Below are 121,896 nucleotides of genomic sequence, written 5' to 3'. Positions count from 1 at the left end.
TAAAGTATTACTTGCTTTCATATGGCTGAAGATTAAGTGTGAAGCACAGAAGTGACTGAAACAGAACCTCTACAGAGATTTTAGTGGTCAGTCAACACCACAATTCTAAAACACCATTCTACTGAAAGCCACATCATTGTCAGAGAGAAGGAAAGAGGGAGAAGTGCATTCAGAACTGAACCATTATCTAGTTTTGCAAAACTTAACAGATATTTTCATGGCTGAAGATTGTCTTAAACAATACTTTTACATTACATTCTTAAGTGTGAGTGAAGAGCAGAGTTGGTATCTGTTATCTTTGCTTCATTTCTTTGAGACCTTAGGTACTGGGATTGTGACACTGCATGGTGTTTGGGTATTGTGAAGAACAGCTGTCCACACATCTTGGAAAGTACTCTCCAAATTAAAAAATGAAAATTCAAAAAAAAAGGTGTCCAACTGGTGGCTTAAAGACTAAAAAGTAATCAGAATTAAAAGTCCTGCTTCTTTGGGCTGGGATTGTGACTGTGTGGGTCTATTAGTATAGAACATTGCTATAAACCCCATACCCTGCATTTGCCTGGCACAGCAGTGTCTCCTGCCATGCCCATTGAAGCAGGACTCCTCATCTTCCATGGAAATTCAGTCTTTGGTGCCAGGGATGGAGTTTGCTGTCACCACCAGGGACTTAGGGAGGGTTGTCCTAGTTGGCCAGACAGCCCATTTCACAAAAGCCAAGGTGGAAGTCCTGCTAGAAATCCATCCCCTAACCCTAACCCTGACCCTGGGCTCTCCCTGAGCATGGATTCCCATGGGGAAGTGCAGTTCCCAGGGCGCTCAGCATCTACACTCAGGCCAGTGCTGACCTGGGTTAATTACAATAAATGCTCTTTGAAGCGTATTATGGAGAGGGAATGGCAGGTATTTCACCTTAACTGACTGAATTAAGCTCCTTTCCTTTTGCAAGCTGTTTCCCAAAGTACAGCAGCATTAGTTTGCTCCTCTTCCTCCTGCAGTGAGAATAATTTGTGCGGAACATGTTTCCCCTCCTGTTAAATACTTTTCCTTAGCATGTCAAGCGTGTACATTGCTGCTGGCAAAAAGCAACCAGACTTGCAGAAAGAAAAATTTCTGAAGAATGTGCGGGGTGTTTGGGTGGAGCACAAACGAGCAGATGTTCCCACAGAAGAACAGGGTTTTATGGTGAATGAGCAGAGGTAAAGCCCTGGCTCCAGGGCAGCTGGATGTGTTAGATGTGCTCCAGTGTAAGAGACACAAATGCAGCAGGACTGCAGGAAAAATCACTGCTGGGATGTGACTGAACCCTTGAAATGCTGTGTCTGGGTGTTTCGTGCTGAGGGGGATTATTGGGATGGATGGATGGATGTGGGATTACTGGGATCGTCTGTGTCCAGCTCACAGCCACCCTCAATTGACACTGTTTGGCTTTCTGAAGCAAACTAATGTTTCATGTCTGGCAGAAGGATGCCTGTAAGAAGTTTCAGACCTGAGCATTTGAAGATGGGCCATCTAAATCCATGTTATTTGGAAATAGTAAAATGCCATTTGTTTGGCTTTATTTTTGTAAGTTACTTTATTTTTGTAAGTGAGTGGTCAAAAACTATGAAATATCTTTTTCACTTCACCCAAGCAAAGTTGAGAAGCCCAGAATCCATCCAGTGTGGTCTCCATGCCCCAGTTCCACGGGGTACTGCTGCAAAGTGATCAGACAGAGAACAAAGCTATTGCTTTAATTTGCAACATATTGAATCTCTCAGCCCTTCTGAAAATATGTGCCTTAGCTTCAGTGTCTGTAAACTATGGTAATTAGCTGTAGAAACTCATCTCTCAAGTTTGACATCTTTGGCACCATCCTAAAAGATTACTCAGAGAAAGGAAAAGCCGCTCCAGTGCCCCCACTTGTGACTGGACCCTGCCTACATCTGAGTTCCTGGGAGATGTGTTGCCAACTAACTCCATTCCTTGACTTGCATTGTCCTACTAAATGCTCTATTAAATTTGCCAAAGTCTTTCTTTTTCAGCACCTGTAAGATGTGAAAATAGAGAACTTAATGATTAACCTAAATGTTTCTCTGATAATAATTTATTTTCTGCTGAAATCCCCACTCTCTGCACATTAGATGCCCCACCCAAGATCTGCAGCATTGGTGCCTGAATTTCAAGGTGTGCAAAGAATGTTGTGAGCTGTGCATCTGGAGTGTAACTGAGAGTCTGGTGATATCTGAGATCCTCTGTCTTGTTTGCATCTTGCTCATGCATGCATTCTGCACAGAAATGTGGCAAATGTTTAGCTGAACTAAATTGAGATGTTGCACCTCATCTGGTGTTTAATGTGAACCATTCACACCTTTGAGACTGGAATTAAGTGTCAGGTTTCAGTCACTGTAATTAGCAGTTGCTTGAAATGATAGTTAAATCTATTTTCTGAGCCAAACATATCACTCAGATACTGAGGAAAGAAAAATAAACACAGATCAGATCAGAATTAGATTTGATCATTTGGAATTATATGTAAAATAAGCTGGAAACTTTGAAGGGCAAGGAGATGTGGAAGCTCATCCCTTTGTATCCACAGATTCTCAATTCTCAGGAGGACAAGAAAGCTGTGTTATAAGCCATGGAATGGCTTTGCTGGCCCTGACTGTCCTGTATAGCTGAATCCTGAGGGAAGATGTGGACTTTGCAGGGGAGTAACTGCAGGAACATTTTCAGGTGCTTTTAGAAAGGGGTTGTTGCCTTGATATGACTTGTGAGGAACTGTGAGAAGCATCTCAGAATCACAAAACAGGCAATTCCTGAGTGAAGAATGAGGTCTCAAAGTGTTGTCTTTTTTAAAATTTATTTTTCCCTTTGCAGGATAATCACAGGTTGACTTGTCCCTGAACAACCCCAGCTATAGCAGATTTCACAGGTCTTGGCTATTGCATGGAGTCACAGTGAGATGCAAAACCTCCCTGGAGGTGTTTCAAAGGCACATGGCACTTGGGAACATGGTCTACTGTTGGGTACAGTGATCCTGGGCTATCTGGTGGACCCAGTGATCCTAAAGTTCTTTTCCATTCTCAGTGACTCTGTGATGACCAACACTTAATACCAGGAGGCAACATTGCACCTGAGCATTCACCCCTAACGCTGCATTGCTTGACTGCCTCATTTCTCAACTTTAATGTTGCATAAACAACTGTTTTTCTGCCCTCTCCTACATGCTCACACATGCACAGAGGCCTTGCTTCTCCAGTCCCTCCCACACAAGCAAACCTCTCTTGGCTTTGCTGGAAATTTTGCCTAACACCTGAAAGGATGGTGTTTTACAGGGTTCCTTAGGGCTGACTGTAATAATGAGGATGTGCCTCCCTTTAGGAGAGCTGCCCACTCTCCTTGGGCTCATACAGTTCATACACTCTTCTCTGTTCATAAAATCCATGAGACTCACTGATCTGGGCAAGGCAAATATGAGTTGTACCCCTGACATAATTACTCAGAAAAATTAACTAGCTGTTGATCAGCCAACCAAAATTATTTTGGATTCTGTAACATCAGAGCAACCCCTTTTGCAAGAAATTTCTTGCCCTTTCTCTACCTTGTAAAAATATCTCAAATTCTACTTTTGAGTACAAGACTTGGAAAAGTCATGCCAACAGCACTCTGTAATGTTGTAATGAATACAGCACTTACCTTTCTGTTTTGTGAATATCCAGCAACAGCCTTGCTTTTGCCAACTCAATTCCTGAAAATGTTATTAAAATCATTCTCAAAGAGTGAAAACTGATAGTGGGGTTTTGCATGACTTTGCATGAATTTGGTATTTGAAGGCTCTCACTGGTTCAGGTGTTTTAAATCCTGTTTATTTTTTAAAAAGAGAAAAAGAAATCATCATCACAAATAAATAATAATTTGAAATAAAAACAGAGTGTGCGTGTATCTCCTGTGCTCTGAGACCCTTTTGATGAAAAATATCGTCACAAGTAATTAACAGTTAGGGGGCACAGGTGGAGGTGGAAGCAAGTGCACCCAGGATGTTTCAGCCCATCTGAGACTTTCTTCAGCTTAAGGCAGAATTGGTCTTAGTGGTAAAGATCAATAAAACTGTAAGCAATATTAAAAGCATCCATTTTCGCAGAATTTTAACCTAACAACAGAACTGTTCCTAGGCTGAAATTGTACCTAGCAAGCATATAGATATCACTATATATTAATTACAATGTATTTGTTAATAGTAGGGAAAAAGCCACTTGGGGAGAAAAGGAGAGTGATGCCCAACTGGCAGAGCTCCAGGTGTTCCCTCCTGCCCTCTGCACAGACATTGAGCTGAGCAGAAAGACCAATTTCCTGCCATTATTAGGCTGCAGGAGGTCCAGCTCCACTCATGCATAGTGAACCTCTTTGCTCAGCCTGTACCAGGAGAGATGGAAGCTCCTTTGTCTTCCTCCTTCATAGCCTGGAGCCAGCAGCTCTGTCTGGATCTCAGTGTTGTTTCAGCATCAGCCTCAAAAGGTGTGTTGCATTTATTTGCCTTTTTAAATTTTTTTTTATTATGTTGTTGTTGTTTTTTTTTTTTGGTTTTTTTTTTTTTTTTTTTTTTTTTTTTTTTTTTTTTTTTTAATCTCATAGTCACTGGGCTGTCCAGGAGCCAGATATGGTGGTTTCAGACCTTGGTAATTGATTTGCCCTGGTCATCAGGGTTATATTGCACATCCTCTCCTCTCTCTTGAGCTATTTGAAAGATGATAAAACTTGCAAAAGTATTACCTAATTTTCATGTTTTTGCCATATGAATATTTCCTTGGGTAGTTTGTAAAGGGCTTTTGGCAGATGATTTTTATCATTTGGGTGTTTATACACCCCAGGCTGAGGCAATAAGGTTTGTTCTGAGTGGAATGAAGAGGGAGACTCTGCATGGTCTCATCAAGATGGTGCAGGTGTTCTCCCAGAGTTTGACCATAAATGCTTTTGGGAGGTACTCGCAGAGGTTTTGCATGTGTAAACCATAAACCTCCAACAGAGGCATTCCATAGGAATGTATGTGCTGACAAGGGCATTTCCACAAAAGCATTTTACAATGCCAGATCAAAAAGGCCTAAAATTTACCTCCTGCATCCCTTGTAGGTTAGAGCTGGCTGCATGATTTCTGTCCAAGAAAGAAAATCACCAGATATTTGCATTATGTGTACAATAAGAGCTCTGAGATGGCTTTCAGACTACCACAACTTTGAAATTCTCACATTCAGGCTGTAAATGAGTGGCCCTGTCTGACAGCAGCACATTCCCAGTGTGTGAACTCAGAACTGGAAAGGTATTGCATGTTTCATAGGAAACCATCTGACAGCTTGGAACTTTCCCTCCTTTTACAAAGATGACTCAGCTTCCCCTGTGCCCATCTCTGTTCTTCTCCTTTGGTTTCCATATTGCCTTTACCATCTGAACATCTCAGTGCCTTTACACTGGCATGCCCAGCCGTGCCTGCTCAGCACTTTCCTGAGGGTTTAAGGTCCATGGTCCTGCAGTTATCACCTGCTGGAGTCCCTTGGCTGGGCCAGGAGGTGTGTGGTGGAGGCCAGGCTGCTGCTAAGGCAAGAAACTGCCATCAAATGGGAGAAGACATCCCTGGAAGATGGTATTAGGCAAAACCCTGGGACTGGCACTGGACATCCTCTGAAGCCACTAGCCAAACTGAATCAATCAGACAAATCCAAGAGCTGATCCTGTCCCTCTGCTCAGCCCTCATGGAGGTGCATGAAGGCAAGAATGAAATTAATGAATGAAAATACAGTGGGCATCATCCATGTAATGTTCTTCCCATGTGGGAGATGGTTGTCTGTCACTCCAGGACAGGGAGGTGGTGGTTCTGGAACTCTGTAATGTGCAGTGAGCACCTGTCAATGCTCCTTTAGTTTGTTCCTCCAGAATGGCCTCAGGCACCATCGCCTCAGGGCCTGCCATTGCCTGTGGGACAGACATGGATGAGGGACAGACAAACGCTGCTGGGAGGCACAGGAGGATGAAAACAGATCTCTGTCTCCTGCAATATGAAGAGGTTACCTGTCAGCACTACTAAAGCAGGTTTAATTAGCAGAGTTTGCTTGAAAACTTCTGCAAAGACAAGCTCATTTCTCGTCTGGGAGAAAATAGGCTTTTTCTGCCTCCTCTGTATTATTGGTGTGAAAGTGGAAAAGTTGGCTGAAACCAATAAATGTGTTTTCTGCCTTGCTGAGCAGACAAGTGTCTGATGGAAGGTCAGCAGAAAGAATAATTTCTTGACTAAGTTATTTTCTCTGCTGGGGGAAAAGATAACTGTGCTACCCAGGAAAGACAAGGAATGATTTCTCTTTGGGTTTGGGCAGATTCAGCAGGATCTCAGCTACCACATAGAGTAACATGCTGGCTCCTGGGAAAGTGGCAAGCTGCTGGCTGGATCCTGGGTGTCCAGGCAGCTCTTCTGGCTGTGCAGGAACATGTCAGGAGTGCATAACAGCACTTCTTCAAGGAGCTCAGTGCTGTGTCTGTGCAGGCTGTGAGCATCAAGTTATTCTCCAAAGCTGCTTGAGGCAGCTTCACTGAGAACTTGTAAGAATTCATTTGGGTTTTTTCCCCAGTTCTACCAGTCTGGCAGAGCCCTCAGGGGATGTGCTATGTTTTATATTGCCTTTCTCAGCCTTGATTTTTCTGCTGCCCATAGTTCTGCTCCTCTCCTATTAAGAGGTTTTGCTGGTATGAGTCAAAAGTTTCACCGCTCCTGCTTGTAACCTGCTCTTTAATACAGTCTGTAGCATCTGAAAGTCTCTCATTACACCAACATCCACGTTGCCTTTGGCTCAGGCTTGGCTCAACCCAGTGCCTACCTGGCATGCAAGACAGTGGTAGCACCTCCCACCCCTTCTCAGTGAGCATGCAGAGGGTGCCCCAGAGCTGAGTGTGCATGGCATTTAGCTAAATGCCATCAACAAGGGCTAGGCAGGGTGTGTATCACTGCAGAGGATATGTACTGATTGATTATCCATCTTGTTCTGCCCAGTATCAGTTTGTGCTGCCTGATTTTCTGGCCAAATGTGTAGGGAGTGCACCCAGGTGTCCTGGAGGTTGGGAGGTGCCTTATGGTCTCCTGGTGCCACATTTCCTCTTGCTTTTACTGCTTAAATTTTGTGCCAAATGCCTATATGAATTTAGCACTGGGCTGAAGATGCACTTGGCTTGGTCCCTTATTTCTGGTCTCTTCTCCAAGCTGGGGTCCTTCCTTCCTGATGGAAATGCCAGTTTTTCCTGCACCAGTGAGGAACCTGGAGCAAACCATGGATGATGAGTGTGATGCAGATTTTGATCTTCAGCAAAATCATTCCTGTGCCAATCCCACTTGCACATTTGGTGAGATATATCTTTCTTCTGCTTTCATGCTTCCCCAAACCCTACTCCTGCCAGACACCACCACCCAAGGAAAAAAAATGGTCTGAGACAGAGTTGGTCTTTGATGGGCACCATAACCCAGAGTTGTGTGTGGCCAGAAATGTCCCCATGAGGCTCTGATTGCAACACTGCACACTACAACAATGATTTCTTTCTTGGTTTTAGATAACAATCTTGTTGGGGCAGGGCACAAAGGTTTTTCAGCTTGACATGTTACCGACACCTGAGATGCTGTTTGTGAAAAACAACACGATGGTTATGAAACAGAGGAACTAAGTGAAAGCTAACATGCCTGAGAAAGTGAAGGAAAAAGAGGGCATAAACAAGAGTGACAAATAATTTCCCTGTCTCTGGTGAGCCCATGGTCCTGGGCCACAAGCCCCACGAAATTTCTTCAGCTCCTGGCATCTCCTCTGGCTGTTCCCCTGTGCCCTCCTGTTGTTATAGCTCTGCCGTGTTGAGCAGAGCAGTCACTCACCCTTTATTCTCCTTTTTAATATCAGCACAACACATCTCCATATTCCCTTTTCTGGAGATTATATAGCCTCTGGGAGGGATGAGTTTGCTCAGAAGAGTCACCAGCAGGAAACACCTCCTTTGAAAGTCTGAAATTGCACCAACCACCAGGAAACTTTGCTGTTCTGGTTCTAGCTGCCTTCTCCTACTGACACTTGCAGGGCTTCAGACTTTTCTTCCTTTTGCCAAATCCTCCCTGTCTCACCATGGAGCCATGACCAATGGAAATAAATCACAATTTTAGGAATTTATTTGAATGTTGCTATGAAACACGGCGGCCAGTGAGAGGCTCTATTTGTGCAGTCATCCACAGAGGAAAGAAGACGTTAGCTTTGCTTTGCTTTGAAAAATAACTCTTTCATGTGTAAAGGGCATTTTGGGTTTGGGTGGAAGGCTGCAGCCACTGAAGGGGAGATGAGCTGCAGTGAGATGTTCACTCAGTCACACAGCCTAACCAAGTAAATTTGCAAATTTTCCTTGAGGTTGTTTAGTGCGTTGCTCAATGCACGTCACATACTGCTGCCAAATGTTCATCCTGGGCTTAGGACTGGATGCATTGTGGGGCAATTAAAGTCAAATATTACCCTCTCCTTCTGGGCCACAAGCAAACACGGCTGTGGGGAAAGGCCAGCAGAGGAAGAATGACATCATGAAACCCAAGAGGGAAAGCAAACACCAAGCCAGCACCATGTTCAGGTCAGCCACTGCACCAGGACAGACTTTCCTCTTTGTGACTTTGATTTCTGTGTTCTCTGCTTGCCCAGCAGGCTTTTATTGGGAAAGCTTTCAAGCACAGGTGTGCTGTACACCACAGCTCACTGCTGCAGAAGGATCTGGTCCTCTCTGCTTTTCCAGTCCTGGTGGTGGCAAATGGAGCCCAACATCCTCACCACCCTGCCCTGATGAAGCAAGTTCCTCATGAGCCAGCAAAAGGCCATTTAGCCTCATGAGCCAGCAAAGGCCATTCAGCCATGCTCTGCCTGCAGCCCTGCATGGCCAGGGCTGGTCCTCATGCTTCTCCTGCTGGGGGTGGGCTCAGAGCTGGCCACCAAACTGTGTCCTTAAAGCAAGGAAGCAACTCATTTCAGGTAGCAAGACTCCTCTCACAACACAGTGGTACTAAAAGAATGGGTGTCTTTTCTTACAGTGGCAAGGAAATTACCCCAACCTGATGTAATTTTTAATATTTTTTAAATCTAAGATGGAACAGTGCTGGTGCCAGTCCCAGTGCCACAGATACAACCTCCTTGGATGCATGCCATTCCATGCCCAGCTGCTTAAAGCACGAAGGTTTGTTAGTGGGCAGGCTGTACACAGGTAGGCAAAATTGCATGCCTACATCCAGGTGTCTGGGATGCATTCCAACAGGATCACTTGTAGGAATCAGTATTGCATGAAAGTGCTGGTAGGATTGGCCCAAAATTTCCCTGCATTGTCTGCTAGCAGCAAAACCGGGTTTTACTGAGTTCCCTTGCTTGACCCCCCAAAGTCAAAGCCAGGGCTGACACCTCACAATGGCTGGTGTGGCTACAAATACACCCACTAACAAATACAGAAGACTGCCCTTCAACCAAAATGGCTACAATTTATTATGAATACAAAACCTGAACTGGCCAAGACTTGCAGCACTATAAAAGCCGCACTATAAAAAAAATGTAAACCTTCCTGGCACTACAAGTCCCAGTGCCTGGAACACTTGGTTTTGCAAAGGACCCTCACAACTGGGAATAAACCCCAAAATTTATCAACTTGTTTATTTATTTTTTTTTGGTAGAAGTAAGTTTCCCATGTTAACAAAAGCAGAATAGTTTTATTTAGTGTTCATCTCACACCTTTGACAGCTGCAGCTGTCAGGCACAGAAGTACAGTATTAAAATAAACTGAACAGAGTTGCTCATTGCAAAAAATCACACTATGCAAACCTGTGGATTGTAACATCAACAGTATAAAATGTAACAAAATTGGAATTTTTAATTTTTTTTAAGCTTTTAAAGATAATAGTCCAGGCTATAAAACTATATAAGCATTGAATAAGAAATGTTAAAGTCAACAAGTCTACAACAGATACATCTTGTAAAAACTCAATAAATTATATATATATTTATAATATCTAGTAACATTTAAAACCATGCACAGTTTTGTACATTTTCTTTTTTCAGTACAGGAAAACTCTTTGCTTCGAGTACTTGGAATGTACACAATTAGCAGACATTTGTAAGAAAATACCAAAAAATTCTCTTTTTTTATTCCAACAAAACAAAAATCTATAGAAATCTACCTTCTCAAACTTCCACTGAAGTAACCTCAAACTATAAATTATTTATTTTAGGATAAGGATTCTGTGGCTCTAAGAAGAAAAAAAATCTTTCAATGAGATGTTGTCATCCTGTTATTCTGAAACATTGATATGCAATATGCACCAGAGAAAAATGAAAAACAAAAAACCCACCCACAAAAAATCCTCAGCCCAAAGATCTTCCACAGTCAGCTTGATCCATGCTAACATTCTTTAGGTCACTCCTGTGCTTTTACACAGCTATCTGGTGTTGAGGAACAAAACAGCATAGCATTCTAAACACCATAAATCAGGCATCACTGGCACTTTCCAATGTGTTAGATGCAAAAGAAATATGCAGCTGTAGCAGCTCTCCTGCAAACAGTGTCACTATTTTGCTCACATGGCATTTCTGAAGCCCAAAATACAACAGTACTGGCAAAGGGGAGAGAAAAAAACCTACCCTGCACCATCCAAAGTCAACATTTCACTTTGCTGCATACTTGTTATTAAATCGACCACAAAGAATACCTTCATTTGAAAATAGAAAAATAAACACCCACACCCCCTTAATGCACAGTGGTTAAACTGATGGAAGAATTCTTGGCCCTGTTTTTCTGAAATGCGTAAAAATCATCTCTCTGCTGCTATTTGTTTGGTTTTAACCACTGTTGATGTATTGAAAAATAAACTTACCTTTGCTCACTGCAATCCAGGATAAACTAATATTTTTTTAATGAATACATATATATATTTATAACATTAAATGTAATTTGTTAAAGGACTGTACATCTATACATTCTTTCAATATTTCCCATAAACACAAAGGAAAAACTTGATTAATATATTTTTCTCCATTTTAATAAGTTAAAAAAAAACACCCTTAAGTTTGGTGAAATTTAAAGTTTACAGTAACGCTATGCTATTTAAACCAATGAACAGATATGTTAATGTCTATAAATAACTTTACAAATATACATGTTAAGGTACAATTTTTAAAACAAAACTGTGAAGATACAAAACAGACAATCAAAAACATCTTTTCTTTTGCCCAGATCAGTATATCCTAGATTGCAATGCTCGTATTTTGAGACTCTCTCTCAGTACTGCTTTACGTTGCATTAGTATTATACATTCTTTTCTTTCAATATATTTATTTATATATATATACACGATATATTTATAGATATATACACAGATTCTCTGGAATAAACCTTTTTGATATAAGTTAAAGGCTCTTGCCTACAGGTACCCGTAACTTCTTTCTCCAAGTCACTGCATGTAGATGGAGCCAAACCTCTGGCCATGAGGGGTGCATGGAGGAGCTGCTCCCTCCACTCACCCCTGGCAAGCAAGAACAGGCAAACCCCAAAAATGAGATTTATTCCTTTTTTCCCCCCCAGCTGGCTGGTCTCAAAGGTCAGGGTGTGATGCTCTGCTCCCCAGGGACCCCACAGGTCTCTGCCATCCCTGGGCTCTGCTCCTGCCCTGGCACCGACCCGTCGCTCCCAGCCCCGTGCAAGGGCCAAGGCGCTGACACTTCAGATGACTTGACCATCTCTTTTTCACCATTTTTACTTTCATTTCTCCATGACAAATTTGCATTTTACTTAGCTTTGTTCTCTCTTCTTCCAGAAAGGATTCCTTCTATGTAGCTGGGTAGTATGATCGTGAAGCTATAAAAACGACGACAACAAAAATATAGATATTTTTATAAATATATGAATCCCTGCAGGCAACGTGGCTTTTCAGCTCCACCAAAAAGGTTCATGTACAGATTGCATAAGCGAAGAATTTCCACATTCTTGACACTTTTTTTTTGTTTTCTTTTAAAGGAAGTTTTCTTTTTCTCTTTTCTTCGTATTGCAGGCACAGAACGGTTACTGTGGCACTCGGAACGCGGAGGCTGGGAGGTCAGCACCCCCCAGGTTCAACATTCTCCTTAGTAAAGGAAAAATCCCTAACAAAATGGAAAGTAAACAAAAAAAAACCAACCAACCAAACAAACAAACAAAAAATTATCTAGGATAGATCATCTTGGCAAGAGATTAGTTCCTTCAGGCCAAACAGTGCTTCTTGACTTTTCATACAGCAATAGGGGAAAAAAAAATTTAAAAAAAAAAAATTTGAGGAAAAAAAAAAGTTTCTTTTTTTTTTTTCTTTTTACCCTGAACAGCTTGTCAACAACACAAATCTCCAGGCACCATCACATAGTTCCACTGGAAGATCCTTCAGTACGGTTTCACGCTCGGCGCCCCGCACTCGTGCCTCCACGGGCACAATGCCCACCCGCCCGTCTGTCCGTCTGTCTGTCCACGTGCCCATGGGTGCTCACGTCCGGATGACGCCATTGCAGGGCGGGTGCTTGGGCAGGCAGGGCTCATCAGGCAGCAGATCATGTGCAAAGACCGAGTCATCCCCTGAGGAGCAGGTGCTGTGGGTGTCCTGCCCGGCCGGTGAGTACTGCTCGAAGGGCACTGAGAGGTCCAGGTACTCCTGCCAGGGTGACAGACATCAGTGCTGGGGGCCCCCCATGCCAGTGACCAAGTGACCCCCTCCCAAACCCATCAGACCACACTCACATCGGTGGATGTCACAGTGAGGACCCTGTCCAGGTCTTCCACCAGCTGCTTGAAGGTGGGTCGCTGCGAGGGGACGGCATGCCAGCACTCCCGCATGATCATGTACCTGCACATGGGGACATGGCACAGTCACATGTGGCCAAGTGACACCCACCCACCTGCCCACCCGTCTCCAAATCACTGAAGGAACAGCTGTGGCCAATGCAGCTTCAGCCACGGCCAGCTGGGGGGAAGAGGAGGGTTTTGTGGGGCCATGGTCCTCATTACTGATCATCTGATGGTTTTGTGGAGCCATGATCCTCATTAGTGATCATCTGACACATGACCATGCCCCTAGAGCAGGCGGAGGACCTGTCCTGAAGGTGACACACCAGAGCTACACCCCACGTGCCACCTGCCCAGTGAAGGGAGGTGCTGCATGTCACTCAGCAGCCTTGGGCTGAGGAAAGTCTACCTGGAGATGGCCACACCATTTCCCAGTGGGGATGTCCCAACAGCCCAGAACCCTGAGCCCAGTGGGGTGTATTTGGCCTCAGAGGGAATGGGGAGTGCAGCAAGGTCAGCCCCCAGCACACACTCACAAATCATGGGTGCAGTTTGCAGGTTTGTCCATCCGATGGCCTTCCTTCAAGAGCTTGAAGAGTTCCTCAACAGGAATTCCTGGGTATGGAGACCCTCCCAAAGTGAAGATCTCCCATAGTAGCACTCCAAAAGACCAGCTGGAAACCACAGAAAGATCTTTAAAATTCAATGAGGTTTTTTTTCCAAGCCCCCCCCATATCCCATCCCCCTTGCTTGGCTTTATTTCTGTGCAGCCATGCATAGCTAACAAAGTCATCAATAGCATGACTAATTGCCTAGGCCATTTTTACTAGTTACTTGGAGATCTCTGCTGATCCAACTCAATAGCAAAGAAATCCCAGGCACCAAGTCTGAAATTGAAATGAGCATTTAATCAGATAGGTGACAGCCCATCTATCACCGCCAGCTCTTTGTTAGGTCTTCCACCAGCTCCACTGAATGGAACAAATCAAATTATTCATGCACGGCTTCACTGAATTGCAGGCTTGGAACCACAGGCCACTAATTGTGCAAGCTGATACCAAAACTTGCTTGTTACAACACCCATTTCACTGGCCAAGCCGGGGGAAAAATACCCCAACAAAAATCAGCAGAGCACTAATGTTACACACTTCAGTCCTGCAGCTGTGCTCTGGTTAAAAGTCCTTTTTTCAAAACTATCTTTTGCCTTCTTCATTTTCTTTCTAAAAACAGCGATTATCTGTCTCTGTTTCGCTTTCATGCACACTCAGTCTCCCATTCTCTAGCTTTGATTTATCTGTCATGCCCTCTGCAGCATTACCTAAGCAAGGAAAGAATGATTTAAGATCAATAAAAGTCAAAATATCTGAAAAATACAGAAATAGAAAGGATTTGTTTGTCCAATTGTGAGCGGTGAGCTCTGGGGAGAAGGCAGGCTAGCTACAAAAATGCTATTATTGATCAAATATTAAAATAAAAAACTAGTGTATATGTGGAGCTGCTTCAGCCCTTGCAAAATTCAGATGTGTTACTGATTTACATGTAAGGAGTGCTCTGCTGTTTGGTCACTGTGCAGAGGCACTAAAACAGATGAGACAGGATTAGAAAAAAATAAAATAAATGAAATGACAAAATTAATCTGAGACTATATTTGTTGAATATTCTTTGATCAATTTTAACAAGAGAGAGAATATTTCAAGCTCATTCCACATACTTGACTGAAGTGTAACAGTCTGGGGCAAATTTTTTTTCTCATTAGGTTTTTTTGGCACAGTATTTTTCAACTGCTGGATGAATCACCTCATCTATAAAGTGGACAAAATACCTGTCCACTTTCCAGTAATTTTTCAGCAGCTCCCTAGAAACCCTCAGATGAAAGCAACCAACTAACAGCAAAATAAAACCACGTGCGTGAAGATGCAGCTTGGAATAAATTCCTGCACTTTTGCATCCCCAGGCACTCCAGCAGAGAATGTGCCCTGGTCATGCTTAGCGGTACTTTTGTCTGTAAGATACTATAGGTGTTGATTTCCCTGTTGTATTTTTTTTTAAAAAGTGAGGGTTTGCTTACACATCGCTCTGGTGAGTGTAGACCCGGTCAAACAAGGCTTCTGGAGCCATCCATTTCACAGGCAGCCGACCCTGTAATTAGGAAGACAATGGGAACATCCCATCAGCATATTCCCCCAGCCACAATGGCACCATCTGAATCTTCTTTTCTAATCCAGTTTGAAACATTTTCATTAACAACCACATCTGCCTTCCCGGTCACTGGGCAAAGCAGCAGTGGCCATATAAACAGATTAGAGCATTTGATCCCCTGGATCTTCACTGACAATCTCTGCAGTGAATGCTCTCTGTAGAGGACTGTATTTCACTGCCAAGGCAGGTTTAGCATATCAGTGCATCTAAAGCTTTGCATGGGAACAGCATCCAGGGCTCACAGATGCAGTGAACTCTGTGGCAGAGCATGGGACAACATTTTCCATCTCTTTGTCTGGAAAGTAGAGTTGACTCCAAGTCCAAACCCAGTTTAGGCTCAACTTGAAGGGAAACTTCTAAAGAGTGAAGGCAAGGGCCAGGTCCTCTAAGAAACAAATCCTGATCCTGCTGGAGGCTAAAGGAGGAGGTCAGATCCCATCCTACATCAGGGTCAGAAACACAGACTGCCATGTGAGAAATACAAGATGAGAAAGGCTAGATTAATCATAATTCTCTGGGGCTTTTTGTTTGGTCCCTGGAGGGAGACAGAAAGTACTGTTTTTTGTTTGAACCATGATTTGGATATGGAGGAATTTTGTCCTCTCCTCACCCACTGTGGGAGACAACTAGAGATGAGACACAGGCAGGGTATACAAATGGGATTATGCTCTCAGTTGTTCCACACAGCTCAAACAGAGAAAAATCCATCCGATCTGTGATTAAAGTTCCCAAGAATTGTTATTAATTTATGATTAAGAAATCCTGGCAATTAAGGAAGATTTCTGATATGCTATTGAAGTGGACCAGGATGGACATGGTAGACTTCAAACGATTGCTTGGACATTTAAACCCCTTGCAATCCCAGGACCCGCAGGTTCTGATTAAAGTTCCCAAGAATTGTTATTAATTTATGATTAAGAAATCCTGGCAATTAAGGAAGATTTCTGATATGCTATTGAAGTGGACCAGGATGGACATGGTAGACTTCAAACGATTGCTTGGACATTTAAACCCCTTGCAATCCCAGGACCCGCAGGTTCTGCACTGCCCTTAATCTTCCCCTGCCATCTCCTCACTCTGTCCTAATCAGGGTTTTCCCTCAGGGCTCAACATCTGCTGCAGGCTCTGAACCAAGACACAGGGCTTCTTCTCTCAGCCCTTCACTTGTAAATTCATCTCTACAGAAAATATAAACAGCTCCAGGCCTCAGCCCTTGTCTGGGACCATCTTCTCACACTTAGCAGTGGAGTCAAGAAGCTCAGATGCAAAAAAGAGAGAAATACGTGAAAGACAGGTAGATCCAGGTATACAAGAAATGACATTCCTCTGTCAAGGGCTCTGGTGAGACAGAAGTTAGCTCCTTGGGTCGTTTATGAGCAGTAGTGGAGCAGACTGGAAAGGGCTCCATTCCTGTTTGGGAGAAACCTGAGTTTCTCTTAGTCTAAAGCATCCTGGTCAGAGCTGAGACCTCACAACCAGCTGCTAGCAGGACCAGGATCTGTCAGGATAAAAACAGATGGTGGATAGACTCCTGGGACCAGCCTATCTACAGTCCCTCACCAGGTGAAGTCCTTGTCAGATTTCTTCCTCCTAAGCCCCTCTAGGAAGGGAGATGTGGGACAAGGGCCTCTTGCTGCAGGGATGACCGAGCCCCCTGCCAGAAGGAGAACTGTGTGTACTTGGCAGCTCTGTACTTACATTGGTGGTTTTCTTGTAATAGTCAATGTTGTGAACGTCTCTAGCGAGGCCAAAATCAGCAATTTTCATCACATTATCTTCAGTGACTAACACGTTCCTGGCTGCCAAGTCGCGATGAATGCACTGTGAAAGGTGAGCAAGCCAATAAATTCGGGCTCGTTAGCTGGAACCAACGGCACCGTGTGGTTTATGAGCTGAGCTGCTGTTTCATTGACTCCCAGGCTCATAAAGCTGTGGGCACTGCTCAGCTCCTGGCTCTGTGTGTCACCACACCACCGTGCCTGCTCAGTGGGAGCCACCTCTTAGCAACACTGAATTGGTGGCCTCAGAGCCGGCATGGCCACGCACGTGCTTTTCCTCTCCAGATGGGATTTAGGGATGAGAAAACCAACTTCCCTCCCCTGGGATGGGCAGCCGCTTTTCTGTGCTGGTTCCCCCAGGAAGGGAAGTGCAGGGTGATGTTTGGGGATCTTCAAATTAAGGTACCCCACTACATCCAAAATGCACAGACTCACAGAATGGTCTGGGTCGCTGGTGCTTTTATAGGCATTTTGTGGGTGCTAATGGTCCTGGCAGGTGACAGCTGTGCAGCTGCATGGTTCAGGAATGCAGCCTGCATACGGGGACTTTGCATATGGATGAAGCCTCCAGCTTCAAAACCCCAAGATACTTCATCCAGCAATATTTGGCCTCTAAAGGGAGAAGCTTGCAATGTTTTGCCTGGGGTTGTCCCACACACAGAGCATTCCCTGCCTTTGAACGCGTGGCTTTGACCAAGGCTTCTACCAAATAAGGTTTCTCAACTCACCTTCTGAGATGCCAAGTACTCCATGCCCCGTGCCACCTGGTAGGCACAGGAAACCAGGTCCTTAAAAGTCAGCTGCTCCTCAGGCAGCTTGCAGGTGTCAAAGGAATAGTCCATGCCAGGTGGGCGCCGTGCCCTGAGGTATTCCCGCAAGTTCCCCTTTGACGCGTATTCCACCAACACGTAGAGTGGTCCTGCAAGGAACAGCACATCAGCATCCAGCAGGGGAAGAGCTGACCACCCAAATCTCATCTGGGCCAGTTTGGGCAGCCAGTGATTACAAAGAAGGGAGGGCCAAATCTGAGCCTCCCACGATCCTGCTACGTACCATCCTGTGTGCAGGCACCGAGGAGGTTAATAATGTTTTTGTGCTTCCCAATCATTTTCATCATTTCCATCTCAGAGACCAGGTCAGAAAGGTCTTTGTCTGTGGCATCATCTGGACAAAGTAGAGGAGGAAAACAAAAAAATGTCAGGAAGAAAATGAGTGTTTAGGGGTATAGTTACAACTGCTGTGCAGCCATGTGGGGCTTTGATGGGGAAACAGTTCTCAGATTATGGAAGTATTTGGCTTTATTCTACTTTGGAAAGAAGAATCAAAATAAAAACAAAACCTACTACCACGGCAACAAAAAAAGACAAAAGAACATATAAGTGGAGGTAAATGTTCATATGGAAATCAATAATGCCTTTTGTCTTCTGTTTCATCCTCACAAGTAGTAAAGAAAAAAAATTCACATTTTGGTACCTGGTACCTGCTCTTCAGATAGTGTCTGTCCCTCAGTTCTAGGGGACAGCAGTTAACGATGGTGGAAGGTCAGGGCTGGGAGGGAATGTATTTTTTGGATGAAAAGTTGCAATTTCTCTACAAAAATAGAAAAATCTATCTACAAAAGTAGAAAAATTGGCAAAACCTCCCCAAAGGAATGTTTTGGTTTGGAAAGATGGAAATGCTCCTAACTTCCAAAACCAGCTTCAGAAAAGACCGAGGGAAGTGTAAATGTACCAAACCTGTTTCAGATAAGAAATGAAGGAAATGTAAATTAACCAAACCCATTTCTCATAAGAAATATTGTTTTTTTTACCCAATGTCCCCCCATGTAACCTCAAGCCCAGGCTTCCTCACTGTCCTGCTTGCTCCAGGTGAACTCCTCAGCTGTCTGTGGATACTGTGCCTGGGGGCAGGATGGGAAACGGAGACTTATCCAGAGGAGCCCACTGAATCCCCCATTTCTGTCTCCCTTTAACTTCTCAGGTGTCTGGGACAAAGCTTCCTCAATGAAAAAGTTCCTCAAGAAGGAGTTTGTCAGCTGAAATTCCGCAAACTCCATCTGAGATTGCTGCACAAGCTTTTGGTAGAACAGGCAGCACTAGTTAGGGGAGGAGTAAGGAGTAGGCTGATTCATGGAGCTGGCTAGAAGTGAGAGGGATTCCCCTTCTTGTCAGGGATGCTATTACCCCCTGGCAGAGAACTGGGTTAATTCCCAGTCCCTCTTCCTGATGGGATTTGCACTTTTGCCTGCTCTCCAGGGACAGCCCTCACCCCCAGGCTATGTGGGTAAAGGGAAGGAGAGGCTGTTCCTGCTTTCTTCTGTTTGTATCTAGTTTGAATAAAAGACTTAAAAGAGAGGCAGAGAGGAAATCCCAGTACAATATGCTGTTCGGTCCTCTGTGGACTTCCCATACCTTTCAGCATCTTGACAGCAACTGTGATGGCCTTGTTTGGCTTGTCCTTATCAATCCCAATGGCTTCTGCCATCACCACTTGGCCAAAGCAGCCCTCGCCAAGCGGCTTCCCCAGGGTCAGGCTGGAGGGAGGAACAGACAGGAATGTTAGGGGGCCCTGGTGTGGGGACACTCCGAGCAGGCACAGAGACCCCAGCCCGCGGCTCTGACTGACCGAGAGCGTGTCAATTCCCACTTGGGATCTGGAGGCAGTTCCAGCTCGGAGACGTTGGCCAGCATGGGCCCGTCGCTGGAGGAGAGGCGCGTGATCCGGACCAGCGGCGTGTTGGAATTCATGGAAGAGTTGGACTCCAGCGACACCTGCTTGGGTAGAGCAAATGAAGTGTTATTGCCAACTGTATCTCCAGGCCAGGCCGTGGCTGAGATGGATCACTGAGGAGGTTTGAGCTCTCTGGGCCTATGGACAGATTTCTGGGAATTTCTAACTGGGAAATGCCCCCACCCTTGCAGAAATCCACTCCTTTAGGCATTTGTGGTCAAGTGTTTAGCAGATGGAAAAGAGGGACAGGTCAGCCAGTGCCCTCCAGTATGAGGAGGTGTAACCCATCCAGTTTTGTTGCATCTCCACAGCCCATACAGGCTATGAAGTGACTTCTCCATCCTGGCACTGTCAATGCCCACTGGGAGCTTGCAGCCAAAGCTTGAAATCTGTACTGTACCCCTCACTGTGGGGTTTCACATGCTGTCTTTTGGTCCTGCCCCTCTGCAATTTCATGCAGCGGAACATCTCTAACTTCACAGAGGACCTTTGCCACCATCACAGGAACAGCTCTGGGCTCATCAGTGACATCTGTGAAAGCAGGAATGAGCACAACCAGTGCTTTTTCTCCCCAAATCCCCACTCCTCCAGGGAGCCTGGACTGGACTTCCCCTGCCAGATGTGTTTTCTGTGGCACTCACAGCTGCACTGCCAAAACCTCTCGGACAAGGCAAACAGCAGTGGGGGCTGCTCACGAACCAGTCAGCTGCCACCTCTGCCAAAGCTCCATGGGCATAGAAACAAATAAAATATTATTTATTTTACACTTCTAGGCTGCAGCCAAATTATGTCCCTCTTGGGCAATGTTTTTTTGGTGGAGCTTCTCACCTAGAGAGAGAATTTCAAAGAGATGGAGGAGGAAAAAAAAACCAAGGAGGGATACCATAGAGGGGAATAGGAATCTTGTATCTACTTTCTGTTACCTGTCTCTTGAGTGGGAATTTGGAGACTTTCTGAACAGTGGGGGTATTCATGGCTTTTTTGTTTGGCATTTTCATCCTCCAGACAATCACCAAGACCAGCACCAGGAGAAGGAGGAAAAAGCCAGTGCCATAACTGAGAATGCCAGTGTACACTGATCCCGAATCATCCATCTCCATGAGCTCCTCGGCTGCAGGGTGACAAGAGATGGCAGTCAGGACAGGCTGGGCAGCTGCCCACACACAACTACACACATACAGCACAGGGAATCTGGGCAGAACTTGTTCAGCTATGTCAGTGTCAGTGACTTTAGTGAGGGACTCTCCCAGGCCAGTGGTTTTCCACCTGCAGCTGTAGCTAAAACATTAGTTCAGTTTGCCTTTTTTGGGGTCATTTTACTTTGGGTTTTAAGAGCCCCCAGCCCACAGATTGAAAACCACTGCTCTAGGCTGAAGGATCTTCACATGTCTGTGCTGTCCCTCTGACCAAGATCTTGCTCTCTCCACAAACCCACACAAGGTGGCTGGGATGCCTTGGATGTGCAGGACTGGGTTTGCTGCACTTTGCTGATTCAGATTCTCCAACAAACATTTCCACCAGACCAGTGCCTGCCCTGAGGGACCAAGGGGCTTGAACAGCACCCAGCAGTGAGGATGAAAGTCTCACAGGGAGAAAGTCTCAAGGGAAAAATCTGCTTAATTATTTAATGAAAACTTAGTTCTGTTGGGAAGAGGCTGGAAGGTCTGTCCCAGAGAGGTGGCATAGCCAGGAGGGTGATGGCATGAGCCCATCAGCAGTGGCTACCTGCTTGCAAGGCTTCTTAGAGACCAGCATAGGTCAGCTGTGTTTTCCCCCTTGTTCCTTTCAGGACAGGCATGTTGACCAGAGGAAGGAGGCACAGTGGGACTGATTTTCTGTCCCCCAAAGGTGTGCTGGCATCAGAGGGACAGTCAGCAGTGGGAAGCTTTATGATGAAGTCATGCTGGTGTGGTTTGCTCAGGAATGGGTCGTGTCCATTGCTGAGCAGTCCCTTCAGCAAGCAGCAGGAGCCTTTCCCTGGCAGCAGCAGGCTCTGTTTCAAGTGTTTGGTGGCAGAGCCCAGGAGGACATGGAGAAAGGGCTATTGGTGACATTTGGGGCTGCTCCAGCCTGTGTGCCAGCTGTGAAGGGCCTGATCCTGCCAATGGCTGTCTCCTCCCACATGACAGGATACCAGATTTCCTGGGATCAGGCACTGTGGTTGGCACTGCAGCTGCCTTGCCCTCTGCTCTGTCCCTCCTCCTGTAGCATGGACAGGGCATTGCAAGCTGAAGTTCCCCAGGTGGGCTGTATCCTGCACCCCTCTCTGTGGGGGCCTGCTGCTGCTCAGACAGCTGTCCTTCACTGCATCTGACTTCAAAATAAAGTTCTACTTTTTGATTTTTGGTCAGTTTTCTCCTGCATATTTTTTGCTTAAATAAGAGATGTGAAATCATAAACTGTAAAAGCAGAGTGTGAGTCAGATGAGACAATATCATGATATTCTGAAAATAACAGAGAAATTAGTCTTCTAACCAAAGGAAATGTTTTCTCATCCAGTGGATGTCAGAAACAGAAACAGGATCAGATCAGCTATTACAGAGCTGGCAAATAAACAGAAAAGATCAGCAGATCCCACTGGCAGCAGGGCTGGGCAAGGAGGAGACCTTCTCAAGCCCCAGTAAAAGTGATTACATCCAAATCACCCGCACAGATAAAGTCAAGATTAGAAATGCCAAAGTTCCCAGTTCCTAAACACATCCTGAGATGGATGTGTTGTGAGATGGACCCAAATGTGGTCATGACTGGGTAAATCAAAGTGGGCTCTTCAGGATTTTGGGTGCCTTTTCAGTAGGGGGGTATTGAACATACCCAAGGTTTGCTTCTGCACTGTCTGCAAGGCACAGCACCTATGAGATTCAATGTGAATATTGCTGGTACTTCCCTGGACCATGCTCAAGCCGGCCCTGCAGCCAGAGGCAGATTCAGCAGGTGAAGGGGGCAGCACACCTCATTCCCCCTTTTGCAGAACAGCTCTCTCTGTCGCACATTCTGTGCTGGCTTCATTGTCAGTAAGAGCTTTGCACATGAAAGGACCACAAAATTGAGGTCACTCCGGCCTCGGGTTTCAAGCCCACTGCAGCTTTCATCGATCCCAGCTGGAGCAGGCAGCATGCAATGCCCCTGGGAGCCAGGACTCCTGTGCTCTGCCTACAGATGACTCTCCTTGACCTTCTGTTTGAGATCACTATCTTGGCCTGCTCATCCATGAAGTGGAAATAATGCTACAGGCAGGGAAGGGTGTGCTCACACCAGACACTTATGCATCTAATTTTAGGTTATGAGGTCAGACAGAAAGGATCCTTCATAAGATGATCCACAGTTCATGTCCAATTTAGGTGCCCTGGATCATCTGATGGGGAGGTTTTCTTCTCCCACTGTCAGTGTAAGAAGACAAAGCTCCTTATTTTGGCACTTAACAGCCCTAAGAAAGAGGCTGTTAATACCTCCCTGTTATTAGACAGGAAAAAAAATTCTGTGCATTTTATTGTATCATTACTGCAATAATTTAAATTTAGAGATGCAATGCAAAAAGAGTCAGCTGCAAGTATGCAACAGGGGTCTGCAGCAAATCCCAGAGAAGAGACCTCTCTGGAAAACACCCCTGCTGCAGCCTCTGGGAACTTGGCATTTCCAAAGCAAAACATCCTGGAGAGGGAGGGAGAGGCCAGCACAGAAGGAAATACCTGGTAGCACCGTCAGCCAAGCAGAGTGATGTGAGAACCCAATAGAATTCCCTGCGAGACAAGTATATTCCCCAGCATCCTCAAAAGTAACATTTCGCAAGTACAGAATCTCTAGCTCCTTATCCGTTGTGTTAACACCTGCCGTCTAGGGGGAAAAAAAACACACACATATAGAAAGAGGGAAAACAGAGAATAAGCCACATTCCCAGCAAGTGTGAGGACACCACAGGCAAATTTCAAAAGCAGATTAAGGTGGTTCTTTTCTTTTTTTATTATTATTTTCCAATGGCCCATCTTCCGCATTTATTTATTCATTCCCCTCTGCAACCTGTAGTCAAAAGCAAAAACAAAAAAAAAGTTCCCTTCACCAGGTTCTTACTCTGTCCCACTAAAGAAGCATGCAAGCAAAAGCATCCAAATGAAAAATTGCCCCCACAATATTGACTGGCTTTGGGTTAGTGAGGTGAGTACAGGAGTGGGGAAAGAGAGATGGGAAACGAGGACAGTCAGAAAGAAAGGGGGAAGGAGGGGAGATGTAGTGGGGAAAGATTCAAGTGCTGATCAGAGGAATATACAAACATTATGGTTCATGAGTTCATTGAAAATATAGAACTCTAGAATTTTTTAGAATTTCTTCAGTGGGCATCTCAAATCCATATATTGATTACACAGACCTTGACACTGCAGTAAAAATCTGGCTGATAACCAAAGGGTGCCTGTCAGGAACTTTCCTGCAGTGGTACTGAATAATACAGCAGTCAAACCCTCTAGGCTGGAGTCAAACCCCAGAGCCCATGAGACTGGTTCTCCTCTCTAGTTAACATGTTTGCTTGCATGAGCCAATATTGATATTTATTTCTCCATTACTTCTCCAAAGGACAAAACTGATTAACTCAGTTTTGTAGGTGAAAACTCAAAACAGTTTGGTTTTCCAGAGCTTGGAACATCACAGGTCATTAACATGCAATTCTGTTATCAGCACTCAATTGTAAAGAAAGGAAAGGAAAGGAATAAAAGTATGAAAAGTTGATAGGAAAATTTGACAGTCATTTTATTGTGGGAATTTTTCCATGGCAATTGCTGTATAGGCGTTACAGTCTTGTAAAAAAAAATTAGCAAGAAAATAAGATAAAGCCATTCAGCGTCAGTTGACAGGGTATAATACAAAATGAATAGTAATTTTAATCACTAGATTCTTAAAAATGTTATAGCTCATTCTTGCAGTTGCCAGGGCCTTGGGACAGAGTCTGTGGTTTACCTGGTTTTGGTTTGCGAATGTGGAGCCAAAATGGCTTTTCGGCTATGCCTACGAAATTGTTGGCTCTACACAGATATTCTCCTTCATCTTGTTCTGTCACATTGAACAGATTTAGGTTAGCATCGGCTTCAGCGTTTTTACTGATCCAAGACTGCAGGAATAGACAGAAACCTGAACTTCAGTAAACCAAACAATAGCTGCACGGCACCTACATCAGCTAGGATTGACTGCACGGCTGTGGTGACATCCCCGGCTCACGCTGGGCTGGGACACCTCACCCATCACCTGGCTGGTGAAAAGAAGCTGCCTTTGGCCCCCAAACCAGCTGCAGGTGAACTCCCTTCCCTTCACACATGCCATTTTTTTGTAAAAACAGACCAGTTTGCCCCTTCTCCATCTGACAGCACTCAAAGGCTCATGGTTTCTGAATAACTCCGCAGACAGGAGCACCAGAGAGAGGGCTTAAAGCAGAGATTTTTGTTTGCAACCCGGCTCAGCAAATACTGTTTCAATTATCAGATTCCAAAATAGAATTTGGAAACAAAATATAAGCAGTGGCGGTCTGAAACTTGCTGCTGACTTTGCCTTTCAGAAATTAGCTGTAATTTTTTCCACTGCTTATAGGAGCCTCTTCTTTACTAAATAAAGTGGTGTACATAAATCAAACAAACTTCAGACTTTTAAGCAATGGGTTTATTTCTCTTCTTCTATGCTGCCACAACAGCACACCAGCTTTTTCCCTAAACACCAAACAGTTGTTTTTATTTTGGCTGAAAATGCATAACTGTTTTAAGTGGCTTCAGAAGAAGCTTCAGTTCTGGAAATGAAAATAAAGCAAATGTCTTCTCTGTTTTGGTCTTACACTCTCCAGCCCAGGCTTGATGCCTTTCGTTTCCAAGCCTGATCCTTCCAATATGACTTGCAGCTCATTAAAATCATTGGGGCAGCTAGCTCTGATAGGTTATTAGGAACTGAACCCAGAGGAGGCACCAGAGAGGAGCCCCAGTGTCCATGTCTGATGACCAACACCACCAGTTTTGACCTGAGCTCATCTCCAAGGCTTACGTGCAAGTCTGTCTGCCCTGACTAGTGGGGAAACGTGCCTGCCTGCTGCTGCTGCCTTGTTTATAATAAAACCAGGCATGTTTCAATGCAGAATGTACTATTTAGCTTTTGACAAAGCTTGGGCACAGTGTTGCCAGCCCCCCTCTGTAACTGGAATGCATTTAGTGCTCTTCTGCAAAGAAAAAGGGGTTTTCTTTGATCACAAATTAGCTCAGGCTTTCAGGAACTGATGCAGGTGATGGCTTGGTTTTGTCAGGCTGTTTGAAAAATGGTTTGAAAGTACAGCATTCAACTTATCCATCTGGACTTGGGTGGGGTTTGACACCCCCTCACCCTCCCCTTTAGATGTAGGGGAGGAATTTCACATGCTGGGCACCTCTCTGTCTCCCTTGCTGCGACGGAGCATGGGATATTCCCCACACTTAAACTGCCCCAAAGCAGCTCCTACACTCCACAAAATCTCCTGAAAGCAGGAGGGAAGGGCAGGCTGATAAAAAAGCCTTATCTCCCTCCCAGGGCAGGAGAGAGCAGTTCTGTGGGCAGGGGGTCTGTTAACAGCATCCTTGCCCTGCCAGGATGCTGGGGCAAGGCAGCAGCACTGCCTGGCATGAGGGAAACAGCTCCATAACACCAATGGACAGCCCTGAGACCACAGCAAGATCATTTTATCACATCTTTACATATAGAAAACAAGCACACCACATTTAAAAAGGCAAAGAAAAAAAAAATCCCTGCAAAGCTGGGCCTGACACAGCTCTGTGGAGGCCCAGGACTGGCGCACAAAAGATGCATCCCAAAATGGAAATGCTCCGTGCCCCAGCGCTGATGCCGGCATTAACACAATTCAAAGCATTCCTGATTAACCAGAAGTAGTAAATAGACGTGTGCTGGTCCTATTCAGCAAAAAAACATAAAACCAAACAAAACTTGTGCTTTCAAACGCCTGCCTGTGCTCCCCTTCGAGGAATGCGGAGCCTTTGCCGTCCACAGAAGAGGAGGTATTTGGCAATTCTAATTACCCACCCACCCCGGTGCTGCTCCAACTTAATTTTAAAACACTGTTTATAAGGACTATTTATATGTTCTCTGCCACAGTAAAGCAAAATGGGGGCTTGTGCTTGTGACACAAGGCACTGTTCACAGCCGCTTCGCAAACTTCCAAAAGGTAGCACTTTATCCCACAGGGACCACACACGGAGCTCGGAGACTATATGAGATGGCATGTGACACAACCAGCTATTCAGAGCTTGGTGCTGGGCTGTGAAACCAGGGGGAAATTCAAATATGCATAATTCAAACACATTTGGAGAGGTGGCGAGGAATAAAAAGTTTTCTAAGCTCGCGAGAAGCACATGTTGCCAGTCCTGCAGAACTGTCTCCAACCATTCCTTCCAACCAATCTGTTATTTCAATCTGTGTAATTATTTCCAGGGTCTCTGGCTTTTATTATAATGTATCTGGCTGCGTTACAGTTTTGTAGATACTGTCTGATAAGTGGTGGTTGTTTTTTTTTCAAACTTCATACAAAGAGAAGAGGGGTGTGTGCAGCAGGATGTGCACAGGGAATGTCCACACACAGGACAGCCTCAGCTTGAAGCTGCATATACAAAATCTGCTTTCAGCACTAACTGCAGAGCCAGAAAAACTCCATTTGGCTCTATATATTTTAATAAAAACCACCACATGATGCCTTTAACTGTTTTTTTTTTAAGTATTTTAGAAGTCCAATGTGCTTCTCACTCCCTATTCCCTGCTTTTATATTTACATTGGTTGAGGGGAACCAAATCCCCTGGCTTTGTTGCCTTTCAAGAAAGCATTTTAACAAAGTAAAGTCTTGCTATGTACTTTTTGCTCAATTGAAAAAAAAAAAAAGGCTTTTCTGAGCATTGATAACAGCAATGTTCACAAATTTAGTGGCTGGAACAAGATTACATTGGCTCTCAGGTGCTGGTAGTTCAGCATTATTTGGTATGTGCATGCTGCAATGTGCTTACTTGGAAAAGGAAGAATGTGTTTTAGTTGGGAGACTTTTATTTTAATAAACCCTGAAAATACCTCCATTGAAGCTGTGGAAAAAAAAAAAAAAGGGTATTTTTACAATTTTAGGCCAAATGCAATCTGACAGCTCTTTCATTAGGCTGCATTTCTCACAATTGCCTCAGCTCTTACAACTTTGCTTATCTGTGCCACCACAGTAGTATTGTTATCTCTGGCAAACAGAAGAGTTTGGAATATCGATTTCAGGACATTTTTGCTGTATCCCCTCCAAAAAGAAGAGCAATCCACTGGGCAGGCTTACAGAAGGACTGCCCTGAGGGTGAGAAGGAGGAGCTTGTACCAACCTTCAGCACTGTGACATAGGGGGTTCCATCGGGTCCGTACTTGCTGCCATTGACTTCCACGTGTTTCAGCCACTGGATGTGAGGCTGGGCATCGCTGTAGACCTTGCAGTGAAATTCCACATTGCTCCCCACCACCACAGTCTGGTTGGCAGGGAGCCCTGCTTGCAGGATTGGTCGGTGGGGTGACCTTTCTGAAAAACAGAAAAGAGGGGAAATCCTAATTTACTTGCCTTATTTTTCCCCCAGCAAGTATTCTCCTCTGAAATGTTAATCTTCTGGCTTTTCAGGGGAAAGGGCACAAATTAGGGTGTCCTGATCACTGCTCTACCCAGGGCTTCTCAAGCCAGATGGGGAAGGACCACCTGGGAAGGGAGGTGGCATTTCAGCCCTCCCATTCCTTCTCTGGCCCTCTGCAGACCCACTAAGTAATTTACTGATCACAGATGTGAGCCCAAATTGTTGGCCAAAAAGAAGCTTGTTCTGGTTTTAGAAGACACACAATCCAACACTTAGGGAAAGAAACCAAGCTCCTGCTCCCCATATCCTATCAGGCAGCTATTCCACAGAGCCACAGATGAGCTGTTGAGGGAAAGCAGAGGGGTCTCACCTAGCACATCGAGCTGGTAGGTGTGCCTGATGTTGCCATATTTGTTCTCCACGACGCAGGTGTAATTCCCTCGGTCTGACGGCACGACGCTCTCCATCACCAGGCTCCACTGCTGGTGGCGCAGCTGGGAGAAGAAATCAAAACACTTAAAGACCTTGCAAACCAATGAAAAATCACTGAGCTTCCACACACTCGGGCCCCAGAGGAAGCCCGAACATCATAAGGACCCGTGTATAAGGTTAATTACAGGAAAAGGAGAAAGTTTTTGACAGAAAGAGCCATAAAGTTCTGGAATGGTCTGCCCGGGGAGGTGGTGGAGTCACCATCCCAGAAAAGACTGGATGTGGCCATGGGTGCCATCGTTTAATTGAGACGTTAGGGCATGGGTTGGACTCGATGATCTTTAACGTCTCTTCCAGTCCAGTGATTCTGTGAATTCTGTCAAGTCTTAGTGAGAAAAGGCATTAAGACCAATGCAAAAATGATGCAACACAATGTAACACATTGAGATTTCAATGGGGAGTTCCATGTTTCCACAATAATCACAATAACAAAGCCAGCTGACAACTGAATGTGGCACCTCCCACTAGATAATGACTTCAACAGGCATCATATAGGATCTATATTTTATGTATTTTATATATTTTATTATTCTGAGCTGTATTTTAAAATGTGTGTGCTCCGGAGGCAACAGGTTATGGCATTTGTCTGAACAGAAACAGGTTTCTCAACTGAGTTAGTCTCCTGAATTCCCTCTAAAAAACAGGAACAAACATGTCCAGCCTCTAATCTGGTCCCTAGGATGCTTGGCCAACCGTTCTATTTTGGCACCAAGTTTTATACTAGCTGGTTTTCTGGATGTGGCTCATGTCCAGAACTGATGGTGGTTCAGTAGCAGAAGGGAAAGCACAGCCCCTGTCTCCACCCTGACCTGCTGCCCTGTGATCTCAGCTAGAACGTTTGTTTCTAATGATTATAGAGGAAATAATGAATATGGAAAGCAAATCTTGAATTAATACAGAAAGCAACCAACAGTAACAAAGATGACTTCAGGGTGCATAGCATATGAAAGCTCTCCAAATCTCTGGATATTAATTTGATGCCTTCTGCCGCCCAAAGCAGAACATTTAATTTTATTAAACATTTTGAAGGTGACCCCAAGGACACAGAAATAGGAGATTTACAATAATGCTGCACTACAGAATGTCAGGAGCTGATGGAGAAAAACAAGGGTGTAATTGCTTCTGGAGATTTCTTGCTGCAGCAGGTGAACTCAAATATGAAGTCATTTAACCTCTTTTGCTACACATAAATTGCATCCACATGCTTTCCAAAGAGGGCCAAGTTGCAATCAAAGCCAGAACTTTGCAATGAGCAGGTTTAAAACCATAGGAGACTAGACAGCTTAGTTGCAAGATAAGCAAGCAAATGTCATTTTAACAATTTGTAGACCTCTACAGCCCTGAAAAAAGCATTGCTGAGCACCCCATTTTTCAGAACACTGCATATGGCATTTCTTTTCATTTTAGAGTATGGGTATCAGGAGGCTGTGGCCAAACATTTTGTATAGACGTCTCAGCTGTGGCAGATGTCTGGTCAGCTCTGACTGCACCTCTGCCCACCCAGGATGGCACAAATGGAGGAGCTCAATGAAGGAGCAGAACCAACATCTCACCTTTTGTAAAGCAACATCCATCCCCCTTGCTGCATCTCTGTAACTGTGTGGAAATTACAGAGTGAGAGAAGCTCTGAGAACAGAGCCTGGACCCCGAGCCCACAGCTGAACACACCAGACTGTCAGGGAAGTTTCAATGCAAATTTGTGGCTGTTCAGTGGCTCATTTCCACACTGGCATGTCTCATAGTTCTGTCTAAAGGCTTCTTTGAATCCTCTTTTCAGCATTGCAAAATGTTTGCATCTGGAACCCCCAGGAGCTACTCCAAGGAAATGGGGCTCCAGACATATGGATGACTCCCTAGTCTGACCTATATTCTAAAACCAGGTCCAAATTAGGTGTTTTACAAAGGATGCACTTTCAAAGACACTTTTATGACACTTCCAAAAACTTCTCTTCGCCAGGTTTGTGATGGAACTTTGAATAGAGAAGAACCTGGGTGCACAGAACTTGTTTGGAAACTTGGGAAGACATTTTTAGTTTTGAAAGCCTTTGGCAAAAGATAGTAATTCTCATGTTAGGATAGTCACTGCACTCGATAAAACACTAGAAGTGACTTAGTGCAGGCATTAATCAAGTGGGTGAGATACTGGAAATCCCTCTGGTTTATTTGGTGTCGTCATTCTTGGCTCCTTGTGAAACAAACACATTTACAGACACACTTGGAACCTCGTGTTTGCCAGGTATGCAAGTCAGTGCAATGGTCTGGGGAAGGGATAATCCTCCATCTCCCCTCCCCCTCAATCTTCCCTTCTAGGGTCATTTAACACACACAGGCTTACAATATTAGAGATTCCAACACGGATTTAACCATTAATGCTCTTTGGGAAATTTCATATGATAAGTCATATGAATTTCTTTCCTTTACCAGTTAAGAATGAACTGTAACAAAACCAGGTTAGCCTGCCTATCATGTTTTCAACACTCACCCTTCCCTCTTGCCAGCTTTACACTGGCCAGTCACACAGATCTAAATGCTATGTGCAAGGGGCAGATGTGGAAGACTGGACAGCTTTATTTGCTGACAACAGACTTCTCACAATCAACATTAAAAGTCTTTCACACACTGAAAACAAATGAGAACATTCCCAGCTCAAGGATTTCTGAGTTAAGACCAGATCTCGAGATGAAGCAAGCCAACCAAACTCTGCCAGATCTGGATCTTGCCCATTCTTTTCAAGCTGCCTAATCCTGTTATGAAGTTAAGTTGTAACAGGGAATTTAAATCTTAAATACATGAGATACCAAGCAAGTTTTCAATCCCCTTTTCTGGTTCAAATCTCAGCTGATATCTATCAGTATATTTATACTGGATGAGATTTACACTAGATTATGTATATCTGTGGCTCATGGCCAAAAGCAAGCAAATAAAGGAAGGAAAATTACAGAGAAAGATGTCTTTATATCAAGAATGGGACAAAGAACTACACCTAGACAGGGAGCTTAAACCAATCTTCCTGTAATTGTCCTGACATTGCCTTCAACAGCTCTTTTAAGCATTTACTTGTTGCTGGAAGGTGCCCCCAGAGAAACAAAGCACAGTGATGCCAAAAACTCACTACTGTGTTTCGGAGGATGAAATGTGTCAATTTAAACTCAAAGATAGATTAAAACTACTGGAAAGTGGGATGGGGAATTGCTTTCAACTTCAGATTTTTTTCCTGCAGGCATAATTTAGTGCAGCTGATGTGACACAGTTTGGTAAAAGCTGTTGGAATGGTGCACGCAAGCCTGAAAACACTTCAGGATGATCCTTACAGCCTGCAATTAGTAAAAGATGCTTGTGCTTTGTGAATGTCATCTGCTGAAGAGCAGCTTACCCCCAGGAGCTGCCTCCCCACTTCTTTACCCTCCATGGCTTTTCAGAAGATCCAAACCTGAGCGTGCTCTCAGCCTCATCCAGACTGGAGCAGGGACCGGACTGAGGAAAGAGCTTTAAAGGCTTCACTGAAGCCATCACAAAAGGCTCTTTCAGGAACAGGTCTGAGCTAACAGGAAAGAAACAGCCCAGAACTGTGGGGAAGGGGGACTTTTTTTGAACCCCTCTCTGGTTTCTGGAGCATGGCACACTTTGCATGCCCAGTCCCCTTTCAAAACACTACGAATGTGGCAGGCATCAGCACACAGCTATTCCAAGTTCTGATGAAGGTGCCTTCCTACAAGGCACCTTCTCTCCTTAGTAGCAGAGTCCAGGGATATGTCAGGGCTGGGAGAGTGCAGGCAAAAGTTGCTGCTCAAGAGTCCCTCCTGCTATGATGATTTTACTATAATGAGCTACAGCAGTTTTATTGTCCCCAAATAAAACCAGAAAAAAAGAGTTGGACTGTGACCTCAAGGGGACAAAGTAATAATAACAACAGCAGCAAAATGTGAGAAAAGCTGATTTTCCTTTCAAAATCTTGCCATAATTCGTCATATAAAGTAGCACAGAGACTTCTGGTTAATTAAATAATTTGACTGCGGTGGAGTTTTGCATCTCTGAGCTCTATCTGTAAACATGAGCCAGAGCATTTTCCAGAACACCTCATGGTAGAAAGGAAGCAGGAAGAAGAAAGCAGCCAAGGAGCAGATGCTATTACTCTGGCAACAAGGGAATCCAACACTTGACCAAGGGTCAGTGATTTATACCACAAGAATGTTAATGACTACCAGCATGATGATCCAGCTCTTTGGTGAGGTCTTTCCTATACCTTCAAAGGACACTGAATAGGTTTTCTTTGAGGGCTGGGAGCAGCTATGGCTTGGTCCAACACATCTCAAAGCACTGGGCTCATCTCCAGAAATTAGGACAGAAGTTTCTGCTCCTGCTTTTTCATCCCTGTTCACAATGCAACCATAAACCCAGCCCCGTTTTTACCTACTCCCCTGAATGACCACTATAGACAAACTCAGAGGGAATTAGCCTTTGATCCCAAAGGACAGCAGCCCTTTTTAACACTTTTGGTGCCAAGCAATTCCAAAGAGTGCAAGGACCACCTTCATTTCTACACACTCAGGACAGTGCTCTTAAAACTACCCATATGCAATACAATTTTCTAGTTGGTAGAAACAACAAAAAAAATTGAGATCCAAACCAAGACCTTACCTTAATGCCCCCAATCCTGTGCTCCCCTTTGAACTCCTTGCCATTTTTCAGCCAGTAGATGGAAGGGGTTGGATTTCCACCCGCCGGGCATCGGAAGCGAACGGTGTTGGCGGCGGGAACTGCCAGCAGCTTCTTCTCCATCTTATCTGGCCGGGTCCAGAAGGGGACACCTGAAAAAGGAAAAACCAAGCTGAACAGGCCCGTTTCTGCAGCAGAGGATATCAGCTGGTGTGCAGATGCATTTGAGGAGTCTTTGGCGTGTGCAGATTGACAGTTAAATTGCTACCTGCTGCCGTTAAGATAAATGACACAGAAATGCTTTCCAGCTAAATGACTCTCATTGACATAGAGAGGGTGTTTGCATTTCAGTTTTGCGATGAAAGGTTCATGACCAGGTTCTTGTCTTGGTAATGCCAGTATAAATCTAAAGTGGCTCCTTTTAAATCAACAAGTGGAGTTATCCCAGATCAGGATGAGAATCTCGTCTCAGTGTGTAAAAAGATACAGATGTACCTTTGGGACATTGGTAGCCAAGAAGCATAAACAGCAGAAAGATGTTAGAACTGTAAAAGAATGTTGATGGGCCAGCAAGGGAGCAGACAAAATGTATGAGCTGAGTGCACTGGAAAATGTTCCTCCTCAGTGAGTACTAATGTAGTGTAGCCTCCTTAAGGGAAGGAAAGAAAAAAAACGCGCCAGTACCAAACTGGTTTATCGTGTTTATGTTCTTTAAGTACAAGTGATTTTAGTTTTAAAGATTCATGTTACCTTTGAACAGGGATACATTTTAAAACACCAGTGTTAGCATGAGATACTTTTTATAATCTGCCTCAAGTACAGCTATGTTCCTTGGCTGTGTTACAAACATTACATATTAACTCCAAATTAAGGCAGCAGCAGCGGCAAACTCATTATGCTGGGAAGAAAGAAAAAGTTTTTTAAAAAAAGCCTTCCAAGCTTTCAATTCTGCTTAAGGCAACACTGCATAGCTGCACATGCTGTGTTTCCCCTGCCACACCAGGGCCATATCCAGCCCCCCCGATCTGGGCTCCACACCAACAGCAAAGGGAGATGGGGCAGGCAGGGTCTGGGCTGCAAATAGCAAGAAGGGGCGCAAGGAGTGTAAATGGCATCTCCTCCAGTTGGGTAGGAAAATCTCACCGACAAGGAGCACCTGCTGCAGAGGCACATGTGCCTCTGGCCAAGACAAACTGAAGGCATTGGTCCTCCAAGAACTGCCCTTGAGAACATGACAGCCACCAAAGCTGTTGGGACAGCCTTGCTGCAGCCTCTCCTGCAGTGGCGACAATGCTCAGAAACACCAGCCAGCATCACAGCCCCATCTCAGTGCTACTCTGAAGCCCCTGTAATTCCCTGCTTAATGACAAGCGTGTACAGTTTTCCCTCTTGTTGCATCCCTTTGAGATGCATGGGAACTGCTCCCTTTCTCCAGCACTCTCTGATGCATTTGGCTGCATGATTCCCACCCCATTACAACTCCAGTAAGTCAGAGATTGACCCCACCTTGGTGTAAGTCCCCATTGTCCCCCATGCAGGCTCCCTGCTGCATTCCAGTTCCAAGGATATTGCAGGGAAGGTCATACTGCTCAGCCAAGGCAAAACATGCACCCATTGGTTTTCAGCACCTGCCAACACTCTCCCTATGTTTCCTCCACCTTGCAAAGTCCATGAGGAACTGGATGCCAGGAGCTCCATCCAGGATGCCCCTCTATGTGCTAGACAGAGCCCTGCTGGGCACACCTCATGTCCCATCTGCTTTCCCAGCTCTGCAGTGGGATGGCTGGACACAGGTGCTTCAGTAACACCATCTCAGGGAGGGAAATCCACTACTGAGGGTTTGAATGTGCCCCCAGCCTGCCTTGCACAACAGTGTGATGCTATCAGAGTCAGCCCCACATATCAGAGGGATCGGCACTCGCACATCCCGCGTACGCCTCACGTTTCAAATAACGAAACTGCTTAAGGCCCTTTTCTTGCCAGGATCCTGCAGAAGCATGGCTGGCACAAACAACAGCAAAAGGAGGAATCCCCGCAATTCCCATGGCCCTGGAAAATCCCAGCCACAAACCTTGCTGTGAACACACAGCACATCCAGGAGGCCTGAAGTACTGCATGATAAAGTGAGCTAAAATGGGACATCATGCAGCCATCTACCATTCCACATGGCAGAACTGCACAAAAATGGGGAATATTCCATGAAATGTTAGAAGAGAGGGTGCAACTGCTAAAGAAAGAACAGGTCTTGATGGTAAAAGGATGGTGCTGTTATAGCATGAAGAAAGGGCAGAAACCAAGCAAAGACTGGGCAAATCCCCAGGCAGTAACAGGGGAGTGAACGCAGAGGACACTTGGGGTGGTGTTGGGAAGGCTGGAGAGGAGAGGGCTCCAGAAACCCATGCTGGTCCTTGGTTTCTGACACCTGGGCCATTTTCTGGCCAAATGCCTCCTTTTGGCAATGCACCTTTATTTTCTGGGGATGCTACAAGAGGTTAACAGGGCTACAGGGGAGAGGTATGGCAAAGGCCAGGCATGGATGGAAAAGCCCCCTTTTGCCATTGCCACAGAGGGCAGCCAAATAACCTGTCCTGTTGTTTGATTAATGTATCTGCCCACAAGAAATCCCATTTTATGGTGTTGGTGACAATCATCTAGGCATGGAGGTATAATTACATCACATGGTCACCTGGTCAGGACCAGGTTCCTCCTTTTGCTTTTTGGGGTTCTTCCCTTTTACAAAACATCTGCATGTGCTGCAGGGTGACATTTTATCACATTTTTTCATTCAAAAGATGAGTTTGAGTCTCACAGGAGACCCATCAACCCACTGGCTGCAAATGTAGTCACTGAAGCCAAAGGGAATTTTGCTATCAGACATCAGAGAGGAGCAAGATGGAGCCCAGGAAAGTTTCCAGCTGGGGATATTCTCCATATGGAGCAAAGGCAGGATTCACTCCTGCCTGCTGCAATTAGACACGACTTCTTCCCTGAGTGCTTTCCCTTGTTTCAGTGCTCTTCTGTAAGATTCAGGGCTTGCCAGGGCTGGGCACCCCTGGATTATTGTGCCAAGACTCAAATAGGGCATTGCTCTCAAGTCAAACTGGAACTGGAAGAAAGCGTCTACACATTGAAAACAGTGCCTTTGTTCTCACTTGCAGGAGCAGTGAACAAAACAACCCTGCTTTTGCTTTGCTCTGCCCTCGGAGTCCCTTCATTACCACTTTTTAAGGGCCTGAAAATGTTGCTAACTCTTCTTTTCAAGCAAAGCTCCAGAGAGTTTTGGGAGCGGGAAAAGAGGAAGGATGAAAGACAGGAAAATTTTCTAGACTAGCTCTCTGTAAATTAATTACTAGCAATGGTTTTGCATGTGCAGGTGTGGAAAAAAGAAAGGGACCCCCAAACATTATCAGCAGCCCTTTCCCATCATCAAACACTAAGCCTGACGGTCCGTTTTGTTCGTCAAAGACACCGGCCACCCATCCAACTGGAATGACCAATTAAAAAAAACCTGAGAGCAATACTTGGAATAATTAATACAGCCAAGCACTCATTTAGCAATTAGGAGCTGCCACCAAATTCTGTGGCAGACAGAATCAACCCTAATTGTGTAATTTCCCCAGCTGACGCCTCGGAGGACAGAGCCAGATTTAATTGGAGATTATGGGGGCTCTTTGAAGGTGCTGGGGCTGCGCAGTGGGGGCCCCAAACAAACAGATACAAGAGGGGTAGGGAGCACTGGGGCAGAAGCACAGTGTGTGAAAAGGGAGTTTTGTTTTTGTTTCAGGGCCAGGAAAAACAGCTGTAGAGAACAGAGGTATTAGAAAGCCTCTTTCTGCAAACGCGGATCACGGCTTGAGACAAGGCTGCAACAAACGAGCTGATCTGAAGCTGCAGAAGTTTCTCCTTTTCTGCTGCCCATCCCTAAAGGATGCCCTGTTTCTGTGCTGCCCTTCAGAGAGGAAGCTGAGAGTGAGCAGAGCAGGGCACTCCACACAGAATTTGGTATTACCAACCCTTAAAATTACCCAGATTGGCTTCAAATGCATGATGCTATTGGAATCAGCTTTCTGAACTCTCCACTATGTGAGGATGAGAAACTCTCTTGAGTAACACAAGCCAGAAAAGTAACTTAGCACCACAAGGGGCCAGGACAAAAGGATTTTAGTCAGTGATATGCAGCGTGGCAACACTCAGTGAGCCAGTCCAGGCTGGATTGCCTCCCCCTAAATATGAAACAGTATCAGTTATACTGACAAGATACCTTTAAGGTCACTTCCAACCCTAACCATCCTGTAAGTCCGTGGTATTTTTGTTTTGCATGAAAGCATTTATTGCCTTTCCTCCTCTAACTACTGACCACAGCTGTGTCTCACACACCCTATCAGCAGGGCACATTTTTGCCACAGGAGACAGAGGACTTGGGTCTTGGGGCTGTTCACAGAACATGGCACTGGCTACACCTTATGTGCCTGCCTGGGATGGTCCTTCAGCCCCTGCTCCTGGTGGGATGTCCTGCCAGTGGTGGTACCAGGGTTAACAGCACAGCTCCCCACACTCAGGAGATCTCTGAGAGTTAAGTGGAGGATCTGACATCAAAGAAAGCAACACAAAGCACACCTGTGTCACAAAACATCACCACGAGAACCACACGGACGCATTAACCTAATCAACCATTTTTAAAGGAGAAGAGAATCCAACTTTTTATAATGAGACTTTTAAGCAAAGCCAGCCATTACTTTCAGGTCTAAAACCAGAGACAGCCTCAAAGTCAAGAAGACCCAGAAAACAGGCTATAAATACATGAGTTGAAATGTGTGTTTTCCTTTCCAGTGAAGAAAAACATCTTTCTGTACCATAAGCCAGCTGATGTTTTGTGATACCTGTTGCTAAGAGATTGAGTTCTCTGCAAACCACATAAAAAACTGTACAGAACAATCAGTTGTCCTCATCAGAAGCTGCTCTGCAGCTGGAAAAAATCCTGACCAAACCAGACCTTCCCTATGTCTGTACCATTCTTCAGCAGGTACCAGGAGCCCTGAGCACCTCTGCAAAGGTGCCTGTCACCCGGCAGGATTTGGCCCCTAATTAGAAGCTATCAGAAAACCACTAATTGCTGCTGATGGGTCTGCTGGCACTGTAACTCACCATTAATGTCCACACACTGCTCACACAGCAGTATTAACTCATTGCACTGGCAGATCTGTTTGACAGAGTCCTGCATGTGCAATGTTATGGGCAGGAGAGATTTTCCAGTCATGTTGAACTTCTGCCAATGCACATAGCTGATTGGGAGTTCAAATGCAAAGACATTTATTTATTAAAAATACATACACATGGGCAGCGCACTCTGCAGAAGTACAAAGAGCAGAATAAAACCCAGCACTAACACCTCTGAAGCCTGTAATGATCCTGATTAATGCTACTGCACTTAAAGAAAGCAGCACTGGGATTGAAAGAGATTCACTGTGAAAGCACCAAGCACTGACCTGGGACTCTTTTCCTCACAGGAGTGAAAGAAAAAGCCAATAAAGTCAAAGAGGCTGCTCTCACTTATGGCATCAGTAAATTTGGCCCTTGGCTAGTCTTTGTTTTGTACTCTGACTCCTGTCAAGATGCTGGTAAGGACCAGAATCAGAATAGTTAAAAGTACAGCAGTCAATGTTTGAAATGGTATAAAACTGGTGTAATATTAGTGCAGTAAAACAATTGTGTATATATACATATATATATATAGTAAGTGGGCTTGTCTGGATTAACATGCAAGGAGAATTTGTAACTACCCATCTATTCAGATTCTCAGCATCAAATCTTCAAAATACAGTAGGATTCCACGGCAGCAATATAATTCTGTCAGCTGTTTCTAAATTTTTAGATAAATTTCATTCATCGTTTTTTCATCCTAAGGTCACTGATTTTTCAACAAAAAGCTGCTGTGTGTGAACACCCAGATGAGCTGCACTGCTTGGGAGCCACAGCTTCTGCAAACTAAAGGCCTCTGTATCCCAGAAAAATTAATTACCTGTATCTTCTGACTCATCATCGTCATCCTCATCATCACCTGACGAAGGGGAATCTGGAAAGAGACAAGAAAGGAGTGAAGCAGAAGGAGGATGGTGCGTGGGGACACAGCTGGATGAGGCTGTTGGTGTCACACAAGGAACATCCGAGTGGTGGCTCACCCTTCCCTGCAGCCCCACCAGCCCAGCCCTCTGGTGCTGCTGGGCCAGGCACAACTGCACAGGAGCTGTCTCAGCTGGGAGAGAGGTGTCAGGAGTTTGCCAGCGCTCTGAAAACGTGGTCCAATGTCAAATACTTCTCCCTGTGAAATGTTCTCTGCCTCATAAACACAAAAGGAATTGTAAACTGGAAAATTTTGTTTTGCAGAACAAGCTCTCTGACTGCTTTTTTGTTCCTTCCCTCTAGCATTCACTCTGAAGACTTTTTATTTTACCATGTCGCAAAATGGCAGGTCAGCATTTCAAATTCACTTTCCCTGCATTTTTCTTTTAACTCAATATCCTCCTGCCACACCTCCCTTCATTAACTCCTTGTTCAAACACTAAGACCAAAACTTTTGACCTTCTTGCAATTAAACCTCTCTCCATCAACATTTTGATGGCTATTCCAGTTCCCTTCAGTTATATTCCTCCCACAGAGGCACCTCAAGACTGTAACTCAATACAGGTAAACAGGTGGGAATTTTCCATCTGTATCTCTCCAAAACATTCTGAAGTGTTTCTTTTAATGTGGTCTAACATTTCACCTTCTCCAAGCTGTCCACAATGAAGGCTCAGTTCCTCTTCCCCCCATCAACTGACTACTGTAAATGTAAATGCCATTATCAAACAGCAGCTTAGTGTTTGATTTAGTTTACACAGTTTAGCTTAGTACAGTTCAGCATCTGGAAAATTTAGCATCATTGTTGTTACATAATCTCCAGGAATTTTTCTTTCAAATAAAGGCAAAATGGTAGTAATCCAGCAGCCTTTATGTTCTGAGACAGTGGTAAGAGAACTTGGCCTTAAACACTAGAAATCAGGAAACATTATGAGGGTTCAATATGTGGCCAGAAATGTAAGGAGCTGTTTCAGATCAAGCCAGGCAGAACATCCTTCATTACAAGATGCACTTGAGTTTTCTACTATCTTCTGACCAGCACAGTAGAGGTAAAAATGGAGAAAGAAAAAGGTGGGGAGGGGATAAAAGAAGGGAAAAAGAAGGAAAGCTAACAACAAATAGTTCTTCCCTGCAGAATCTGGAATGGCCTCCCAGGCATTTTCACCATCCAGAGCAGCAACACAGGAAACATCTCCCTGCCTTGGTCTGCAGGGGCTCATGGAGCTCTGCACCTTCTCCTTGGCAAAGCCTCAAGGACGACTCCAAGCACGTCTCTAACTGCAAACCCACACTTGAGGTCCTGCTGGCAGCAGAACTAGGGAAATGCCATGGGGCTTGCTGAAAGTGAAGGGGATGTTCTGGCTGATCCAGCAGGTTTACTCAAGTCAGGCAGAAACTGAGCCAAATCCCCACCAGCACTGACGGAGAAATCAGCACCTTCTCAGCTCTGCTCTCAGATTAGGTTACCCACATATTAACACATGATTATAGTTTACTTCTGCTTTCCAATGAATCCATCATGACCAGAGGAGTAGAATCAATTTTTAAACTAATACCAAATCACTTTCACAAGGTTTAAGGAAGTTTTTTGACTTTGCTTGTTCTTAAGATGAGAAGTGCAGCTTAGATTTTAAGACCAAATAGCCCATATTCATAGCTACTGTCCTATTCAAGTTACTAAAATTTCACATTTTTTAAAAGGTGACTAAAAATTATAAGCTATTTGTTCATCATTTACTAAACGAATAATCTTTAGCAGAAGTTGTTGAAGTTTTGGCAAGAACTGCTCAAAAGGGCTTTAATTATGAATGAAAAGGGACTTTGTTCAGTCACCTGTTTTGTAATGCTTGGCCTTGGGTATTCTGAAAGCTCTGTTTGCTGGTACCAGCCTGCAGTCCAGGCTCATCACAGGGGTGCTGCTCAGCCACTAAATCCAAAGGCTGTTCTGTGCATGAAATGGCTGCAGAAATGGAGCTTCATGCCAAAAAGGTTGGATATCAGTTTGGGCACGCAGCCTCTACACAATCCTTTCCAAGTGCTCAGGTTTTTAGGGGACAGTATGTTTCTTTTTGTAAACAAGCAAAACACTCAAGCCCTTGTCTGTCAAGGGAGGAATTTTAAAGAGATCAAATCCTGCTATTATTAATCAGCCTGGTTCTCAGCCCCTGAATGCCAGCTCCAGCATCTACTTGCTCTGCTTCCAGCATCAAACATCCCCTGCAGCACAATCAGTTTGTCTCATGGCTCTGTGTAGGAAATCCTCATATGCCCCTAGGACATGGAAGCATTCTCCAAATGGAACTTGTATGTGGATCAGCTATTCCAAACACACTTAGTCTAGCTCTGCTCACTTAAGAAGAGAGATCAGAGCAATTCCAGTCTGTTAGTACAGCTTTAAACCAGTTTAATGCAGAGAACAACTCCAGCCCCAAACATCAGATACCCACATGAACACCTGACCAGATACCTGAGCTAATTGCTGGCATTACCTTTAAGAACTGGGGACACAAACCACAAATCTCTGATCCCAATCTCACCTCTGCAGTGCCACGCTGAGCAATCAATACTAATTATGAAGAAATATCTGAGTATATGAGAGGTGCCACTATTGCCACATAAAGCAGAGCTTCAAAGTTTAAAACAAGTGCTGCTGACAGCTAAAAAGGAGGCTCCCACATTACCAGCACTTTGGTGGTAATGACAGTGGGCTAATAGAATCAAAGACTCATAATGTTGTCAGAAAGCAGGTTCAGGTTACTCGCTAGTTCTTAAGCTGTTATTAGCTATTATTAGTGAAGAGGAAAAATACAGGGGCTTAAACTTTTTAAAAGCAGAGGATTATCAGTCCTTCCACTATTAAAAACAATTTCTCACTTTACAAACTTTTGGGGCTGGCAGCTGTTTCATTTGAGCATGTAACCAGCTGCCCTCTCCTGCCTCTCTGCTGCCCCTTGAACTCAAAAGCATTTTCATGTCACTTAGGAAAAAAAGAGAGAGTAACATTTCTAACAACCTGCAGTTTGCTGGATAGCTCCAATAATCGTACCTAGTTAAAGAAAGCCTTTTAAGGGCCAAATACTTCTTTAACCATTTAATTGATATGACCTTGAAGCATTCACAGCAATCTCCAGTAACGCTCAATAAAAAGCAGATGTTGCTGAAGGCTTGGTGAAACGAGCTTTTATTCTCATGATGGTTTTCTCTCACACAAAATCCTATTGCACAAGAAAGCTCTCTATGGAGTGGTTGTGATTCACAATCACAAACATCTCTGTGTTTGGTTTTCAGACAGAGACTCTCACTTTTTGAGGGAGCTCAACTTTTGGAGAAAGGACCTACTATTCAAGGATTCTTGAAAGAGCTCCAACAGTTTAAGGGCAAATCAAAGTTTTCAAAACCTGAGATCTCAAAGGGGCGAACTCTCCTGAAAATTCAGGCTTTTAACCTTTGATCAGGAGAGTTTCTATCTGCTCACAGTGATCCACCTACCAATGCACCCGCCTGAAATCATGAAAATGACCTTTGTTTTGGTGGTTAGCTATCTGGAAACAACAGATTTTTCTGGCACTCTGTGTTTAATGATCCAGCTTGGACAGCTTGTAGCTGTTCTGTTCTATTGTCCTCATCACAAAAAATATGGCCAAGCAAATGACAGCATGTGCTTTGCTAACACAGCACTTGTTTGCAATGTATGAATCCCAGTAAGTAACTTTGACGAAGCATGTATTTCAGATATACACAGTTTACAGATAAGCTACCTCTAAAACAAGCTAGCAATTTGTGATAACTGTGATGGAGGGCAGAGATTTACCAGCTACAACAGAGAAACAGCCTTCAGGAACTTCCAGCATGCAACTTTGCAACTTTGCCACTGATTTGTCACATAACATAGAACACATCATTTAACCCCTGTGAGCCACAGTTCACTCACTCACAAAAAACTTCAAAGCCACACGTAGCATTGCATCTATTTGAGTGTTAAGGGGGATCTGAGGTTTAATCTGACCATCACCCTTTCTAAGTCTCTCTCAGCATTAACATCAAGCATTTGGTATGGACATACAAATTGGTTTGTTTTGCCAGTCTAATCACTGTCAGGAGTTACCACGGAGGTACAGACCTTCCAAGGAAAGACAAACACCACAAACCACCAGTTGTGCTGAACATGTGAAAGGGCAAAAATTAAAAAAAAAAAAATATAGAAAGCCACTGAAACAGCTGCATTTCTGCACATACCTGTAACTCTGACTGTAAAGTTTCCCAGGACCTCATTGGAATGCCTTGGCTTGCAACTGTACAGCCCTGAGTCATCATATGACACATTGATTATCTTCAACAGTTTTTGTCCAATATGAGTTCTGTTGGTAGGTGCAATTCCAATACCATCTTTAAACCAGAAAACAGACACAGAAGAGCCTTGGGTGTTGCAGGAAAGTTCAATGGTATCTCCATTTCCAAACACCAACTCTTCCAGAAAGGCGGTCTCGCTCCTCAAGTATTCTGCAAAGGGAGAAAGAAGCGGAGATAAATAAATAAGAACAGGTGTCAGGGATAGAGTGTTTAAAAAAGAAACACATCTTGTATTTGCTCTGTTGTTGATGCTTCCACGTGCCCAGACCTTCCCCTTGCCTACCACAGGCTATAAGAGAAAAATGTATTGCTTTTCTCTTCTTGTCATGTGTGTTTTTATTCTTGTATGAACGTAAAGATTCAAAATATAAAATTGTTGCAGTCAATAGCCTTGCAGGGTAGAAAGAAAGGATTCTGAGAGCCTGAAAAGGTGGTATTTCATGGGAGGTATTGTCTCACAGGAGGCAAAGCCCACACTCACTGGGATTACAAAGAACCTTTCCTCATACCATGGCAGCAATTCCAACTCAAATATTTTATGGTTTGGCCAGAATGTTGTGGTGTTCATACAGCCAGAGGTTTAGGGCATTGGGGCTTTTTCCCTTTTAATAAAATTTTTCCCAAAAAGCATACACTCTTAGTAAATAAAAAAGAAGCTCCATGCAGAATCTCCTTGCTATCAGACCAGCACTCATTACTACATTTAAGTGTTCATCCATGGTCTCTTCCCAACTGGGATAAATCTCTGGGGAAAATATGGTCAAGAAATATTCTGGTTTAAATGTTCAAGTTTTTTCTTCCTTCTTCTAGACTATGAGAATTTTTTTCACTGGTACCAACCTTGGCTTTAAATTAAAAAGTCCTGAGGACAGCTTTGCACTTTCAAAACTGAGTACTGGTCTAACTTTGATGGAACCTCTTGCTAATCTCATCTACTGGAAAACAAACCCCACACAACTGTACAAGCCCTCCACACTAAACACAGTTCTACCAAAGCTGTTTGCCAGACGATCAAGCCTTGTATATTTTGGCTTTTGTATTATAAACCCACTGAACAGGAACAAGCCCAGACTAAGCACAGCCCAAACTGTACTGGTTAGCTGTTTAAAAGGAAATAACTCTTTTTCAAAAACCATAATGAACCTGGGTTAATGACAAAGCAACAAAAAATTTTTATTAAGTGTATAGAGGGAATGCTGGAATGAAGGGGAAAGTAAGACTCAGAAAATGGACTGAAGTCTCAAGCTTCTTCTGTGGAATGAAGCAGCACCTCTTGTTTCTGACAACTTGATTTTGGCATATCTACCTTTAATCTCCCCAGCAGATGTTGTGATGCAAAGTTTGGTTCTAGTGACTTCACTTGTACTGACTGGGAACAATCTCAGGGTAGATGTAGCAGTGAATTAAAAGGAGAACACTACAAATGGTCTTAATCTCACTTCTGTTAACTGTTTTTCAAACTTTTGTTTATATACTTATGGCTTAAAAAATAAACAGGACCCAAACTAGAGATCTCCACAAAGTATTTAAATGGGCACTCAAACGCTTTTAAGCACTTTGCCAACTGTGACCTTGGAGAACCAATTTTTACTCTCACTCCTTATATAGCTTTCAAGTACAAGATAAATCTGAAAGCAGAGACAGTCTCATTTTCATGCTTGAAACAGCAGGAGTTCAAAGCAGGGAGGCAAAACTCACATCTCCCACAGGGTGGCCAGAGTCCAGCACCTCCTTCCCACCCTCCAGCTCCATGTGCCTGGTGTTTCCAACACCTTTTCAACCAGACACACCAAGACATGAAGGAGACATGAAGGAGACATGAAGTTGCCCCCTCTGAAGCCAACTCTCCAGCTATAAAAAAATGGGAGGGGACGCAGCCAGGACAGCTGAGCCCAGCTGACCCAGGGATATTCCAGACCACATGACACCATGCTCAGCAATAAAGCTGGGGCAAGAGGGAGGAAGGGGGATTTTTTGGGGTGGTGGCATTTATCTTTCTCAGTCACCCTATGAGGGAGCCTGGCTGTCCTGGGGAGGGCTCAACACCTGCCCTGGGGAAGTGGAGAACTAACTCCTTGTTCTGCTTTGCTTCTGTGTACAGCCCTTGCTTCTCTTATTAGACTGCCTTTGTCACCACCCTTATGGGTGGTTTTCTCACTTTTACTCTTCCAATTCTCTCCTCCATCCTCAGAGTTGGAGTGAGCAAGCTGCAGTGTGGGGCTGAGTTCCCAGACAGGATTAAACCATGACACACAAGTATAAATTACCAGGGAGTTAACCCATGTAGGGGCTACAGGAGCCTGCTCTGACACTTGAATAACACATCTGCAGCTTTAAAGGGCTCTTTGAGAAAGAGGCAAACTGGGTTGCGGGCTCCCAAGGTATGACTAAAACTCCACTAATTATTAGTTTAGTCAAAGCAGTAATGACTTGAGAACCACCAAGAGATGCCTCTGATGGAGATCAGCACTCACAGCATCATCACTGCTCGTAGCAAACACACTACAGAGAAAGAGACCATTTTTAAGCTGTTCAGAGGAGCAAAAAGGCAGCAACTGGCTGGAAACACCTTCCACAATGAGGAGCAGTTGGCCCAGCAACGCTGAAATGCTTTTCTATGTATTCACTTATAAGGATAAGATACTTCATCTCCTTGGCTGTTTGGCTCATCCCAGCAATAATTCACTTTCTGTGTGGTTCACAGCTCCAAGTACTTAAGTGTGTCAGTATTTCCATCAGCTGTCTGCTCCTTTCAGACATCAATACTTGTTTCTGGCTGAGCCTGGAAATGTTTTATTTTGGTTTTAACGCATGCAGCTCCCAAGTTATTTTTTATTCAGGCAAAAAAGGACGAGGAAGAGGTGGAGGGTGAAAAATCCAAGCCAACCTCAAGGCCGCCTGATGCCCTCCTGGGTGTCAGGGATTATCTCCACATACTGCTGAGGATTGCTGCTGGGCTGCAAAGGCTCACAGCGAGGGGTGAGGGAGCCCCATGCTCCCATGTCCCAAGGGCACTGGGTTCTGGCTCCAGAAAATTTCTTTCTCTTCACCTTTGATTTTTTTCCCTGTAACAACTTCCCACAGCCCTACTTTTCCAAACACCAAAGTGTTGGGGAGTGTCCAGAGGAACTGCTCTGGTGGGGCACATGCATTCCCCATCACCACCATCCTTTTCCCTCAGTGGGCATCCTGCAGCAGGGGAGCATCCACCACAGCTCAGGCTACACTGGGACTGCCCCACAGAGCACTTGAGGCACACAACACCTTGTGTACCACCCGCAGGAGATTCCTCACCCCACCCTGAACCCCAGCAACCCCCAGAGGCTCTCCAGCATTGCTCCACAGCCCAGTGCTGGAAAGGATTAAGGCTCAGTTCTAAGCAGATCATATTTTTCCCTTTTCAAGCTGGACAAGCTGTATTTGGCACGTTAACAAGCACAGAGACAGCAGCGCTCCACGCATTTCTCTTGTCAGGTTAATCTGAAATTGTTTCTTGTTCTATGTATTTTATGGTACCAAATCCACCGTGACAGGACACATTATAGGATCAGAGAGCAACAGCCATGCCAGAGCTTTCTCCTGTTGAGTTTGTTACCCCATTCCCAGGAGGACCATGGTCCCAGCCAGCAAGCTGGTGGATAATTGCTGGAGGTATACGAAAACCTCCAGCATGAGGGGGATGAACACAGCCATGGTGGCAAAAAGCTTGTACACTGTCTCCAGACTCAGACCAGCACTGTGTCCTGTCTATTTAGCCCTGCTTTATTCTAAATAAGTGTCCTACCTGTGTTAACTGAGTATTATTCACCCACTGGATAATATTCAGTGTTTTTCACAATACCTGTGTGTCTGTTCTTAGGATGGAGTTATTTCCCTACCTCACCTTGGGGCTTCTGCACTGGGAAAAGCAAACTTCCCAAAAGGGAAATAAAACACTTACCTTATCAAACATTGCTCATTTAAGATCTGTCTGAATCTAAAAAGCAGCCAGGAAAAGTGACAAGTGGCATCAGTGTCACCTCCCCACAGGAACCACGCCATACATACATACAGACACACACACACACATATATATATATATCTTTTTAATATATATTTATTAAAATATATATTTATATATAAATATATATTTATATATGTATAAATATATATATTCTGCATAAATATTTTATGTATATTTTATATTGATATATATTTATATATATTTATATATATTTGGCAGTGCTTTATGCAGGGCACAGATTCCCCTCCTTTCTGCACAGATGTGATGGTGCCAGAGGTGGAACACTCCTGTCTGGCTATGGCCCTGTCACCCCAAAAGCCTGGCACAGCAAATATATCAAATATTTACATGATATTATATAAATGTGTACATGTACATATTTTCTATTATTTATAAAATAAAAAGTATTACATAAAACCTTCTGGTTTTTCTCTTCCCCAGCTCATCTCCCCTTGTTGGGTCAGGAGCCCTCTTGCACCACACTTCCCCATGCCAGGCTGCAGCCATCCTGCGAAGAAGGGGCTTGCTCTGGCAACCACAGCAGCACAGGATGCTTTGCTGAAGCAGTATCACCTCCCAAAGTGTTTGTGCTGGGTTATCTCCCCAGCTCAGTGGGGCTCACACCCAGAAATAAAATACTGCAAAAACAAAATATCTGTATCTGCAGAAGTCTAAACTGTGATATAAAAATATGTCTTTAGATAATCACATCTAAAAAGGGTTTGCCTCCATTATTTCCCAGAATCACAGAACCACTGAATGGTTTGTGTTGGAAGGGATCTTAAACATTATCTCATTCCAACATCCCTGCCATGGGCAAGGACACCTTCCCCCTAGATCAGATCACTCAAAAGTACCACTTCATCTTTCCTATATTGCAAGTGTTTGCTTGGGAGGAGGCAGTTCTCCTAGAAAAGCTTAAAACAGCTGCAATAATAATAATAATAATAATAATAATAATAATAATAATAATAATAATAATAATAATAATAATAATAATAATAATAATAATAGTAGTAATAATGATGTTTATACTGTATTTGCACTGCAGTGGCCTATGCAATTGTTACCAGACATTTCTTTCAAAGACATTAACAAGTAACTGCACTGTGTTAAAACCCTGTGGGGGTTTTCTTAGATCTGTTTTGGGAGAAAAGCAAACCTTTTTCCTAGAGAATTAGCAAAACAATAACCAGGTTTAGTTCTGTCATATGCAGCCTTCTTTATAAACAAGAGATTATGGAAAGGAATTAAAAAAATCTCTACTGTTTAGCTTGGCTATCCCCAACTTTGGAAGAGCTTCCAAAATGGAAAAAGCAGATGTTGCAAATCTGCCTTATCTAGGGAGCAACTGTTGACTCTGTTGTGTAAATCCTAATTTACATCTGCATGAAAGGTTTCAGAGATTAAATGGCATTCAAGGAGGAATATTAGCTTTTCTCCCTCCCTCCAGCTCTCCTTTGAATGGATTTACTACTGGCAATTAGCTTTCTGTTCCATCGGCCAAGTAGAAAACAGGATTCATCAGGACTCTACAGTATCCTCCTTTTAATGGACTGTTTTCATAGATCACCCAATTCAGGCACAGAGAGTTTAAAGAAATAAATTGTCACAAAGCTAAAACAGTTACCAAAACACTTTGGCCAGGAGAATTTCCCTCTGACACTTGGAAGCCTTGAGGAGGACAGGAAAAAACCCACCAGAGAACAAATCAAAGGGGTCTCCTGGCTACACCTAAAGAGATGGGAATGCAAACCCCTCCAAGAGGCACAAAGCTTTGGTTGCTGCTGAGAGCCCAGAACTGACCCCAAGCCTTCAGCTGGGGATTGCTGGCTTAAAAGGACAAGCAGTGATGGAGAGTTTTCCCTAAAATCTGGCCAGATTGTACAGTCAGCTCCCCACTGAAAACAGGGAAGCCAACACCCCTTGTATGTATCTAGTTAGCTCAGAGCTCTGCATTGAACTTTTTGAACTCAGCATGGAACTTGTTTTAGAGAAATAAAAGAACTGATGTGAAATGTCTCCGCTCCATGAATGGTCCCCAAAGGCAGGGAGCAGCAGACGGGAGGCAGCATGGGCACGCTGTGTCCCCAGACTGTGAGAGCTCCTGCTCAAGGATGCCCGTGCAGATAGTTCCAGCTCTCCCAGGTGCCAAAGTCTCTGTGCTTTCCTCCAGGAGGGCAGCAATGAGCTGCATCAATCCTCAGCAGCCCACACTCACAGCAGGGTGACACCAGCTCCAGCCTGGCACGGTGAGCACACCCTTGCAGCTGCACCCCACAATGAGCACACCTTTGCAGCTGCACCCCACAATGAGCACACCCCTGCAGCTGCACCCCACAATGAGCACACCTTTGCAGAGCAGCATCCCACAATGAGCACACCCTTGCAGCTGCACCCCACAATGAGCACACCCTGCAGCTGCACCCCACAGTGAGCACACCCTTGCAGCTGCACCCCACAATGAGCACACCCTGCAGCTGCACCCCACAGTGAGCACAACCCTGCAGCTGCACCCCACAGTGAGCACACCCTGCAGCTGCACCCCACAATGAGCACACCCTTGCAGCTGCACCCCACGATGAGCACACCCTTGCAGCTGCACCCCACAGGTCACACAGAGCACCTCACCCAACTCTGGTGCCAAACGTGGCCATCCCACACTGCTCCCTGCTCCAGGCAGTGATGGAACTCCCTGGGCTGATGCTTGGGGAGCACAAGAGACTGTGTTGTCACATCCTTTTGGTGTCTTGCCTCTTGCTGCCTCTGAAGAGCAGTGGCAAACTTGGCCCCAGCTTTTGCTCAGCACAGCACGGGCATCCCAGCTTGATGCTGACAGACAGATGCCACCACAATGCAGCTGATGTTTTACATTTCTGCTCTACATGCCTGAGGAAGTCCAAAAAACCCTCATCACTGCAGCAAGCAAGCAACTACGAGGAGCCCTTTCAAAGCCAGTGGCAGCAGCTGTGTAAACTGAGGCACAGAAGGAGGCTCCCCAGCATCCCAACAGACTGGGCAAAGCTTGCCCCAAATTCCACTGGAGCAGAACTTGGTCCAAACCATAGTTTGGCAGGACCAAACTGTGGAGGTCCTGGTCAAACCTGTGCTCTTCAGCACCAGTGCACCCACAGCATCCCTCCTACTCCAGGTTACCCGGAGGGTTCTGTAGGTGACACACCCCAAGCAATTAGCAGAGTTTGCTACAAAGACACAGCTTTCACAAATGACTGCTCCACAAAGCATAGCAAAAGGACAGCCACTGTATCTTTGGAAATATTTTCAAACTTTATTACAATGTTGCTGAATGATTATTCTGGTTTTTTTCCTGGGCTCTTTCTCTGTACCCTCATTTCTTTCCGAAAAATCCTTCAAATATTCATTACTGCTGGAGCTTTGACCTCCAGGGTGGGCTTTCAGCTACTTGGTCAGTTCTATCAAAATTTCACCACCTCTCAAGTGCTCTTGCAGATGAATTTTTGAGAAGTACATAAGTTCCCCAGGTTCAAAAGTTTAGGTTTACCTCAGAAGAGCTTTCTAAGGGATGCAAATGCTCCTGCTCCCTTTCCAATTCCCAAGCCAGTTTTGCCCTGGAAGCTACTTGTGCTGCTTTCTGAAGTGGGCTTTAAGATCACATGGCATCAGAAAAAATTTGCCATAAAGCCCGAACCTTTCCCCTTCGGTTCACAGCTATGCAGCTTCCAAATCCCAGGTCCTCTGTATTTCCCTTGCACTTTTAATGTGCACTCCTCTAATCTTCATTTAATGCAGGCAGCTGGCTGCAAATACCCCCAAACAATGACTTTAATCCTAAGTATCCTGAAGCCCCCCTTTCCTTCCCGCACCAAAACTGAAGGGAAAAAAAAAAAAAAATAACAGCCTCAAGACAGCAAGATGGAGAAATCCAAGCCATCCACTGGGCCAAAGGATCAGAAACTCACAATGAGCTAAATTTTGCCGGGTTTGCTAATTAAAAACGGAAGCTACCCCACTTTGGAGCCAAGGCAGGGAGGTGGGGGAAGTTCTCATGCTATTCAAAAAAAATCAGCTTCCAACTGGGACCATATTCACTCCACATTAATTGTCATTCCAACTACGAGTGTCCCAGTTTCAAAATGAAAACTACTCTCCGGTGTAGCTAGTGAAAACTAACACCAGTTTTGAGGCATTAAACAAAATTTATTGATTGCATTTTCCCACCCACTAAAACTTTAATAAGCATTAAACCTGAAACTCCTGGCCCCGTTTCCTCTCTCTACCCTCTCTCTCCATAAAAAGGGTCAGGCTCCTCTATATGGAGATTAGGACTTAATGTTTGGTATTTGTTTATAAGCCTATCAATTGCCTTTATTTCAGGGGGGAGAAAAGGACATCTTAAAAAAAAAAAAACCCTTGTACAGGGATTAAGAGAGGGCAAAGGTTTAGGGTAGTTTGGGTGGGGTTTTTTTCAACTGATTGTGGGTTTTAGATATATGAAGGATCATGTTCTCGTGAATGAAAATAAGAAAATATTCCCCTTTTTGCAAGTTTCCCTTGAGTAACATAAAATGCTATTTCCAAAGATCCCTATTTCTCAGTAATAAGATACAGAACTTCAAGTCTTCTCTGCTGGCCGTTTTCAGCTCTGTAAAAGGGAAAAATAATAATAATTTGGGGGCCACTCTGTCTGCATACTTAGTAAAGAAAACAAAGGTCAAACATTTGAAATGCAAAGGTCAGTGATTAAGCTCTGAAATCCATATCTATGCATCAAAATGAATAGCCAGATTCTGAGAGTGCTTAAATGATTTAAATGCAGAGCCTGACCTGGCTCAGCATCTTATAAAACTAAGCTTGTTATTTCAGAGTCTCAAGCAAGATTTAGGTGCCAGGTACCCCAGTTGGAGAAATTGAACAGTAATCTCCTTTCAGGAAGTCTGATCCACTTTAATGTCGCAAATGACAAACAAAGATTTTGTTATTTGTTAGAAAACACCTCTAACTAAAGCTGCAACACTTTGTCCTTGTGCTAAACTCAAGTTTTATCCTTTAGCATTATTAGAAAGAGTTGTGAGAGATGGCAAAGAAAAGTAGTGTCAAAAATTATTTTATTTCTCCTCTTTAAAGAAGGCTGCTAAAGGGATTAGACAGCTTTGAGTTCACTGCTCTGTTAAATCAACCTTACAATATTTTTTCAGCTTGTTTGACTTGCTGTTTTTGTATACATTTGTGTTTTCACCTTTCTGCATTCAAATCCCACCCTTTGCGTTTGTTCTGCGCTTCTCACAGGAAACTTAGTCAGTTCTTTATTTGTACTAAGTCTACAGGGTTATAGAAAACAGACTTGGAAAACAACCCCTAAATTAGCAGGACTTACCAGCTCCCATGCATCCGTGCGTACATGCAGGGCATGGCATACCATCCGACCTGAATGCAGAGGTTTATCATTTCCAGCAGCAGCACCAGGGCATCAGGTTCACCAGGAGGGACCTTTTAATGGTCTCCTGTAACCCTATCTATTACAGCAGGGTTGGGACTCCACTTTACAAATTAAGAGAGAGTTCAGGGAAGTCATGCGTGTCTTGGCTCCCACTGCCTCCAAGCAGTTTTAGGGCTCCCAAATAATCATCTACAACCTGCACTACATTAGGATCCAGAGCTTCCAGAAGCAGGCTAGATACCCCTATTAGGTATATTTTAGCACTGCTGTATGGAAATGGAGACTCTCTTCAGAGGGCTATTTCCACCTTCCACGAGGACATGGCTGGTCCTACCAGCATGAACCAGGGACCTTTCACAGGCACTTTGGGATATATTCCCCATCCTTCTGATTCTCATTTCCCCAGCTTTCCCTTTCCTTTCCCCACCAGAAGCACTTAATAATTCTTCTCTGTGCAAATGAGCCTCTAAGATTTAGATGGATGCTGCTGTGATGCCAAAGATGGTCAGTGCAACAGGCAAGGCAGAGGAGGAAGATAACAGCTCTCTGCCAGGTAGAAGATAGAGATGATAAAAACTGAGCCCAGCAGCCACTAAAGGGCTGGATTTGTCTGCAAGTCAGGCACCAAAGCTCCTGCCATGCTCCCTTGGGTGGGATGAACCGTCACTGTGCATTACTCATGAAAACACGAGGTTCAACAACCTCACTTGAGGCATAACCCATACATGGAGCAAGAGCTGCACACAGCATTCTGCCTCCTCCACTCCCTTTCCAGGGGTGGGTGGCTAATCCAGGGTCATCTCTTCTTCCTGCTTGCCCTGAAACATCCCCTGTCCCCCCTCCAAGTGCTCTGTCTCATGCCCAAAGCAGCTGGGATCAAACACTGGGATAAGTTATTGCTGCAAAGACTGCACCTCTTGTCTGCACTTCATTGCTATGCACTGGGAGGAGGGGACAGAGAGGGGAAAACCTCTACTTCAAACATTTACATGTGTTTTGAAAGCACCTGAGGAGGCTTCAGGCCCTTTTTTTGCCAGGACTAAAACCTTCCACCCACAAGACAATCTTGCTCAGAGCATGCAGTGACTCCTCACAGGAAGGATTTGCAGGGCATGGGGCCACCAGCCCCAGGCTCAGGCAGTGACCCACCACTGAGACCACGGGGATGGGTACAAACCTGCCCCTTTCTGTCCCTGCACTGAGGGGGACAGGGCAAAAGGAGAACCCCTGCTGCCCCCTCTGCTTCATGATTTTTTGCAATGCAGGAGCCCACTGCCTCCCCAAAATCAAGATGCCAGAATGCCTGCACTTAAAAATGAGGCAGAAATCTTATTCCTTCAGTAAATAATTCACAGGCTGGAGCCCCAGCACAACTCCACTAACACTTTCTGGGAGTTATTTTCCTTTTTTTGCCTGGGCACATCACAAACCATTTCTGCAGTGGGAGGCTCTGTGTTTGGGTTTCCTTTGGCTCCTAGTTCAAATAATGGCAATACTAACTGAACCACCGGGCAAAAGAAAATTGAGTGGGACCCTTTGTCAAAACTCTGGTGGTTCCCATTTGCTTCTCCAGCTCTCCTGCCCTAACTGCAACAAGGGCGGAAGGTGCTGCTGCTGTCTCTGAGGTACTTTCTTTCAGACTGGGATATCTGTAACACAGTACTCTGTATTTAAACTCCATTTAATATATTTATATAATATATAATTACATATTTACTATATTAATATATTAATATATTGATATATTTAAAATAGAATATATTTATATTTATATATAAATGTATTTATATATTTATAATATGTAATATTAATATTTAATATATTTAATATATTTCTATTATATCCCATGATGGCAGCTGGAGTGCAGGAGAGTGGTTTTACCCAGTATCCCCCATGAGCCACTTACACCCTTCTTCCCAAGCTGGGTCATCCAGGAGCCTGGAAAGCCTGAAACATTTTTTATGCTTGACTACAGATTTCAAGTGCCTGACACCAGGCCCCCACTCATTATACTTTGACAGTGATGACTTTGGGCTGAGCTGGAACAAACACTTTGCGCTCACTCATCTCTCACTGCATCCAGCAGGGTTTAACTCAAAAGAAGATGGGTGATGGATTTGCAGCAACCTTGGGCAGGAATGCAGAGAGGACATCATCTGCTGTTCCTTACTTTCCCCCACCCCTTCCTTTCTGTAATTAATCAATTCACAAATCAGGAGCCAAAGTTTTCTTGCAGCCTCCTCGTGCGACCACCCCGCGAGGCAAAGGCTGAGGACAGGGCAGGGCAGCTGCAAAGCCCAAACGCTGCCTGTGGAGCTGGGAGCAGCATTTGGGGCACTCGGTAGGAGCACTGGGGTCCCGCAGCTCATCCCACCCAGGGGCCCCCCAGGCCCAACCCAGCACATGCTGGAAGAAAGAGGCTTTCGGAATTTTCTTTGGAAAAAAGAATTATGCTTTCACAGAAAGCTGTGAATTCATGCATAACACACTGACTGTAAAAATGAAAAGCATTTTTTAATTTTTCTCACCCAGCTGCATTCAGCTTTTTTCTTACAAAGTGAGTACTGGAGGTTGGAACAAGGTGATATTTAAGGTCCTGTCCAACACAAACCAATCCACAATCCTATGGTTCTAAATCCCAGCTAATTTATGTACCTCCATTTACCAGATCCCCTCAGTTCTGCATGAATCCCCAGCCTATTAACATAACTATTTAAACTGGACATGTTTTGTTAAAACATTCTTCTTTCATAAACTGCCAAGTGACAGTTGTTTACTGTCAACAAGCCTGGGTACTCCAAGACAGGGAGAAATATGCCCTTGCAAAAGGCAGACACATCGGCTACCAAAGGAAGATTAAAATCTGGCGCTTCTCTCCCTCCTCAGAAATGCTTTATTCGTACAGATACTCATGATACTGATCAGGAGAGATGATACTGTGCTTAATTCCAATCATTCTTTTAATTAAAGAAAGGCTCATTGAGGATTTATCTTCACTCGAACATGCTAATTGTCAGGGCACACTCAGAACTCCTTAACCTTCTCACTGCAATTGGTTTCTCCTCTTCACTTTTAGCTGTGAGACTCCCATCTCCCAAGGCACATCTCACACAGATCCTGCTACTGCCTAGAAACAAAATGCTTTCCTGGGGGAATCTATAGAGAGAAGTTAAAAAATAAATGAAATCACCAGTTCGTTCAGGCCCCACAGTCTCCACACAAGCTGCTGAAGTATTTTGCTGGGAGGGAATTGCTTGTACTTGAGTCTTGCCCATGAAAGCAGGGTTTAAAAAAAAAAAACTCCTGTGGGAAAACTTTTTCTTGTGCTCTGTCTGCCCAGGAAGTGCCAGGAAAGCTCCTCCACAGGCTCCTGTGTGGGGCAGGGTCCCAGGGCTCAGCTCACCCACAGAATTATTAATAGGAAATTATTAACACTTTCCCGGTGCACTGTGCTGCCTGCAGCTCATGGCACTGAGGCTGATGCTGGTAACACTGATAAAACAGCAGCAAGGATGGGGCAGGAGGGGACAGTGGCCAGCACAGCCCCACACAAAGGCACAGGGAGCTTGGGGTGGCTGTCACTGCTGCCTCTGGTGTTGAGCTTGGGCTGTGATGCTGCCACAGGCTCCCATGGAATCTGGAGTTACAGAAAGCAGATGGGAAGTGAAGGTCTGTGTTACAGCTGCCTGGATAGGAATGGAGGTCACTGAAAGCCAGTTCCAGGGACCTCCACCCCCAAACTGGGAGCCCTTTTACTCACCAGAGTTTCCTCTGCTTGTTAAAATGTTTGGGTCATTAGAAAACTTCCCAAACAATCCCTGCTTATGCTAAATAGCTGCTCCCACCACGAACTGTGAAGAGCTTCAGCCTGCTCTCTTGGAAATCAATGGGGGCTTTTTTTGCCTAGGATTGAAAAGGCACAAGATCAGGACCTCATTATTATTTTTACAGGACAAGAAGCAGAGAATGGCAAAACCCCTAAAGAAAGCAATGACCCTCCAAACTGGGAGCCAAATTTGCTGTGAAGGATCTTTACAGGCTCTGTCAAGCATCAAAATAAAATTAAAAATCTAATTCTTGGGATCTTTTCAGCTTTCTGACAGGGAAAGCGGAAGGTTGAGAAAGGCTGGCCCCATCATTTGGATCCAGAAACATCCCCTGTAGCTCCTTTTTACTCCAAAGAAAAGCACTCACAGAGGTGTATTTCACCTTCCCCAGGGGGAGAGAGCAGGGGGGGGTGAGCTGTCAGTTCAGGGTGATGCCAGTTACCCTGCAGTGCCCTGTGGAACAGAAACAGCTCCAGGGCTTCACATGACCTCCCCTGACACTCACCACAGTGAAACCCCCAGAAAATCCCCTCTGCAGAGGCACCACCAGCCACACAGGGCACCAGATGGCTCCTGGGACACAGCTCTGCTACAAGGACCATGCCTGAACCCCATTTTCAGAGCCAGGTGCCACCTGCCTCTTGTGAGAGGAGCATCAGAGATGCTCTCATCCTCAGCACCCTCCTTGGAGCCCTCTGACAGCGAAGTCCTCCCCTTCTCGCCTGTTACTTCACACCACTCCTCCCTCTTGGCATCAGTGAGAACCCACCCACACACATCCCCACCACAAGGTCTGGCCCCTAAGCAATACCCAGCTAATTTGCTGTCTCCCCTACACCCAACTCGAACCAGGTCAACTCCAAAATGCTTAAAATCCATTGCTTTTGGATAATAGTCCAATCCTTATAACCCAGCATTGGTCTCCAAAGCTTTACTGATTTCACTACTCAGCTGAAATACATTAGTGAGATTCCTTGTGAACAGCAAAAGGTAGCTCAGTGAAATCAACTATAAAACTCAAATTTCCAGGGCAACAGTTATAAATTAAGATAAACTCACAAACACTTTTATCAGTTGTGAAAAAGCAACAGCTGGGAAGCCACCTCTGGAGGTTTCTGGCATGCCTATCTAACTATCATTGTCTGTTACTGTCTTTCCCTAAAAGCCTCATAACTCAAGGAACTTAACTGATGGCTTGGCTCCTTGGGTGAAAAGGAAATGAGGGGAGAAAATCCAAGCCAGCATGCTGTATGTCAGTGTGACACCTGCAGGTGGTTCAGGAGGTCAGAGTACACCCCTGGCTGTGCTGCTGCAAACAGCAAACAGGTCCTGGTGCTGTGATGTTCCCAGGAAAGAGCATTTGGCACACACAGCAGCCTGTGCAGCAGAGCCTGCTCTCAGAGAGCAACCCTGGGCTCCATCCCTTCCTCACCCGAAAACTTGGAACCGTTCTCACTTGAGTTAATAATGCTTTTAACCCCTCACAACCTGCAGAAATGGCACAGCCCCAAAATCTCACAGATGCTAAACATGTAAGCACACGGTAATTGTTTTGCATACAGTTCTGCATGATAAAGAGATTTACTTCCAAGTTTCAATATAACCTTTTTATTTAACCAGCTCGTTATCTTGCCTTGCTCTCTGGATTTGAGAAAGCAAGAAGAGCACACTAGACCTACCCTCCACCTCTGCAATAAATACCACCCCATTTTTAGATTAATACATCTGAAACTGAAGCAGTGACAGGAGAAATGTTTTCTTACTTGACTGTGCTGCTATTCTTCAAAAATAGCTTTGCTACATTGAGTAACCTGAGTGACACTGCACAAAAAAAAAAAAAAAAAAAAAAAAAAAAAAAAAAAAAAAAAAAAAAAATTGGTTTATCTACCTCCTGGCTAGTTTCTATCCACCTGAATGCAAAAGCCCTGATAGACTATCAGAATAATAGGGCAGGTTTACATCTGATTACCTTTCACATTTTAACTACCAAGTTTGCTAAAGGTTTTACTCAGCCTGTATCTCACAGTTCTTGTTTGCTTTTGATACTGCAGAAACTTCCTGGTCATTCAAGCCAAGGGGCACATACTTCAGGGGTAAGCACACCAGGAACACAGCATTCAGTGCAGGAAAAAAAGCCCTTCTTCACACATATAGAGCTTTAAATCACACTGTGGCACTTGGCAACCTGAGCTCTGAGCGTATGAGAAGGGAGACACTGGGGGAGTCAGCTTTACCTCAGTGAAAAAGGTTTGTTTTTTTTTTAACAAGACCAGCAGATAAACAGCCAAAAGAGGGGAAACGGCTAAACTGACAAGCTATGTAGGAGGCCAAGGAAAAAAAAATTCAGGGTGTAACAAGGTATTTTAAGGTGCTTTTGGCTTTGTATGCAGCTTCAGACATGGTTTTAGCCAAGCCTTTGCAGAGGTGCTTTCAGATTTACTCCTCCTCCAGTCTGGGCTGCCTGCTGCCACATACCACGAGTGGCTGTGCTGAACCAAAGTCCCATTTGCTGAAAAAACCCAGTGTAAGGCAAGCTTTTAGCCGGCACCATCCTCTCTGGCTCACAGTCTTGTACATGTACAATCAAGTTTATCACTAATCGCTGTTAAAAGAGATGAAATGGCAAACACTGAATCAGCTACATCAAACCACTCTATTCAATGGCTTGGAGTCAGCAGGCAATTTCAAGGCTGGAGTGTTTTTTAAGGGTCAGAAAAAAAGGAAGAAACTGACTCTGATGCAGAGTCAGAGAAACTCCCAGGATACATGAAAATTTACGAGCATGTAGTCCATGACAGACAAGATAGAAATCTATTCAAACATAAGAAACATAAGAATAATAGCCAGATTCATTGTTTAGCTGTGTATCAGGCTCAGCTGAGCTGGAAAAACTGCAGAGGGAATTTCAACTCTATTTTCAATATAAATATCTGAATTTGTTATAAGCTGATGGGTCTGGTCTACCTTATATATAGCAAAAATTGCCAAAAGCTAAACCATGATGACAGCACAGCCACTTCTCCATGAATGGCTCAGGCTCCCGCTCTGAATCCTGCACACTTCTATGACCAACCAGAAAAAGCCACCAGCAGGCCATGCCCTAACCTTAGCTAAAATTAAGGTGCAGCAAATGTCTTCAGTCACAGCTCTGCATGCCAATGAGAGATCACGGCCAGAAACACCTTGATCCAAAGCTTTTATAAACTGAAAATTGTATTAATTGCTCACAAACCAGGCTGATTCCCTACCCTTCAGGATCCCTCAGTGAATAGCAGATGTACACAGTAAGTATTCAGAAAGGACAGCTTTCTAAGCATTCAGGTGGATATCAAAGTTCACTGTTATTTTAAAAGGAAAAATTTTGTTTCTCAGCCTTGTAAGGTGTGGGGGAAGAACCTTCCTCCAGCTTTATGAAAACTTTCAGCTTTGAGCAACCAGCAGACTGGGTCCCACTGCATGGAAATGGGCTGGATAGAGTGGGAATGCTGTAATCAAGAGTTCTTTGGTGTTCACCTAATTTTCACCATGTTCAGTCAGGCTTCAGGACAGGTTCACCTTCCCAAACAGCACTGAGGATTTTTTTTGGAGGGAGTTGTAAAAGTTAACATGTCAGTTAGAGCGGCTTACCTTAATTGCATAATTTAATTAGCATATCAACAGTTTGCTACACAATTTTCAGATCTACTTTCATCACGTTTCCTACTCAGCAGCTGCTAATAAAGTCTTTATTAAAAGAAAAAATCCTCAGATTTAATTGAAGTGACCCATGTCAGTAGGTGTAGAAGAAATCATTTATACAGCTACTATTGAATATATTGAGTCCATCTCTGCACTGGAACAGAGTTCGGTTTCTAGCTCACTATTTGCAAGGTAAGAAATAGATTTTTTTTTAAAGAAGTGGTATTTCATCATCTTTTATTTGTGTCCTCTTATTGCATATAGCAAAATAGGCTAGTCTCAATATTAAAGACTTAACTAGCTTTAGCTGCTACTGTTCATGAGAACAAATGGATCAAGTTTTAATCTCAAAACTATCACTCACAGCTGCCCACTGAATCTAAAACATTTCTGGTGTAAGGCACAAAGTAAGCAGTACCATCAATATAAGAGAGACTCTCTGCAGAGGGTTGGAACACATAAACCCCAAGGCCAGCTCCAGGAACAGCCAGGGCCACTTGGCACTCGCTTCAATACCCCTATAACTTCAGGATGAACTTTGAAACACTGAGATACACAAAGCAAAGTGACACAGATCGGCGTACCTTACACCTTGGAGCCCTCGCTGAGCTCATGCTGGAAGGCTGCAAGAGCCCAGCTGCCATCAGCTGCATGAAAAACACTGCAGCCAGCACATCACCACTTCTTTCCACACAAAAAAAGTCACAGGAATTGGTACATGCCCTCCCATTAAACTTCAACAAAATCCCTAAACGATCTTTGTTTTGTCGTTATGGAAAAAAAAAAATGCCTGTGCAGTATTAAAACTCTGGGTAACAATTCCACTCCTTCCACAAGGAATCTTTGGTTCTTGCTCCTGACAGACTGGGAGAGCTCTTCCCCTCCCCTCCTCGAACAAACCTGATCAAACATTAGCAGCTCTCTATACAACTCTTTCAATGCACTCACACAGCCTCAGCAGCTAACTATTGCAACACAAATCCTAAAGAGCCCAGAAATTGCCTTTTTCACATCTACCGCGTGCAGACACGCACACAGCCAGTTATAGGAGACAGGATGGTTGGTTATCAGAATTTCGTAAAAGTTAAATGCTGCTGTTTCAGTTGGGCTGCTCTCTAAGAAAACAGCCAGCATTACTTGACATTCACAAATCGTACGAAGTAATATCTTTATCTGAATACTAATGCAAATTGGACGGGCTTTTTTATATTGATGTCTATTCTGTGGCTGCTGAATAGAGTGACCGCATGCTCAAGCCTGCAAAGGAGTTCACTGACCTCCCTAATCATCTCTGTCATAGCCCCTGAATGACATACACATTCAATCCTGCCTTGCCTCTCTCACTTTCATTCATAAAAAAAAAAAAAAAAAAAAAAAAAGGAGGGGGGAAATTTGACATTGTTCTTCCTACAGCAGCTCCAAGAACGGGAGAGAAGAGAAACTCAGCTCAGCCCAGATGAGGCCCCTGGTGTTTTTAGTTTAGCTTCTATTCAGCAACAGCCCCGCCATCTGCCTCCTTCCTGCCAACAGCCGAACACCTCCCTGCGGAGATGTTAAAACCTGCACCCCCTCTACCTCCGCTAATAGCCAGTATTCATATTAGCAAACATACACATACCTCGAGAATGCCTCCCTTCAATGTGTGTTTTATGTAGCTGAGTATAGGCACAAAGCAGTAGCTGTTATAGCCTTCACAGCCCCGTGTGGAGAATTAGATCACTGGGGAAAAATCCTTCCAAGCCCCTTTATGGAAAATAAGGCCTTAGACTGTAAATGCAAAGCCCAGCGAACAACAACCCTCAGTAATGAGCCAATACCCCATGGCCCATTTGACTAGGAGAAAGAATTTGCTTTTTACCATTCAATTCAAAAAGACTGAAAAAGTAAAATGTGTTTTTACTTGGCTCTGAAGGTTTATATTCTTTACAGTTTCTTTTGCACAACCTTTCCCCCCCAGGTCGGACAGGCAGCGGGTGCCCTCTGGGTCGCAGAGCCGCTGGCTTTGGCACTGAGCTGGGGGAGCAGCGCTGGCTTCACGCTTCCCCATCCATGTGGAAAATGATGGTGGGACGGCCATTGGCACTGAAAAGCTGTCTCTCCCTTCATAGTCCCTGTCCACAGGAGATTTCAACAGCCCACAGTGATGGGGCAACTCTTGAAGACATTGCTAGGGGTTGGGGTTGGCGGGAACCCTCCTGGTTCAGGGAGGAATCCCATTCCAGGGAGCAGAGCGAGAGTTGACAGTGCCAGCTTGGCTTTGGAGAAAGCTGACCAAGAGGGGAGAGAGCCTGTCCCGAGGATTTCCACGGGAGGTCCTGGAAATCCCAACCCATCCCTCACTTCACAGACATCACTGGAAGGATGTTTCCCACCGTGTGACCTCGAGTGTGCTACTTGCTACGATTCCAACAGCTTGAACTTGCAAAACTATCTTAGAGCACGGGAAGGGTTTAGCAGCACTTCAACACATCACCGACCCCAGCTACGGGCTGAAGGTGAGGGTGGAATCCCAGGGACCACTGAGGCGGCCACCGAGGCTGCTCCTCACCCCATGGGATCGACTGTGCCTGAAGTGACAGCACCAACGTGCCCTTTAGGCTAAGCCAGAGCGAGCTGGAGACACTTCGCTTCTGTCACTCGCAGCCCTGTGGCCAGCACAGGCTGCTCGCTGCCTTCCGCACACCGACCTCATCTGCTCCGACCAAGTCCCCGCGATGTTGCCCCATAAATCAATTATTTTGGCTGTGAAAAATGAGCCAAACGAGTTACACTAAGAATCTGGTGTTTTATTAGGACTTTCTTGAAAACAAACCCAACCCCCTGTGTGATTTATAGCTTTAACCAAAAGGGGTAGGAAAGTAATGCCCCCCACCCCCCAGCCTCCACGAAGTCCATTTATTCCCCTGTCACTTTTTTGGCAAACAGGCTTCAAACCCTTTCCTGAACAATGGAAACTTTCTGCCGGGTACATGCAAACCGGAGGACAGGGGGCTGCGAGGGGGCTCCCTTCCATTAAAGAGCTTTAAAAAATAAACAGGGACTCAGGTAGCAGCTGAGGCGGATCAGAGAGACACGATGTTTCAAACCCGCCGTATATTACTTGGAAAGAAGAAGGCAAAAAGCAAAACCCAGCTTTTGCCCGACGTGTTAACTTTTTTTCACTTGCAACTGCAGTGCTGCCACTCCAGGGGAGATCGTCACCGGCTCCCCCGAAACGCGCTTCCCTTCTCAGCACAGCCCTTATTCAGCTGCAACCCAGCTTGTGCCTACCCGGAGCTGTGGAAGCACCCCTTCTGCTCCCAATATGAGGATATAAATGCCCTTTCCTTACTTTTCCCACCCGAGCACACGCAGTCAGAGCATTCCCGATGAGCGCCGAAGATGCGCCGCTACACACGCACGCAAGCATCTTCCCAGCTGTTACCCACGGGGCGCCCCATGCACCGCCTTGCTGGGAGAGGGCTCCTGGCAGACAGGGATCCTCTTAAAAGCACTTTGTCCTTCCTGGGCGCCTCCGAGACTACCCCGAGCCACGGCGAGGTGCGAGCGCCCCGGCCCCGCGTTCGTAACTCCCGCTCCGCAGCCGCCTCCGGCGCTCTCCATCCATCCGCCCCACTCCGCTCGCTCAGGGACGGGGACTCCGAACGCGGCCGGGCCGGAGCGGTCCCCGCAGAGCACGTGTGTGTGTGTGCGCGGCCGCGCAGCCCTTACCTGCCGGCTGCCCGCCGCTCCTCGCCGCCGCCTTGCCGCCGCCTTGCCGCCGTGCCGCCGGCATCCCGCCGACGGCCGCCGCCAGGCACAGGCACCAGACGGAGCCCCAGGCCGCCCGCATGCCTCCGGAGCGGCGCCGGGGCAGCGCGGCCGCCGCCGCCGCACCGCCCGCCTCAGACATCCCCCGGCCGCCGCATGCTGCCGCCGCTCACCGCTCCGCTCCGCCGCCGCGCTGCCGGGAGAGGGAGAGAGGCGCTCAGCGCGGGGAACAGGACGAGAAAACCCCCCGCCCCTAGTGCCCGCACGGAGGAGGAACAGGAAAAATAATAGTAAAAAGGCGGAAAAAAAGTGGTGCGGGAGAAGTAAAAAAAGTGCAGGGGGCCGGGCGAAGCCGTGCGCCGAGGGGCGGCGGGGCGCCTACCTGCGCAAGCCCCGCGGCCGGCCGCGCACCGCGCATCGAGCGAAGGAGGGAGGGAGGGAGCGCCCGCAGGAGCCGCCGCTGCCGCCCGCCCGCCGCCGCGGCGCTCCTGCGTCTGCTCGGCGCGCAGCGGGCGCGGAGCGGGGCGGCCGCGATGTCCCCGCCCGCCGGGCCGGACCGCCCGCCCCGCCCCGCCCCGCCCCGCCGCCGCCACCGCCGCCGCGGGGGGCCGCGCCCGCCCCGCGCCGCTCCGCTCCGCTCCCGCTCGGCCCCGCGGCTGCGCGGGGGGGCTGAGCCCGCCGAGTCCCCGGGGGGAGCGGCACCGCTTCCCACAGACCGGGATTAGAGTTGGTGCGGGGCTCCCGTGCTGCATCCCGCGGCCGTCACCCGCGCGTCCCCTTCTGCTGGCCCGGAACAGCGCGATTGCTGAGGAGAGGCGGCGGGAAGGGGATCCGTGGGTTGGGGACAGCTCTGTGCGTGCAGCAGTTCGGTCAGCCCATGCACCCATTCCCTCTGCATGGCTGCCACTCTGTACCCCGAAGTGAAGCCGCCCGCTTCCAGCGCCCTGACTTCACTCCCCCACACGCATAATCGCTGCGGTGCGTGTATGGGAATAATGACAGACTCCACTCCACTCTGCGTGTTCTCCTCGGCCCGCTGGACTAGCTGTTTTAATAAAGTCTGACTAAATGGATCTAGTCGCATTTACAGTTGCGATTACCGTGTTCTAGCCACTACCACAGTTACGGTTCGGGGTATTGTGGTCGTCTCAGAGACCCCCGGCACGGCCGAGTTGCTGAAGTGACATGCATCAGTTCCTGCTGACAGCGAGCTGAGCTGCCTCATACAGAGAAGTCACAGCTCCGCTTTAATCCCACTTGACACAGCAGCTCATTCGCTGAAAATAGACGCAGATATTATCAGAACTGAAAATGCCCTGCAGAAGGGGCCCAAAAAACCCAACCTGCATAAGAGTCAAGGGGAGTTTTTCTGGGTCAGAGGAAAGGCGGGCAGTGCGGAGCTTTGGCTCGCAGCGAGGGCAAACAGCGGGATCGCTCCTGGCCGCCGTGAAGGGCTCGGCGTTCGCAGTTGTCGCTGCAGCCGGGATCTCTCTTGACACCTTTATCAGGCACAGAGGCTCTGACATCTCAATACTGTGGCATTGTGTGGGGAAGTATTGAGACGGGGCCGCGGCGAGGAAATCCTACATGTCAGCGGAGACCCTCGCCGGTGACACCGTCGGTTCTAAGTGAAAACAATGGAGGGAAAAGCAGACATATAAATAAAATGTGCTTGTTTCACCGTCACAGAGAAGGTTTGGCAGCACATCAAGCTGTACGATGTTTGCTCTCATAACTGCTGCGCTGGAGGTGCCAGAAAAATCACTAAAAATTAAAACAACAGTATCATAATTATAACACTGCACAAGGAGTTGTTGGCGTCATTACTTTGAAGACAGAATTGCGAAAGCAGAGCCAAATTCTGCTCTCAAGTAAAGCCACCAGGGTAAGATTGTTGTTGTGACATTGTTGTTCCTATGCTACCAAGTGTTAGTATTGTTACTACCACTACCCAAATTTTCCAAGGAGAGAGCGGCAAAGGAGGACCAGGAGCTTTCCTAAATTCTCAGAAAAAATAAAAACGTCCATGAGGAATCAGTGTGTTTTTTCACACTGTGAGTGTGAAGTTTTAAAAGTGCCACAGTGATTGTTCCTTTCTGTCAGGTGAGGGTAAACACGGTCATGCTGCTCCTGGAGTAACAGGATGGAAACGGCAGATCTGAACCCTGAGAGTTTTAAGGTTGCTGGGAGATGTAAAGGTCTGCACCGTGGATCAAGTTAGCTCAGCCCTTTAATGGTTTTGAACTGGTTTTCATTTGGAAAAAAACCAAGAGCTTATAACATTTGGAAGCCCTTTACAACAGGAAATCAAATGGGTATTGAGATAGTCCTGTACGAAGGACTTCAAGGTTTGCAGTTTTCCCTGCAGCAGGATATTTTTAGATTTCCCATTTATTAACCATGCAGAACACTCATGTGGTGTTGGGGAGCACAGACCCGATTAAGTACAGATTTCTTGATGCTGCTTTGTCGCAGTGGTGGCCACTGTAAGACAGCTCAGGATGTAGTGCTGTGCAGCAAAAACTGTAGCTCTGGACTGTGTCTCAGCCACTTTCTTACTATAAAAAAAAAAAAAAAAATCCATGTACATAGGCTAGTAAAGCCTCCACAACACAGTTGCATTTATTTCAGCACTGTTATGCCATAAGCCATATATTAGCCCCAAAGTTTTTCTTCCCCCTCAGGCTAGGAGCATGCACCCCCCTCCATTGTAGGGATACTTTCTCTGCCAGCATGTTTGTTCTCCTTTTACCCTTTATAAGAATTCCCTTCCCAGAACTTTATATTTGTTTGTCCCCTTAATATCCAAAGCTGTCTGTGATGAAAATCAACCCCCTTTCAGCAGCTCAGGGATGGTGAGTGGTTGCCCTTTTTTGAGTGAGTGGCTCCAAGCCTGTCACTGTCACACACCTCTGTCTGCCCAGACCCCACTGAGGGCTCAGCCACTGAGATTGGCTGCCCTGGGACTGTTTTTGGAGAGCCTTGCAGACCCTGGGGGCATTTGTATGGCTAAACCCCCTCCCTCCATTCATGCCTCTCTCCAAAGCCCTACATTAGAGGGAGGCTGCTAATCTCTCTCTGTGAAAGTGCAACATGTTGATAGTCTCAAATTAAGTTACATGAAGGATGCTGTCAAAAAAGCTGGAGCAAAATTGGCTCCAGGTATGAATGGTTTAAGCAGTCCCTTCTGCCTCTCTGTCCAGGAGATGGGGACAGGACAGGCTGTCAGAGGTTTGTCCCAAAGCCCTTGGGACTGAGGCTCTGGAGAGGCATGAAGGGAGAGAGGCTTTATTCATGCCAATGTCAGCCTTGATGACATTGCTGTCAGAGAGCTTGCAATCACTTCCCTTCCCCTACAGTCCTCTTTGTGCTCTGTGCAAAGCTCTCCCCTGCACATCTGAGCTGTCAGATGTACCACGACAGCCAGAACGCTCAAGCAAAGTTTTGGCCTCAAGAAGGATCTTGCAAAAATTGCACTGGGGTCTGCTGCCCCTATACATCTGATACTCACAGGAGCTGCTTCCTCAGTCAGCAGAAAGCAATTCCTGAATCAAGACTGAGTTGGAGCAGAGCAATGAAGTAGGGGAAACTTTAATATGCTGGCAAGTTTGATCAGAGTCTCGATCACATAATTTGCTGAATCATATCAGGTTAAGTACACACAGTAAATATTCCCAAATATTTCTTATCAAAACTGGGTCTTGTTAGGTGACTTGTGAGCCAGACTGAGTGTTGTGGCCTCACAATGCTGTAACAGGCTGTTCCTTCTGCCCAGCCGAATGCTACGGGCTCACATGAAACTGAATTGAAATATTGGTTCAGAGGTCAGTATCAGTGTGCATGAGTAGAATCCCAAGCTGTTCACCCTTAGCCTTCAAGGGTTAAATAGCATCAGTGGATGCCAGCACTGGGGTACATTTTCCAGAGCTCATGTCACTACCCATTTATATCAATAAGGTGCATTGGAACGGCTAAACCCCTTTTTATTAGCTAGCCAGCCCTTAGAACTGCAGTTCCAGGCTGGTTTATTGAATTTCCAGCTCAAAAGTCATTGTTGCTAAGATTAAGGATCCAAATGATTGTCAGGGTAAACACTGTGAGCAGTCAAGCACCTTGTGAAGGATCTCTGTGTGCCTGCATCCTCTGTGAGCTGGTTGCAACAAAACCTTATCCTGCTGGATTTGTTTCCCACTGAGCAGCATGGAACAGACAAGGAATAGAAGGCTCTGCAAGGAGTGAGTTGTTTTATTTGAGGTGAAATAAGAAGGAAGAAGTGAACTGGAGAGGCAGGCTGGATCTCTTTTGCAAGAGCTGCACATGGAGAGGTGCTGGCAGAGGTAAAATAATTTGTCAGCCTGGTAAGCAAAGCAGGCAATTGAAGAAAGTAGGGAGAAAAAAAAAAAAAAAGAGGAAAAAAAAAGAGAAAAAAACTGGAGCAAGCCTGTGGAGGGTGTGAGAAGCAAGGATTTAAAATCAGACCTTGAAATAATGCTGACTCAGCACAGCAGCTGTGGCACTGCACCAGGGTCACAAGTGGCTCTCAGAGGTGTCACTGACCACCTGCACAGGCTGGGTGTTGCCTGTCCTTGGAGTAAACCAAGGCAGTGTGCTGGAGACTGGAGGGGATGAGACAGAGATCACTGCTGCCTGCCAGACCCCTTCATGCCATGGCCACAGGGATATTTCAGGCAAATGTGTGCGCAGCAGGGTCGCACTTGTGGCTGTAGCAGGGCACCTCACTTTGAGGGGCATTTGAAATGAAGCCACAGCCTGTCTAATCCCTTACCTGTGCAGGCTGGTGCCTGCAAGGAGAAATCACACACTGCCAAGAGGAGCTTCTGGGAGTCCAGCAGCTGCCCTTGAAGTCTTCTCTCCTGGATGTGGCCACCAAAGGGCACCAGCTGTCTGCTTCTGCCATCCACCCTGACTGCTCACCTGCACCAGGGGTTACAGAACTTCCCTTTTCTGCAGCCCTTTAGAGCTCACACACACACTGGACTCTTCCCCAGGTCCTGGCCCCACTGTGCTGCCTGGTGGCTCTCCTTTCTCCAGGGGTTTTCCCCTGTTCTGCCCCACTCCAAGGTAGGGAAAGGGATGAGTAGTGAGTGGCCTGGGAGCTTTCAGAACAAGCAGCTACATTCTAAAATAAATACAGGTTCAGGTCTTCCATCTGTAAGGGACAGCAGAATTGTGGTCAATATTAGTCATTATTGCTATGACTTTAAGGCAAGCTCTTTTTCAGTGGAAGATTGACTTACTTGGGAGGAAGCTCCAATACGGGGACAATTCAGTCATGCTCAATTCTGCTTTAATACAGACTGTATGCTCCCTCAAGCCAGTGCAGATACAGTCTGACATCAGCCCAGCCACATTTAGAGCCTGATTTGTATGGCTGTCTTCCTGCAATTCCCATGGTAGTTTTATTTTTCCAAAGGGCATGGTGCAAGCTCTGCTCTGGCTGTATTCTGCTGCAGAGGTAGGGTGGGTGGATCAAACATGTATCAGCATATTAAATATACAGGATTAATTACAGAATTGGGTGACTCCACAGCTTTTACTGGCCTTTGAAATAAGAAGAAACAGAAATATGTATTCCAGATTCAGTGTGCATGTCCAGCAGCTCTGCAGAGGAAAAGCAATTGAGGGCCTTTGCAAACAGAGATAATCCTGTAGGGAATAGTTAAGTGCTATTATCCCTGTGGTACACTCAGTCATTCCAAAGCCCAGGAAGGCAAAATGCCTTCCCAAATATCAGTTCCTGGTCTGCAGCTTGGCTTGTGGGACCATGTCCAACTCTGTCACAATAAAGTGATAACTACCTCAGGGATCTTGTGCTTTTGCAGGAATGTGATTCCCCTCACGCAGCATGCTGCATGTCCAGATCAAACACAATGAAGAATGCAACCTGTGGTCAGGGAGGTTTGGCCTCCATCAGCCTTAAAAGGCCTCTGTGTAGTAATTGTGGCATAAATAATTTCATTTACCATTAAGGGGAAAACATTTGTGGTGTGGAAAGCAGCAGTTGCCTAAGAAATTGGATGGGAGGCAGGTAGGCATTGACTTCAAGATGTTTCACGGATCCAATGCCTTTAATCAACAAGGGAAATGTTTGAATGTTAATAGAAATAACAATGAAACCAGAGTCGTGTTTTGACAAGTATTTCCAAACATTCCAGGAACACTGTGATGCTCTAGCAGCCTCTTTCCTAGGGAGGGAATTGATTGCTTGAGTTATAGTGCAGTTTGCAATGTTCAAGCAGCCTTTCCAGAGGAGCTGGAAAGGAGGAGCTGTCATGGGCAGGGGCAGGTGTTTGTGCTGGTGGTACTGGGAGAGATGGGCAAATTAATGTTTTTAATAAATGACTGCACTTTCTTCCTATACTGGACAAATTTCCTCTTAGAAGAGAAGTGAACTCAACGCTAGGAGCCTTTCTTGTGATAGAAATTCTCTTCCTTATTATACTTTTATATGAAAAAATTGCTCGTGATACATTTTTCCAGAACATGGTGATGGCTCCATCCTCTGTTGCACTTTGCCCCAATTATTTTGCGTATACTTTTAACACATTGGCTCTACCTGTTCTGAAAGGAAGCCCTGACTCATTCAAAACATGACCAGAAAATTTCTGGGGGACAAGTGTACCAGCCCTGCAAGGCCTGCATGGGTTTGCCATGCTTTTCACAGCTATTTTTTTCTTCAGGTCAGTGGATCAGATAAATCATTAATAAGCATTTGGAAACCCTGGGCGCCAGGTACCACTGATCTTGAGCACCTTGTAAAAGATTCACCGGCAGGTCAAAGGTTTTTATTTACGGAGGAGACCCAAGGCTTACCCCCAGATTTGCCATTAACTGTGTGACTCTAGAAACTCCCCACCCTCTCTGAGCATCTCATCCCTCTGTGACACTGTGTTGCCCATGTAGGCTGAAAAACTCCCATGGTTTCAAGTGAAGTTAGCAAACACCTGAATTATGAACGTGAGGGATGCCTCCAAAACCTGACTTTTTAAACTTACATTTCTTCTAATGGTGCTTGTTTCTATCTACTGACAGTGGAGGGATCTGGGATGCTCAGCTGATGAGGAGGGGTTGTTTTTCACCCCTTTCTCTCAGCCTCCAGGGCTGCTTTCTGATGATGGAGGGGTTTGAAGGGTTCCCTGTGGTGCAGAGGGAGACAGGACTCCACTGACTCCATGGACACTGCCTGGAAGCGCCACAGGTGGGTCCAAGGCAGGAGTCCCATGGTCCCTTAAGGCTTCATTTCATACAGCACCATTTCTCATTTGTGCATCATCTTTAAATCCAAAGATCACAATTTCATTGCAAACCTCGCTCAAATATGTTTTCAGTACTAGGGATAAATAGGACCTTCTGAAAGCATTTTTACAGCATAACTCCAGTCCTCCTTAAAAAAAACCACCCAAACAGCCAGAGTAGCCAGTGGTTTTCAGTCAGTGGTTTTCAATCTTTTCATTTGCAGGCATTCACATTTTTTACCAGCAGAGCTTCAGCCCCTCATAGAGTTAAACTGAAGACTACTGACAATATGCTTCTTTTTCTTGTGAATTTTTGTAGACCATTCGGAAGACCTACAAACTGCAGTGAAACCGATGAAAACTGCTATGTATTTATTCTTCTGTTACTAAATAGGATGGGCAATAGATATTGCCATATATTTATGTGAACTGTCTGCTTCAGTCTCTATAGTGTCTAGGATCTGTGGGCTTTCTAGGTAGGTGGGACATTTCCTCCAAGGCTGAAGGCAAATATTATTTAGATATTTTCAATTATTTAGTGATGTCCCTATGTGGAGTGTAAGAACAGCTCTAACTGGGAACAATTACTAATGGACAAAATCAAGTTACTCCTCTTAATCACCACTTTCTGAACTTGTTGCAATGAAGGGAGAAAAGACTTTAAATGAATCAGAATAATAGCAATAATTGCCAAAAGGCTTAATGTAGTTTACCCAGAAATTATTCCTTAATTGCTTATGGTGGGCTCATGGGAGACAGCAGCAAACAATGCAGATCCAAGGAATCTCTGTAGCCTAGATGGAGAAAAATCCTCATTTTCTGTGAGGAAAATGCACAAAGCTAGGCACTTTGGAACAGTGACAAGGAGGTGGCTGCAGTATCCACTCTGGCTCACACAAGGCATTTGGTTGTGACAACAAATTTGTGTCCTTCCCCAAATTTTAGGCGTAGTATTAATCATTTGCCATGGTAAGACAAAAGCGTTGCATATTGCCAGGAATATATTTGCTCCTCTTTCAATTGAGAACACAAGTAGGAACTTGGTTTAAAAGGGCATATTTTCTCTGTGGCTGTTGATCCTCAAACCATAGAAATATAAAAATATTTGTAATAGTTTGTATTTTACTACAGAGTGGAAGGGGGATAATCACTGATTATCGGGCTGATTTCTCTGCAGACAGCTGTGCAGCTCATAACAAGGGATATCTGCACATGAAAAAAGGATACCAAAATCAAATTATCTGAACTTTGAAAATATATTCCTTTCTGCAGCTCACAGTGCTAGAGTTAACCCAGGAGCCAGAGAGAATTCTGTCTGCAAAGAAAATTAAAACCACTATTTGCTTCCAGCCATATGACTGGCTCCTGGGGTAATAAAAGAGACAAGGACACTAGAGTAAAGTTATCAATTTTTTTCTTCAAGGCTGTGTGAAAAATTTTCAGTCACTTCTTTGCCAAAATAGTTTTGTAAATACTGGAGACGCTTGATTTTATCCACCCTGAACTCATCAAAATGTTGAAGCATGTTCTCACAGGTAGCCACAGTTAATCTGTGTAATCTTGAAATGGCTTCCAGCTTTTAGAAGTTTACATTAAGTAAAGATTATCCAATTATAGTTTTCCTTAAAGATAATAAAGATAAGGTTGATGGAGAGACATGCTAGGTGACTGAAGTATGCTGCTTTTATTCCATACATTTTTTTCAGTGTGCTGTGAGATGATTCAAAATTACAGCACTGATTTTGACTATGCAGGAGTGTATGACATAACACAGTAATGAAACACAAACACAACAAAAGATTACTATCATGGTCATCACTGCTGGTGTCTCAAACACTTTATGGCACAATGGATATCATCCAGAGTTATACATTAGCTTTCAAAATGCCTCACTTCATGTTTTTGTTTCAGCCAATAAATTACTTGAGGCCTGACTCAGCCACTTGAAAAATAAATGTTGACTTTTCAGGAAATTGCAAGCATTACTGGAAGGTCTGAAGTCTGATAAACAGCTGCTTATGGATCATTTTGTAGGAGGAATATTGTGTTCAGAGAAATTAAAAGAACATTCAGGAGTTTGGTGGCAGGAAATGGACTCATATGGTAACTTTGAGTTCTCTTAGTCTCTTACTATGTGTGAAATATACTGTATTTGCTTCTACCTCACTTCAGCTTTCAAAAACATTTCTTTCATAAGCAGGCTTGGGCCGATTTGAGATACCAGGTGAATATTGTTCCCAAGAAGACCAAACATTAAGTTAATATCCATTAAGTTAATATCCATTTCAATTGTATCAGTAAGGTATTTCATGGAATGATTTGAAAAATAAATATTAGTGTAATGTGTCAAACTAGTAATAAAAACAATTTAAAACAAGGTATTGTGGCTTATCAGAATTAACGTCCCAGCTGAAAGCCAAAGAAAAACCTACCTACAGGTGGAAACACAGGATGTGCCTTAGGGAAAAGGTGTTTCTCCTGAGGATGCTTGCTCCCATGTGGCCAGGAAGGCCAGTGGCATCCTGGCTTGTATCAACAAGAGTGTGGCCAGCAGGACCAGGGCAGGGATTGTCCCGTGTGCTGGGCCCTGCAGAGGCCACACCTTGGGGCCTGTGCCCAGCTCTGGGCCCCTCACAGCAAGAGGGGTGAATTGAGCACAACATTGAGGCGCTGGATGTGCCCAGAGAAGGACAATGGAGCTGGGGAAGGGTCAGGAGCACAGGTTTTACAAGGAGCAGCTGGGGAAGGTGGGGTGTTTAGTCTTAAGAAGAGGATGCTGGAATGCCAACCATATGATCAGGCCTGAGAGTGAACAAGGAAAATTCTCCAAATAAAAGAAGCTCTTGCAGCACTTTTAATTTCTCAAGTGTTTGGGGGGTTTTTAGGTGGATGATGCTGGAAAACTATAGATCTGTGAATTTAACTGGTGTCAGCTAAATTTTCAGGGTGAAATTCATTTTACCAAGAGACTGTGGTGCTTGTTTGGGGAAAAAAAAGGAGAAATATTTGGACTTTAGCTTCTTCTTTGTCAAAAGTACTGGAGGGAGGAAGACTGAAAAATGTTATTTTTCCTTTGGTTGTTATATGCAATAACCACTTGTCCTTATACTGGCTTCTTTTATTCTGTTGCAATCAGTCTTTTTCTCTGCCTTCATTTGATGTGCTTCAGCCTCACCTGTGTGTTTGCAATGACCCATGTGAACGGGAATAAAAATGCTATGCCACTTTCACACCTGCAGGTGTGCACCTTTCACACCTTTTCACATCCTTATTTATACAAAGCTTCTGTGTTTTGGGACCTGGCTGTGCTCTGACACCACAGGTCACCACTGGCAAATTCAAGCTAGAAGTTATTTATGGGGAAAGAAATGTTAGAGGGCATTGCCTGTCCCATGGCAGTGAGAAGCTCAGGGGTGTCTTGAGGACTGTTCTGAGAGGGGATCTGGGGGAAGAGTTGTGGGCGATTCATGCTGAGTTCTGCAGATCCAGAAGAAGCAGGAGAGATGATGCCTTGCTTAAGTCAAATGTGGTTTTTTTGCTCTAGTACACCTGGTGGTACTTGCTGTGGTACTTGCTCTTTTCTGTGTTTCCCTCCTTGGTCTGTACTGTAATTTTTGCTTCTCAAGGATGTCAAACCTAAAGGGAAGGCCCAAGGACTGCAGTCCTGTGCAAAGGCAATGAAAGGTAACCCTTCTCTTCCTCAAAGCTCTGAGTATGGCCTTTTCACTGGGGCAGAAAATGCAAGAGGTGAGGTGCAGGGAATTTGGGCCAGAATTGGTGCAAACTCAGTTTTCACATCTCACCTCTCCATATTCACAGCGAGTCCAGAAATTGCCTACAGCAACTCTATTTTTAATTCCAGATGAAAGACTTTGCAGATGGAGGAACTGAGCAGAGGGTGAGTTTCTCAGAAATGAGAGAAGGTGCAAGAAAACCAGGGGAGAAGCTGAGTGAGTGGGTGGATGGAGTGAGGGTCTCTGCTTTCATATCCTTCAGTGGGATCGTTTCCACTGACCAGTGCAATGATACACTCTGGAAGTGGCAGTGCAGCGTGCCAAGGGAATACCAGAGTTTAGCAGAAATGTGAGGATTGTGTCCACAGTAAATGCAAATGTGAGGAGAAAAGAGGGCAGGCCAAAACCTCTGTGGTGCACAACTCCATCATGGCTGGGTGAATCTTCAGGGTCTTGCAAAGCAGCCAGCAAGTCCCTCTGCAATATCAGGTGTCCTTTGTCCACAGACCTACCTCAGAAAATGGAGTTGTTTTCTGACTCCCTGCTCTGACTTCCTTGGGATGCTGTGAATCTTCTAAACAGGAGAGGGCTTGGTCATGTTTGTTTGCAGTTATTTTTCTCTGAGGCCCTTCCTCGGGATTTTGTTAGCATTGCAAATTCCCATTTCACAATCTGCATTCTTCCAGCAGGCAGACAAAGGTATTTGGAAGTAGCTGCATTTATCACTAATGCTCGATCCGGATGAAAGAGGGCTGGATGGCTCCTCAGGCACTGGGGTTTCGCCATCCTCCATCCACCCTGGGGGAGCCACTGATTTACCACAGCTCGGGGCAATTTAATCTGGGGAGGGTTTGGTGATGATCTGATCAAAGTCAGCCTCTGCCGGGGCTGAATTCAAAAGGCTGCAGGATGGGAACACTGGGACATGCTCTGCTCTTGTCCAGGAGATGGCCCAGAGTCCGGCTCAGCCTGTTGCACAGCAATGCTGCTGCAGATAACAACCATCTGCATACTTGGCAGGCTCTCTCCCATTGCATGTCCACCCCCGAGGCAATCACTGTCCCTTGGATGGCCTGTTAGACCAGGTTTAGGCAGACTGATAAGATTAAGGAGGTGAGAGAAAAGATATGGGCAGCAGCATTTACCCTTGAAAGCGCCTTTGCTCAAGGGCCATCCTGCAGAGCAGTGCTGGGGAGGACCTTTGCTCCCAGCTCTGTGCCTGGGCAGCTGGGACCTCCCCAAGGGATGTGGTGAGCAGCACCAGGCTGCTCCAGCAGCTGGGAGCAGGATTATGTCCATGCAGACATGTCCTTGGGGTCCAGCAGGTTTTAAACTCTCAAACTAGTTGCAAATAAGCAGCTACTAGTGATGTTTTCAAGAAGCAGGCTGGGTTTGGGGTTGGCTTGCGTTTACCCAGCTGCGCTTCAGTCACTTGGTTTTAGCTCTGAGGGCACTGAAGGACAGTAGTAGAAACAAGCTTTAAAATTAATTATTTCCTTTTGTCTTCAGCTTCTGCTGAAGTTTCTGCTTCTGCTACCCACTTACAAGACTGAAGAAACTGAATTTCGATGCTTCCCTCACCATCGGGTACTTGGGACAATTTCTTAGTCAGCCTTGTCTGTCTTGAGCTGCTCTTTGAATGTCTCTTCCTTTGAGGAGAGTGCTGCAGCCGTCCCCATCTGTGCTTCCTTCCAGGTGCTTGGTGGCAGGACAACCTCTGCAGACGTTCTGCTTTCATTTTTGGCATCTATCTGCTGTGTGCCTCTCCAGCACTGGGTAATGCTGGAGTCTCAGAACTCTGAGAGCCCTTTCTGCCACCACTGTTGTGGCTGAAGCATTGAGCAGATTAATCCAAGACATATAATTTTAGCAGCAGCCAGCTCCAAAGCAGTGACAAAACCCATCCAAAGAAGAGGTGAGTGTGTGAGTAGTTACTCCACTATGCGTTTGGCTTAGACTGCTGCTAATTATATGTTTAAAGCTGCTTTAAGGTATGGCTACAGGTTATCTCTTCTACAGCAGAGCCTTTGATCAACTTCTGCACTGTCTGAAATAAACTCCTTTAGTCATATATCATTCTTCCCAAGGAGTTTGCATCCAAAGTCCTTTGGCTGGCTCTCTGGACCTTGAGAGGATTTTTTCTGGTTTTCTACCCATTTGCTAACATGGGAATAATATATGAAATGAAGCCTGAGTGATGGCAACTTAAGTTGTAGATTTTTGAGGCTCAAATCTTGGTTAACACTGCTGGGCTGACTGTGGATGTGATTTCCTTCCAGACATTCCTACTGAGCTGCACATTGCTGCCAAGACATGTAAATTGCCTCACTTAGATTCCTTTGCTTTCTAATATCACATTCAGTCAGGCATTACCTGGCTTCTCATTAAGTTTCTTTTTTTTTTTTTTTTTAATAGCTAATTATTTAACTTCCTTTTTTGCTGATCTGGACAACTTTTTGAGCTCTGTTTATATGTGAGTACAGCTCTCATGTAGAAAATGTGCTGCTAGTAAAATCTGAGTGATGTAGGGCACTGCTGCTGAGCCACACGAGGCCTGTGTTGCATCTATGTGTGATTTTTCTCCTGATGAAGTCCTGGGCAATGCCAAGGAGGAGAAGTGAAGGGAAAAAAACCCTTGTGTGACGTTAGTTGTCTGTGTGAAGGCATTTAATGATGCACTCTGCACCTTGATATAAAACATTAGTAATGCTCCTTCATTTTGCTGGCATATAAAACCAGGGTGAATCACCACGATGGCATTACCTGAGACAAAACATTTAACAAGTCCTCCAAAGCCAGTGACCTCTGTAGACATGCCACAGTCAGCACTGCTGGTCATATTTTACTAACATCATTCCTACAGAGAAGTGTCTCTTTCCTTAAATAGAGCAGCTGACTTTAGGGAAGGAGGCTGGAAGAGTAAAGCCCCAGTTAATGGTTGATGGGTGGAGCTCACAGGGAAACAACCCAGCCAAGCACCTCAGAGCCTCAAATGGGAATCAGTTCAATCCAAAACTGACCTTGAGAGATTGTTCTCCAAACCCGGTGTTGCAAAAGTGTTAGCTGTTCTTGACAAAAGGAAGGTGGATATTTGATTACAAAGCTTTTCTTCGGTTGTTTAATTAAGAGAATTAATGATTAATTTCATCAGCAGTTTCTGGGTTGTTTTGTCGGTGCCCTGTGGCTGAAGGACAGCAAAGCTGTTTGAGCCTCTGGCTGAGAACAGCCATAGTTTATTGTGCATTTTCCTTTTGTCAGCATTTCCAATAATTGAACCAATTTCTGATAGGAATTACTCCCCCTCCCTCTTCACCCAGCAGTCAATATTTGCAGCAGTTTTCTTTGGGTACACTGATATTTTCCTATTCATTTGGATCCCTCTGTGCTGTATCTGGGCCACCACAGTTTGGTTCTTCAGAAGGAAATAAAAATGCAAGTTTGAGGATGCAGAGATGCCTTAAAAGCTTGGCTTTTGGGACTCTCCAGTCTTTGGAGGCTGTGGATCTGCTTGGAACATATGTCCATCTGCCATTTGTTGCTTATAGAATTGCATACTTAATTTCCAGGCTTCCAGAAAGATAGTCAGTGTAAGAAACAGTGCTGAAATCTCTGTTTTATTTTGAGTTCACCATAATGTCCACCTTTGAGCACTTTGGAAACTCTTCACCTGTTAAAAACCGAAGGTATCAGCCCATGGCTCTGTAGAAGTGTCCAAAGCTGGCTGCAGGTTTGTTTTCATTGGGGAGCATGAGTCAGTGTGGCTCTAAGTATACAAACTACAGCCTTGTGTCCAAAAATGCATTTGAAGAGTGGGATGTGTGTCATGTAGTTTGAGTGGCTATGGGAAGGCACTTTGTAGGTTTGGGACTGGTGTCTCCACAGAGTGAGTCACAGAGCCCCTTGGACCTGATGGAAGGGGATTTTCAGGCTCCTTGGACTCCTCTGGGGGATGTCCTTGACTGAAGCATTTCTGGCTTTAGGTCAAAAAGCTGATTCAGTAGAAGTCTAAACTTCTGTCCTTATGGTGTTTAGGAAACATCCTGGTTTACTTAATTTAAACAAAGGCAGATATCCGGTTAAAATCCCTGGAGCTGCAGCCAATAAGTGCCTTATTTCAGCACTGTGCTTCCAGACACGGCTGCCCAGCACAAAAACACAGTGCAGGGGAATAAGAGCATTAGGAAAATAAATGGATGTAATACTTGAATTAGATGCAGATTTGAAATATGTGAGGAAAGATGGAGCAAGCAGAAAGAGCTGACAAAGAATAAACAGACAGGACCCGGTGACAGCATGCTTAAGCCAGGCTGCTGCTCAGGGTGTGCTTTTATCTCGTGTTTGATTTCTTCCCTCACACTGTGCAGGTGAGAAAGGGGCTTGCACTGCCAGACATCTTGGAAAGAATCTGCAAAAGGGTGATCCACAGTGTGGAGAGAGCACAAGGAGATGCAGGGGAAGAGCTGACTGTTGTTAATGGATGCACTGAGGAAGACTGGATATGGGCAGGTTAGGGACAGTGATACAAGACACTTTGAGACAAGTAGGTTACTCAGGTTACTCTTGCAACTGTCCATACCTGCTCGCCAGATGGATACTTCATGTCTCCAGCACAACCATGTAAGTATCTCACTATCATGAATGGATGTCATGGTTTAACTCCAGACAGCAACTCAGCCCCACAGAGTTGCTCACTCACCTCTTGGTGGGATGGGAGAGAGAAGCAGAAGGGAGAAAAGTCATGGGTTGAGATAAAGACAGTTTAATGGATAAAACAAAAGCCCCAGACAAGCAAAGCAGAGCAAGGAATAAACTCAGCACTTTCCCAGGCAGGTGTTCAGCCATGCCCAGGACAGCAGGGCTCCATCACACGTAAGGGTGCCTTGGGAGGACAAATGCCACCACTCCAAACAACCCCCCTTCCTCCTCCTTCCCCAGCTTTATATCCTGACCTGATGCCATCTATGTGGTGTGGAATATCCTTGGGTTATGTGGGGTCAGCTGCCCCAGCTGTGTCCCCTCTCAGCTCCTTGTGCACCCCCAGCCCCTCACTGCTGGGGCGGGGTGAGGAGCAGGAAAGGCCTTGGCTGTGTGTGAGCCCTGGGCAGCAGCAGCACAAACACCCCTGGGTTATCAGCACTGCTTCCAGCACAAATCCAAAACACAGCCCCATAGTAGCCACTGTGAAGATTAACTCTATGCCAGCCAAGCCAGCACTGTGGGTCTGTCAGTACATATTATCATGGGTTTGGAAAGGCAGGAAGAGTTCAGATGTGCTCCCTGGGCTCATACAGGAGATTTGGCATAAAGACCCAATCTCCCCAAACCCACATCTAAATGAAACAAGTATGTGGAACTGTAAAGAAAATTATGAAGACTGAAAAGTTGTCAAAGACCTTGAGAGGTCAGTGAGTCCTTCCCCCAGGCCCTGCACTGGCAAATGAAAACAGTTGATCTTGTCCCTCTCTTTGACACAGCTCTGGGTCACTGCTTTCGGAAGAGAAACAGATTTGGTACCGGAGTAGGAAGGATAGTAATTTCTTGGTTTATTTTCTGCCTCTTTCTAGTGACTGGGACTCATTCCTGATTAGGATATCTGTGTGTGAGACAGTCTGACTGCAGCCTGGACCCTTTGTCCCTGCTGAGAAGAGTCAGTGGGTCTGCTGAGATGGCAGGATCGGACTTGATGTCCCTGTTTAAACACTTTGTAGACTAGCACTGAGACTTGAGACATGGTCTTCTCTTTGCCTTAGGCTAATGATATGAGCTGGAGTCATCCTGGCTCTGAGGTTAGACTCATCTGGTATAAAAAAAGGCGAGTTCAGAACAGGCCACCCTCAGACTCTAAACAAGAATGCTGTCGCTCCGTTTATGAATTCAAGATGTCAGGTTTTACATCCCCAGATCTATTTTCTGCTATGGTTTCTATTCAAGAAGGGCTGTGCCTGTGTAATGAGTAGCAGCTGATGAGGTCTTAGAGCTCAGCATTACGCAACCAAAATAAATCACATGTTATGCAGGAGCCCCTGGCACAGCACGGTGAGGAGCTCAACCTAGGGCCAGCCCTGTTTTAGGATCCTCCACTTTGTTCCCGTGTCTGTCTGTCTGTCTGACAGCTCTCAAGTGTATGGACAGGGGCAGGAATTGCTGCCTTCTTTCTCAGAGAGCAAGTTGTGAAACCTGTCCATCCTGATTTTCTTTCCAAAGCCCGTAAAATCTACTCTGTCAGGATGTTATGGTGTCCTCTGGGACAGAGCTGTGCTTTAGCAGTGACCATGCCTCATCTTCCAGGCAAGGTAAGCCTTGTGAGTGTAGATAACATCTTCAATTAATCTTTTATTTTAGTCTAATAAAAAAATCTCACTTCTCCCCACATCTGCTTCTTCTCCTGAGGGCACTGTGGGAAATACAGCACCTAAGCACTTCTCTTGGGATCAAAAAGCCCAGACCCCACATCAACCCTCCTGGCAGCAGCTCAATGTGGTCTCTCTTAATCTCCTTGATCTCCTTAATTCCCCCAAGAAAAGGGTGCCAGGGAGCTGATGAGTTGATCTAGGTAAACAATGGCGTTTCATGTTCCAAGAATGATAAATAAATTGCTTCAGGTCAAACCAAAACAAATTATTTGCATTTTCTTGGCAAACTGAAGGAAAAAAAGGGAAGACATTCCTGTAGGGTCAAGACCAAGTATTTTCTTTAGTCCAAACTCCAAATGTTTTATTTCATTTATTAACCTTTTCATTCAACTTTGTTTTCTTTTGATTTATATTAGTTTGTAAAACAAAAAGGCTGTTTTGAGACCCGAATGGGAAAATGTCGAAATGCAACATTTTTGTACTTCAGAAAAAAACCCAACCCATTTTGTTTAGAAGATTTTGAAACAATGTGTTTTGAATTTTTTTCAGAATTCTCCTCCCACTCTATTCTCTTAGTTTCTTTTTTTTATTTCCCCCCTCTGGCTGAAACTATTAGCCCAGATCACCCTGAATTTGCAAGCAAATTAATCTTCCAAAATCTTTAATTTCTGATTTACTTGCTGTTACTGAAAAGAAAAAACCCAACCCAGAATAAAACAAATACGAAATATCCTGCAGTACCTCTGAGAATCATCTCTGGATGCTGCTGTTGTATGGATGGGGAGGAAGAGCAGCTGGGCATCTCTGAAATGGACTTTGCATTGGCCCAGGACAAGGACAGTGGATAGCTCTGCCTTTAAATCCTCTGCTGCAGCCACTACAGAGAGTTTTTTTCTCACTTTGGGGGATGTGAGTGCCAAATTGGTGTTGCCTCCTCATCCCCCTCTTCAACAGTCCAACCTCCAGCAAACTTGGTGGGGATGGTGACTCCCTTACTGGCTCAAAGGAAGGCATTCCCCAGGGGTGGAGGTGATGCAGTTTTGAGATTGGTTACTCCAGAGATTGCTGGTAGCCCTGAGAAATTGCTGAGGAGCAGCAACTTGAGCTGGTTTGCAATCCCAGAATCATAGAATGGCTTGGGTTGTCAGGGCCTGAAACACCACCTTGTTTCCAACCCCTGCCACCTTCCACTAGACCAGGTTGCCATCCAAAGCACCCATGGTCATTGTGTTCGGGTCATTGTGTTTGAGTCATTTCCACAACTCTCATGGCACCCAAGGCCTGCAGTGCTGTCTGCCTGGAGCTGATCCTGGCTGCCTGGCCTCTCTGGCAGCCAAAGCCATCCTTGGGAAAGGCCCTGGGCTGCCACCACCTTGGAAAGTGCAGTTGGGGATGCTCAGATCTTCACCACGTGCAGTGCCCTGAGACAGGCAGCCCCAGGTTTTTGTCTCTGACAGGGCAGCCTCTACCAGCAACACCCAAAACTGAGGGAGAAGAGGCGGGAGGAAGAGAAGGAGCAGGAGCATGACCCTGGGTGAGATCACTGTCTCCTACCATAGGGGCTAGGAGAGACAAAAGCCAGCTTTGAAGATTACTGCTTTCACTTGTACCCAGCTGCTGCTCAGACCTTTCTCTCTTCTCTGTGCTGGTATTTTCCCTGCTCTGCTCTTGCCCACAAGAAGAATGGCATGAAATATGAGAGCTAGAATAATTTAAAAAAAAAAAAAAAGCTTTTCTTTTTGAATAAAGCAAAAACAAAGTAGCCAACAAATTGGTTCTTTGAAACTGATGGGGTGGAAGGAGTCAACTGGAAATAATTTTTGCTATATAGCCTTAAGACTATTTCCCTTAAGACCCTGGCAAACAAGTAATATATTTTCTTTTGCATTTATAAACAACAAGTTGCCTTTATATTTTAGAACATTTGGGCAAGTAAGCACAGATTAGTTTGTAGGACAAAGGGTGGTTGCACTGGTGGGGGGTATAAGCATAGTTAGGGTTTTTTAACTCTGGTGTGAGAGAGCTCAGGGAATGCAAGGAGGGGTGTGGTGGGAAGGGATGAGGTTGTATTGTGTGTGATGGTGCCCCTCATACACATCCATGGTCTTTGCTGGCATGGAGGGAGAACCCAGCTGTCTGCAGCTCCCCCAGGGAATTTTTGGGACTGCATCCTTGCTGCTGCCTGCCTTCTGCTTATTGTCTCTATATTCATTGACCACAGCAGTTTTTTTTGCCACAGTAACAGCAAAATTCATCTCCAAACTCTGGTGCACCTCTGTTGTAGGGGTATTTGAGTGCCTTGATGGCTACAGTCACATGAGGAATGGTATTTTGTCCCTGAGAGCAGAATTAGAGCTCCACAGAAGCATTTAAGGAGCATCAAGTGGGAAGATGCATGGCTCATTCATGGCATTGGTGCTTCACATCTGCCAGTCCCCTGCATCCCATCCTCACCAGCAACTGGCATCTCTGGACCTCTGCCAGAGCTCTGCCATCACACCTCCTGCCAAAATTAGGTGACTCAGCCAGGATCCTACAGGAAGTTTGTGGCAAGGGGATGAGTCCAGAACCTGCCTCCCTCCCTTCCCCTCCTTTCCCAAACACTGTACTTTTCCTTTCCCTTTAATCTGCTCATCCACATGCAGCACAGGGTTGCACACATATATTGAGGGGGTGTAGGAGGGGACTGAAGGAGGACAAAAGGAAGAGATTTGGGTTTGGTAATGTTTTACATCCACTTCACACCACTTGGAATAACTGCATGCAGTGTAGAGCAGTGGAGAAAGAGACTCCCTTACTATGGGACTATTATATTACATATCCCATAAAACAAGCCCTTCATTTTGCTCATTAAAATCAGGCATGCTTGTTTGTTTGAGTTCAGCAGTACAGTATTTCTTCTATTTGTGAGTTTAGCTATAAAACCAAAAGAAAACTTTTCTTATGGCTAATTTTCTTTTTAATTGCTCGTAGTAGAGTCCTTCTGACTCCAAACCATTTCTATAATTACTGGACTGCATTCTTGCCCCCTGTACCTCTTTTATAGGGTAGGAGCACTATTTGCCTCTCCTGGGTTCAGAATCCTTGTTGAGATGAAACTGTAGAAGTGCAAACACAAATCAAGGCTCTCAGCTCTTGTGTGTTTGTTATTATTGTAGCCAAACTGAAAATGGCCTTTTACTTTTTTTCTCCAGAAATAAAAAGAATTTTTTAAAAATCCAGTTAAGATACCTTTCTTGCAATCTGGGTCTGCAGTTGAGTGAGAGGCTGTGCTCTGGCTGCAGTGAGGGGATGGGGACTCCAAAGTGGTTGAGAATGCTGCTTTGGCCACCAAGCTGCTGTGTGGCCCATGGCTCTCCCCAGCAGGCAGGGATTCATGGCAGAGCAAAGTGCAGCTCAGCACACCAGCCCTCCCAGGCTCCCTGTCCCAGCAGAGCTGCTCCTCTGTCCTGCTCCAGGCATAAACCCCGGCTGCAAACCATCTGGGCAGTGTTTCACAGATCTTTGGAGGTCAGGAACACCTAGCTGGTCTTCAGGGCAGTTGGAGGTGTCTATTCTTTGGGGCAGATGAAGGACTTCATAGAAAAGCAATGTTTGGGATGCTTTTTGTCTGCACCTCCATGGCAGAAGGAAAGCAGTGCCCCAGCTCCAATCCCTGTTAGCTGAGCCTCTACCTCTCACCAACCTCCTTGCCCCTTTTTTGGGAATTGTTCATGTCTCAAGTAATTTTTCCCACTCTGCATGTGCCAGAGACAGATCTCTCCTCACTACAGCTATGAACAGTATGAGAAAAAATTCAATTTAATTCCCTACCTGGTGCTGTGATGATTCCAAATGTGAACTCAAGGCATAGCCTCAACACTGGAGTAAGCCAACCAACAGGACTGGCACCCTAATTTTCATCAGCTCAAACTGCACAGAGTCAAATTCCCCTAAATCTGTCTGAAGCTCAGTTGCTGCTGCCAGCAAGGTGGCCAAGGATGCCCCAGGGCTGAGGAATTCCTGCCATGGATTAGGCAGCCATGAGCAGGTATGACCAGCAGTAGTTCAGCTGAAAGGAGCTGATGAGCTCACATCAGCTGCTATCTCTAGATTGATGTGTCCCTATGATTGCTGGAAAAGGACAGGTTCACCCAAAGGCACTGAAGGTGGGACAATGAGGGCAGACTCTCCCACAACTCTGGAGGAACTGTGGACAACATCTTTCCTAGAAAGCACAGTGAGCCCCCATGGACATCTCACCAGAGAGACAAAAGAGAGGCACAAACTGAATCCTTGTGGTCTGCTCCAACCAGAAGAGCCTCAAAGTGGCTGCTTGTGCTGCAAAGGGTGTGCTGGCCATGCTGGCTGAGTTGAAGGCAGGCAGTCTCTGGCACATGCAGGCACCCTTCCCAGGCTGCTGGCTGTGCTGGCTGGGTTGAAGGTGGGTGTCTCTGGCTGCCCTGCCATGCAGGCACCCTTCCCAGGCTGCACAGAGTCCTTGAGCAGCAGTGACTGCTCAACCCATCTCATACCCAGCCAGGGAGGGGATAAGACTCCTCTAGTGACACTGGGAGAGGACTCTGATGGTTCCAATTTTTCACCTCGGTCAGCTGCACATCTGGTCTCAGCTGTGGATCTTGAGTCTCTCTGCTTGTGCTTTTTGCCATATGTCTCTGAGCTTGTGACAGCTTGGCTCGTGTTCCAGGGTAATGCTTATTTACTGGCAGTAGGCTCAGCAGTTGCCAGGGTAGGCAAGTTATTTGCAGAGTTTCTATTTCCTAATAGTCTTATAATGCAGCCCACTGTTGATAGTTTGTTTGAAAAGTCAGTTTTCATATATAAACATATTCCAGTCAGTTATTATTTGCTTTTCTAACTCCTGTTATCAATAGAATTTATTATTAACACCCCTCCCCACTTCATTAGAAAATGTTGTTCTGGAATATTTGTGTGTCTGAAAATGATAAATATTGAGATTTCTGCTCTTTATATTTGTGAAAGGGCAATTCATTTATTCAAGTACTCAACTTTTGACCCGATCTTTGGAGTAGTCACTTCTGCTGGTTGAATTATTCATTGTGAATAAATTATCCCATGGATTTATCCCCTCCTGTTTGTGAAGCGTATGCTGAGTAATCCTGATTTCTGAGAACAGAACCATCATTTGTGAGAATTCACTGAATACTTGCATATCCGACGCTTTCCGCAGCAGCCACGGTCTGGTCACCTCCTTCCCCGTCTGCTCTCCTGGAGACAGCCAGGAGAGCTGGAATGGAGGGAGAAGATTAAAGACAACACCCTCCTTCTGGGGGAAATAAGACCACCCTTCATACACATCAGCCTGGAGGGGCTGGGGTTGAAACCCACACTCAGTGGAGCAGATCCTACATCCCAACTCCATCTCCTTCGCTTGAAGTTTCTCCACTTCTGCATTTGACCCAACATGGGTATTTAAGTCCTAGGAATCGGGATTAAAAAAAAAAAGGAACTCAGCATAAAACCTAAATACAAATCCATTCTGCAGACAGCCATGCTTTCAAGCAAGGTCCTAAGGAATGTTTTTCGTCACTCCCAGTGAAACTCCAGGACTTTCATCTCTGAATGCTGGCAGAGCTGCAGATGAAAGGCTCCTGACGTGGAGCTCAGCTTTTGATCTCCCCATTGCCTACATGCTCTGCTGCAGCTCCACGACCCTCTTCCAAAGGAAAACAAGTGTTTTCTTGGCCTCTCACCATTTAATATTATCCCAGTTTACCCAAGGGACGGATAGCCCTATTTTCTGAATGTCAAATATTATGACAGCTTTGGATATCAGCGTTCTCACAGTACCTCTGGCAGTTGTCTTCCAAAATAGCTTCACTTGTCCTTTTTAAGGAATAAACTTTCCTGGATACTTCAGCTTTGATTCTTGCTGGGTTTTGGGGAGGGCTTTTCTCTGAGGAATGGGGTTCAGAGCTTTATTTTTTCAGAGGAAAACTCTCTGGCTGTTTCGAGACAGCTCTTAAATGAAACATGGAGCATTGCCAATCTCTGTGGAACACAAACAGCCTCAGTGATGCTGAGCTATCACTTGCTGTAGGAATTTTGAGGGCCAAGGACTAAAAAAGTGAAATAGGAAGGATTTCCAAGGGAAGTTGTGTGTGTATATGAGATTCACTGCTGGGAATGGTCCAAGTGAGGGCTGCTCACCACTTAGAGATCTTGCAGGTAAAATTAGGGAGGGAGGAGCTGATTTTCCACTGTTGCATATGGTATCCTTTGCTGCTACAGAAATGGAATTTAAACCTCTGACAGGCCAGAAATCTCTGTTCAGGAGTTGTTATTGATTTACACCCACTTAGCACTCAATTTGTGCTGGCTTAAACATCTGTTTAAGACAGTGGCAAATCAGGATAATTTTGTGGTAGTCCTGAGCCAAGCAACAGTGTAATCAAGAGTAATGACCTAGGAGCACTGGTGGCTATTTTTGTACATGCACTTGCTGTTTCTCCTCAGTGGAAAGGGAGTTGTTGTGAGGAAGGACCAGCAGGTGCTCAGTGCATCTCTGGGCACGGCGGCGCTCCCACACTCCGATGGCTGGGCAGACTCACCATCCCATGCTCTGAGATGTGTTAAAACGCACCATAAAGCAATTCTCTGCCTCTAAAAGGTGTGACTCCAAAGTAATAGGACACAGAAAGCTGGTTTTAATTAGAGGGTAAAGTGTATTTTAAGAGCATTTCAGCTAATGCATCCTAAAGCCTCCCGTAGAGGGGACCAGTTACATTTTCACACCTGCTGTGTTTACTGAGGGGAACTCCCAGGGATTGCTCTGATCAGCTGATGTTAATGCACAGTTTAAACCATCTCAATCAGGACTTCTGGCAATTTTCACTAATATATTACATGCATTTTTAAGCCCAGTTGAGTAAGGCTCCATGTCTCCAGTAGTGAGAGGAAGTAAACTGGTTACAGATTAACTAGGAGGTAAGAGGCAGCACCGCAGTGCCATGGCATGACTCTCTGGACACATTTAGCAAAGTGGTTAAAGAAAAAAAGGGATAACTTGCCTTCCATTAGTTGTGCCATTTCTGGGATCATGCTGGGAGCACGTCTACTCACTCCTGCAGGACTTCTACCTTTCCCTCTCTGATGGACAAGAAGACAAATGTTGCCTCTGCCTCCCTGAGCTTCTCCAGGTTTCTCTTTACTATCATGTTGGGGCTTCTCCCAGGCTTCCCCAAAAACCCTGCAAAGATGTGGGATGTTCACTGATGTCCAGAACAGTCAGTGAGTGAAATGCCTTAGAGTCAGCACAGATATACCTCGAGCACCTGGTGAATGGGAAGGGCTGTGCTCATCCCATGTCTCTGGTTGCACCCTGAACCCAAACTGAGTTCCCCTTTTTGCTGTGGGATTCTCAGCACACGAGCAGCCCAGTTTTTCTTCCCTCTATTTTGTTACTACAGCAGCACTCTTCCTCCGTGGCACTCTAAGGACACACCAGGAGCCCTTGGATGCTGCTCTTAGGGCACCCACATAATTCCATGCACCCTCCATGCACTGAAGGGATGCCTGGGAAGATTTTTCAGAGACAAAATCCCATTCCAAAAATTAATTGCGTCAAGTTCTGTGAGGTTTCGCTGAAACTCCCCTTTCAGATTTATAAGCCTGACAAATACAATTTTTTCCCCAGCTTGCTGGCCATCTGCTGATCCTCTATAAATATAGCTGATATAGTGCTTTGTCTTAAAAAGGAATGAGACACACATTTACACACAACCTGTAAGGGGGTGCCTGTGAAAGGTATTAGGAAATAGAGCTGGCCAGGACCCATGAATCACACAGATTCAGCCATTAAGCCAGGTTTAGCCAGATTTAGCCATTAAATGGCTAAATGTGCTGTGGGATCAATTCGGTCTAAGGGCTGAACAATATTCCAAAACAGCCTGACACCCACTAAAGGCCACGTTGGTGACATTGCTTGTCTCTCCTAGATGCCTCTCCTCTCACAGGATTTAGCATCCCAGTGAGTGGTTGCACTCAAACCAGCTTTCACCTTTCCAGCAAGATGCCATGGCGTGAGGATTGTGCCACATGTCAAAGGCAGGAAGGAAGGAAGGAAGGAAGGAAGGAAGGAAGGAAGGAAGGAAGGAAGGAAGGAAGGAAGGAAGGAAGGAAGGAAGGAAGGAAGGAAGGAAGGAAGGAAGGAAGGAAGGAAGGAAGGAAGGAAGGAAGGAAGGAAGGAAGGAAGGAAGGAAGGAAGGAAGGAAGGAAGGAAGGAAGGAAGGAAGGAAGGAAGGAAGGAAGGAAGGAAGGAAGGAAGGAAGGAAGGAAGGAAGGAAGGAAGGAAGGAAGGAAGGAAGGAAGGAAGGAAGGAAGGAAGGAAGGAAGGAAGGAAGGAAGGAAGGAAGGAAGGAAGGAAGGAAGGAAGGAAGGAAGGAAGGAAGGAAGGAAGGAAGGAAGGACTCAGCAGGAAAAGGGTGTGAGTGCTACCTAACAGAAGAAGAAGGTGTTACTTACATTCTCCTGAATTTTGCTACATGTTTTATCAAATTATATGCACACAGAAGATGTCTTACCCCTGCAGAGGTGAACATTCAAACATGGTGGGTTATAAACTGGTCCATCAGCTGGAAAACAGCCCAAACACCATGCTGATACCCTCATGCCCCTGCTCCTCCCCACTCCTAAAGTGTATGTGAGTCCTTGACATACAGATGTGTATTCCTCTCACATAGCTCACAACTAGGAGCTGCCTTTTTTGCATATAAACATCTCCCCTCTCTTTCTGGCCACTGAAGCTCTGAATGCATTTGCTCTTGGGTTTTGCAATAAAGGGAGTTCTTGGCAATTTATTTTCCCACCCTGCCTTGTGAATCCAGAGCTGGCTGGTGGGGAATCCCTGCAGGCAGACACAGGCAAACAAGGGGCGCAGCATCTCCCCAGGGCTTAAATAAATGGCCCTTGCCTGGTTTTGTAGTCTGAGAAACCATGACCAGAGCCTGCCAGAGGATGGGAAGGACAGGGCTTTCTCCAGGGTTTTTCTCCAGAGAGCTGGGTCTGTGAACAGTCTCATGGCACTGGGCTGGAGCCTTTTGAGGCTGCTCCTCTCCCAGGACTTGCCTAAGCCAAGTGGGATGAGTGACAGATTTCTACTCTGAGACCGAGGAGGAAAAAACTCTTCCATTGCTGCAAAGCAGCCTCAGGAGAGCATCTCTGTGGCTGCTCCTCCATCCTGGAACCAAGAGCCTCTGCAGCTTTTCCCTGCCTCTGTGTGAGAAGGTCAATGTCAGTGTCCCTGGCCAGGGAGGGTCCCTTGCCCAAGCCCTGCCTGTCCCCTTGGCTGCCCTCTCTGCACAAGCCCCTGAAGTGCACAAGTGGCACTTGGGTGGATGTCCCAGGGCTCCTCCAGTGTCCCCAAACCTGCAGGCAGGGCCCTGTGTGCCCTTGGAGGGGGAGACGTGCCCATTGTGCATTGACAAGGATTGGAAGACAGTAAACGAATAAATCAAAAATAATTGAGATGACACCATGGGAAATAACTCCCTGGGGCTTGCAGGCAGACAACTTCTTCCCAAGGAAAGTTACTGGGGATGCTGTGTTGGAGATGTCAATGTAATGACAACAAAACCAAAACCCACCCCAAACTGGGAGCGTTTCACTTTAACTAACGGGTCCCTTTTAAGTGTAGGATATTGACATTGTGTTTGAATGGGGGCACCCTAGGAGCCCAAACTTGCCATACATGTATTTCCAAACCTACCACCTTCTGTAGAAACATCAAGGGAATACATTTGAATGGAAATAAATTCAGCTAACGCCTATTGATGCAAATGGGTAATTTCAAGTGCATTAAAGAATGCGGCCAGAAACGCTTCAGCAAACAATCCAGATCATGTTTTAATTAAGGTATTTTCTTTCTTCTTCTTTCTTTTTCTTTCTTCCTTTTTTGTCCCCTCCATTTGTGGGCACAATAGCAAAGAATCGTCTCTGTGCCTGAGAAGACAAAATTACACCTAAAACCCAAAAGCTGTCTAAAAACATGTGCTTTGATAAACATACATGGACATGAATTTAATTGTGCCCGTGCGCTTTCACTCTGCAAAGGTGACAGCTGAGCCAATCATCCAACTAATTAACATACACTGCAAACGAGATTCCTCTTTTCTCAGGCCCGGGACAGATGGCCTATGCCACTCAGCCAGCTTCCTGCACCTAATCCCCTGCTCCTATTTGCTCCAGTGGCTGCAGATATTTGCATTCACTCAACAATAACCCATTGAAACAAATCACTCCCTTTTTTCTTGCCACCTCCAAGAAAGCCCTACACACCCCTGCCCATGTGGAAATGCTGCCACAAAAGGACCAATTATTATTTACAGGAAAATATCTGAAAAACAAGAAAAAAAAAACCAAACCAGGATTGCTGCTAAAAATAAATCCAAGCCCTTAGAAAAAGTGGGGGTGGGTTACAAGAAATAAAATAACATTTCTGAAAGGGTTTAGTTCAGAAGAGCTATATTCAGAGTGCCTGGAGAAGGTTTTCATATTTTTTTGCCTACTGGTCTTGCCATTGAATCCAATAGTGTGCTTTGCTTGTTAACAAGTTTTATGCTTTATTTTGGACAATCATTTTCTGCCCTAGCCAACAATACAGATTCAATTTTGTTTTCTAACAGCCCTTTTTTCCCGTGGCCCACCCATTGCCAAGAGTAAAAGCGGTTGGAAAGCAAGATTTTTCTCAACAATGTCTTTTATCTAAGCACATCCCTAGATGCTCCATGGAGAAATCCAGCACTGGGTAACCCGAGGCTGTATTTTGTGTGTTGGAAAGTTCTGGTGCTGCAACATCCCCAGCTGCTTCCCACCAACTGCTGCAGTCCCCTGGGGGTCCAGGGTGGACTCTTAGGAGGGGCTTCTGAAGGATGGGCAGACCTTAGAAGGGGGTAATGTTTGGTATTATTGGGATTTTGGGCACCCTATTCCAACCTATCCCACAGCCCCGGGCTGCAGATGTCTTTCCAGTTTTCTCAGAAGTCAGGGTGTGCTGGTTTTTTTGGATCCCATGAGAAGAGTGGTTTTAAAAATGCGACAGAGAGTGCAGTGTGATGCCCTGCAATGTGTTTTCAAGGATGCAGAGGCTTTGCCATGGCTGTGAGGAGAGTCCTCATCCAAACTCTGGAAAGAGGCAGTTCCCAGAGCCCTTTGGCAGTGCAGAGCAAGGAGAAGGCAGTGATAGGGGAGAAAAAAAATAAAACCAATGGGGCATTAGGGACATCAAAGAGAAATATTTTTGGGAAAATCCTTCAAAATGCACTAATAAAATATAAGATTTCTCTAGAAGGGCTTCTTCAGGCAGTGATTAGTGCTTGTGTACAAACCAGGACTGCTAGGTCCCAACAACACACCTGTAACACATCTCAAGTCCCCATAAAAAACATTGCCAGCTGCTTGGATAAGGTTTGAAATGATTACTTTGGGGTTTGGTTGGTTGATTAGTTGGTTTTGTTTTTCTAATACAGAGGAAGTTCAAAATACCTGACATCCAAAATCCTTCCTGGTGTTATTTTTGGTACAACTTTAATCAGTGGTATTTTTGGTGCAACTTTAATCAGTTTAATCACATTTATGCTGTACTTTATTTTAGCTGACTGAGATGAACCTAGCAGTTGATTCAAGTGCTGAGTGGTGCGACCAATCAACTGAGTCTTCTTTCCTAGACTATGAGATACAAAAGTATCTACTCTTGGGGATGGCACTGCTGGTTGCGCGGCTTCATGTGTGCCTATTGGTGCCTTGGGAGAGCCCTTCTGGGGGAAAAAATGGGTTTCTGACATCCACCTGCCCTGGTATGTTGGTCCACATAGTGGGATCTCAATCCGTGATGGTTAATGCCATCACTAAGATAGTATTAATCACACTCAAGAAGGAACATGCAGTGACAAATTGAATAACCTCCTATCCCTCTTGCCGTCTCTGTTCAGTAGAAACACTTGCAATGGTTCTGGAGGATTAAAAACATCCGATTTTCAATGAAATTCCACAGGAGTATCCACTGAAAAATTTAAGAAACATTTCCAGACCAAGGACTGTCAGGGAAACTCCTCAGCAAATATTTCCAGATCCACCAGAAGAGTTCAATGCATGAACATTTGCTTCTGGTTTGAGAAGATCTTTGCCCAGGCTTTGAATCCAGGCACTCATGGGCTTTGCTGGTGAAATGAGGATTTGCAGAGATGTGCACAGCCTATTCCTATGGACAGGTTGGTCAGGACACCAGGGCAACTTTGCCCCCTTGAAGGTGCAACAAGAGTACTTTATAACACAAAACAGAGCTTCCCAGTGGTCTCAAACCCCAGTTACTTTTACTTGCTTTCACAAAATTTATACTTCTTTTCTCTCTGTTGTCAGAGTCACATGGACCGACCAAAGCAGAGTAGGAGAGGCTCTTCTCCATAAATCTCCAGTTTGACCAGAGTGATGACAAGCAACCTCTGAGCAGGCTGTGATGAAACTTCCTGCTTGGCTGTGCAGCCTTTCTCCTTGCAGGGTCCTCATGTGACCTGCAACTCCTCAGCCTCAATTTTCAAAGGTTGGGTGGTTTAATTAAAACCAACAGAAAATGAGAATGCAATGTTGCACACTGCAAGTCAGCCTACAGGCGGGTTTGATAATTTCTATCACCTTTTCCACACTTCTAATATCTTTTCCACATCCATCCAGCATGTAAATGGTTACAGGAACATAGCTAAGAAACCCATTACAGGGGTGGTGGGCCCACTTGCAATTCTCTCTTATCTTTCCAGAAGATCCAGCCCCTTCACAGAGGCAGGAATCCATCCCTGCTATTTTCCCCCTGGAGCAGTCTCCTACTCTAGTCATCGAAATGAATATGCAAGGTGGAAAGATTGCAGCCTGGTGAAAAGCTGTGCTCTCCTTTACATGCTAAACAACCACTGATCTCCCTGTAAAAATAACTCAGAGGACTGCACGATTTCACTGGCTGGTTTGCATGCAATTAAAAGACACCCAACAACAACAACAACAAGAAAATCCCCCAGTATTTTTAAGACAGAGCTATTTTTCATAGCAGCGCTTTAAAACTCCTTATAAATGTGAGATGCCAGTGGTTTCTCATGAAAACAAAAGATCCCGGGGCTTAGCTCTCTGCTGAGAGGGGAGGAAGCGCCAGGCTAGGAGTGAGGGAACATTCAATCGGGCTGCTCTGACAGCTTTATAGCCCCGATACAATGGGCAGAGCCCCGGCACCGATGAGCCCCATCCCCGCTCCGCCCGAGCCGACACTGCCCCGCACCGGGGCCCCGCACACCTTTGTGAGACCCCCGCCAGAAAAAGCGCCTGTTTAGCAAAACAAAAGGACTCCCATAATCTACTTATTGTGCCTCATTAGGATTGCGGGCGCCCTCTTCTAATGGCAAAGTTATAGGATCAAGCCGGCGGCGCGCTGCGGGGTTGCCGCGCCGGTAATAAAGACATTTTTTTCCCCGTTCATGTCCAAGCATGACAAGACACAGCGGCTCGCTCCCGAGAAGCCACTTGACATCTTCATTGTTCTACCTTCGCCGCTCAACACTCTTTTCCCCCCACCGTTTCTTGGGGTGAGCGTGGCGAATCCGAGCGTGGCTTTTCCAGGGAGACGGAGCGGGTTTGGTTCGGGGTTTTGTCCGCTCCCGGTGCAGGAGGGAGCGCGCCCGGGCAGGATCTCTGCTCATTTTCAAAGCAGAGTCCTGGGCAGATGTTATCAGGGATAGTTTATATAAATCCGAGCCTAGGTTAATTCAGAAAATATGTCGTTTCTGCAGCAGCTGCGAGCCGCACAATGTTATCGCACTCCTGATATGCGGGCGCTTAGATAACATGACAGTCCCTGGGTGATAGGGTCATATCGAGCTTTGATGCTGAAACACATGCAAATTCCCCTTAGAGCTGGAAATGCAGTGCTTCTGGGGGCTGTTTAAAGAAGACATTGTTCAGATAGTGTTTCTGAAGCTGCAGTTTCTTATTTCCAAAGGAGAGGAGCCAGCTCTGTTGGATATTACAGAGCCCCTTAGAAACATTTGAGAGAGAGCTTAAAATTAACCATTATAGCCGAATTTAAATGGATTTATGGAACATAAAATAAAACAAAAACTTGGCTTGCTTAAGAAACTGTAGAGTCAAAAATCTGACGTGTTCAGTAAATACAGCAGCCGGAGTCCTGCTGCAGAAAGCGTTTGTGAAACACTGAACATTTGACTTTTTCTTCATATGTATTTAATTCTAATGGACCATTTTGTGTCATCAGTTTTGAAGTGAGAATACTTGATGAAGTCTTTAGGGAAAGGGCTTAAAAAAACAGTGACATGGTAAGGACACAAGGATTTCAAAACCCTTCAGCAACCTAAAAAGGCCTCACTCCAGAGCACTTTATTAAGGTGAAACACAGAAGTTTCCAGCATCTGAACTCAGACTAACCACACAGACTGTTTCAAAAAAACATTTTAAGGTAGATCACCCTTGTAGGAAACACATGTATTATTTAATGGTTCATGACATCTCTGCCTTTCAATTTGTTGAAACACATTTGAATCAGTGTTGAGGACTATCACACCCAGGGGACACTGGGGAAGGAATTTTGGATGGTGCAAGGTCATTCCCTGCTTTGCCTGAGATAAACCTTCCTTCTTCCAGATGCCCTAATCATTTCCTGATATCCTAGTGCTTACAGAAAATCACTAAGACTCCTTAAAGACAATGAATGGTCAACATTTGTTCTACTCAAAGATAAATTCAATTTATAATCTCATCTGAAGAGGAGCTATCTGTATAGTGGTAAAATAAAATAAAGTATTAGACCATGATGTTCATATTGGATCACTTTTATATTGCCAGTGTGGCAATATTAAGGTGGATTTGTCTTTTTTTGGGGGGAGGTTGGGGTTTGCCCATACCTTGCTGGAGCACCCCTTGCACACACAGTCACTGGCAGTAGGTGTATTAAGGTTTCTGAGAGGGATTGTGGTATTGAAATCTTTGCTGTGGGTGAGTGCAGTGCTCCTGCCAGGTGACACATAAACCCAGCTCTTCTGACCACGTGCAAATAAATGTTTGCTCTCCAATAAGCGCAATTTCAAACTGCAGTCTGCGCTTGCATGTGTGAAGTGCGCAGAGCCTTCAAGCAAAACGCAGTATCCAGCAGGAATGGCCATCCCAGGAGCGCAGGGAGCAGAGGAGCAGGCACTGCTCTCTGGAAGCATTTAGTGACACAGCCAAAGTGGGAGAGCAATGGGACAGGACTGCCAGGGTGTGTAAGCTGGGAAGATGCTGCCCTTTCGGGAAAAGCAAATGAATTTACTAGAGCTCGAGGCAATGACAAGTCCTGGAATGTCACGGCTAATGTTCCACCCAGTAACCTGCAAGGAGACCAAATTTCTTGGAAATACAACATTTCTCATGGGTGTATCATAAACAAATTATTCTTGCTGCTTCCAATGAGCTGTCCCTTCCTAGAAGAGCAAATACGCAACAAAACCCAACCAAAAACGAAGTCGAGCTGTGCTGGCACAAAGAGCAATGCATGGGCTGAACCTGGAGTGGTGCCATTTTCCTTAATCTGTTCGAAAGGAGGTAACAAATAGCCAGTTTCTCTTGTGTATCAGCAGCTTTGAGGCCTCTTTGTCAGCAGAGCTAAAGTCAAGAGCATCAGTAATGCCTGTTATTGAGGCAGACACCACAGAGAGAGCATTAGGAGCTCCCTCCTCACCCAGGGAACACAAACCAGGGTGTGTTTATGGCCCAATAATTGCTTGTTTGTGTAAAGTAATGATGTCCCTGTTTGGCTTTTAGACCAATTAGTAGAATAAAGGTGGTGAAAACACCAACATAATTAGTCTAATGACTATAAACCACTGACACTAAGTGTAAAATCTCTAGCCTTTTTGACACCCCGGTTTTATAGTGCAATATAAGGAAGGCAGTAATGTTAGCATGGAGGGGAGTTCCTCTGCTTTTGTAGCTGACTTTGAATGCCCCTGCACAATCCGATGTGTTTGGATCGCCTGGAGGGGCTGACTGCGGCCTCGTATTAAAGGAAAGTTGCCTCTGCTAATTATTCTCTGTACTGCTTTTCCCCCTTGCTAATTAAGAGTGGCAGAGAGGTTTGATTATCATGTTTTCCTAATAGTTAAAAAAAGACAAAATCGAACCTCTCCCCACCCCAGATCCCCAGGCTGAAGCAGATGCTGCTCCTTGCATCCAGGGTTTTATTGCTTTATCAATATGTTACCAGCTGAGATTGCCAGGGACTTGCTGCCAGTAGTCAAAGGCATTAAAAATCAGATTTCTAGTGCCAGCCACGATGCCAGGGCTGAGTTTGGTGGGTAAACAAACACATCCAGAGTTATCTGGATGTGCAGCTCTCTCTGAAAGCATGAACAACTTCACTGCAGCACCACAGATCCCTTCCTGGTGCAGTTCAAGAGGGACTGTGGGGAATGGGAAGGCCAAGATTAACCCCAGGATAATTATTCACCTGGAGACTCTCTTGAAAAAAGCAATGCAAAGAACAGAGAGCCAGCCTTCATTCCCAGATGTTGGTTATTGCACCCACTGCTGGTGCTGCTGCCCAACAAAGCCACCAGCAGGGCTTGGTTTCCTCCTGATCCATTAGGGAAGATGCTGGGGCTGCCTTTGCAGAGGAGCAGAATAACGAGACAAAACAACAGGGACTTTTCACATGGCAAATTATGCAATAATGCTTTAAAAGTAATTTTTTCCTAAGGACTCAGCTAATAAAAAGGAATTGGGAGTGGTAGCATTTTGACCATAAGTTTGAACTTCTCGATGCCTAGGACTCCCTGGATTCAGTCTAGTTTTGCTGAGGGTTTTTAGAATTTTTAAAATAGTTTCAACAGATGTGCAAACTAGAATTTGTTGAATTAAAGATGATAGTAAAAAGGAAGTCTCTTGCTCAGAAAGCTCAGCTTTGGGGTTTTGAAGCATTTATCTTTTAGCAGAGATCCATCTTTCTTCCAGCCTCTACTGAAGCTCAGCCCTCATGCTCTGGGCTGCTTTCTTTCCATGGCTTATCTAAAAAAGGTTCTGCCTTCCTTCACTGTTTTTAGATCAAAGGGAACATTATCAGTTTACAAAGCACCCCTGTTTCTTCCTGTCTCCCGGCACCTCTGTCTCACTAACCTTCCCTCCAGGGTCAAGGGATTGGGACCCAGGAGCTCTGGTTCCCTGGACCAGGGGTGGCCATGGAGCTCTTCTGCACTGTGAGTTACAAGATCTTGCCTAAATTTCCTATTCCCAGGAAAAGTTGCTTAGTCTGATGATACAGGCCACCAGACATCTCTGGTAGAATATCTCTGAACCCGGGGAATCCTGAGGGATTCAGCTTGACCCCCTGTCCTTCATTTGCACTGCGGGGAAGAAAGGAATAAAAGGCATAAAAATGTAAGTTAAAGACAGAGTGTCACCCTTTGCTTTGAGTTTCCTGCCTTTTGTCAGGCTAAGTGCTCAATGCCATTTAGATGCAAGTTTTCCTAGGAGAATCCTCCCCCAGCCAGGCTTCCACGGAAAGTTCTGCAGTGCCCATTGCCTTCCTGGCTGCACTTTGGGGAGCACTTCACCCAAAATCTCCTGTCATCAGAGAGTTCACTCCATCTTGGGGTTTCATTATGGCTGGGTGATATTTCCTTGGGGGCTGGAGCAAAGAGAGGAGGAAGCACTTCATCCTCTGACAGGTTTTGTCACACAGTTGTATTACCTAGCCATTCTCTGCCTCAGTTTACCTGCCGATTCAATGGTTAACAACAGGTTCTGAGAGGACATTACAAATCCATGACATTTCCAAGTGCCTGAACATCCCTTGTGGGTTGCATTGAGGTTGGAACATCTTCTTCAAAAATCTATTTTGTTAATGCTGCATTTTTCCCCTTGCCAAGATGTCCAGATGGATCTTAGTTAAAAAAAATAAAATTAATTTTTTTTGCTAGATTCTCATTACAATATGTTACTGATAGAACACTTGCTTCTCAAATATTTCTCCCTTCTATCTATCCCACCCCTGTCTTGCCCCTAAACAGATTCTCAATTAACCACGAGAACAGATTCTCAATTAGGAATGGGCAAAACTCACAAGCTCATTTTCACATATTTGTATGGTTGGTCAATGTTTTTCTGTCTCAGATGATATTTTCTCATTGGTTTTCAATTAAATAAAAGCATCTGCTCACTGGAAAAAATGTTTCAGCACAACTTAAGCTACAAACCAATCTGGGTCTTTGGTAAAATATGTGCTGCATCTTTTTTTCTGCTGGTGGTGACCTTAATTTTATACCCTAATTTTTCCCAGAAGTTATTGAATCCTGAAATTTCCCACTGGTTTAGTTAGGTATGAGGTAATGACCGTCTCTGAAAGCCAAATACATGAAAATAGGTGAGAATGCAGTTATTCAGGTGTAGACATGCCTGATTCCCAATCCTGCATCCAGGACTGGATATACCTGAATACACCTGGTTTCTCCTGGAGAGCACACAGGTTGTTCTTACCCTTTTAGGTGAAACCCAGGATAACTCCATCAGCCCAGTGGATCTGTACCCAGAGAGGCCATGGAATTTTATGGCTGAAATTCCTGCCGGAGCAAATCGCTGTGATTCATGCTGTGCCTTGGAAATGCACTGGATGTGCTGAAGGCCACATCATCCCAGAAAAAAAACCAAATGGCTTCTGTATTGGTCACTCATTCTTGCTAGTGGTGGCTCTGAGCACAGTCCAGGAAGGACAGAGAGTGATTGATTCCCCTTCACCACGCTGAGCTCCTGCAAACCCCAGGCAAAGCTGAATTCTCAGGAAGCAGAGGCGAAGAAAAGTTAGTTTATCTGCTCAGGTGAGACCATCCTTCCTATTGTAATTTCATCTTTAAAAACATGTTTATCCCTGGCCCAAAGCCCATGTTCAGGATTTCAGGCTGTCCCAGGTCAGCCCTGGAGCAGCAGGAAGGTGGCACAGCCTGTCCCTCCACACAGGGATCTGCGGCTGGGTTTAAGCACCGGATTAGCTGCAGAATAGCTAAGCTCCTCTAAGGCTTGGGAAAACATGCTGCCCTTCCATGCTTAGTGGGTTTGCCAGGCTCTCCTGTCACTTAGAATGAATGGGGAGAGAAATCATTATTTAATTATCTGGGAAGCCCTTTAAAAGACTAATCAGCAAGGAATTTCTCTCCAGTAGTAACAGCTGGCTCTCTCACTATGAGTCACAAAGAGAGATATTAAAAGGCTGTTTTTCTCAGTTAGTGAACTTATTAACTGTGCTCTCCTCTTTTATAGAAATGCTGCTTTGTTCTCTAACAATGGTCCCCAGCCCTTGAGAAACATGACAGCATGCTGAAAGTGATGGGGAGCTGTCTTACTGTAAGTTGGGGTTTACCTAGTCCAGGATCTCACACTTCAAGTGCTTTTTTGGGGGTTCATATGAGGATCTTCCCTGCAGCCAGGTGGCAAAGGGGTCTGTCATGAGAGGAGTCAAATAAAGGATGCACCAGGAAGGGGCACAGCAATTCCTGCAGTGACAGCCAGCAGTTCACTTCCCTGCTGCCCTTGAAGCTGGGGAAAATTGCATCCAAACTGAATTCCCCTTGGAGAAGCAGAGGTTTGTCTCAGTGATGTGGGAATGGCAGAGAGGAATGAGCTCAGAGTAGTGGGCTGGGCAGGATGAGAGGAAAGATATCACTCTGAATGAGACAGGGACATGGAGATAGAAAGGGAAGATGTGTTCTTTCCAGGACAATAGCTCTCAGTGGATGCTCCTGCTCAGGCCTGTGAATTGTCACCAAGTTGGGAAGACCTGACCCAGCTGTGCCCAGAAACCTCTCTGCAGGAGCTCCACTCATGTCAGAGCTCATCAGTGGATTCAGGAACGAGCAGCCACAGGAGAACTATTAAACCTCAGTGCAAGGAAGTGGCTCTAAGTTCATGTGGCATCTTTCATGTCATGAAGTTTATCATTAAGTTCAAGTGACATTAAATGAGGGAAGCCATGTCTCAGGCAGTGTAATTCCGGGCTCTGTGTCCCTATCTCTAGGTTTCCACTTTGGGCACCAGGTTTGCTCTCCTCTGCAATCTGCAGTTGCGTAATGGGAATTTCAAACCCCAGCAGATCCCATCAGCCCCTCCAGGTCTGTCAGCCAGTACCTTGGCCTTATCAGAGCTTTGCAGAGGGAAGAGCTGCCTTCATTCCCTGGGCCTGTCAGCCCTCAGAGTGTTCCAGTATGTAGCTCTGCAAACAGAACTGGTCCAACAGTGCAGTGTGATTGCTGGGAGGATGGGGACCAGATCCCTCCAGGAAACTGGGGCACAAATGGCTGGAGATGTGCTGGTTGTGTGGGAGAGCAGCTGGGCAGGGCTGGGGGTGCTTGGCTCTGGTGGTGTTGGGATGTAAATGTGTGGTTGTACCACTGTGGGTGGGAAGGAAGGGAGGAAGGACTGAAGAGGAATGGGATTGTAGTTTACTCTATACCATTCCCATATGCACAGTGATTTGCTGCTTGGATTTTTTTATTCAGAAACATTTTTCTCTGTGCATATATATAAATTTCAGACCTCCAAAAGAGACTTTGCTCCCCCCAGGATCAAGCATTTAGATGTGAAAGATATTTACAGGGTCAAATTGGATTCCTGCTATTTGAGGCAGTGTCCTGGCACAGCAGAGAGGAGGAATCTCAGTCCAGGTGACATTGGGCTCTCTGCTGCAGGGGAAAATGAGCAATAATATTTACCTTGCACAGACAAAACCAGTATGAACACAACCACCCTCTCCTCTTCTGGGGCCCTTGCTGAAGACAGACGGCTCAGCAGCCTGGCAGTAATGGATAAATCTCAAAGGGCAATATTTCAGCTTATATAAGGGGATGGGGCTTCCTGCCAAGAGAGCTTCTACAATTTACATCAGGGAGGATTTGGCTGGAGATAAATCAGGTAATCATTCCCCTGGAGGAGCTGCAGTACCATCAGCACTCACCTGTCTGCTCAGCATCAGAGCCAAGCCTGTGCTCCCTGGGGCAGCTCCAGCTGGGAATTATTGCACATTAGGGGTGCAGTGATGAGGGAGGCCCTGGCAGTGATGAGAGGCATTGGCAAACTCAGGGGTGCATAAACATTGGGGAAATGGGTGTTTCACTGGAGTGCTTTTCCTTAGAGAGGAGACCCTGCCAGTGGGTGAATCACCCGAAGGGATCCTGTGGGAACCCAGGACATCCCTCTGGCTGTCCAGGATGGCCAGAACCCCTGCCAGGGGGCTCAGAGACCCTGGCACAGACCCCAAGATGCCTGTGGGTTTGATTTTGACCCCTGGAGCAAATTACCAACCTTATATGAAGATCAGCAAGCCACGACAGTTTAAGTAGAATGATAGTGAATTTGTCACGGGGTGGAAAAGTAGATTTTGGGGTTTCTAGAATGGGGGTTCAGGGGGCAAGATGGAGGAATCTGGGCGTGTCCAGCCTTTCTCCTTCTTCTTCTTGGCCTCCATCTTCTGCTGTGATGGTGGCACTTACAGACTGGTTTAGAGTAGAAGCTCACTGTCTAACATAGGTGATAGGTATTGGAAAGTAATTGTAAACATTGTACACGCAGTTTTTAGTATAAAAAGATAACACTGCCCCAGGGGAGGCAGAGTGCCTCTGACTGTCCTGCTGAGCAGACCTCAGCTGGACAGGAGAAAAATTTTTATAGATAAGATGCAAAAAACAACCTTGAGACTGAGAACTGAAGAGCTCCAACTCCTTCTTCAAGCGCTCAGGCTGGGAAAAGAGACTTTTAACATCTCTCGGGGTCACAGCGACCAGCAAAAGATCCTGAGAGGATCCGTGTTCAGCTCCCTGCTTTGCCTCTTTTTTCTGTCATCAGTCCCTTGGTCTTGATCTGCTCTTGCCTCCTTCAGTGCCCTGGCCTGTAGGTCGAGAATTAAGCAGGACTCCTCCTGTTTGTCCTGTCTGTGCAAGAGATGGGATGGACAGCAGAGCAAGCAGTGAGCAGCATTTCCGTCTCCCTGGCTCACATCCCTGCACAGCTGCTGCTCTGGGGGAGCACACATCACCCCTGTGGGGTTGTGCGGGCTCACCCTTCCCTCCTGCTCCAGGACAGACGCGGGAGAGCTGGTGAGTCAGAGCTGGCTGCACCAGAGCTTGTCCTGGGGCTGCCCTGCTGGAGCTGCTGGAGCCAGCCCTCCCTCTAGCCTTCCCTCCAGCTGCAGCTTTGGTAGCAGACACATTTCCAGCTCCTGGCTGTCTGCATCTGCTCAGGACTGGGATTTGCTCCCAAGATTTTGCACATGCATCCATCACTTGTAAAGCTCAAGCTGGTAGGGTGCAAGCCACAGCACTGTGGGGCAAACACAGCCCTGCTTCCCCTCTTCCCTTCCACCAGCCAGTGCTGTCCCTGGAGCTGCTGGATGCTGATGGAGCCTTGCTGAGCTGGGGCTCTACCTGATGCTCACAGGGAGGTCTCCAGCAGGCAGGGAAGGAGCCTCCTTTGCCTCTGCCCTGCAGCTTTGTTGTATAAACAAAAAGCAATTTGCTCCTTATTGTTTGCATTTTGTTTTCATATTCAGCGGTCTCACAGCATGCAGGGGAGGTACACACATGGGGAGCTCTCCAGCATCCCAAGGGAGATCAATAAACCTCTAATCAGTGCTCTGGGAAAGAGCTCTCCTCTAGATTGCTTTGGTATGTATATGAGAGAAGGATATGATGGTGCCTGCTTAAGAAAGGGCATTGCTGGAGATCTCATTCCCAGATCTCCCAGGCTGTTTTAAAAAACAAGGAGGAAAAGGTATTTCAGGTTTTGCAAACTGGAGCTTGATGCACAGAGGATTAAGAGTTCAATCTGACCACCCTGAACTGGTTATCTGCTGCTCTGGACAAGACTGGGAGTTTGTCAAACACCTGAAGGGCCCTGCAGATCAAACAGAAGGGCTGGGGACATTTGTGTCACCTGGGGGCTAGAGGGACCCTGAAGACCGTGTCTGAAGGCATTGGAGGCCTGTGCATAAACAACTGGATTGAGCTGTCTTAAGTCACTGTCAGAGAAAAGTGAGACAAGATTTCCTTCAACAAAGGCTTGTGCCTGTTTCTGCAAAGAGCACTCACATCACTGCACACTGTACAGCATCAAACATTTCTGGCCTAGGCTGCTATGAAAGCTCCTCAACAGATAAGAAAATATGTCTTTATATTTGCCATTTGATTATGAAAGGAGACATTTTAATCAACATTTGTCAGCCTGTCTGATGTTTAAATAGTATTTTATTCTGCTACACTGCTTTTATTCATGTCTTACACCCTGTTTATTCACAAATAGCAGAGATTATCTCATCTGTAGGGAAATTGTGGCTTTCTTTTGCTCAGTTGGGCAAAATTCCTGCTGAAGTTCCATCAAAATTGATGGTTCCCAGCTCAGGTGAGTGTCCTGGGGGGCAAAAAGGAAAAGGGGTCAGACACAAAAGTATTTCAGAGCTACATTCAGAAATGAGGAGACAGGGGTGGCTGGTGCAAGGGGGCCAAGAGACAGCCACCAGGTAGAAGGGACTGGACCCCAGGGATGTGAGCCTGGTGCAGATGGGGGTGCAGCTGCAGCAAAGGTGTTGAAGATTCTGATATTTGTGAGCTACACAGGGAAAAACCAGCGCTGGAGTGCTGGAGTGCTGCTCCAGCCTTTCTTCTCCCTCCGTCTGCCTTTGACCTCTGCAGTCAACCCATGCACCTCCCTGTCCTGCCCCAGCACCTTTGCCCATCTCCTCTCTGTCATGGGCACCTGCAAATCCACCAGAAGTGTATGAAGAGTCCTGCTGGGATGTGCCATGGGCTAGCTGGTGTTTATTCCCCTCTAGGTAAACAGATGTTTGATGCAGGGTGGCTCTTTGAGGCTGTGGTGACCTTGGATGTGTTTTGACCCAAAATCAGCTGGAGGCAGCTGTGCCTCCTGGAGAGGTGATGTGCTCTGGGCTGTCCATCCCTGACTGTGTCCCAAAATAGTGCTGCTGATGGGATCCAGCCAGGATCATGGCAGTGCTGCCTGCCCTGTGTCCTGCAGCATGGGGACAATGTTTGTACCATGTGTTGCTGCACATCCTTCACCTCAGATACATAGACTGCAGCCCCTCAGCTGAAAGCCAGGTTATCTCCAGGTGGCATTGTGGTTTGCACCTTTCAGATGTGACAGATGGGGATTTATGATGTTCATCTACATTGGGACTGCCTACAAATTCCTCTTTGCTTTTCTTCCTGGTATCTGCAGTGTCCAGGTCTCTCTGTGTGCTGCTGATGCTGAGGATGGATCTGATTTGTGCTATGAAGTGCTGTAAGCAGTGGGGACTCTCAGTGCTTCAACACAGAGAGAGAAATCTTCCCAAGTCTGAGAGATTTCCAAATTCCAAGTAAATGCCTGGTGGCCCCCATTTCTGCAAAAACAAAGCCAGGCACCAAAGGCACCTGTTTAGGAGCAAAGCACAGAGCAAGATCTAAGGCCATGGCTTGATGCTATTTCTATTCCTCCTGCAACAGCTCAGTTAAAAGGCATTTTTGCAGAGAAAAACGTGACACTTAAAAGGTAACATATTCTTTTCACCTTCCAGTTTCCAATTCAGTTTGTAACTTAGCCCCAAGAAGTGATCAGGGGCTGCTTTCTTTTCAGCTTAAAATCTCTTTTTTTTTCATGTGCTGGTTGTCAGTGCTCCCGAAAAGATTAAATAAGGCAGAGGTAATGTAGATTTAAAGAATTTTCCAGATGAAGTGCCAGGGCACTTTGAACTGGAGAAGAAAGGGGTTGCTGTGAGGGGACTGGCTGGTGCTGGGGGAAGGCACCATGGAGTGGTGGGGGCTGGCAGAGCAGCTCTGACTCTGCTGTGGGGCACAGGGCAGGGCCTGCAGTGTGCTCACCAAAAAGCACAAACAGGACTCTGTGTGTGTCCAGTGATATCCCTGGGGAATGGTCCTTCCTCAGAGCTGCAGAGGTCTGCTGTCCATCCCTGGGGCTGGAGGAACTGTGCTCAGCTGCCTTGGTGCTCTCACATGGAGTGTGAGCAGCACTGATGGGGCAGAGGGAACTTCCACCCCCTGAGACTTTGCCCAGAGATCCAACTCTGTATAAAGAGCAAAACCCCTCCAAGGGGAGGCAGCACGGGAGGAAAATCTGGAATTACAGCAGGCATGCTTCCTGTGTCTGTTCTGTGGCTTTCTCAGCCAGGGAAGGGGCATTGGACATCACCAGAGTCACATGTTGCTGCTGCCAACATAAAAAGAGCTGATCAAGGGCAATTTCTCTTTCCTGTCCTCCAAGGAAAGATTCTACCTTGCTACAGCATTGAGGATATCTGGGCAAGAAGATGAGCTGCCACAAAGGATAAATTACTCCTGTTATCTCCAGATGGATCAGGTCTCTGACTGATGATACCAGCCCATGTGGAGGGAAGTTCTATGGAGATTTGTGGAAGCACTTGCTCTGCAATGCCTTCAGAAGGTGCAGAGTGACCTTCTGGCCATGGGCAGTGGGTGGAGGGAGTAGTGAGGAGAGGAACAAGATTTAACAAAGATAATAATATTTTTTAAAATCGTCTTTGTATTTCAGAAACAGCTCTTCCAACATTCCCAGACCAAGCTAATTAGTGAAAAATTCCTGGCAGGTGGATATGAATTCCACAGATAGGTGAAAAGAGATTTGGAGGTAGAGTGAATAAACAATTTTGTCATGCAAAATGGTACTGGAGTGGGTAGAGGAAGAGCCCAGCACTCCAGCTCCTCTCTGGCTGTGTTTTCCACATGCCTTTTGGCCTCCAGGAGTACTGTGTGCTCTGTGTGAGTTTTGTGTCTTTTCTGGGGGAATCTTTGTCTGGAGAGCTGCAAGGCAGCATGGATGGCCCTCAGGAGACTGGAGCACTTCAGGCCTGCAATGCCAGGGAGCAGATTCTCATCTCTGCCTGTTCAGGCTTGCTCACCCTTTGGGGTATGCTGGTGTGAGCCTGTGGGGCAGTGCAGGATAATTTGGGAGCAGAAGGTAACAGCAGAACTACAAGTCTTGACAACTGCTCAGGGGCTGATCTTTGGGTGCTCTGCACCTGCAATCAGCTTGCTTCTTTCAGAACTCTTCATCACCCTCCTGGGCAAGCTTTCAGGGTGGCTGCTGACCTGGTGAGCTCTGGCGAAAAACATTTGTTTTGAAATCTAGCCATGGTTTGAATTGTGAGCTCTTGGGAAGTTTGACACTTGATGCACAGCCAGATCAAATACAAAGCCACTGAGTGTATGACAACAGATGCTCATATCCTGCTTCTGCAGACCTACAACACAGCTGGTGAGATACCTGGGATCCCTTTCATCAGTTTTGGGTGTCTATTTATTTATTTTTCTTTTTACTAAGGGAGCATCCTAAGCTAGTGGCAGGTGTGAGATTGTGTCTGGGCTCCCAGCACAAACAGAACTGACAGCAGACATGATGATGCTGAGCTCAGTCTTGCTTCATGGCAGGGAACTCTGCAACACATGTCCAATCCCAAAGTCACCACTGAGCAGCTGTTCCACATGTCCACCTCCATGGGATAAAACCATTGCTCTGCAGTAATAAACTGCACATTTACAATCAGAGACTCAGAGCTGTGCTGTTGGTGGAGGATTCCTCAAGGGCATCTTTGATCACAACACAGGAGAGAAATTGTGAAGCAGAATTCCCCCTTGGCTCGACAGAAAGGCTCACAGCCCTTATTTCAAACAGAGGGAAAGAGCCCCACAGCTCCTGCCAGTCAGAGCTGAGAGAGGCTGGCTGCTGGTCTCAAATATGGTGCCAAATGTGGCCCTGAGTGGGTGACCCAAGACAGTGTTCAACACCTCCATGAGGATCTATCCTTCCCTGCTTCACCTTTCCAGCTCTTGTCAGACCCAGGTGCCTCTGAGGGAGGTGAGGAAACCCCCCAAAAGAAAGAAAAGCTCCTCACAGGTTCTAGGGGCACCATGATCAGGATGATCAGTCCTATGTGGAGAGGTACATGAACATGCTTGGCCACCCCAGCCCTTCTCAGACGCATGAAATAATGGGGCTGTCATGAGGTTTTCATCATTTTGAGGCAGAAAGGGCTTGATTTTTATGGTGCTGAGCGTCCAGACCCAAATCCTCTGGGAATCACTGCTTCTTCACAAGTGCAAAGCAGGCAGACAAGACTGAGGGCAAAGGCAGGGTCCTTTTCAGATGTAGCCTTAAAATATTGCAGCACAGGTTGGATTTTACCACTGGAATGGGGCTTTGCACACTTCCCTGGGTGCCCAGGAGCAGACAGTGGCATCCTGCCATCTCTGTGTCCCCTCCCCAGAACCTTCATAAACACAGATGTTCCTTCTCCTCTGACAAAAATCATTCATGAAAAATTCAATGGGACATTTCTTCCCCCTCTTTCTCCCTCTCGTTTTTGTTGTATTCTTGACAAGCTTGAACTCCATAGGGGGGGAAAATAAAAGAGCAGCCCAGCCCCTGATCCTGCCTGCATCCTGCTGCAGTGCCCATTTTACATGGTACAAAGGTCATTTAGCATAGCATGGAGCCCTCAGCAAGTTGCACAAGGCAATTTCATCTGATCCGTGATGGAATTCCACTCAGCCAAAGTCCTCATTATTATGCATTTTTTACACATTAGGATTTTCCTTTTGTTGGCAGCCAGATCTCTTCATGAGGTGTTAAAAAGTGCAGAGGGGCTCTCTGCTCCACTTCGGGTAGCTAATCCTGCCTTTAAGGCTGGGATAACTGTTTCATTACGGGATGGGCTCAGCTTTAGAGCCACTGATGTTTGCTGACAAGGATCTCAGAAACCAGCACAAAACCTGAGATGGAAGAAAACCCATCTCTGCTTCTTGTGGGACAGCCACAACCCAGCAAGGGCTGTGAGACTGACTGTAGTTTCTTAAGTTTCTTTTCTCTTTCCTTTATTTTTTTTCCTTCTTGAAGTTCTAGCCCCTAATTTGCTAAATGTTTTCCAAGCTGGCAAACATGTGATGACTCATTTGCACCTGTGAAAAGCAATCCTCCCAGTTTGATGGATGATATTGCAAACTTTAAAAAATAAAGGTTAACTGGTAGAGTTAAATAAATAGATTCTCTCCCAGCACAGAATGGAACGATGTCACAGGCAGAGCAAGCATCTGCTTCATGCCAATCACAGCCACGTGTCTCCTGAGCAGTCAGAAAAGCAGCTTTATTAAGTAGTGTGGTCCTCAAGTAATAATTAGATAATACCTGAGCCTAAGAAAATACATAGCTTTTGTTCATGGCCCTCATAAAATAATACTGAGCTTTATTACAATGCTTCTGGCTGGAAAAATAATAAAATCCAGTCTCCTTGAGTCAGTGGGATATTTCAGTGGTTTTAAACTGGTTTGACTTTATCACAAAAGATGAATTCAAACAGGAACAGGTGCAGGGAAAAGCAACTAGGATGGAGGATAATCAGGGCCTGGAAAGCCTGTTTTATGAGACAGGACTAAAAGAGATTGGCTTGTTAAGCCCAGCAAAATGAAGGGAACATGACTGCTGTCTATAAATACAGCAGGGATGTAAATACAGAGGAGGAAAAAGAGCTATTAAAGCAAAAGGCAGGGTTGGCACAAGAACAAATGGCTGTAAAGTGGTGACTAATAACACAGCCAGGAAATCAGAAGATGTTTTTCAGCCACCTGAGCAGGGCTGCTCTGACACAGGCTGGCAGCAGCAGTGGGAGCGAGGGCTGGGCTGAGCTTGGATGGTGCCTGGCCACTTTCTGGCAGGGATGGCATATCCTGAGGGCCAGGACTGGATCCAGAGCCTGGGAGAACCCTGCCATCCCACCTTCTTCTGTCAATGCAAATCACAACAAGTGGGGGTGGAAGGAAAAAAAATGGAAACTTGTAACAATGCTGGCAGTTTGCTGGGAAAATATTGCTTCTGGGATAAATAATTTCTCATTGAATAGAAATAAACAGTGAGAAAATTCAGCCAGCCAGATAAGAACAGATAATGAAATGTGGGGTAGCAGTGAAATGGTTTTTTCTGGTTTATGTAGGAAGCAGATAGAACTGGCACAGCTAAATAACCTGAGACTTCATTTCTTGATGACAATATGAGTTTTCTTGCCTGAAATATAGCAAAACTCAGAAAAAATATGCAGGAGAAGATTTTGTAAGTCTGTAAAGAGACCGCCTCAGTTGCTAGCAATGAGCTGATAGCATTTGGTTAAATTATAAAAGGATAAACTTAATTTATCTCTTTCTTTCTTCCATCTTCCCCATTGAAAAGATGGACAAGGACTTCCCTTTGACACACTGCCCAAGGAACATGGGGAAGGGGTAAATTAGTGCAACTATTTAATTCCCTTGCTGAAAGTGCCTTTCTTTCCCCTCTTGATTTAGACAAACAGAAAAGTTTGAGTGAATTCAGCAGGCTGGCACAGCCTCTTTGGCTGAAGCGGGTCTGCTGCATACGAAACCCTTAAACGGGGTTTTGGCTCAACAGAAACACACTGTTTTTGTTTTGTGAGTAAACCCCAAGTGTTATTTGGAGTCATCCTCTCACAAACACAGGCACAGAGCAGCATGTTTTGGTCAAGCTGATTCAGTTCCTGCTTCTGCAAAAGGATTTTAGTTAATGGGTTTTTAAGTGATCTAATGTTCATCTTGTGAATGATGAGAGGACAAAAAAAAGGTCTCTGTTCTGGTTTTATTTACAGAACAGAAAAACCTCTCGTATTCCATGGAGACGTGGGGATACAGAGGGAAATAACTGGGAGGAGATCCTGATCCCACTCTCAGCAGCTCCTCTACCGAGTCACCGACTCTGTAAGAACAGTAAGTTTCCCTCAAGACGTTGTTCCTATCCTGTTTTTCTGGTTTATCAGGTACATGTCCAAGTCTTTTTTGCAATTAAGAACACACTGGTCCCCCCTCAGTAATAATAAAGGCAAGGAGACGTAATACAAATAGTTACCAAAGGGAAGTAAAGCAAGCGTGATGCTAAACAGGCAAGTGCCCCCTGCTCTGGTGGCTGCAGCATATCAACACAGGCACACATCAATAGCAGTCCATGCTGTGCCAGGAGCCAGCACCCAGCACCGTCCCACAAGCCATCACCACTCATACTTCAGCCACCCCAAAGCAGCCCAGGTGTCTGCCCTGGTTCCGTGGTGCACGGAGCCCTTTTTCCTGTGACTCAGTTGTTAACTCAGGTAATGCCACGGAGAAATTACACAGACCCAGCATTAGTAACCAGGTAATAACCTGTTTCTAATGGTCCAAATGCAAGATCAAAGGTGTTTAGAGAGGCATGGGCAAGGAAACTGCTGTGTTAAAACACAGTTAAAACTAAATGACTGCCCACTGCTAAGAGACATTTGCTGAGAGACATTTACTCAGAGGCATTTACTGCATGTATTAGCAGGGGTAATGCAGAAGGGACAAATTCATTACCTGGGTAATGATTTTACATTACTATTTGCATGCAGTGGATTGTCTCCAGGAACCATTTTTTCCTCTGCCCATATGTACATACTATTATTTGTCCCTGTTTGCTTTCATGAAGATCAAATCTGCAGAGAAATTTGAGAGAAAGGCAGAACATAGAAACATGGCAATGGCCTTCAACTCTTGATTTGCTAAAAAATGGGATGAAAAAGTACTCTAACATGCTTGCAGACTGCGTAGCTGTCAGGACATAAAGAAGCACAGGTGTTATAGGTCTGCAAGCCAGGTAAAACCTCCCTGAGGTCTGAGGGTGAGGAGTTCACTGGAGGTTGTGCAGTAATTGTGGCGTGACAGTGACTTAGTCCCATTGATCCCCTGAAAAATGCCTTTGAGTGAAGAAATTATCCATGGTATGTACAGTACAGAGGAAAATAACTTCTGGTTTGTGAGTTTCCTGTTGGAAGGATGTACTGATAACACCCTATATGCATAAATTAATGATTAGTCTGCTGCAGGAACACTTATTGATCTGGTTTGTAAAGTGCTTTTTCTTTCTGTCCCAGAAATGCCCTTGCTGCTTCTGCTCATCCTTTAAAATGACATTCTTTAAGAGAATGGAAATCCTCAAAGTACACTTGAACTTGAAATTAGACTTTCTATGACAAGGCCATCATCTAGAACCAGGACAGGATGTGCAATTTCATTTAGAAAGGTAGAGAGGTGGGCAGGATGGGAGAGAAGAAGGAAGGAGGAAGCTGTAAGGAAGGAAAATATATAAGGATGGATCAAAAGTATCGAGTTCAGATTGAATTCTGGAGCCTGGCCTATTCCTGTGCCAGCCCAGCTTCAAATAACCAATTTTTATGGATTGAATTTATATAAATTGAAATGAGGCTTTTGGGTTGGTCACAGACCCAGGACTCCATGACAGAATACAAATCAAGGTGCAAATTTGGATTTCAAAAGTCCTCAGATGTGGGTGTGTTGAAATGTGCAGTTAGGCATTACATTTCCAATAACGAGTTTCCTGAACAATAATTAAACCTCAGCTCAGGGAGTGAGCACTTTGCTGGCCAGGCTGTGCTTTGCCACTGCCCCACGCTGATATGGCCCTCCCTTGCTGCCAGCATCTTTTTGTCCTGTACTGGGGAAGATCCTCCTCAGCCTTTGTCCCGCAGCCATTTCTCTGCCTTGAAGCCAGGAGGAGCCCCTTGCAGAGAAGGTGCCTGGCCAGACACCCATTGGTGGACAAATGAGGATCCACACATAGCAAAGTACACCTAAACCTTTTTTGAAGTGGGGCTACACAAAAGGACTTGAGCCTGAGGATGGCAGAAGGTTTGTTGGCTTCAGCCCATGGTTTTTTTTTTTAGATCACTCCTTGTAATTTCTCATGGCCTATTTTGCAGCTTTCAGACTCTTGGGGTGGAGGGTTCTCACTGCTCTGGGCACGAGGCTGATTCCACACATGGGGAATCACACCTTGCAAAGGTTCAGGGTGAGCACAGCAGCTCTGTTGGTAGCTGTGGCCAGCCTGCTGAAATACCTGCCATGAAGGTGTTCAACATTCTGTCTCATGGACTGTCCAGGCTGGAAGTCAGAGGGAGAACAGGGTGATGCTCCTCCCATGAGGTGCCGCCTAATGTGGCACAGGTGCCAAGCAGCTGCTGCACTTACAGGCTTCTTGCTTTGTGTTTCAGAGCTTCTCACTGTATCCAAAGTAAAGTAGGTGTCTTCTGGCTTGGATGTGACCTGAAAGCCAAATTAGACAGTATGTTCAGATCACCAGGGCTCATGGCTACATCTCCAATTCCAATCCTTTTATTATCTATTTATTCCTCATATACATTAATAATTTCTGCCAGATGTTGAAAACAATTTGTGTCATCCGAAACTTAGAAAACTTACAGAAAGGAGGCTAATAAATACATGCATCCATAGCACTGCATCATGACTGCCTGCTCCTAGATGGTTACTGCAAGGACCCCCAAATTTCATGCTGCCGAAATGTATTTAGACATGAATATAAATTTGAGACTTCAGTTCTGATCATGCTAGATGACTCTTAACAACCATGACCAGCCTCTCCTCAAATCATTACCATTCCTATAGCCACAAAAGGCAAACTTGATGAGAGAATGAGAAGCTAGTAGGGTCTCAGGCTAAGCATACAACAGTGGGATAGCTATAAATGAACCTTTTCAACCATAAATTACATGTGGCCAGTAATTCCCTTTTCTCCCTCTCTCCCTCCCTCCCCATCCTCCCCCTCCACTCTGAAAACCCTGGGACAAAGGCTTGCCTCTCTGAAGGATGCCTTTCTGGAGGATTAAGCAGCTTTTGTTGACAAAATACAAATTACAACTCCTTTGCTTGGTGTCCCGCCTTCTCAGCTGGGCTCCAGTCCCTAAGGGACAAGGCTCCATTACCCCTGTGTAGATGAAGAGCTCAGAATAGGCAGATGTAATTATTAACACCATTCAATGGAGTGTCTTTCTGAATTATCAATTAAAAATCTCTACTGTTTTTTCCTCACACTAAATAGAAAGCTGACAGCAGTTAATCTATTGTGCAGCAGAGCTTTATATGCATATTTAAACAGCGTGCTTCTCTGCTTTTTTATTCCAGGGGCAGTGTGGGGTGAGAGGGACTCCCATGAGGTAGCACAAAGACCCCTGTCATTTGATTGAGAGAAGAGCCTTTGGAAAAATATTGTAGCCTTCCACCCTGGCAAACAGGTCCCGTGGAGATATCCAAACAGCCCGAGCTGCCCAAATTGTGGGAGATGACAAACGAGCCCCCCTGCTCATCCTCCAAAGCACGGCTGAGCGCTCCTGTGACGCGCTGCCGCTAAAATGCCGAATTCATGGGCAGCAGGCACAAGAGCACGGAGTGAAAACAGAAATTAAGCAATGTGATTAAATCCAACAGCCAGGCCAGACCAGGCTGCCAGGAGCTGTCAGCTTTTGGCTGAGGGGGAGAATGACGAGCTGGGTTTTGGGGAAGGGGCTGCGAGGAGATAGTGGGTGCAGTTCTGTCAGCTCTCCTGCTGCCCCATGAGAATGTCTCCAGTTCTCACCAGAATAAACTGCCTTGCAAACCTCCCCAGCCAGCATGCTTCAACTCTGCTGAGAGCTTAAAAACTTCCATTGGTGGCACTGGGATGTCGAGCTATCACTCATTTATTATCATGTACCCCTAACCACAAGTTACCACTTGTCAGCTCCAAAATCCAGTCCTAACATTCCTAAAAATAATTTTAGTCCAGCCCTAACATTCCTAAAAATAATTTTAGTCCAGTCTTAACATTCCAAAAAATAATTTTTTTTTTCTCAAATCCTTTTTCTTTTTTTTCTTTTGGGCAACTTCTCTCCAGCCATAAAGTTGAACCTACTGCTTGCACAGAGCAAACTACTGATATATGTGTAAATTATATCCATTTTTTTCTTGTATGTATTTGTGTATGTCATCTTTTTTCATGTCTGGGATTCCCACCAAACCCACAAGTAGAGTGAGACAAGTTTTTAAACATTGGAGAAGTGGCATTATGCGTACCAGGAATTTCAGTTCAAGGGTTTCAATTTCCAGAATGGTGTCAACTGAAAAAGCATCCAAAGAAAGACAAAACAAGCCAAATTTGGGAGTATCTCTGGGCTTGGAGAAGTAGAGTTAAAAATGCTAGAAAAAACAGAAAAAGTAATAACTGCTAAGGAACTGGAGAGCATTTGGGGTTGGACATGTGCCTTCAGCAGTTTAGAAGCTTATTTTATTAGCACTTAAGTCCTAGAAGTAGCACTGAACTCTTGACATGTTGGACCACTTCCACCTATTGCCTAGTACAACCCTTATTCTCTTTTTCTAGCACTTCAGAGTTACCTAAGAGCATGCAATACCTGGGCTGGCAATTTTTTTTTCCTTTTCCTTTTTAATGATTTAACTCCCCTTGCCCCCAAAAGTCAGACCCCAGTAATGGACCCTAATGCACATGCAAGTGTTTCCAAGCTGCACTGCTCTGCTCAAAAGCCTTTCTCCAAGATGAATAGCATTTGAACTTTGTCCAATTTTTCTTATGTGGTATGTGCCCTTTATTTACTCCATCATGTATATCTCACTCCATTTAAAATATTCACAGTTTGTTTTCAGAGCTATCTGGCTGGCCTTCAGTCTGGGTTTAACAAATGTTAGACATTATATTCACTTGCATATATCAGGTTTTGTCATGAACCAGAAGGGGAAAAAAAGAATTTTAAAAAAATTGCCTTCACCATGATTTAAATAACAAGTTCAGATCCTTTATTTTTTTGTTTTAAATGCCTTCATCTCTTGGCCTTATAAGGTGCAGACTGTCTCACACTGAGCTCTAGCTGGGTGGCCTCAGTCAGCCAACAGCCCTGCAAACTCATCCCATTAAAGTCATTATGTTTACTTCTTATTTCAACAAACCAACCTGGATTTTGAGGCAGGAAAAATTGAGAGAAGAAATCCTCAGTCCATTTCAGAGAGAAAGGGTGTGAAATTCAGTCGCTGCTAGGCTGCAAAATTAATGCTCTCTGCATTTGCTGCTAAAAATGCCTTTCTTTTTTTTTTTTTTTTTTTTTTTTTTTTAACCCTGGCAAGGGCTGTCCTTTTTCCTCATAAGATCTAAGGAACCAACCAGTTCATATCCGAGAACCACCACTCAGAACACCTTTGCACCACACCTCTGGTCCCACTCCATGAGGAGGGTGTGTTCCTTCATGGTACCACTGATAACCTCACTGAAATGCTTCCAGAGTCTGGGAAAACTGAGGCATGGGCCCTCCAACACAAAACTGCTGGACAAATCAGGGAGCAGACTCGTGAAGAACAATGCACTGGAGACTGGAGAGGCTCATGTGCACCAACAAGCACCACCTTTCACACTGGGGACACAGCTTTGCCTCCTTGCCTGGTAGATGTGGGGAGACTGTAATCCTTCTCCCGGGAATTTGTAGTCCAGGAGACAGAGAGAAAGGACCAGAACCTGCTGACAACAGGCCTTTAGGCACAAATGCCAATGCAAAAGAAGGTTCTTGTAAAGGGGAATGAAAACAAAGGAATCTGGGTTCCTGGTAGAGTGCCCTTGTTGATGGGCTGGGCTGGAGGTCCTCAGTCCCATCTCGGAGTGGCCTCTGTGCCACCACAGTCACTTAATTTACCCAGAATATCTCCTACATTTTTCCTGGGGCAGGGGTGAGTCCCCAAGGCAGTGGGTGAAGAAGGCAGCAGAATGGTTCTCCTGGATTGCATATAAAAAGCCAGGAGTGGGTGCTTGGGAGGCTTGAGGAAATCTCTTCTGAGCTGGACACTACCTGTGACTTCCCTCAGGCTGTCTCCCTGTGACCCATTTCCCTCCTGTCCTCCAGATAAATAGGACAATAAAAGGAAGATTGAGGAGTTGACTTGATCGAGTGTCCAAGTACATTCCAGAGATACCGGGCACTACAAGGGCTTTTCAAATTCAGCTGGAGAGCAGCACAATAAGAACCAGTAAGAAGAAGCTCAGCCTGGAATTTCAGGACTGTCAAATTCACAAGGGAGATAAAGCATGGAAAAACAATTTAAATAATTAAAACAGCAAGGCCGATTAACCCTGAGCACAAAATATGGAGGGGAAGTAAGATATTTTCAAATCTATTTCCAAATTCTTTATTCAGTCAAGGCATGTTTTGATCATAACAAAGTGATTGTCCCAACAGAAGGAAACCAGGATGAAATCCCCATGGATGGTGATTTCCAGAGGACCTCCCCAGCTGAGCAAATGGATCTTTTTGAGTTTAGCAATATCCTGAGCTCTTCATTGTCAAGACTTTTTTTTATAAACTCAGTCCTGTCAGTTGTGTGGCAAGAAGTGTCAGCACTAGCCTGGTAGTTTATAGGAGAGCTTTTATCCTTTTGTGTCTCACAAATGTCTCTGTGCACAGGGAGCAGGAGAGGAGGGGAAGAGAGAATGCTGAAGTGACTCATTCCACAGAGCTAGAGAAGAGAGAAAAGTCCCAGCAGTGTCTGGTGGAAGGCTGCACCCTGCCAGTGCTTGCAGCAGGGAAGAATTGCTTAGCAAGCTCTTCTGAGGTGAAATAGCAAAGCAGCAAATGCAAATGGGTGAGCTGGATAAACAAAAACATCCCCCAAAGCAAGCTCTGGGAAAATGGATTCAGGCTGCTCCATCCCACGGCTGTAGTCTGCATTCCTGCTCATTCCTCGCTGCTGGCCCTGCAGGGAGACCCAGCCTGGGCTTGGAGAGGCTCTGCAGCCACTGGGAGCAATGTGCTCGTGTCCCAGCTCAGACTCAGTGCAAGGATGAACATTGCTGGGCTCTTTGTAGCTCTGTTAAGAGCCATGACTTCATGCCTCTGCCCGGTGGAGGAGCTGCCCAGCATTCACCTGTCTGACACCTAAGTTGAATTATGGTTTCCTTGAGGTCCCCGCAGGCTGAGGTAGGATCACAGCAAAGGTCTGACCCTCCATAGCCAGACCCACCCACTGAGACCCACAGCTTTCAGAATTTGCTGCAGCAGGAGCCTGTCTCTGGAATGTTCTTTTGGTGCTGGACTGCATACCCACACTACAAGGGAAAACAGCTTTAACCTGAAAGAGACTTAATTTAGATTAAATAGTAGGATGATGATGATTTTTAGATTAAATATTAGGATTAAATTCTTTCCTGAGAGGGTGGTGGGATTCTGGGAGAGGCTGCCCAGAGAAGTTGTGGATGCCCCATCCCTGGCAGTATCTAAGGCCAAACTGGTGGGGCTTTGAGTGAACTGGTCCAGTGGAAGTGTCCCTGCCCATGCCTTAGGGGTTGGAATAAGATGATCTGTAAGGTCCCTTCCTACACAAACCATTCTATGATTCTATGGCATACATGCTGTGTACAGACTGATGGGTGTCTCTTTGTGACTGTCACAGAAGACATAAAATTCCAGCTTTTGTTTCTAGGTGAGGTGGTGCCTGTTTCCTCTGTGCAGAGGTGCCAAGCCAGGCATTGCTCTGGCTGTCCCTATGTCACTCTTGGATTTAGGGAAGTATATCCTGAACCACAGCACCTGGAATCATTTTGGATGTAGGGAAGCATTTCTTGAACCACAACACTTGGAATAATTTTGCATCCTGCCAGTAGTTGTGTAATCATGTGTCTCATGCACCAGATCTGGGTTTCCTACAGTAACCTTCCAAACAAGGCTCAGAGGTGTAAAAGGTGGTGTTATAATGTACTGCTCTTTACATGGTAGCTTTATCATTCACATTTCACTGTTGCTTGAGAAGAACCCAAGCTGTGCCTTCCTTGATTGCAGCTGTTGCATCCCAGGTTTGCAAGCTGGGACCATCATTGAATTACACATTTAGAGCATTCTCAATGCTCCCAGAACTTGCTTCTGTTAATATACAGGTTTTTAAAACATGTTCAGACTGGTCTGTATATAAACAGCACCTGTAACAGAGGCACATGTTCAATTAGTGTCCTCCCTGTGCAATTAACTTCTGATTTTCCCCAGATTGGCTCAGCATTTTGGAGTACCACTAAAACCCCAATTTCATGGCCTGAACTCTGAGCCAGGCCTTTAGACCTGAGAAACTCACTCAGAAATGTTGTCATCTCACTGTAAAAGTCATGCCTTTAAGATGTGAACCAACATCTGAGCCTCACACATATGAATATTTCTCTGCAATGTAAAAGCCTAGATGTCCCTTTCTTTTCTAACTGAAAGCTGAATTTTCATACTCATCTCTTTATCCCACCTGATGGACCTTTAGCAAAACCACAGAACATTGTGAGATTTCTAGCAGGACCATGACATTTCTGACTGCATTTATCTGGATAAGCACCTGACTGAACCAAAATCACCAGCCTCTGTGAACTTTTTATGACTGTTTTCCTATGGCTGACAACCAAGAATTCACCTTTAAACCCCCCCCCCCCCCCAAAAATAAGCAGCAGTTGTAAAGAAGAGGCTGAGAATATGGGTCATGATGCTTTAATGTTTAGAATTCAAAGTAGTAGAAGTTTGTTGCTCAAACATCTCATGATTTTTTTAAAGAAAATCTCAGAATTTTGTAAAGAGTGCTTATCTATGATTTTTTCTAATATGAAGTGGGCAACCTGTGAACCCTGAAAATACAGAAGTTACAACAGGACCCAAATAAATGATCACTTCAAACATGTTTCCTTCCCATTCTGTTCAATGGTTTTCTTTGCACACTCACTTTTTTTTTCTTTCCCAAATCAAACTATTTGTATTGAAGAGATTGGAAGCAGAAAACAACTTGCAGCCTGGGTGATGGAAAAATGACTCTGCTAACACTGCCAGCATTTGCTACTTCTGTTTCCAAGTGACTGAGACTTTCCAGAGACAGAGCACCCTCATGCTGCAGAGACACAGCCTCTTTATCCAGGCAGCTTGTACAGTAACTTGAAAAGGGTAATGACATTGCCTAGAAGGCTGCAGAACAAGTGACACAAACCTTGATGCTGCTGCTCCTCTCTCATTTACCCTCCCATCCAGGACTGGAATGATTTTTTTTTCCTTGTAAGCAGTTTCCTGTTTCACTGGCACTTATATGTGCACAACTGAACACAGGCAAGCTTGTAATCACTGACTGTCACATTTGGAAATTCCTCTTGTACTCCTTCATCAGCTTGGCTTTTAATTTAAAAGGAAAGTTGCTTCCTGTATTATTTATCCTAGGCAATTTCCAAACTCTTCAGTATCCTGAACTCTTTCTAGGAGGTATTTTACATTACATTTATTGAAGCAGATTGGCTAAGATCAAACAAGCATTATTACTGTAGCTGCATAAACATATTTATCATTAGAAAATACAAAATATTTGTTTTCTTTTCCTATCATTAAGTCTCACATGACTACCTGTTGGTAATCTATTGGCTGGAGTGGTGTTTGACATGTGTCATTCCATTCTGGATTTTAATATTTTGGGTGATGTGACACAAAAAGTGCTGTAATGGCAAAGTGGGGCAAGGAAGTGTGAGGGGTTGCCTCAGCCTCTGTGACTCCTCTCAAACACCTTACAAACACAAATTTCACAGGGTGTAGGACTTTTCAAAATTCAGGGCTGATGATGCAATGCTGTGGAAGTGAAGCCGTAAGGTTTCAGCAGAGCTTTTGCCTCTCTGACATCTGTGGGTTGAATTAAGGTTACAGTAGAGAAATTGAGTTGTGTGTAGAAGTGTAGACCAGGTTTGGCCACTTGGATGTCCTTGTTTTGAGCTCACACTGGGCATCATGCTTGGAAAGGCATCAATCTATAAAACCAGGCTTAAATTTCCATCAGAATGTAGAATCAGAGGGTAAATGTTTGGAGCAAATGGCAGCAGCAGCAGAGACCCCACAGCAAGAGCTTTGGTGAGAACTCTCCTGGGACCATGATCCTCACTGGCAGTGCCATTGCTAAACCCAGCACCACCATTTGCCAGTGCTGCTGTGAATGTTCTGCCTGGACTGAGCAGCCAAGGTTGCAGCCACTCCTTCTGTTGAGTTGCCAGTCCTAAATTCACTTCCTTTGTGGATGTGACAGAAAGGATAGTTAATAATAGCATACACAGATCAGTGCTCCACCTAAAAGAAGAAACGTCCTTTTTCCTGAAAGTAATACAGACTCATCACTCACACATATTTATGTTAATTATAAAATAGTATAAAAAATGCATTATGAAAGCTCAAGAACATAGGAATGATTT

The 121,896-nt window shown here is 45.3% G+C and overlaps 1 protein-coding gene across 1 annotated transcript; it reads right to left on the bottom strand.

The window, feature by feature from the left end:
- Positions 1 to 9,654: 9,654 nt before the first annotated feature.
- On the bottom strand, positions 9,655 to 64,826 carry FGFR3 (fibroblast growth factor receptor 3). The gene is made up of 18 exons (XM_059470996.1): positions 64,787 to 64,826; positions 64,366 to 64,597; positions 43,614 to 43,877; positions 39,280 to 39,333; positions 33,243 to 33,412; positions 28,483 to 28,606; positions 27,876 to 28,066; positions 23,210 to 23,354; positions 20,447 to 20,634; positions 19,419 to 19,564; positions 19,205 to 19,326; positions 17,847 to 17,957; positions 17,522 to 17,712; positions 16,714 to 16,836; positions 14,885 to 14,955; positions 13,353 to 13,490; positions 12,772 to 12,877; positions 9,655 to 12,685 (listed from the first exon to the last, which is right to left on the bottom strand). The coding sequence occupies exons 2-18, from the start codon at positions 64,544 to 64,546 to the stop codon at positions 12,521 to 12,523; spliced, it is 2,490 nt and encodes an 829-aa protein (XP_059326979.1). The 5' UTR covers positions 64,547 to 64,597; positions 64,787 to 64,826; the 3' UTR covers positions 9,655 to 12,520.
- Positions 64,827 to 121,896: the final 57,070 nt, after the last annotated feature.

This window comes from Ammospiza nelsoni, chromosome 4, assembly GCF_027579445.1.
Source record: "Ammospiza nelsoni isolate bAmmNel1 chromosome 4, bAmmNel1.pri, whole genome shotgun sequence".
NCBI lineage: Eukaryota > Metazoa > Chordata > Aves > Passeriformes > Passerellidae > Ammospiza > Ammospiza nelsoni.
Note: the sequence above shows the minus strand (reverse complement) of the source record. Positions and strands in the feature narration are given on the sequence as shown.

What these genes read in the sequence shown, in the direction of transcription:
- FGFR3 (XM_059470996.1), bottom strand. Translation starts at nt 64,546, where the DNA reads ATGTCTGAGGCGGGCGGTGCGGCGGCGGCGGCCGCGCTGCCCCGGCGC. An exon ending in TGATGAGTCAGAAGATACAG is followed by an intron (nt 33,413 to 39,279) that starts GTAATTAATTTT and finishes TTCCTTTTTCAG; the next exon opens with GTGTCCCCTTCTGGACCCGG. An exon ending in GCAAACTGCACCCATGATTT is followed by an intron (nt 12,878 to 13,352) that starts GTGAGTGTGTGC and finishes CCCCATGTGCAG; the next exon opens with GTACATGATCATGCGGGAGT.